Below are 121,896 nucleotides of genomic sequence, written 5' to 3'. Positions count from 1 at the left end.
CAACATATAAATAAAAAATATTTGCTACCTAAAATATAGTAGGCTACATTATTTTCATTGAAATAAAAATAATAATTTCGTTCATTTTTGACCGACATATGCGAAGAGCACCTTAAGCATAATAATAAACAGAAACAAACAAAAATGGCCAATGAATTAAAATAAATAGAATAATTACCAGAACATTTCCTGGTACAGAAACCAAACGTTCAATATTACATTCATATTCATATAATGTAATTAAAATAAAATGTTAAATTTGAATTTTAAAAAAAACTTTTATAAGGAAATGTACAAACTATACGGACTAACATCCCGCATAGGTTAAATAAGTGTGTACTCTTTCTGAAGGATCACCTAAGATTCAGTATGCTCAAATTAATAAAGAAATGCATTTACTCTCTTGTTAGCCTCCAGAAGAGTTCCTAGAACTAAAATAGTCCCTGCGGTGCGAACGCGCCGACATCCGGGTACTTTCGCCAATAGTTGTAGGAACCATGATATCTATGGTAGGAACAGCCTCAGGTTCCGAAAGCCCCTTGTTATGCAGGCAAGCCGGTCCTGTGTGAGCATGCGCACTACACTGTGTTGTGTAAACGCGGAATCGGCTGTTGTCAAGAAACTGTTTATGTAGTTGAGTTATAAAGTCTTTGGTTAAGCCCTAGCTCATTTTCTAAGCAAAGTGTCCTTGTGTCTACAGAACCCATTTCTCATCAAACCAATCTGATTCCGCTTCGTACGTTAGGCATTCAGATATGAGTGACGAGGATGTAAGAGACAGTAAGAAGATGAAAAGAAAAACTGGTCCGGACGATTCAAAGGCGCCTGAGAAGAAGAGACAGAAAATAAAAGACAAAAACGAAGAAAAGAGCAGCGCAGTCAAGAAATCACGCGGTATCTATCTATCTATCTATCTATCTATCTATCTATCTATCTATCTATCTATCTATCTATCTATCTATCTATCTATCTATCTATCTATCTATCTATCTATCTATCTATCTATCTATCTATCTATCTATCTATCTATCTATCTATCTATCTATCTATCTATCTATCTATCGTTATTTAATTACAGTGACAGTAGCGTTTGTGAAACTACTTTTATGAACTACGTTTTCACATCTTCCACGTTAATGAAACAGTTTGCCTCACATTATCTACAAGAATCTATTATTGTTACATTTTTGTTTATTAAAACATATACATTAAAATAAATATACATACATGCATACATTACATATATAAAATTAAAATAACAGCTAAATAAAGTCATGTACTTCTCAGCACAATCTTCCAAAATTATTGTAAGTTATTCAAATTAGAAATTCCCATGTTCAAAAAGGAGTAGGAAGAAGTTCATAACAAACTTTTCCGGTCTTACCCCCTTTCTCTATTTTTATCCTTTAGTTAAATACAAAACAATTTGATGCTTCTCTTATACATACATCTTTACATACACCATATATCTACCTACCTACCGTTCACATAAACCCATGCATTCACATAGATACCAATGCATACATACATGCATACATAGCCAAATTTACTAAGACGTTTGAAAAAACAAACGACCGTGAGATGCTACCCCACTCTTCCACCGAGGCATGTGATCAGCTGTCCTTCCTGTCTCCCTGTAGCACTGTCTTAGGCGGCTTGCATTACGGACAATGACATAGCAGTTTATTGCTCTGTTCACATCTGCAGTCCTCATGCCCCCCTGCAGCAGGACTATGGCATATTCACACAGGTGATCAGGGACCTTGGGCATCTTTCTCCTGGTGTTTTTCGGAGTCAGTAGAAAGGTCTCTTTGGTGTCCTAAGTTACTGGAACTGTGACATTAAATTTCTTCCGCCTGTAAACTGTTAGTCAAGTCAAGTCAAGTCAAGTCAAGTCAAGTCATCTTCATTTATATAGCGCTTTTAACAATGTAGATTGTCTCAAAGCAGCTTTACAGAGATAAGCGTATAATTTAAGGTAACAGAGATTGTTTCGGCTTTACAGCAGAGTTAAGTTATTTCCATCTAAAGTTAGTTTTAATTGATTTGGTTCCGTCGCAATGATCATTTGTTATTAAATTAGGGGCCGCTAAGACAACACCATTCTCTCTACACAGACTTTAAACGCGAACCTGTAAGAAAAACGCTGATGGCGTTCACATGCGCATTTAGAATGGGTTCTATAGTTATGTGCGTTTGAATATACGCGGGTTTGGAATTCCCTACAAGCCAAGCCTAAACAAAATACTTGTCTTTCCTTATAAATTTAAGTGTTAAGTGTTAGTGTTTTAAGAACTATTCTACAGGTGCATGTGCAAAAATAGTTTATGGTCCATTGATCAAGCATGGAAAAACATTGTTTAAACACTTTCCAATAAAGAGCTGTAAAGCTTAGTTGGATTTTACGACGATTTATAAAATACAGTATCCTGAAAAAGGGACTTTTTTTGTCGGTCACGTCATTGCTCATTCAATTTTGCGATTAAATTTTTTTATTGCTTTAAAAATAACTAAAATAATACAGTAAATAATATTTATTGTAGTCTTTTGTTGCTACTACTTAACTTTTATCATTATATATCTTTGCGGTTTTTTTTAACGGGATTGAAAGCGATGCTATACATCTCTTCAGTGGGTTGTACCATACCATACCATTATCTTTCCAAGAAATTTTAGTTGACAAAAAACTCCAGACAACATGAGATGGGGAAAATTATAAGTTATCTAGGAGTTTTATACAGCTTTTTACAGCAGATGTTAGGGTAATCAGCTAATCATAATGATGAGGAGCACATCATAGTCAGGCGACTTGGAAGTCTAATAGTCCCTCCATTTTTCAGTTAATTAAGTGCATCATCCGGGTATTTAAAGTGAAATTTTTCTTTTAGGAATTTGCAGTGTGAACACACAACTCGCACTATTTATACCACAAAATGGCATAGAATAGTGCATAAGTACGCATGCACCTATTGCCTCGCACTGAAACTTTACCAACTAGCTGTTGGACAGTGTTACTTTGTGCAAAATTTGATCTCATACCTATATGCATTTTTTTACTGACGATTATTTTCTCATCAAAAACCCTGGTCAGTGAGCATTGGATTGTTTTATAGTCACAAAATAATGCTAAAACAGTGAATAAATTATATTTTGAAAATATGCTTTATTGTTTTTATATATATATATATATATATATATATATATATATATATATATATATATATATATATATATATATATATATATATATATATACATACAGTGAGGAAAATAAGTATTTGAACACCCTGCTATTTTGCAAGTTCTCCCACTTGGAAATCATGGAGGGGTCTATATATATACACAGACTATTTTTGTATTTTTCCTTCTCATAATTTGCATATTTTACATTGATGTTTCAGAGATCAAGGCTTTTTTTGGTCAGCACCATTATTTAGTGTTAAGAGACTGTGTTTTGTAAACTCTTTTTCTCTGATATTCAGCTCCTGATGGTAAAGCTGACTCTACAAAAACTAAAGTGAAGCTCTCTGGCAAAGACAAGGACAAGGAGAAAAAAAAGAAGGATGAGAAAAACAATGCAGATGATGGCAAAAATACATCTGAAATAAAGAGAAATGAGAAAGGACAACTTGTGTTTGAAGGTGAAGTTAAGAATGTTTTGTAGTATAGTTTTGTCATTTATTCATTCTTTAACTCACTCATTTTTTTCACTATCTTTTCATTTCTCTGTTGTTGCAGACTACCCAGAGTTCACACCCAACATGACTCCCAAAGAGGTTTTACAGGCAGGCAGTTTTGGGGGTACCTATTTCAGGCCCATCTACTCCAGTATCACAAGTATGTCTCATAATGATTTAAGTTGGTTTAATTGAATTTCAGATGCATTCATTTTAATTTTTCCGATGGTAAAATAAATGCAGCAAACTACAGGGAAAATACAGCTTTGCACATCTGGGCGTATTACAGAAAGATCCTAACTTTAGAATCCCATCTTATCTGTTTGGTAACCATGGCACTTTCAGTTAGAACCTCATTTAGGACAAAAGCTATTACAGAATGACATTTCTAAAGTGCTTAATCTTATCTTAAATATGGGTAAGAAAAGGGTATTACAGAAGCATCCTAACAAAAAATCCTAAAAGCTGTCTTATGGTTAGGATAACCCCAATGGTGTCCTAACTTCAAAATTAGCCAATTAGCCAAAAAAGCCAACTATAAAAATCACATAACAATAGCCATCTGAGAATGGGGTTAAATTTTTTTTATGATATAAGATCAAGAACTGCGATGTTTGATGCCCAAATAATGCGCTGCACTTTGACAACAAAACATTATTAATAATTACATACTCCCACTAAATATAGTTATAAGCTTTGCCTTTTCTATCTAGCCTATCCAAACTTCTATTTTTGCAGCACTTAAATAAAAGTAAAAAAAAAAATGACAAATACATTTTTTAATAAAAAAATAATTTTTAGAGTTTACTTCTCAGCAGCTGCTTGTGCACTGTTGGTTGCTTGGTAACAGACCTGAGAGTTGATTACCGAACTCGATGGAGCGATTTAAAGGAGAACTCCGGTCAATTTTAACATTGAGCTCATTTTATTGTACATTTGGAGTGCTGTCAATACAGAGAACAACGACAAAAATCGGTGTTGCCTACACCGAGTTATTCTATTTTTAAAATTTGCACCCTGTTGACTTCAATGGGGCAAGTACTAAACCTGCTTTTAGGCTCTTAACATCCTTGATGTGTCATTACAAGTGCACAGAAAATGTGAGTGATTCCTTCTGAGTGAACACGAGTGGATCTGACTGCAATAGATGTGAAAGATATGTATAAAAATGATGTTATTTAAGCCAGCGCAAATACCTGTTTACATCCTGTTTTTCGGTTGAAGTCCAAAGTAGTCGATTGCCGAGTTCACGCGCATGATCATAGGTAACTAAACCTATGCGCGTGAACTCGGCAAATGTACAATAAAATGAGCTCAATGTTAAAATTGACCGGAGTTCTCCTTTAAGGTTTCCTAACTACAGATAAGATGAGATTTTGTAAGATAGGATAAGAATTTGCTAAGATTTAAGTTAAGATTTGCTTCTGCGATACAAATTTATGAAAAATCATAAATTAACTTAACTTAAGACTTAAGATTGTGATTGCAAAACCACTTAAAGGAATAGTTCATCCAAAAATGAAAATTCTGTCGTCACTTACTCACCCTCAAGTTTTTCCAAACTTGTATGAATTTCTTTCTTCTGCTGAACACAGAAGAAGGTATTTTGAAGAATATTGGTAACCAAACAGTTGATTGACTATCATAGTATGGGGGAAAAACACTATGGAAGTCAATGGTGCCCCACAACTGTTTGGTTACCGACAACCTTCTTCTGTGTTCAGCAGAACAAATAAACTCATACAGGTTTGGAAAAACTTGAGTGTGAGTAAATGATGCCATAGAAATCAATACAGATATTCTGGAAAATGAAAGAGCGCCACGGGACACACAAATCGGATCTACACAGTGTGTACATGTCAATAATTTAGATCAGATTCCAATCGGACATACAAATAATCGGATTTGGATTGACTTGGAATGGTGGTGAATACTTACAGAAATGTATCATTTATAACTCCAAATGATTTTGACCAATTTGAAGAAATCTATTTTCACTTGGACAAGATAAAATGTCACGCAGAAATAGATCAAATTATTTACTGTGTTCTTTCCTCCTAAAAAGTTTGTCACATGTACTTGTGACTTTATTCAGACTTGAGCAAGGAACAGAAGAAAATACTTTTTTCCCTTCTTTTTTTACATTTCTGATTGCAAAGCCACTCCACGTGTCCTTTTGGAGGCAGCGAGGTTGGTTATGTACACAAATGTATTGCAATTATTATGCATTCAACTGTAAATGTTGAAGTATTGCCAGATGTGTTTTTTTTTCTTTTAACAGAGAAACATTACAAAGATGTTTGGCAGGAGCTTCCCGAAGACTGGTTGGATGGACTAAACATCTCTAAACAGGTGTTATTCTTTACGATTACATTTTAATAGTTAAAGCTTTTGACAAAATTAAATAGGCTACATGCGATTTTCTGAAATTTAAACTCGCGACTGACACCTGTGGCCAAAAAACGGAACTGCTCTTCCTTTCTGCTCGCTCTCGTACGTGCACACTTCACAAGTCATCCGCTGCAAAGAAGTCAACATTATGTTTACAGAGGTAAGAACAGTCAAATACATATATTGTTTGAGAAACTAAGTTTGTTTGCTGACTAGCGGTGGTGGCAGAGTGATCTGACATGAACGCGCTTGACGTCACATCCGCAGACAGCGCGCGAAAAATCCGACCCGACAGAAAATAGGAAAAATAGGATACAGGCTTATACGTGCACCCACTGTGAGCTGACAAGGTGTCAGTATGCTCATCAGGAGATTTTTGAGTCATAAATGGTCAAATAAAAAGGCTATTGTTACGTTTATTTTGGGGAAAAAGTTGCATGTAGCCTCTTTAACAAAGATTTTATTTTGAGTGTCTGTTGCAGAGAAGAGCTGAATGTACTCCCTTTGTGTGTGTGTGTGTGTGTGTGTGTGTGTGTGTGTGTGTGTTTTATTCAGTTGACTCATTTTGCCCCAGATCAGTGGAGCTCTTTGTGATCAGTTCATGAACTGTTTTATAATACTGTATTAATACTTCTTTTTATAACTATCATTGAAATCTTTTTTACTGATCTACTGTTATTTTTATGCGGTAAGTGCCTTGTGTTGTTTTAAGCTCTATATTATGTTAACTGGTCATTTGAGTGGTTTTATCCCCTTAGATTGAAGCTCAGAGCTATGAGCATATGGTAAGAGATTGTCACGCAAAAGAGAAAACCATGACATTTTATTTAGCCTCGCTAAGACCTCGCTTGCACTTAAAATAAAAATGAATGAACAGTTGATAACAGTTAGATTACCACACACAGTACTGTAGCTGACAACATCTAGATTGCCACAAGCTAGCAAAAACCATTTATAGTTTTCATAAACGGCATATTCAGCTCCAACTTGGAGATGCTGTTGTATGCATGTATTTAAGAAGTAATTGAAACTTTTTGTGGATGTGTTGTGAGTATTTAAGATTGTTAAAATCTGTTGTTGTTTTTTAAACGATCTGGGTTTATTTCAGGTGGCTTCATCCACGTACAGGGAAAACGTGAACACCTATAATGTAAAATGTGGAGGCAGTCTAGAGATGTGGGAAAGCAGTGGGTGGATCGTGACCCAGGATCCATACGGCTGGTTCCAGTGGTACTGCAGGCAAGAGCTGCTGCTACTCACTTTACACTACTGTGTGAATCCAAATACATGCATGTTGGGACCATTGAAGGGGTGACCACTATTAGAAGAAGACAGCACTAAAAGCTAATAGTCGTCCTAAAATATAATCTGTACCCGAGCAGTTCCCCTCACCTTTGCTCTGCATAGGAAATATATTAAATCTTAAGATTTAATTTATTTTTATCTTTATCTTTTACACATTCATGTTCTGTCTTCCCAGCAGGTTTTACCAGGGCAGACGAACAATGGATGATGCACGGCAGATCAGTCGCTGGGCCAAATGTGCAGGAGTCAAAGGACGGTGGCGGCAAAATCTCATCACAAAAGTGGTCCGGTCCGGTTGTGGTTATGACAACTCCAGTGTTTCCCCTGTGGTCAGACAGACTCTACAGCACTGGGGCTACAAACTCAACCGGGAGGACTATAAGGAAGGAGCAAAGAGAGTTAAACTCAAATAAAATTAACAGACTTTCAAATTGGCCTCATCCGATTTAACACAGTGCAGAATGGTTTGGATTTAGCTGGTTTTATTGCATGGGCATAAATTGACATATCTGATCAAATTATTGTTTAGGTTTTGTTGGACTGAGGGACTTGTTTAGCTGAGTAGACCTGTGGTAATATTACTGCTGTATTTGGTTCCCATTGGACATGGTTTCTGTAAGTGGTTTTGGTAAATAGAAAGATCCGATTTTTGGGGGGGATCCAAAGTAAAAGCAGACATTAATCCTTTTCCCCTGTGGAAGTTGTGTTCAGTTTTATACCCCATGCGTCCTGGAGGAATTTGAAGAAAGGATCTGTTATCGGATGTGGCCATTTTTAAAATGAATTTATTGTGACAGTAATTTGTTTTTCTAGGTTTATTTTTAATAAATGCTGTACATGCTTATGTGATGTTTCTTGAGAGTGTACAAACATATCTTTCCAGTCTGTCATGTGTGAATGCAGTTTATTAAAGGAGCTTTTTTTGTATCTGTTATTTTCTTTTCTTTTTGCTGTCTCACTACACATTACATAGTTATGGTTGTATACCATAGATGTATTGATATATTACATATTAGTTGATGTAATAGATGGATATATCTTTTACCGCAATATCTAAATGAACTGAACATGATTTCACTACTTGTTATTTGATTCGTCTCACTTTCTGTCCAATTAGATAACGTTTCAGAAATGTATATGATTATATAAAAAAAAGCAAATGGAAGGTTAACAAAAATATTTTAAAAAGTTGCATTTTTTTATTGAAGCACTGTCAGTTAACGTCTAGGTGAATAAAAAATGTGTACATTGGTTCATAAATATTTTTATGAAACCGACCCTGGTTTTATTGATTGCGCTTCCTCAACACTGGGCGGCGCTAGGGCAACTTTCAATCCTGTTTTAAGCTTTTATCAATCCACGCCGCTCACTAACTTGTTTTTTTCCCCTCGTCATTTCCTATTGTTTAAAAACGACGACAGCCAATGAAACATTTGTAACATGTAAACGTAATTTTCTTGACGTAACCGACCAATCGAAAGCGGCAAAGCGTACGCCGGAAAACCCAGCGCCAGCCAATGAGCTGTTAGAGCAGTCAGCACGTTGAGGTGTACGGCGGTCCGCCCTTCTCCTCTTTGTGATCAACGCTGCGTGTGTTACTGAAGCGGGTTAAAAACACTTATTGAAGGTATTTAGACGCTTATATTTCTCTTATATCCTCTGCATATGATGCATGCTTTTATTCCCGAATGAATGTGTTAGTGCACATCAGCTGGAGATGAGCCCGTGCTATTCGTTGCGTTGAGTGTTTGGCCGGGCTCAGGCTTCACTTTGAAAACCCATAAACGCTCATTAATAAGGAAACCAGACAATAATTAATGTATACATGTATGCAGTAATTCACACTCATTATTAAAAGTAATTAATTCTTAATTGATTAAAATTGAACAGCGAACAAAGAAGTAATTAGCGAAGAATCAAACAATAATTGAAAACAAAGGCACCAAATTGCACCCGCAAATAGTGAAATCACACTCTTAATCAAAATGTCTATTAAAGAACAGTAATTAATTAAGACGTTGGCTATTAAATATACATTAATGAATAGATTGAAATAACATGACCAATGATAGAAAAAAAAGCTCTTTTGTGGTTTCTTTTATATGATGTAATGTAATCAGATTAACTCTTTGTTGCTTTTCATTGTCTCCTGTTTATGTGTTCACATTGTATGCACAACGTAGATTTTGCCATTAAGCGTTTCACAGATTGATGCTAAAAGAATGGTCATATATTGCAATATCAGTGAATCCTCTTACATCAGCCAAACAACATCCATCATGGCTTTGTTTACACTTTTGAATGACTATTATTCTCAGGTTTTGGAAATCATCTTCTTTAAAAGTTTGTATTGATGATTCCTGTGCTTTAAAAGATGCAAGGAAACAGAGGACCACGCTCAGAGCAGCAGAATCACGGCCCACCCCGACAGCAGCCCAACCCCCAACAAGAGCAGCAGAGGAAGCCCTCAGGAGCCGACAGCAACGGACAACACACCGATGCTGGAGAGCAGAGTAGCCCGAGTAAGCAACAGTTTTACACAACACTGCCACTAAACTTTATCATTCGCACAGATCTTTGGCTTTATATTGAAGTGATTGCTGCTGACTGAACTTTCTTTCCTACAGATGCTGCTTTCACTATAGACCTGCAGAACTTCAGGAAGCCTGGAGAGAAAACCTACACACAGAGGAGTCGGCTGTTCGTGGGGAACCTTCCCACTGGAACCACAGAGGATGATGTGGAAAAGCTCTTCTCCAAGTATGGCAAACCTTCTGAGATCTTCATCAACAAGGACCGAGGCTTTGGCTTCATCAGGCTGGTGAGTTTGACCAGCCATCACCTATGCAAAAAAGCACTTTGGGCGGTATGACGACATAACTCATGAAGTGTCTGTCGTTAGAGATGTTAATTATATCGATATGTATACACATATGTAATGGATATATTCATGTAACACAGTACTACTTAAAGGAGAACTCGGCAACTCTAGCGAACTCTAGTCACTTCTTCGCTGATTTTCCCTTTTGTTGTCACATGTTTTCCCCACGAGCTCCCCCTACAGCTGTGGGGGGGCGTATATTTCACAACACAGTCGTAAAAAACTCACTTGCGGCGGCCTCCTCCCCCTCTCTACCGCTGCTTATGTGCGTTTGTTTTGATCGGAGCAAGCCAACTGTATCGTGTGGAGCTTTGTCTACCGAGGTGGGTAATCTGGTAATACATCATACATGCGTGTGTGTTTATGTCGAATTGCCATAAAGCAATTTGTGTTTCGCGCTCGTTCTCGTTCTAGTTCTCGCTTCTCACGAGACTTCCAATTTCTATCTTGCCGGGACGGTAGTGAACAAGTTGCAAGGTTGGTTTTCCGCCTGGGAACGCTGGGGGGAGTGGGGAAAGTCACCAATATCACCAGAACAGGTTGTTTAACCATCCAAATGATTTCTAGACAGTTTTATTAAGTTAAAAAAGCTTCCAAGTTCTCCTTTAAAGTTATTGACACTTTAAAATAAAGAGTGGTTATTAAGTGCAGAAAGCTGCCTCTCGACATGCAATCCAGCATTCAGTTCTCTTTTGTGGCTTATTTTTAAAATGGCCATTGTGTGGAGTATTTATGTAAACCGAACATAAACGGTTGGCTGAAAACCTGATATGTGTCAGTATGTTAGATCTATGCATTAGGTCTTAAAGTGACAGCAGCCTAAAACCTGATGCCGTTTTTGTCATTGTTTATCAAAACAACAAAAGACAGAAAATTGTTCGCTGCTCTTGACTGAATATTTATTGTAACTTCAGAAAACACATTATATTTAACTTATACATACTATGCAGGTTTTATTCTTACTTTTGATTATATAAATAAACCAACTGTACCTGAAAGTTTGATTGATTTGTCTTTGTTCTATTGAATTTGTCCTGTTGTTTGTATTTTGCGTCTTGGTTCTTATTTTTAAATTACATTTTTTTTAAAACTATATTGTTATTGTGAAAACTTCTGATTGTGAAATAAGATTTTGTTTGTATCACCCACCCCTAGAGAGTGATTGTTGTTTTTACTTTCAATAAGCCTGACCTGGCACAATTTATTCATAACTAAAACTGCATTTTGCATTGTCAGTCAATTAACCATGTTTGATGTTTTGTTTAGCTAATAAATTGGCTTAAGATCATATTTCTATTATATAATGAGATCATACATTTTCCTGTTTTCAATGACGTATCAGTTCTCTGACAGCAATTAACCAATGCAACATTAACCCTGACTTGCTGCTTTCTCCTCATTAGGAAACGAAGACGCTTGCGGACATAGCAAAAGCAGAACTGGACGACACCGTCTTCCGTGGTCGCCAGATCCGTGTGCGTTTTGCCACCCATGGCGCTGCACTGACGGTTAAGAACCTGCCTCAGTTTGTGTCCAATGAGCTGCTGGAGGAGGCCTTCTCCATGTTCGGTCCAATCGAACGGGCCATTGTCATTGTTGATGACCGTGGCAGGCCAACTGGGAAGGGCATTGTGGAGTTTGCCAACAAACCGTCTGCTAGAAAAGCTCTGGACCGTTGCGGAGATGGAGCCTTTCTTCTCACTGCGTGAGTCTGTGTTTCTGCTGCTTATCGTTAATACTCTGCGTTAATGGTAGTTGGTTTACTTAGTTTGACTTTCTTTCCCAAACTCAGATTCCCCCGGCCTGTTACCGTTGAGCCGATGGATCAGCTTGATGAGGATGAGGGGCTTCCTGAGAGACTTATTAATAAAAACCCAATATTTCACAAGTGAGTTTGTTCGTTGTCTCATATAGATTGTATTTGTAAATGTTAATGCATCACCATCATTATCCATGTTTCCTCTGAGCATGGAAGAATTGGAAATATTTAGAATAAAGTATTTCAGGCATGGAAAAAGTAATGGAAATTTACAAAGTAATGGAATATTTTATTTTTCTAGACGTTCTCAAAAATTGTGAGTACTACCTTTTAATTATTCAAAAAAAAAAATGTTTTAATCTGTATCACGTAAGTATGTAAATGGAAGGTAAGTGTTCAAAAGGGTGTGGGGATTTATGTCTTTATAATTTTACATTCTAATAAAAAAGTGTTCATCGGGAGAACAAAGCGAAAGGGTCTCACCCGGTTATTTTCTTGTGGTGATGACCAGTGGACTGTGCATTATCCAGCTTATTACACAGTTTTACATTTTTTTTTCTATATGTCCATTAGAGAGCGTGAGCAGCCGCCCCGGTTCGCCCAGCCAGGTTCGTTTGAGTACGAGTATGCGATGCGCTGGAAGGCCTTAATGGAAATGGAAAAGCAGCAGTTCGACCAGGTTGATCGAAACATCAAAGAGGCTCAAGAGAAGCTGGAGACCGAAATGGAAGCAGCACGTCATGAGCACCAAGTCATGCTGATGAGACAAGGTGAGCACACGCAGATTAACATCTTTTGGAGGTAGTAAACCTTAAAAAAAACGTATTCGTGTTCAATCATCTTTCAGAACAGGTATTCCCAAACTTTTTGTCAGCCAAAACCATTTGACCTAAAATATTTACTTGAATTACCCTGTGACATTTTAAGTTAAAGTCTAGCGGAGGATTTTTTAGTTCCGGGTGGATCACCTATACTATTGGTCCTCCTAATTGTCAATCATTCTGGTGAATCAATCAAACTTTTCAAAAAGTGGAGAGGGCGGGTCTTATCTAAAATTCAGAAAGATCCTCCGCTATACCTTTAATATTTCAATAAAATTAACAACACATTTGCATGTTCATGGTTCTCTGGTGTTAGTTTAATGGTCACATGACATGCAAGTAATCAAATAAAATATGATAGGGTTTTTTTTTTCTTTGTTTTGTTTTTTATTTTTATGATTTGATTAATTATTAGGTTTTCATCATCTGAAAAACATCCTGCGTTTCCCTCACGAATCCTCACAGGTTTGCCAACCCCAGTTTGGTGAACCGTTTAGAGCTTGACTAAAAATAATTGCTTTCAAAACTACTTTTCCCCCACTGCATCACTTTTTTATTTTTTTTATTTTTTTTTATTTGCATGCTTTAATTGATTGTACTTTATGCCACCCATACATTGTGACTTTCAAAGACATTGGACTGCTTTTCTTTTTGCACTACACTAACTGTTTGTCATAGCTGGTATCAGTTCCAGTCAGCACGCATTTCACACTACAACAGGTCTAGATATTTAATCTGTTAAATATCTCTCAGTCTCAGACATCGCTGCTTCTCTAAGATTTCTTCTTTGATAATAAAACAAACTCAGCGATTTTGTATTGTCTCTGGTTTTGAGCTTTTGGCACAAACTGTCTGCAAACGGAAAATTAGGGCTAAAATCATGGTCGGTGCGGTGGTTACCACAAATCATGTAATACGTGGTCGGCATTAGCTGTTATACATTTTGCATATTAACTTTTTTTTACTGTAAAAAGCGGTCTTCAAATTCAATGCCTTTTAAGCACTGATACCCATTCAGACAAATGTATTTGGCCATTGTGCCAGGTCTTGTCCTGTTTTTGTGTCCCATCATGAGCGTTGTTTTTAATCTGAAGGTAAAAATCACATCTCGAGACACTTTGTACTTCATCTTGCAGTTTTTGAAGCCAAGCATGGTCAGGTGACCCTAAAACCAGCCTATGTAAATGGATAGTTATTCAGGCAACCTACAAACAGTCTGTTTTGAGAATGTAGATACGCATATCCCTAGTCAGCAATCACAGTCACGTCTCTCTCTCTTCTGCTTCAGATCTCTTGCGCAGACAGGAAGAGTTGAGAAGAATGGAGGAGGCTCATAGCCAGGAGGTGCAGAAACGGAAACAGATGGAGCTGCGTCAGGAGGAGGAGCGACGGAGGAGAGAGGAGGAGCTCCGTGCCCACTCTGAGGAACTGATGAGGAGGCAGCAGGGGCAGGGAGGAAACTTCTCTGAGAAAGTGAGTTTTCTGAGGTTTTTCGCACTCCACAGTAGTAACAATATATTTCAGTAGTCGGTACCAATTTCTGCACCATAACAAAAACTAATGTAACTATTTTATATTAGTAGTTTTTTTTTAAAATCTAAATATTTGAAAATAAAAATATTAAAATTAGTTAATTATTAGTGTTATTGTTAATGAAGGAAAAAATTCATTCAAACATTAGCATGTAGCCTTGAAATGGTTTAAAGGGTTAGTTCACTAAAAATGAAAATTGTCATTTACTTACCCAGAAGATGAAGACCAGATCTAGTTTTATAATTATCTAAGATAAAATTTAAAAACCTGTTTTAATATTTTTTTTAAAAATCTCTTCCTCATCATGAGTATAGCCGGGGTAGCTGAACAAACTCACCCTCATGTCGATTCAAACCCGTAAGACTCGTTCATCTTCGGAACACAAATGAAGATCTTTTTAATGAAATCTGAGAGCTTTCTGTCCCTCCATTGGCAGTCTCCGCAACTACCACTTTCCTGAAAGGTAGAAAAGAATAAAAAGCAATCCATGTTACTCCAGTGATTTAACATAAATATTATGAAGCAACGCAAGAGCTTTGTTTGCGCAAAAGAAAATATTTTCCACTTTATTTAGAAAATATTAATCTCCAATGCGCGCAATTTGACGTGAACGCACATTGGAAATTAATATTTTGTACATAAAGTGGTAAAGTATGTTGTTGTTTTTTTGGGCGCAATCAAAGCACTCGCGTCACTTCAAAAAATTGAGGTTAAATCACTGGAGTCACATGGATTACTTTAATGATGTCTTTACTACCTTACTGGGGCTTGAACGTGGTAGTTGCGTAGACTTTCAATGGAGACACAGAAATCTCTCCGATTTCATCAAAAATATCTTTTTTTGTATTCTGAAGATGAATGAAAGTCTTACGGGTTTGGAACAACATGAGGATGAGTAAATGATGACAATTTTCATTTTTGGGTGAACTATCCCTTTAAATAAAAAGATCAAATGAAAGAATCTCTTATTGGCACGTTTATAGTTTGGTTGTAATGAAACGTTTTGCATTAAATTCATGAACTGTATGTTTGCTGTTTCAGAGGGATCCAGACATGAGGATGCAAATGGGAGGTAAGAAATAGTCACTCTACACACATACAAAAAAACATCTTGGAGTGTCATAGCAAGGGCTTATAAATCCTGTTCTTTCACCCTACTTTAGACTTACAGAAATTGTGTGGTTAATCCTTCCATGATTTGTCTTTTATTCATTTTTGTTATATGAACTATTGATAGATTCTCACTTTTTGTCAATATTTTTAATTAATTACCTATGTGAGCCTAACATTTCTCTTTCTCTCTTGGGCTGAAAGGTCAGGGAATGGCTATAAACAGGAGCCCGATGGGTGGAAATCCCACAGCAGCAGGAGCTGCCGGCATGGCTTCCAGTGAGGTACTACAGATCTCTCTACACACACACTAACAACTTTCAGGGCTGCATGCAAAGAGTACAGTGTTGTAAGCTGCTTTCTCTCTCTCTTTCAGCAGGGGTCTGCTGGGAATCCAGGCGGTCTTCCTCTTCCTTTCCCTCGTTCTGGACCTATGGACTTTGGGCCCAACAAACGCCGCAGATTCTGAGAACACCAACCAAATGTCTTTCCTTTTGTTTTGTTTTTTTACACACTGTAAAATATTTTTAAGTGCAGATTGTGGTTTTGTAGAGCCTGGGTATGCATTTCACTTTCACAAATGAATTTGTGTAGGCAAATGTTTTAAACAGGTAAAAGTATAAGTTTTAAGTTGCTCTGTATGATCTCCCATCCCCGGCAGGAGCCTTAAGGGATGTTTCCAGAAACTGATTGAGCCCAGTTCTGGGGTAAAAGACCTTTATGCTTATGATTTCTTACTGAAGAGTCTTCATCTAGGAACGAGGGTTTATCTGTGTATGGAAACAACTCCAGGGTGGACATTCAGCTTTGTATAGCCCTATTTTCTTCTTTTTTATTAATTCCTTTTCTAAAGTAGAGATTAGCCTTTGTCCGTCTTGTCCTCTGCAACGCTTGCCTTTCTAGTCAACTTTAAATAAATTCACAACTACATGTTACATACATTCCAGTGTTACTGGCAGCATTCTTGGATTTTAATTTGTCTTTGTACATGAGAGCAGAGTGCGAATCACCCCACCATAATTGGGGGGTACTGCTCCTTCACTTCTTCTATGACCATCATGGTCCACTACCATATCAATCCCCACCGTCATCGCCAAGTGCAACATGTGTTGTGCAACACACATACAAGGTCTAAACATGCAACAAACTGATAATCAGTAGGTTACAGAATATCTCATTGTTATTATATATCCAAAAGAGAACTGTTTTGATCAACTCCCAAAAGTTAGAAGTTAAGTGCACTGAAATACCATTCTAATTACTAGTAAAAGTAATACCTTTACAAGAAGCCTATTGCCTATTTCAGGGTTTTTCCTGGCTCAGAATGAGGCGGAGGTGGTAAAATCATAATAATGTATTTTAATAATAAGATAATTAAATGTGTATTTTTTTGTAGATCATCATATAGCCTAATGTGTTTCCCACATTTTTTTGTTGGTGGAGCTTGGTATCTCTAGGGGGGGTCTGGGGGTATGCCACGCCTGGAAGAAAATTTTGTACATTTTAAAGATAAATTCATTAATCTGGTGCACTTTGAGTCACCCGAATCCACTGTTAAAAATAAATCCACCCGCAAACCGCCTATATTCTTTGATTTAGATATCTGCATCTGATCAATGAATGAAAATCATTTACACGTTGACAGCTACGCAAATTGTGACCTTTTAGGCTTTTATTCACATATAAACATTCATCAAGGCACACATCGGTTGTGGTAAAGGAAGCTATAAGCATGTTCGCTTGACGTGCAAGAACCAATGAGGTTCATTCTCGTGTTATGCAGCACATTTGAGCTTCCGCAAGAACCAATGAGATTCGTTCTCGTGTGTGACAGCACGTTTGTTTTGTGATCTCTTTATGAACTTTTTGAAGTATCAAAGTGGTAGTTGCATAGCTGCCAATGGAGGGACACATTGTTCAGATTTTATTCAAAATATATTTATTTTTGTTCTGAAGATGGACAAAAGTCTTATTGGTTTGCAACAACAAGGGGGAGTAAATTAAGATAACTAATAACCCTTTAATATTTCGTTGGTTCTCTCATTTTTGGATGTGTAGCCTACAACAACCTGGCCAAAAATTATATCCGCACAATTTGGCATACATGTGTTATCACAAATAAAACAATTGACTCAAAGCATAACTACGCATATGCTAATAAAACCTTTACACATTTTCAATCATTTTGAATAAAGGGTGAGGATGCTAATTTTCCTAGGGTGGATATCACTTCAGTTGTGGCCACTATAGCCTATGTTTTCTAAAGCAGTGATTCTCAATCCTTGAAGTGACATTAATAACCATTTTGTCACTTAGAGGTGTTGTTGGATTGTTTCTGACGCGTGAGATCCAAATAAGAAACGCTCCCATTCCAGTAGCCACCACTTTTATCAACTTTATCACAAAGCTAGCAAAGCTTAAATTCAGAGTTCCGATGCATAGGCTAAGCACAGTAAATCCCACAAGCTTTCTTCCACCTGCTGTTTTTATTTTATTTTTTTTTAATGACCCTACAAGTTTGCTTGAACCATCAAATTATGAGGAAAATATTTTTACATTATGTATTTTAAATTTTTTAAAATATGAGGTAAGAACAAAACACTAAACTTAGTGAAGGTATTTATCTGACAAAATGATTTCAATTCAAGTCACCTATATTTCTACAGCGCTTTTTACAATACAGATTGTTTCCCAGCAGATTTACATTGATTACAGGAAAATAATGCAACAAAGATAGTTTTGGCTGTACAGCAGCTCTAGAAGAAAATAGTGTCATTGTCCAACTTAAGTAGGTTCAGTGTTGATTAATTTCCATTGTAAAAATCATTATATATATTTTTTTTTATACACTCACCTAAAGGATTATTAGGAACACCATACTAATACTGTGTTTGACCCCCTTTCGCCTTCAGAACTGCCTTAATTCTACGTGGCATTGATTCAACAAGGTGCTGAAAGCATTCTTTAGAAATGTTGGCCCATATTGATAGGATAGCATCTTGCAGTTGATGGAGATTTGTGGGATGCACATCCAGGGCACGAAGCTCCCGTTCCACCACATCCCAAAGATGCTCTATTGGGTTGAGATCAGGGCCCGTATGTATAAAACTTCTAAGAAATGCTCTTAAGAATAGTCTTAAGCTTTGACTTAAGTGTCAGAAAATACTTAGTAAAGAGTAGGACTTTTCTAAGAGTAGGAGACTTTTATAAAGCAGCTAAAAGCAACTTTCAGTAAAGTATAAGACTGATTCTTAAGTGCTGACTGAAGTGGGACTTAAATGTTGTGAACTAAGGACTACAGTGATGTCAACCCAAAATGGCCGCCCTCAACCACTGAATCAGCCAATAGTGAGCCTGCAAGGGTGAGGTCACTGCAGCATGACACCAATCATTTAATCTAATTATAATAAAATAATTTAATTAAGACACTGAAGCTTTAATATTTAAATTTATTTAAAAAAATGCTTTGCAGTGCATTGTGTAAAATTATCACCAATTAGTATTTATGCTGTGGAAACCCTTTTCTATTGATGCGTGTCTCTTTACATTTGGAGCAATTATGCAAACATGAGTTCCATCAATGGATCCAACAACTCAGGAAAGCCCGAAATACTCAATAAAGTGGCTTTATTTTACTGCGAGATTTGAAGATCAATTGGAAAGTCAAAGAACTGCCATATAGTATTGGCCAAAAGTGAGGCCAAGGAAAATTGACAGACTCACCCTTTATTCAAATAGTATTAAAAATGTGTTAAAGATTTTGTACGCATATTGTGTAGTTGTGCTTGGAGTCAATTGTTTATTTGTGATAACACAATGAAACATGTCAAATTGTACAGACAACATTTTTAGCCAAGGCTGTCAAACAAATGAACAAGAGAGGACAATGAAATATCAATAACTGACTACAGTATGTTGCAGACAATGTATGACTATTTTCTTCTCCTGTGAGCTTTTTAGTTTTTTAAAAAAAACCTGTAGCTGTAGTTTGCCCTTTTTTCAACAATATTATTGATCTGCCTGGATTGACACCATTGTCTGAGAACTGAACTGAGCTGAACGAAGACATCACTGTTTTCTCAGAGCGGCTGTATAATGAATTAAATGAGATAACTAATGATCTTTTACAATGGAAATGAATCATCATTGAACTTACTTAAGCTGCAAAATGACACTATTTTCTTCTAGAGCTGCTGTACAGCCCAAACTAACTTTGTTGCATTATTTCCTGTTATCACTGTAAAGCTGCTTTGAAACAATCTGTACTGTAAAAAGTGACTTGACTTGAAATAATTTTGTCAGATAAATATCTTCACTAAGTTTTATTTTCCTTATATTTTGATGGTTTAAGCAAACTTGTAGGGTTATAAAAAAAACACAATAAAAAAACTCTGCACATCACTTTTAGTTACCAATGTGTTTGGTGTGGTCAGTGCCAAAATAGTGCTATTGAGACCCTGCTTACTGTGGAATGATGAGCTCAAGTCATCACCGGGTGTACTGCTGCTTTTTTCCAGTCAGCAACAATGTAATTATTACTTTCCTTTTTATTTCATTGCTATAAAATGAACTCCGTCATCATTTACTGCAACCAATACATCATATTTCCATTGAAAAGTGCATGGCCTCCTCCTCTCTGCTGCCATCTTGTTACTCCTAACTAGGTTAAGAGACCTCTTCAGCTCTCTTAAGTAATTTAGGAGCTGAGACCTAGTCTTGACACTTAGGAACCTTTATGAATCACACTTATTCTTAAGTCTAGGAATAAAAGTAAAATGACGTCATTCTTAGAATTTTGACAGACTTGAGACTAAAATTTTACTCTGAGTGGCTTTATACATACGGCCCCTGGTGACTGTGGGGGCCATTTTAGTACAGTGAACACATTGTCATGTTCAAGAAACCAATTTGAAATGATTCTAGCTTTGTGACATAGTGCATTATCCTGCTGGAAGTAGCCATCAGAGGATGGTACATGGTGGTCATAAAGGGATGGACATGGTCAGAAACAATGCTCAGGTAGGCCGTGGCATTTAAACGATGCCCAATTGGCACTAAGGGGCCTAAAGTGTGCCAAGAAAACATCCCCCACACCATTACACCACCACCACCAGCCTGCACATTGGTAACAAGGCATGATGGATCCATGTTCTCATTCTGTTTACGCCAACGCCGGTTTCACACTGCACGCGATAGCAGAGCGTAAGCAGCGCAGGAGCAGTGCATATGGTGAGCGGGAGCAGGACAGGAGCGTTTTGCTTTCACACTAGCAGCGTTTGTCACGCGCGGCTGAACCGCGGCGTGTGTATAGACAGAGTACTCTATAATCAGGGTAAGTTGGCATTGCTTTATTTCGTTTTCAAATACATTTAAGAGAAAAGACTTGTCAAGAAGCTTTTTTTATTAATCATTTCATTTATATAACTTTTGATTCGTCTTTGTTTTTATTGTTCGGGCAACAAGTTTGTTTTTGGACATTTGTTTTCTTTTTAAATTGCTGTTGATCATTTGATTGACTGTTTAAAACACAATAGATATCATCAATGCGCTTTTGGGGTAAAACTGCGGTGTATTTTGGCCTTGATCAATGCGTGTCACTTTAATTCAGCGTAAGCGGCGCGTTAAAAATAGACTGGGCGCCGCAGCACTGCTGTTCCTGCTCTGCTCCTGCTACGCGCTGCCGCGCCGCTTTTGCGTGCGGTGTGAATGCACTCATTGATTAACATGGACGCCGAAAAAAATACGCGCTGCTCACGCGCCGCTGACGCTTGCGGTGTGAAACCGGCGTTAATTCTGACTCTACCATCTGAATGTCTCAACAGAAATTGAGACTCATCAGACCAGGCAACATTTTTCCAGTCTTCAACTGTCCAATTTTGGTGAGCTTGTGCAAATTGTAGCCTCTTTTTCCTATTTGTAGTGGAGATGAGTGGTACCCAGTGGGGTCTTCTGCTGTTGTAGCCCATCCGCCTCAAGGTTGTGCGTGTTGTGGCTTCACAAATGCTTTGCTGCATACCTCGGTTGTAACGAGTGGTTATTTCAGTCAAAGTTGCTCTTCTATCAGCTTGATTCAGTCGGCCCATTCTCCTCTGACCTCTAGCATCAACAAGGCATTTTCGCCCACAGGACTGCCGCATACTGGATGTTTTTCCCTTTTCACACCATTCTTTGTAAACCCTAGAAATGGTTGTGCGTGAAAATCCCAGTAACTGAGCAGATTGTGAAATACTCAGACCGGCCCGTCTGGCACCAACAACCATGCCACGCTCAAAATAGCTTAAATCACCTTTCTTTCCCATTCTGACATTCGGAGTTCAGGAGATTGTCTTGACCAGGACCACACCCCTAAATGCATTGAAGCAACTGCCATGTGATTGGTTTAGATAATTGCATTAATGAGAAATTGAACAGGTGTTCCTAATAATCCTTTAGGTGAGTGTATACAGCCACTCTGGAGAAAACCGTGATGTCATCGTCCAGCTCAATTTAGTTCTCAAATAATATACTGTCAACGCAGGCAGATCAATAATACTGTTGAATATTAAGTGACAAAAAAGGGCAAACTACAGCTACAGGTTTTAGGAAAAGTAAAAAGCTCACAGGAGAAAAAAAACACATTGTCTGCAACATAGTCATTCATATTTCATTGTCTTCTCTTGTTTTTTCATGTGTTCATAATTTCTGTGTATGACAGCCTGGCTAAAAATGATGTCTGTACAATTTGGAATGTTTGTGTTATCACAAATAAACAATTGACTCTAGGCACAACTACACAATACGCTTACAAAATCTTTAACACATTTTTAATACTATTTGAATAAAGGGTGAATCCGACAATTTTCCTTTGCCTCACTTTTCCACAGGGGATTCCACAGCATCAATACTAATTTGTGATAATTTTGCACAATTCAATATTTTTTTTATAATAGTTTCAGTTTCTTAATTAAATGATTTTATTATAATACATTAAATGATTGGTGTCATGCTGCAGTGACCTCACCCTTGCAGGCTCACTATTGGCTTATTCAGTGGTTGAGGGCGGCCATTTTGGGTTGACATCATTGTAGTCCTTAGTTTGCAGCACTTAAGTCCCACTTCAGTCAGCACTTAAGAATCAGTCCTACTGAAAGTTGCTTTTAGCTTCTTTATAAAAGTCTCCTATACACTTAGAGAAGTCCTACTTTTTACTAGTAAAAGTAACTTTTACTAATTTTTTGACACTTAAGTCAAAGCTTAAGACTATTCTTAAGAGTAATTCTTTTACATACGGGCCCTGGTCTTTGGGCTAACGCACTAACGGCCTCACAACATTTCAAAAAACGAATTAGTTGTTTAATCTTGTTGAACGAACGATCTTACAGGTTTGGAACAACATGAGGGTGAGTAATTAATAAAATAATTTTCATTTTTGGGTGAACTATCCCTTTCATTAAAAAGATCAAATGAAAGAATCTGTTATTGACATGAAAGAATCTCTTATTGACATGTTTATATTTTGATTGTAATAAAACATTGGTTGTTCAATCAGAATGAATCAGTTTCAGGAATGGACAAAATTTGATTGGAAAACATCACATTTCGACTCATTTTTATCTCAAATTGTGAAGACATCACAGTGTGTTGTGTTTTGACCTACACCAAGGCCCTGTCCCAAATGGCACACTTCATAGCCTATGCACTTTCGGTCTTGTGGACTTACAATGGCTGCCGCATGGTTGTGTCCGTCAAGTCCACGAGTCTGTAGGGTGTCCCATTTGTCATTTTAAGTTTCAGAAGGGTGCTCCCTCAATGCACACTTTTGCCTTTAACGCAGCAGACTTCTTCCTACAGTCAAAGCGGCATTACGTCACAAAAGTGCGGACTCGCAGGAAGATCGCGAGTGTTTAGAGTGCCATTTGGGACAGGGCCCAACTAAGAGTGTGGGGGCGGGGTGACATATTTAGCCCCACCCCAGGTGCAGCCAGCCCCAATCTGCAGGCTGCAGCCAGGGGTACTTGGCTCTTACAACTCTTTTGACCCAATTGTCCACAAAAATATTCAAATACCCCCTTATAGGCTATAGGTTTCCACTCTGCTGTAATGCTGTAAAATTTTGTTTTCAATTTATTTTAATTTACAGAAGTTATGTGTCAATTAATTAAATGTTAATACAATTATAATAAAAAATAAAAAAGATTCAAAATCCCAGAAGTTTTAGGAGCTAAATGTTCTACACAGATCCCACTCTTATTAACACATTTTACATGGCTTTTCTAGTCATTTGTGATATACTGGATAAGGATTTTTACAAACATTTTACTCTAATAACTTAATAAAATGATTTTCAATACTTTAAACCCACTTTAATACCAAATTTAACAAATATTTGATTGCAATTTCTCTCCAAGATATTTTAGGGCTTGCTAATTAGAAAAAAAAGAGATATTCTTAAAACAATGGTGATGGCGACCTCTCATTAACAAACAAAGTGTAGGCTATGCCATGTGAGATTAAATGCTGTTCACACAGAATGTGTTTTTCCATTACCTTTTCTACATAAACACGCGTTAGACGGACTTGGTCTGTTGCGCTCGTCTCTCGTGTCTTTGGCAGCATCTCTTTTGTTTTCTGTTATAGTGTCTGTTTGTATTCGATTGGAATGCGATATGCAACTGCAATCGCTCATGGACTGGGCAAGTGTCTACTGTCCATTTATTATGTATAAACTGACTGTTTGTTATTTACTATTGTGAAGCGTCCTTGAGCTTGGGGAAGGCGCTATATAAATTCAACATATTACTATCATTATTATAATTAAAGTCCCTGGTAATGCACATTAGGCCTATGGTAATGCGCATTAACCTGTGAAATAGGTTAACTATAGTAAAAAATAAATAAACACACACACACACACACACACACACACACACACACACACACACACATTACAGTTATCTATAATGATAAAATGATTAGGCCTAAAATGCAGGTTATATTTGTAGCCTAGGACTCCTCCTCGAATAGTTCCAGCCGCCTCTTCATCCGCCTCTAGATCTACACCCACATGTTGCTGGCTTTTTGCCTATAGCAAGCGCGCCATTTGCAAGTTTTCACGACTTCCTGTCGCTACTCCTTAACAAACGCTATCCATAAAATAGTAGGCTATTAATACGATACATTTTAATACGACAAAATGGCAGGTAAGATTAATATGAATAATGTATGTGTGTTTGAAAACTTAATTTGTTGGTTATAGGCGTGTAATTATTTTAAAGAAATTGCTGCACAAAAAGGAAATGAAAAGTGAAAGTAAAAATACAACGAATGTTAATTAAAGGAAACTTGAAACCACTGTTTCCAATTTATGTTCAGATTTAAGGCATTTAGCAGACTACTATCATAGCAACTGAAAATAGCCTAATTGTATGCATGCTGCAGTATGGCATTCAGAAATTTGAGAAAACATATAACATTGTAGCCTACATTATGCGACAACAATTAGTCTATAATTTAATTGAATACAGCCTACATAAACATTTTACTTAACAAAGTGCTTTCCTTTAGAAAAAGTCTTACAAAACTATCGGATTCAACTGAGGGATGGTTTGACCGGGCCTGTTATCAAAAGTTTGTTGGATGATCTTGAGGCAGATAATGTGCTAGGCACTGAGGAGATTGAAGAAATATTGCAGAAGACCAAAACGCGAACTGATCAAGCTCGTGATCTGATTGACTTTGTGAGGAAAAAGGGGCGGAAAGCAAGTGAAATTCTGCTCAAAAGCTTGAAGGAAAACGACAAGCTTTTATACGAGAGCTTAAACATAGACAGCCATTCAGCAACTCAGGAAACAGGAGCGACCTCTAGTCACATACCTATAACTGCAGGTAAGGTTTCATGAATAATTCAAAAATTATATTTAGCCTTCATTTACAAATGTTGTCATGTATCTTTTCTCTGTCCAATTTGACAATTTTAATGACTTTTTCATAATTTGTTTTTCTTAAAATATGTTTTACGGTCAAACTTTGTAGCCTACAATGATTATATCTATGAGTGGAAGCATATGGAAATATATTGAAAATATTTAACTTTAAGATACTGACATATCCTTTCCCCCCCCTAGATAAACCAAAAACTACGGTAATGAAGTGGAGCAAGCTATGCAGCATTTTCAAATGATACATTTTCCCTTGATTTCAATTTTTTCACAAATTATAACATTTTCAGACAGATTTTATTCTTGAATGTTGGATGTGTTCTGTAACACCTCTTTTGTTCTAGACTGATGAGTACAAAATGGACAGTAATCCACGTGGACTTTGCCTAATTATTAATAACGAGAACTTTGAAAACCCAAAAATGAAACGAAAAGGATCCCAAAAAGATGCTGGTAGGCAGTAAATTATTTTTCATGTTTGATGTTTATGAACCACAAAACACACTTATGCACATAGGCCTATTCTTTTTAGAAGAGGCTTATGCACTAGGAGGTGCTCATTGGTCGTGTTTTTTGTCCTCTTCATTTTCTTTCTTTCGTTTGTTGTTGTAATTGATCTGGTTCAATGTATTGTCATGTATTGTATTACCTTTACCATATTCTTGTCTTTCTTTTATGTATTTCTCAGATTGTCTGAAAGGCTTGTTTGAATATTTGGGCTTTCGGGTTGAAATCAAGGAAGATCAGACGGCATCTGAGATAAAACAGCTCATGATCGATTACAGTAAAAAGGAACGCCTTCATGCAGACTGCTTTGTCTGTTGCGTGTTGAGTCATGGAGATGAGACTGGTGTTGTGGGATATGATCAGGAAATATGTCCCCTGAAAGACATCACATCCCCATTTGATGGAGTCAACTGCCCCTTTCTTATTGGCAAACCTAAAGTCTTCTTTATACAAGCATGTAGAGGGCATGAGATGCAGAGTAAAGTGCTGGTTGCAGATGACTCTGGTTCCAGTCGAATCCAGAAATCTGGCAACGTATCATACATTGCCAAAGATTCTGATTTTCTGATTGCCATGTCCACGGTGCAGGGATATGTGTCGATTCGTGATACATACAATGGACCATGGTTTATACAGTCCCTTTGCAAGCATTTAGAAGAGGGAAGTAAACGGTGAGCTATCCACTACACTGGCCTTTTTTTGCATGAGGTAAGACTGTATATTGGTTATTTTAAGCCTGTTGTTTATATGTAAAACATTTTCTTCCTTCATTTTTAGAGGCCAGGACATCTTGAGTATCCTCACTAAAGTCAATAATGATGTAAGCCATAAAGAGGGCATTATAAAAAAGAACAACGATGAAATAGATGCAAAGATGACTCCTCAGCCCCTTTTCACTCTGACAAAGCCTCTTTTTTTCAGAGCTCCATAGGTCAGAACTTAATCCCATTTTTTTATTATAGCATAACAGACATCAGTTATAGTTCTGTGCAGTGTGTAATGCTGTGTAAATTCAAAACTGAATATTGTTCCATTGCTGCATCTTCTTAAACTAGATTTCCATATGTTCAAAGTAGCAGCCTTGAGGTTTCTGTACATTGTTGTGGTGTGATATTTTTCAGTTCTATCTACAGAAGAAAATTTGCATTGATCAACATTTTAAATAAAAAATATTTATAAAATCAAGCTTTCTCTTCATTCCCCATTCCAGGCTGCTAGCTGCTTCTAAATAGAAGAAACCTTCATATTTCAGCTGCAGAAGAAGGAAATCTTGCCATTGACATACCAGAGAAAATGAATGATGTGGACAGAGAGAATTTCTACAGAAATCACCTCTGCTTTCCCATATTTGTTATATGAGATTTTAAAAATGTTTCGTCATGTACCACATTTAACCATGTAAACAAAAAGAAGTGAATAGTTGTATTATTAAGTGTCAAGATAATAATAATAGGCCTATAACCGATGTTTCTTTAATAAATTGGGTTTATTAATTGGGTTATGGGTGGTGATGGCGCAGTGGATAAGACACGTGCCTTTGGTATGAGAGACTCGGGTTCGAATCCACTGTGAGACACCAATGTGTCCCTGAGCAAGACACTTAACCCCTAGTTGCTCCAGAGGCGTGCGACCTCTGATATGTATAGCAGTTGTAAGTCGCTTTGGATAAAAGCGTCAGCTAAATGAATAAATGTAAATGTAAATTACATCTAATACTCATGCTGCTCTTGAACTTTTTTGGCAGTGGACAAAAGCACCTACACATATCAACAGGACTGAATACTATATTCACATAATGGTCTTTTATTTACAATAAACAATCTATTAAAACTCAATTTTTTTTAAAAACACCTTTATTTAACATTGATGTGGACGAAATAAACTGTTATGCATCATCTCTATATACATACATTTTTCGTTGGAATGGATAACATAAGTAATAAAGTGAATCAAAATGCTGCTGTTTCACTTAGTTAATCATGAATGCCCCAAAGTAAGTGGCTTCCTGAGGGAAGCGCACATCGCTTATGTTCAGCACATACAGGGAGAGCCTGTCGCCTTTTTCTAAGCGGAACAGCGCCCCCTGGTGGTTGGAATAAAGCTGTACACCAGCCCTTACGCTCACACAGGGAGTCACTACGGCTTTTGCGAGCATCACTGGTCGTGGATAAGATGCTGTCTTCTTGTATAAGTATTGCGTAAAGTGCATACTCTGTCCTAATTGTGTTTCAAAATAAACCTGAGAGAAAACGAAGTAAATTCCGTCGTGTGGCACCACTATTTCTCCTTCGGGGCTCAAGCTCATTAACCCTTCCTGACTGAATTGGCCGTTCATGTTGTCCCACTGGATACGATCCAGTGCAGGAGTTTCGTCTGCTGAAAGTAAAGAGAAGATTAAACTTAACCACATTAAATTTGTTGTAAAAAGTGATCAGTTGACTAAACTTAAAAAAGTGAGGAATCCCGCTGCCCTAAAATTATTAAGTAAATAAACTTCATCATTATAGAAACAATTAAGTTATGTGAACTTGAGTTGACAATTCCACATAACTTAATTTTTTTAAATTATGCATGAAGTTAATTTACTTAATTTTAGTTGACTTTAGTTGAAGTTAAGTCAGCTGATCACAGTGTTATACAATCTTGGAAAGTGTAAACAGTGGATTGTTACTCTGGGGAAGATCCTACCATTTTTCTGAAGCCTTTGGTATTGTTTAAGCTCTTGTTTTGCCCCGACATGCACAGCTGGTTTGAAAATCTCAGTGATGTTATGTTCTGTAAAATCCAAGAACATACTTTCAATTAAATTAGTCACTATGTCTGATTTTGAGGGAATTAATGGTAAAATCTGGGAAAACACTATACAGCATCTCAAAACATCAACCTGCGCCCTTGACACACTCCTCACATCTTTTTACAAAACTGTGTTTAACTATTTCAAATCAGATCTCCTAGAAGTGGCAAATGTCTCTTTAGTTAAACAAAGACAAACTGAAGTCATTGCATTTGGAAACAAAGATAAAATTCTCAAGGCGAATGCATAGGCCTACATGACTCTAGGGCAGGGGCGTAGAATTTAGGGACGCTAGGGACGTGTCCCTACCAATATCCAGTGACACTGATATATCCCTAGCAATAATTTTGATCAAAACTTAAAATATATGTCCCCGTCCCCACCAATTTCAAAATCAAACCTACGCCACTGCTCTAGGGGTCAAAAAACTAAAAAATCAAGTCAGGAATCTTGGTGTGATTTTGGAGTTGGACCTTAGCTTCAGTAGTCATGTCAAAGCGATAACTCAATCAGCTGTCATCTCAAAAATATTGCAAGAAGTAGATACTTAAGTTTCCAGTCAAGAAACTTGTTCATGCTTTCATCACCAGCAGGGTGGACTATTGTAATGGACTCCATACCGGACTTCCCAAAAAGACCATAAGACAGTTGCAGCTCATACAGAACAGATTCTGAGCAGAACCAGAAAAACTGATCATGTCACACCAGTCCTAAAGTCTTTACACTGGCTTCCAGTTACATTTAGAAATGACTTTAAAGCACTATAACTTGTTTATGAATCACTCAATGGCCTAGGACCTCAGTACATTGCAGATATGCTCATTGAATATAAACCTAGTTAACAGATAACTCACATCATTAAGATCAAGTCAGTTAGAGATAACAAAGGTTCACTCAAAGCAAGGAGAGTCTACTTTTAGCTTTGTGCCACCCCTAGCAGGAACCAGCTTCGATCAGAAGTGCTCCAACAGTAGCCACATATAACACATTTGTGCATTTAGTGAAATACATTTTAAATCAATGTCTTATTTTTTGTTTTATTGTCTTTATATTTCCTACGCACTTGATTATTTCTTTGGCTAGGGCTGGTTGGGAGAAAGGAGAGTGATTTGAGGATGACACTCAGACATTAGTGAAAAGACACCACCAAGGTCGCAGGCTGGTGTAAATATACATCTGTGCAACAACAGGTGTTGTATAAGCAATAATAGCAAACAATAATTTAAATAAATCAATGCATTTGTTTTACCTCCAAATGTTCCCAGTACATAATTTTGTATGTCTAGCAACAGCCTCTGTTCAAAAAGAATTTTAGACTCTTAGGATGGAACATCATATAACATGTATAATGTAATAATCTTACATGTATCCTATTACTCAATTTAAAAAATGTATTCATGTTTTGAAGCCGTTTTAAATACCTGCCGAGCAGTTTGTGTCAGTTCTTGATTGAACAAGTCACAACTTGCGATTCCTGCTTGATCTGCTGGTTGGGTGACATCTGTGGAAAGACAGTGGATTGGATACCCTCCATCTCTGCCTGTTTCACGAGTCTTTTAAAGTCAAACAATATATATATATATATAAATTAGGTCTACAACATGTTTATAAATCATAATTTAACGAAAAGCGATTTAACTCACTCTGTGAATATCCTCGCATAAGTCATAAAGAAGATAAGCTGTGATAAACGTCTCGGTGCTTAATATTAAAGTCAAAATCAAGAAAAATATGAACTGCCCTTTTGCATTTTTGTTTTCAGATGTGTTTTCGTCCAGCTGGCAATAATTGGGACTGGTTGGTAGGTTTGATGTCATGTTCCGACAGCGTTTTACAGAATATTCCGCATGACAGAAAGAGAAAGTTCCTTTCCTGTCGTTTCCTGAGGGAGTCAAAGGTCTTGGAGCTGTTCAGCGCTCTTCCGCATGGTAGTTTGTTTTCCCTACTATATATATATATATAAAAAAAAGAAAAAGAAAAAAAGTTTTCCCTGCTGGAAAGTCCCGCGGTCAAAGCGCCTCCCCGCTTCCTATATCAGCATGACTGAATGAGGATCTGAAAACCGAGGTGATTTTGCGATGATGTAGGCCTAGCCCTATAGGCTACCAAAAGGTTACCAAACTTTTCCATGACAAGGCCCCCCAAATACCACTAGGTTCTGGCCAAGGCCCCCCTTCTGCAAGATGTGTTATTGAACCCATCGACAACGGAAAATGTAGAAATAAATAAATAAAACATCTAGGTGAATCAGATTATGTGATGGTGTTTGATACCAGCCAATCAGAAAGATTATGCACCGATTACAATTTTCTAGGCCGATTCCGATTTGTCATTGAGTTTGATCTGCCGATACAGATTTTACCTGATTCCGATTTCATTTTTTCTAATCACTTTACAGCACACACACAAATATTTATTTTCTATATATATATATATATATATATTTTATATAAAACACCATACTTTTGCCTAAACTGAATAATAAAAACAAGTTTAAATTTTCTATAAATATTTGTGAGTCTTCATTTTCCTACATGTGCGTTTTTTGTTTTTTTTTGGTTATGTGAACATTAAAGGAGCATTAATGCTAACATTACTGGAACGTTACGGTTCTATTGAAACATTTAAAAAACATTACACGACCGCCCACATAAAACGTATCAGGAAAAAAAAAAACGTTCAATGAATGTAAATATTTTGTGCTAACATTATGAGAATATTATGGTGTAACGTTCTATCAACGTCATTGATAGAACGTCAACGTTACTGAATGTTTGCTAACTGTGAGAAAACCTTCCCAAAACGTTCTCAGAACCCCTTTTAGCTGGGGATGTAAACAAAAACAATAAAAGTCCAAAATATTACCAATAAAAAATAAATAAAAGAACTGTAATTACTGGACATGAGAGCTTTCATATTTTGGGTGTTTCATGGCAGATTAATTCTGTTCTGTTCTATTTTATAATCCTGTAGTTATACGTTATATTATAATTTCAGGCTGTATAGGCTGATTTTTTTGTATGTTATTTTTATTGACAATTGTCCTTTAAATGATTCAAAATCTTTTACAATTTACAATCTATAAATGTCTGAAACGCCAGATAAATAATAGAAAGTTCAAATAAAAAAAATCACACGACCTATGGCGTCGTTAAAGCGTTAAAGGCGTAACGTTACCTTACAAATAGCCAATCGTCGCTGAGCCAGTGAGAGCTCTCGAGTGACACTAAGAAATTTTACCAGACAGAAACACTGACCAATTACTTAATAATCCGTCAGTACTACAGCCAATCAGTGCAGGGAGGGGGCGGGACGTTAGCGGAAACCGGAAGCGCCTGCAGGAGCTGTGTGACCTGAGAAGGTCTCCGGCCTTGTGCAAAAGTTGCACGGTGAACGTGGCTGTGAACCTCCTAAGGCTGCCTTATTGAAAAGCACAGCAGAGCCGCGATGTTTAAGTGCAATGCAGCGTGGAATAAGCTGGCTCCGCTGGCCCGGGCCTCATCCTCTTTGTGTCTGCAGAATGCGCGGAAATCAGGCAAGTTGAGATAAACGGCAGAAGTCTGTGGCTCAGCAAATCACCTGTGAACCTCTTTTCAGTCTAGCAGAACAACGGCTTGCACAATTTCTATGGAAACACAAGTCCAGGCACCGGTAGGATAAGCGTTTATTTCACCGTGTGGATACTATAGTCAAACCAATAAAGCACACTGAGTTGGATTGAATAGATAAACACAACTAAAAGTTTAATTTAGTGCTATCTGAGGTCACACAGCGCATATGTTCAAACACAATTTCAGCAAAACTCTATGCGGCCATTCTGTTAAAAATATCATTTTACGAAAATACTTTATGGGTTAATGCAGGAGTGCAAGTGTTGCTGTAATTTTTGGCCCAAGGTCGTTGAACGTCAAAGTCTGCCTCAAATACATTTTTGGCTCTGACAACTCCATGCCGCTGTCATTCAACTAAGTGAATTGTACCGCAGCAGTAATACTGTATTGTGGTTATGAAGATCTTTGTGATGAAATCTGAGCTTTCTATGCGTCCATAGACAGCTACTCAACTGACACTTTGACGCTTCAAAAAGTTCATAAACAGATCGTAAAAACTAATTCATATGAATTGAGCGGTTTAGTCAATTTTCTGAAGAGACTCAATCACTTTAGATGATGAAAAGATTTAATTTAGGTTTTTATTCACATATAAACATTGATCAGCGAGCTTAAACAGAAACTCAACCGCACCTGCTTGACACACGAAAACAAACTTCATTGGTTCTTGCTGAAGTTCAAACGTGCTGCGTAACTCAAGAATGAACCTTACTGGTTCTTGCAGGTCAAGGGAACATGCTTGAGCTTCCGTTTACCACAACTGTGTCAGCTGATGAATGCTTATATGGGAATAAAAACCTAAATTCAATCTGTTCATCATATAAAGTGATTGTGTCTCTTCAGAAGATTATTGACTAAACCACTCAATTTCGTATGGGTCAGTTTTATGATCTCTGTATGGACTTTTTGAAGCGTCAAAGTTTCAGTTGCGTAGCTGTCAATTGAGGGACAGACAGATTTCATCAAAAATATCTTCATTTATGTTCCGAAGATGAACGAAAGTCTTACGGGTTTGAAATTGGAACGTCATTAGGGTGAGTAATTACTGAAAGAATTTTCTATTTTTGGATGAACTATCCCTTTAAGATAGGCTGACTGTATACTACTATCCTGCATATTACACAGATTCTTATCAACTAAATAAATACGTGAACATTAAATATTGGTTTAAAGTTTATGTAAAGATATTTTTATTCTGGAGTTCATGAAGAAATGGATAACTATATACGTAGGATAACTGGATAACTATATACCTATATATGTAGACTAAGTGTGACATCAGTACAATGAGTTTGAGCAGACTTCTTTTATAAAGAATTAAGTTTTAAAAATTTAAAATTAATTTAAAATTAATTTTTGTTTTTATGATTGAATTTTCAGTGCTGAGACATGGTAGAAGGCTGGATATGGTTCAAAAAGCCCAGATGTCATCAGGGCCAACAGGAGGGGAAAACACTCTGTATTACGTCCTGGTTGGAGCAACATTTCTGGGGGCGGGAGTTTATGTAAGTACCCCTTTATTATTGGACTCTTCACCAGCCCCATATTGACAATGAATATTTATTTCTAGCATAGTTGCTTCAACTTTTACTGATATTCAAATCAGTACTGTTCTTGTGTGGGTTGTGGTTAGTTTGTAATATTGTAATAAAACGTTGTTAATTTTTTTCTAAAGGATGCTCAAGATATATTGATATACAAGACATAAATACTAGCGTTGCTTTGCTATGCTCTGCCAGTTAAACTGCATTCTCAGTTGCTTTCAAAAAAGATCTGATGTTAGAGGTGTGCTATGAATATAACTGGTAATCATTTACATGTAGCAGACTTTATCACACAAGATACTGATGCGAAGAGCACTTGGTGAAACAGGTTAATAAGCTTGATTATGGTTGCTTGTATAGCAGTTTCTCAGCACCTCCATTTCAGACTATGGATGAAAGGTTGCATCAGTTTTCTTCAGTGTAATAAATAATGTTATAATTTCAATCATAAACATTATCACATTTTTTTTGTTTTCCAAATGTTTTTATATATGATATTTGCAGAGTTCATAATGAGTGTTGTTTATTTGTTTGTGTGTTTGAAGACATACCGCACTCTATCAGGGGACAAGGAAAGATATAAGGAGCGTATGATAGAAATTGCCAGTAGGTCTAAACAAGAGCCACAAGCAGCTGTGGCTGTAGGTAAGTGATTACACTAATCACATGTAGACATGAATCACTGGTCTCATTTAATTAGCAGTTATCAGTTGTTTCAATTAGTATATTTTCATCTTAAAGAATTCTTGATGGCTTAATTTAGGCCTATTTCTTAACATATAAAAATGTTTTTTGCCTTTAATTTACTGTTGCCTGCAGCACAGATGTGAACAAATAATATTAGTATCGAAGAAGTTTAATTCAGTGGTATGTTGTCTTTTGTGTTTCAGCTGAAGTTGTGGCAGAATCAAAAGAAGGTGAGAGGTTATTTCTATACACTGCTATATGTGCACATTCACAGCCTTGCACACAGAGCACTGCAGTCCATTACTGAAGCTTTAGCTTGAATATGTCAGTTATTGGATGACTTTCTTATTTGAAAGTTTTTAAAATTCAAATTTTGATTGGAAAACAAAGATGAAAACGTAAGATAACCAATACTGTTGTGCTTTGAGGTATCATGGCTCTGGATTGTATTTGTCTATGTTACTGTGGCTCACATGGGTATTAACATGCACACAGTGTCCTGTTCATGCATGATGACACTACACTTCCATTAGGAAATGTGACTTGGGAATTCTTAACTCTGTTTCGTCTGAAAAGGGGATTAACAACCTGAACATATTAAATGGTATATTATATTATATTATATTATATTATATTATATTATATTATATTATATTATATTATATTATATTATATTATATTATATTATGTACAATGATCAAGTCAGCCTCTGATTGCATGTTTAGTGTCTTCATTTTGGGATGTGGCATAACATAACATTGCTTAACTATCTCGGTTTTATCATAGTAAAATCAGTTGATTTAGTAAAAATAATATAATCTGAAAGAGGTCATATCAATAATTTTATTGTTTTATTATTTTTTCCGCACTTCCACTTATAATTTTAGTCAAGGTTTGTTTAGGTAAAATCACTCCTAATTTAGTTTTTCCAATTTTACTACTATTAGCTTTTGGCTACTGTAGTGGTTCAGAATGAGTTTTAGCTAGTATCAAATCTTTTTTATAGGAAAATCAAGGAAAACTTAATTTCTCATGGTAAGAACCATTTTAATTTACCATTTAATTACCCGAGGAAGCAATTTTTCTTTTTTAAGGGCTGAAAAAATATCCATTCCATTGCATTAAAGGGGACCTATTATGCCCCTTTTTAAGAGATGTAAAATAAGTCTCTGATTTCCTCTGTGTGTGTATGTGAAAGTTTAGCTCAAAATACCCCACGGATAATTTTTTATAGCATGTTAAAATTGCCACGTTTTGGGGGTGAGCAAAAACGTGCTGTTTTTGTGTGTCCCTTTAAATGCAAATGAGCTGGTGCTTCCGGCCCCCTTTCAAGAAGAGTGCGCTCTCCCTTTCATTACTGCCGTGACAAGTATTGATCCGAAGGCTAGATCATGAACAATTGGTTCTGATCCATCCTCGAGTAACAACTTCAACCACAGTGTTCTCAGTGACTTAGATGCTGGGAGTCTATGGAGATTATGTACATTGGTACATCCAACAACAGAACGTAATGTTTTTTGGCACAGATGTGTTGTGTGTGTACAATGCATATACACTACCGTTCAAGTAAGATTTGTTTTTAAGTCATTTTTAATTGACAGTAAAAAAAATTCCGTTGTTACATTTACACAAAAATATTAGGCAGCACAACTGTTTCAACATTGATAATAATAAAACTAAGTGTCTTCTTGGGCTGCAAATCATAATAGAATGATTTCTGAAGGATCATGTGACACTGAAGTCTGGAATAATGATGCAGAAAATTCAGCTTTGCATCACAGAAATAAATTACATTAAAAAAAAAATTAAAAACTTATTTTAAATTGTAGTAATATTTCACAATATTATATAACAGTAATATCTCACAATATTACTGTGTTGATACTGCATTTCATATAAATTCAATAGCAAATAAATGCAGCCTGGGTGAACATAAGATGTACATGAATTGTCACTTTCAGTTATGCATGCTTCTTGGGACACTGCGTACTGCATGTGACTGTCTGTTTAATGTTCCTTTTTACTGTCTCTTTATTTGTGTAAATGTCATCTTTAACTCTCCTAATATTTCTGCATCATATATACCCCTGCCTCTAAATAACCTTAAATAAACTCTAAATAACTCTAAATAAGCATCTGCCAGGAATGGTAAATGTAAACTGTTAGCTATCTGTTAGAATTGTCACTGTGATCTTCCACCTCTGCTCATACATGGTGAACTGTCTCCTTTATATCAAGTGTTTGACTCTGAGCATTTGTTTTTGTGTGACTGCCTTGTGGGTAACTCCATTGACGTTCTTCACCCAACCAATTGACTATCCATTGTTTTTATTCTAAATTTCATCTACTGTGCTTTTTCAAATTGAGAGGTTTAAATTGTACAAAATGAATCCGTTTTCTTTCTGCCATTGGGCCAAGATTGGTTGGATTGAGGCGATGTTCTATGAAGTTCTTTCATCCTTGATGGATATGCCTGAGGCTCTTCTTCATCATGTCTTTCACTTGTCAGTTGTGTATTTTGCTTCACACATTGTCTGTCATCAACCAAACATTTCCACCACAAGAACACCACTATTTTTGTCTTCCTTTTTCTGTTCGTCCTACTAACTCTTAGGTGTTTTGAAGAGAGCTGTTTTGTCTTGCTTTAACTACTTTATTCCTGTTCAAATATTTGGAAAGATTTTTAGATGGCTTGACTATACCCATTTGTCTGGATTGTCTGTCCTTTCCTCTGCTGACACAATGAAGCTGAATTTTTGGAGAAACTCTCATCTTCTGGAACTTGTTTGAAAAAAAAAAAAAATCTGTTAATGTGCATGTTCCTCATAAGTTTCTGTTGGACTTTTTGATTGGCATTGACACATTGACCAGCTACGAGTGTTAAAAGAAAAATGGCAAAGAGGAGCTTTGAGGTTTTTTTAAATAAGAATCTTGGTTTAATGTAACGGTAATGAAGTCTGAGAGAAGATTCCTGAGAATTGATGCACTTCATGGTTATATGGTAGTCCTCCATAAAACATCAGGATCCTTTCATGGAATGTCACACAGAAAATTTTACAACTAAGGAAGGAAGTGGATGAAGACCCTGACACCTTCACATTCACCCATAACTATTGTCCTTTTCCTTATGTTTTTACCCTTTTCTGACAAATTCATTCCTGATCCTGGATCCTTACATTTTTCCTTTTTCACCAGAAGAACCGTACTCGTACAACCTATCAAAGCTTGAAAATGTTAGGATTCAGAGCAATGAAAAATGCTAGGCATTTTTTTAAAAGTCAGTTATCTGCTCATGATCCTGCTTTAGATGTTGCAGCACCTCTGGAATCCATCCCAGAACCATCTCCAGAGCCAGTTATAAGTGGTAAGAGCTGAGGAAGATGGAGTGGAGGATTGTTTTGGTGCATCTTCTGTCTCAGTCAAACAATCTTGTGTTTTGCTCGTCTGTGGCATTAGAGCCTGTTGCTGAAGAACCAACTTCAACAGAACCTTCTGTTGAAGAACCTCCGGTAACAGAAGCTATTGTGGAGTCCCCTGAAGCTGAACCTGTTGCAGAAGCTCCCGTAACTGAACCCGTTGTGGAAGAACCTGTAACCGAACCCATTGTAGAAGCTTCTATTCCGGAACCCATCGTAGAAGCTCCAGTAACGGAACCTGTTGAAGCCTCTGTGGCGGAATCAGTCATTGAAGTCCCTGTAACGGAACCTGTTGAAGAAGCTCCAGCAGTTCTACAGAGTGAAGAGTCCTTAGCTCCTGTAGTTGAGAGTGGTAAGATTGACACATCTGCATGGAAATCCGGGATTTTTATGGAGGAAAATACTTTTATTTGGATATTGAAGTTAACATCTTTCCTCTCCTCTAACATCGTGATTAAGAAACCGAGCCCACACCTGTAATCATCGCTGAGCATGTTCCAGAGGCTTCATCTGTTTCTGAGAGTGGTAAGAGTCCAGTTTTGACTGGATGGGAATCAGTTCTGCAATATAAACATGTTACAGATAAAATATACTGATAATTACTTCATTGACACATATGGACACCTATTCAAAACTTTCTATTACTACACCTTTTTATTTTTATGGCTACATATGATCTTTTTTGAGTTGTTTGACTAGATTTGGTCTGTCTTTGGTTGGTTATTTCCTTTATCAATGAAGATCATTTGTTTTTCTTGTCTATATAAACCACATTGTCCTCACTTCTTTTCAAGGCCTTATCTTTCTTCCCCCACTCAGCCATTTCATGCTTTGAACGTTTGTTGTGTCAAAGTGTGACTGATTTAATGCTAATGGCTAATGCTAATTGTACAAGGTCACACACTTATGACCAATTTGCAGCCGTGTTTCCAGATTGTTCGATGTATCGTTTGCACTAATATTACTTTAAAAATGCTAATCTCTCCCCTCATCTAGCGCTGTGTTCCTGAAATCACTCACGTATTCTTGTACAGATAATGTTAAGCGCACTCACATGGCTAATTCACGATACATGTCAAGTTATTCATAAATGCTTGTTTGTGTATGTGTGTTTGTACTAAATTTGTCTTTCTTTAACCAGCTGCAGATCCTGAGCCAGCTTCTGCTGCTGTGCCCCTTGAACCCACTGCTGCTCACTTAGATGTCCCTGAACACGCTCCCTATCTGCTGATTGGTGGAGGCACAGCTTCATTCGCTGCAGCTCGGTCCATTCGGGCACGCGACCCTGGTGCCAGGGTGAGTCTGTCCGTTTAGTAGTAGTTTGGCAGCATTAACGCTCAAGTATTGTAATCATAAATAGTTCATCAATACAATCACTTAAACCGGTTTGCCAAGAACCCCCAAATATGAGGATGAGGGACCTTGTGTGAGGCTTCCTTTCTTAAAAATAAAGACATATTTCCTGTATTAATAGCAGTAATATAAAAAAATAATACAGGACATGTAATATTGTAAAGACAACAAGATTAAATCATCGTTTTTAAAATTGAATAAAATGCTTTTATATTGTCATTGTACTAAAGAAATCTGTTAAAATATCTAGAAAATATTTACTTTTTATGCTTTTTAAGTTGACAAGCGTGTCTGAGATTTAACCTTTTTTAAACAAAACTCTTAAGTAGATTTTTTTTTTTTTTTTTTTTTTTTTTTTTTTACCGTTCGAAACTATTGATGGCAGTGGAATAATCACAATGAATCAGTTAATATGACCAGTATTTGGAAAGCAGAAAGAGTAATATAATCAAATTTGGTGAATAATATAAACATCAAGTTTCATTAAATGTATTTAATTAATATCTTCGGTGCACAAGTTTACATAAATTCTAAGAGCCCTAAAAATACATTTTGTGGAATCCTTTATTTTTCTTCCAATTTAAAATAATAATAATTATGGACCACAGATGTGTCCATTCTAAATCCCATCTGTAAAACACATCTATGTATTAAAGTGTGTGTGTCCTGTGTGTGTTTGTTATACAGGTGTTGATTGTAACAGAGGAGTCTGAACATCCCTACATGAGACCCCCTCTCTCTAAAGAACTCTGGTTCTCTGATGACCCCAAGGTCACTGAAACACTGCGCTTCAAACAATGGAACGGCAAAGAGAGGAGGTGTGTGACAAGAGTGTTCCAGACCACTTAAACCAGACCTAACACTGATACACTGACTTTTTTGTCAAAGGGTCATAATTGCATCATATTTCTGAATTTGTTCAGTCTGTTTGCATATATCGTGATGTTAATTTATTCCTTTTTGTTGTAGTATTTACTTCCAGCCTCCCTCGTTCTACATCAGTCCCGCGGATCTTGCTAAAGTTGAGAATGGGGGTGTGGCTGTGCTCACGGGCCGTAAGGTGAGAAACTCTGACACCAGCATCTAATGTTGCTGTGGAGTTGCGTTCTTAATTGGTCCACTTGAACAAGTCTGAAAAATGCTGAAGTTGCAGAAGAGGAGAAAATGTTTTATGGATTGCTAAATGTGTGTGAATGAGTTGTCCTCATCATAACCCTGTGTGTGTGTTTGTACCTATGGTGTAGGTGGTACACATGGATGTCAGAGAAAATAAAGTCAAACTGAGTGATGGTGCAGAGATCTCCTATGAAAAGTGCTTGATTGCCACAGGTAAAACGCATATAATATGCTCATGAACACATACGCAGGGGTGTAAAATCTATTGCTGACTGTCCTGTAAATGAATACGTGTATGTGTATTAGGTGGGGTGCCTAGGAACCTGCAAGTGATTGAAAGGGCAGGACAGGAGGTGACGAAGAGGACAACCCTTTTTAGGAAAGTATGTCTTGCTTCACATATTTTGGGCAGAGTGGAGCAGTAGTGTTCAAGTCAAATCCCCAATTAATATGTCTGTCAACATGAAATCAGTATTGATCCCATTTATGTTCTGAATACATGTTCCTGGTCTTATAGTGCACAGTTCATTGGTACATGTTCTTCTAAAGGAAAAAAGGTTTTCTTTATCAACATGCAATAAATCACTCAGACACTGAAAGCTTTTCTTTTCAGATGACTGAAAAATCATATCTTGTCCCATTTCTTTCCTTGCTGAATAACTATCCTATTTTACTCAATGCATACTAAATGGGTCGTGAATGCTGTTTCATTTTGACTTTAATATTTGTCAATTGACTGAAATGCACTTGATTCAGGATCAGATTATACCTAAATCTACAGTGTCAGTACAGTTAGAACCAAAATAACATGCTTCTTTAGATGAGCTCTTTTACTAAGTGCATATGCTCATCATCTCATGAGATGCCAAATTCATAAATGTAAATGTGCAGAACACCGCTGGAGGGCACCCTTATGTTAATAATGTCGCTGTAGCATTTTGCACACCACTATAAATTGCAAGAGTAGATTTTTTTCTTGTTAATCAGAGGACTAATTTACATAAAGCCTTGCGTACAATTTTACAAATTTTTTCTTGATATACATTTTCCTTCTATGTTGCTCACATTCTATATCTTGTTCCTACAGTCCTGGAAAACCAGGAAATAGCAAGGACATTCAAATTGTGGGAAAATAATTAATGGAAATTTCTATATTAAACGAAGTTATTGTGTTCAAGTGTGAAACATTTTTTTTTATCTTTATACTGTAAATCCTAAAAATTGGAAAACTAATGGAAATTTTTTGGTAGATTGAAGATTTTAGGTCTCTAGAGAAGATCAGCAGAGAGGTGAAGTCCATTACCATCATCGGCGGAGGTTTCCTCGGCAGCGAGCTTGCATGTGCCATGGGTCGCAGATGTGAGTCTAAACCTTCAGCTGTCATTTAGATGGGAAAAAAAAATCAAGCCAAAAGTGTTGATTGTAAAAAAAAAAAGATTCCAAAAATGATGTAGTTGTAATTGCATTATATAATGTTTTGAAATGCTCATAATCAGATTAGTTACTTTTTTTAATTGATTACATGATCACATATTATTCACACAATAGCAGTAAATTGTTCATAACTGATTGATTATAGTCAATTAATCTTTTACGCTTTTCTTTCTAAAAAGCTTACCGCATTTAAAATTTTGTTATATACAGTAATTTGTTTTAGGAAGGGGAAGGGGTGTGTGTTGGGCTGTTGTGGATTTGCACACACAGAACAGCCTCTAGTCTATAGTCTATAGACCTTATGTAGCTCTGCCCCTTTTCAGCGCTGCGCTCGTTGTCTTTTGACTTCCGTCTGTATTTTCACAGCGATCTTGCGTATTTATGAATGAACGGCTCGTTTTAAAATCTTCCCGGTCTACTGACATTTGTCAAGACATCTGCTTTAAACATTACAATCCTCATGATAACTTTCGTTAACTTTACATTAATTAAGTTCACTTCTAGAGCTAATTACTCCTGGACAGCAATGCCATAGAAATATACAGAGCGACTGCAAAAACGGAAGTTCAAAGACAATATTGTAAAGATGGCGGCGCCCTCGTTTCTCTGGCGCATAAGGTCTATAATTACATGAAAAATGGAGAGGCCATATAGCATATGACCACTGGAGAATTTTCTCAACACTGCATATCTAATCAACTCCTCACTAACACATTTTAATTATTATTTGAATTATCACTCAGTGAGTCATTTAACATTGTATTACTACTTTGTCTTTAGAAGGCTTTTGTCTTTCAAACAGATTAAATGCACAAATGCCATTTTGTATTTACATGTAATGGAGGGATGGAATTTCTTTTCAGAAGAACCTCTTTGAATTAAATTTAAGTTAATAGTTAAAGCTACACTGTGTAATTTTTTAAGTTGATTCTTAGCAAAAAACACTTTGTTCTTTCAAAATGATATGTGCTCATTAATGTGTAATTACTTCTACCAACTCATCAAGTATTCTCGTAAGCGTAGAATCTGCCATTGAGAATACATACGAACGAGTCGCTTGAATGGCGGCAGCCATGTTGTGCCTCCATCTTGAAAATACATTAGCCAAAGAGGGACATACCTGGAAATTCAAGCTTCGCCTTTTGCGTTTTGACACTCAGTGGCACCGTGACGAATGGTGATGAGGGGGATATAAATCGCGACTGCCGGCAGATTTGAAATAATACGACCACCGTAGGAGTTAAAAAGCCCTCGGAATGGGAGGGGCTAGAAAGTAATGTTCAGTTGGTAGTCATAAACAATTTCACCGCTAGATGGGAGAAAATCCTACACAGTGTAGCTTTAAGGCATTAATTTAACAACACATTTGCATGTCTGCAGTTTTATTATGTTGTTAATGGTCACATGGTCACACTTTTCATTTGATCTTTGTGTTAGTGTTTTAAATGGATTGTTTTTATTGTAAAATTATGATTTTATTAATTATTTGCTTTATGAGCTTATAAGCCCCATGCAGTTCCTTCACAAACCTCAATTCAGGAAACCCTGATGTAATGTGATGTTTAATGTATATCATCATGTTGATAAAAGTTAAAAATGGAATATATTTTCTTTCTCTTTGGATTGTATATAAGACTTCCCTATTCAAATCAATATGATAAATCAGTTCAAAAGTAATCTAAGTAATCAAAAAGTAGTCAGATTATATTATATTATATTATATTATATTATATTATATTATATTATATTATATTATATTATTAGAATGTGTCATAATATATTACATTATAGAACACATTATTAATTACAAGTTTGGCCATATAATTTGCAATGTGTTATCTTGTTATAAGGGTTGGGGTTGGCTTTCATATAAATATGGATGTCTTTTTTTTCTTTCTTTTTTTAAACAAACTACTGAATTTTCCTCTCTCCTTATTTTTGCCGTGGCTTTCTTTCTCTCTCCCTCTTTTTAGCTGCGGACCCTGGTTTAGAGGTGATCCAGATGTTCCCAGAGAAGGGTAACATGGGAAAAGTACTGCCTGAATACTTGAGTAACTGGACCACTGAGAAAGTCCGGAAAGGTAAGAGAATAAATAAAGGACGCTGGAATTGCTTCCTTTAACTTCAAATGTCCAAATTCAAAATATAGGCATTTTGAAAAGTTTGAAAGCAAAAAGTTGACCACAGCTAACCTTTTGACCACTCATAGAGGGTGTGAACGTTATCCCGGATGCTCTAGTGAAAAATGTGAGCTACAAAAATGACCAATTGGAGATCAAACTGAAGGATGGACGAGTGGTGAGTCTGCTTTTCCGTCAGCCAATCATAACATGGCCTGATCATCTGTTTGCTAATTTATAGTGTTTTATGATTATACAGTATTTGTATTACGCTAAATAAAAACAATGAGGCTTTTTTTTTCTTGTGTTGTTGTTTTAGGTGAAGACTGACCACATTGTGGCAGCAGTTGGTTTGGAGCCCAGTGTGGAACTTGCCAAATCAGGCGGGCTGGAGGTGGACTCTGATTTCGGAGGGTACCGTGTTAACGCTGAGCTCCAGGCTCGCTCCAACATCTGGGTGGTATGTAGGGCTGAGTTTTTTTCCGGCAAAACTTATGAAAGGGCAGAGAGGAGGATACTAAAGTGTCGGTATTTAGACATGAATGTCCTAAAGAACGTAGGAGATGAATGGCTCAGTTTTCATAGGAACTGTACTAGTTCTGAATCTCAATTTTGACATGATAATCAAGGTTCCTCTTTGTTTGTGTTCTAGGCAGGGGATGCTGCATGTTTTTATGACATCAGGCTGGGCCGCCGGCGTGTGGAGCACCATGATCACGCGGTGGTCAGCGGCAGACTGGCTGGAGAGAACATGACTGGAACCAACAAACCCTACTGGCATCAGTCTATGTTCTGGTAACCATCTTCAACAAACTCACCTTTTAATATGTGTTTTTAATAGCATCAGGGTTTCTTGAAAGTACTTATATTTCAGACACATGGTTTCAAGGACTAGAAAGTATCTGAAACATAAGAAAGTGAAAGTGCTTGAATTAAACAAACTAAATTTGCTTATTATAAAAATTGGTCTTTATGCACTGCCAAAGCCAGAACGAAACATTGCTACCGAATTGGGGGGAAAGTAGGAAAAACCTGGAAAAAACGCACAGGCAGCCCTGCATGATGAACAAATGAGAGGCGTAGAGCTGTTTAACTAGCTCAGTATCAGAGAAGTGCATATTAAATGTTGCTTAGCTCAGTACTGAGCTACATAAAAATTGGCTAATCAAAATTCCAGTGAATAATTCTTAATAAAGTGTTGTCAATTACAGAGGTAACTGGGGAAACCAATATTTTTCTGCTGTTCCATAAGCGCCATCTACTGAATTCAATTCTGCTGTTTTTGTTCAGATCAATCTGTGAAGAATGACCCATATTCTTACATAGCTTATACGCAGTGTTGTAAATGTTAACCGGTGGATTGAAATGAAGAAAATGTGCTTTAAAAAATGTAGAGTTATAAGGTATCTAGAATATTGTATATAATCATATTTTAAATTAATATGTATAATCTTTTAGCATTTTGACTCATCCCTTTTCTTAAATGGTTTAAAGGCTAAAATTATTATTTATTTTTTTATAAAACTTGTTTTTGTCAAAACGAGTTGTTTGGATCATAGAAATGAATAAGCATGAATAAGAAAGCGGCAACATGTCTCGTTCTCATCTCTCATCTCGGTCGCTCTCTCGTACACTGTACTAGCCCTCTCTCCTCATTGGATTTTAAAATGGTCATATGCCACTTAAATTATATTTTATTTGTCAGTATATGGCTTAACATTGCTGCAGTAATGAATAACACAGGTACAGTAGGTCTTTGATACTGTCCAGATTGGCAGTAACAAACCCACCTTTATTGTCATTATTGTGCTTGATATAAAATAAAAGGTGATTTAAAAAGTCCTTGAATCTGGCATTCATGAAAGAGTGGGAACCCTGAAGCATAATGCAGCACTCACAATTTGTCCTGTTTTCAGGAGTGATCTAGGACCAGATGTTGGATATGAAGCCATCGGTATAGTGGACAGCAGTCTGCCCACCGTGGGAGTGTTTGCTAAAGCCACGGCCAAGGACACACCAAAAGCTGCAACCGAACAATCAGGTACACAAACATTTGCTATTGAAACACCACATAAACACCATTTTCAGCAAGAGTTTGCTATTACTCTATTTTGATTTTGCATCCTTTTGTGGTATATTGTGACCTTTTGTGGTACTGGATGCCTTGAATTTCTTGAATGGGATTAATAAAGTATCAATCATCATCATATGCATTCAATAGCAGAGTGCAAACAAAAATGCACAAAAAACCCCAAAATTTTTCTCTGTTTACAGGCACCGGAATCCGTTCCGAGAGTGAGACGGAGGAGGTTGCCGGGGCGTTTAAGGCAGGAACAGCGGCCCCTCCACCTCCTATCCAGCAGAAGGAGGATTATGGGAAGGGAGTGATATTTTACCTGAGGGACAAAGTGGTGGTCGGTATCGTTCTGTGGAACGTCTTCAACAGAATGCCCATCGCAAGGAAGGTGAGCAGAGATATCATTCCCTTTGTCCATTCATCTTCATTTCAGTGTTTCTTATGAAGGTAATATAATGCCATAAAGAATCGCATGCGCAGGGTAAGATTTGTGAAAGTGTACATAAGTTTGCAAGCAGAAATTAAATTTGCATGTGCAAGAGAAGATTTGTAAAGGTGTAAATCGCCTTTCAAGTGTAAGAAAAAAAATTTTCAGCATTTTTCTGTTATTCATAAGTGTAATTCATGTATTGTGAAGCTGCAGCTTCATGCTAACACAAAATAAATAGGATCTGTATTACTCTGACTTCCATTTTTCCGCGCCTATACTTCTGGCACGTTTTTTGCACACAAATGCGGCCAAAAGCATTGCAGGCCTGTGAACAGTAATTTGCAAGCGAAAACAACAAAGTCAGGAACTGCAAAACAGATTGATCACATAAAACCAACCTTTGTGTAAAAAAATAAACTGTTGCAAATGTCTGAATGACTTGTGTCCATGGGGCAAAAAAGTTCCTGAAATAACCCGATTTGTACAGTTGCGTCTTTCTTTTACCTGCGCTTACAGTTTTGGCACGATTTACAGCAAGTTACAGCAACTGACATTCACACTGAATTTCGAGCTGGTGTTAACTTTATTGGATTGAAATTTTATATATATAATCTGTTACACCACCGAACTTATGTTAAACTTTACAATCAAATCATTTAATACCCATTCTTTATGTAATAATACCATTCTGATTTTCTGATCAGTGTTTTTCACATCATGTCTCTGTTCATGGTATTTAACACTCAATTATATATTTTGAAATATCGGTCGCACTGTCAATATTGATTCTGATTACATTCGTGTGACTGATCAAGCTTTTATATGTAGATTTTTTATGTTTTAAAATGCTTTCTCTGAGTCCAGATTTGACTAATTAAAAACTGATACTAAATCAACATAAACTCAACTTTGACAAAAAGTAACTAGTTATGTCTTAATAAAAACCCAGCAACCAGGGAACACACAGCATCTTGAAATGTTTATATGTAAGGCTATACAGCAATCTAGTGGTTACACGATGGCATTTCAGGTGATAAATGGTGCATAATTTAAAGATGCCCTTAAAATACATGTTAAAGGGTAAAAATATTATTATTATAACTCATTTTAGTATTGACAGGCGATTTACACCTTTACAAATCTTATCTTGCGCATGCAAATTTAACTTGCGCTTGCAAACTTATGTACACTTTCACAAATCTTACCCTGCGCATGTGATTCTTTATGGCATCATATTACCTTCATAGTTTCTCTGATAAAGATTAATTTGTTGTTTTGTCTTTATTTGTAGATAATCAAAGATGGAGAGGAACATACAGATCTGAATGAGGTGGCCAAGCTTTTCAACATCCATGAGGACTGAATAATTTTTCGTTTTCTCTGTTCTCTGTCCATATTTCTGTGGAGTGAACTTGGGAAAAGACATACAGGCTTACAACAGCCTTTCATCTGTCATTTTGACCTTGAACTCTCTGAGATACGGACATGCAATGCTGCCTCTGGGGCTGTGATTTCAATCTGCTCATGGAGTGTTTCAAACTGTATCACTTAATTTTCTACTGAGGGAAATCTATACCTGTTGTTTGTATTGAAAAGTGCTGTGTTTTTTTCCCTGTTGTGGTCAGTAAATTTTCATCTCACTTCTTGAATGCATCCCTTCTGAACACCTCCTCCAAAGCCTGACGGGATGATAACTTTCGTTGAATATTGCAATAAAATTGCATTTTGAATCAAACAATACCAGATGAAAGACATTCCTCTGACACCTGGTAGCACAGTGTTTTCTGTCTGCGCGATCAATGCAGCTGGTACAAATGAAACTAAATAAAAGTAAATGATTTTTTATTTATGCCTCATGTTTCATTTGAATTCTTCCTAACTTGTTTTTTGTTAACATTTGTAGACGCACTGGACAGTGATTGTTTGGCCTTTCCAGAAGTCTTTCCAGGAATTTACCAACCATCTGCAAGTGCAAGAAGTTGTGCATTTGAATGCCTGTGTCTCCGATATGGGTGTGACCCTGAGGGTTTTGAGATGCGTGGAGAAGATGCAATATGTTTTGGCTCATTAAACCTGTGATTGCCTGCAAACATGTTCCCTAACATAGCCTTGACCTATTTTCTTATGCACCAGCGCTCTTATATACAGGTCTGAGTAATAGAAAATTGCTTATTCTGTCTTTCTGCAGAGTGAATGGGGTATGGGGAAAAAATAGTTTGAGAATGATAAAATTTTTTTGTTTAATGGAATGTTTTGATGTGTCCAAATGCTATTTGGATGTTGTTTTGATATAGCACTCAAACTTTAATCTGCACTGAATTGGCTGCTAGGACCAGATTACAAATTTACATTAATTCAGTATTATATTTTTTGCAGAATACATTTTTATTTAATTTTTTTTCGAAACAGGATCAAATGTGACCTGGAATTTTAAAAGAGTTTCAAAATTTAGCTTTTCAGTATACTGAATAGGATTTACCTATACTAGGATTGGGTTGCGATTTCAGGTTCAGATTATTTTCGGTGTATTTCAGCTAAATTAAAAAAAATTCGTGAAATTCTCTCTCTACTAATGCTGTACAAATCATTCATTTGTTAATTGGACAGCATCGCGTTGCGTTGTTTGATTTCGTAAGACAGCATAACGGAAAGTTACTTGGTTATTCAGTAATTGTAGATCTGACTGCACTGACACTATCAGATGAAAACTGAACTGAATTGATCTGAAATATGACTCCTAATTATTTCGCTGTACACGGTCTTTATGTTGCATCACATTCACAACTCAGGTAAAATAGCTTCTATATTTCCTTTCCTTTCAGCGGGGAGCGCATTTAACATTGTGTGTGTGAATTTTTCAAGTAATTTGTATTTTTGGTGGTTTGCAATGACCGAGTTCTGTAGTAAATCTGAGCTCCAGCCTCCACAAAAACAAGATCAGATGTTTGAAATAAAGTTCCTTAGGACTACGATATTCTCTAAAGCATATGAACAGGGTGGTTGTCGCTGACCCGAACACACACACACACGAGTTTCTGCTTCCACGCCAGTTAATCTGTAGTCAGCCAGGAATTCTCAGTTGAGAATGCCTGAGTACCTTTAACCCCTGTGGAGACTGAAAAATTGAAGTGGACGTGTGTTTATGTGGTGTTTCAAATTTTACGATTCATTGGTTAATAACTATTCAGACGTGTTAATGATTAGATGTCAGTGGTGTGTGTGTATTTGGAGGGTCTTGGGCAATAATGTTGGCTGAGAGCATACGTGTGTGTGCGTATAGAGGCATGTGCTCCAGTTCCCCCAGAGGTCAAGGCAATGTTTTAACACATCATGGAGATGAATGTGTGTGTGTGTGTGATTTCAGAGAAAACTGGGTCTGTTATTCTTTAGTTTGTTTCACTCTGGAGCAGTGGCGTGGCGTGAGGAAAAATTCTGAGGAAGCCAATTAAGACACAACCTCTAAGCTGTGTGTTTTAAGGGGTGGGGGCAGAAAATCATACGTTACCATTTATATGTTGCTATTTGGATGAACTATTAGAGCGCCCAGCATCATCTTACCGGGACTTACGCTTGTTACAATTCAACACTTTGAGCACGGACGCTCGCGCGCGCTCTCGCGCTCTCTCGCTCTCTCTCTCTCTCTCTCTCTCTCTCTCTCTCTCTCTCTCTCTCTCTCTCTCACACACACACACACACACACACACACACACACACACAGTCAGTCCTCTTAAACATCTTTCATGGTGTTTTTTATTAAAACATTCGCAGATAGATAGGAAACGGATGGTAAGCAACAAGAAGATAACCTTTTTCGTTTCTTTTTCTAACTAGCTAAACAAGATGTCAACACAAATCCACAAATCTTCCGCTATTTCATTGACGATGATAACGTGATGTGATTGGCCTGATGCCAACAAGTTCATGGCTTCCCTTGACACTGTCCTGACCAATCACAGGGGAGCAGTGTCGTGACAATAGCGTCACCTGATTGGTTAATCATTCTTTTTTTTTTCTATCAAGGGATGCCAACTCTGCCTGGCCTCCTCACAGACACAGGGTGCAGTACCATGTTTTCAACACTCATTCACCATGTCACTTTCATAGGGGCGCTGTTTTACACATCATAAAACGCTCAGTAATGAATGAAGAGAGACGATGAGGAGATGACAGAAGGATTACGTAAACTGTGAAAACAAAAGTGTTTATTAAATGACGATTATATTCTGAAAAAGTGAGGAAGCCTGGCTTCCCTTGGCCTCCGCAAGAAAACGCCACTGCTCTGGAGTGAAGATACATTAAAATTAACACTGGCCTAGTTATCCACTGTGACTCAACACACAGAGCTCAGTAGGATTTCTCTTTGTTTCAGTTGTTTTTCTTACACCCTCTCTTCTTGTCTTATTTTTTTTCTCTTTTACTCCATGTCTTTGTCCTTTAGAGTGCCCGTTTCATGATGGAGGGGGGGAATTATGGAAACTGTGTTCCTGCACATTATGCGTTCAAAAACACATTTTCAGCTTTCAATATATATGAAAAATATATAGAGTGAAGCATTTACAGCATTACAAAAGATTTCAAAAAGATTTAAAATACATACTGTTCTTTTGAACATCAAAGAATAATAATAAAAAAAGTTTAGATTTTTTCATGATAATATATTTTTTGTTAATAATGTTGATAATAATATAATGTTTATAATGAGACTTCTGTCAAAAACATAAAAAAATCTTTCCTACCTAAAACTTTTGAACAGTAGTGTGTATATTACGTTTCATATTTACAAAGAGACTACATGGAGTATTTGTAACGTTAAAAATGTATTTGTCGCACCACAAGACTATTGAAGTAAACTGCAGGCACAAAGGTGATTAACAATGGTGTGAAATTCAAAATAAATGGTGACCAGTCACAGAACCTACAATCTAAACTGTCTCTAATACATAATTTGAACCTAAATTCTTACTGTTAAGTAACAGGAACCCCATGTTATGTGTCATCTATACTCAAGAATATAGTTATCAGAAGAGATGGATGGATGTTTGTCCTCTGCTGCAGTGCGTCTTGGGATGTGGATCTGGAGCCCCTCAGGTGGAGTTGTGTCACATTTGTTTATTCTGATAAAAGTCTATAAACGCATCTTACGCCCTGTTGCCTTATCTTTTCTCTATGGAAGAACTGCACCTCAGGCTAACATGTGGACAGAGAGAGAAAGAAAGAGCAGAAGACCCCCTGTACAGTGTACACACACACACACACACACACACACACATCTCTTAGTGTGCCCGTCTCGGGATGCGGTGCTCAGTCAGATGGCAGTGGAGGAGAGACCAGAGTGCATCGGAATGGGCGTCCTGCCCCTCCATAACACATCTGCTTATTGAGATCTAGCCACGGGACACCAGAGAGGAAAAGAGAGCAGCTGAACAGTGAAAGGATGTTTTCTGTGTTCTGGAGGATCCTGCTGGAGCTCTTACTGGTTTGGTGGATGTTTGAAGGGGTCATCAGGTGAGTTTTTCACAGGTGTGCCATCATTCCTCACTGGTTTCACCATGTCATTCATTAAAACACTTGTTGAGGCTTTTTGTGAAGATTCACATATAGTTTTAAAATGTCTTCAGAAGAACTCTGTGTCTGTGTAATTGGTTAAAATGACCAGTTTCTTCCTTAATCATTTTTTTTCCATACTTGTGTATGTCTGTGTGCTCAGTCGTCTGTATTCGGCTTGTGTGTTCAGTTCAAAAGTCTTCATGGGTGATAGGTTTATTTTAATCCCGGGGAGCATTCTTATGTTTCCGAGTGTGTGTTTGTGTGTGTGTGTTTGTTGGCTTTGTGTATCTGGGTCTCTGAAGTATGAGGCTGACACATAGAGACAGCTCTGTCTGAAGTCATTTCCACTGTTACTGAAATTACAGATTTATTGAAGTTCACATAATGAGATTGAACTAATATTGTCCTCTCTGGAACAAGACATTTCTTGTTCTTCACTCACCTGAGGATGCATTCGTTGTGTGTTTATTTCCATTCCCTGTACTCTGTCTGAAACGGACTTTATACTTTCACAAATCGAATTTGCCACAGTTCTGCTTACAAACAGACAGCGAAATTGAAGAGGAACTGGACCAGAAAATTTCTCTAAATATGGAATAAGATTCAAAGTGTGTGTGAGAAAGAGCTGCCTTTTCACTACTTGGACTTCCACTTAACTCTTTCTTAATAATATATTAACACCTTCAACAAGCTGCAATTAGGTCTAAGGCAATAAAAATGCCAATTTTATTTTGTACTGCAGCCACACAGAGAAACAGACAGGATGTGTCCAGTGGAGGGGGGTTTTAATAAAACATGGGACAGATGTTCTGATGTGCTCATTTAAAGGCTTATTAAAGGCTTTAAGTTAGCAAGCAGATTTCCCTCCGCCTTTCACTTTTCAAATTGGCATACATTATTACCAAAGCATTCAGTCAATAATGGAATGATAATAAAGCCTTTTGGCACCAGTGAGTGTTAAAATGAACAACAGAAAGAGCTCATAGAGAGTATACTTTATTTTAAAACCCCAATTAGACTGAAAAATTGAAGTTTCTGAAGAAAAAGAGGAAGAGATGAAAGCAAAGCACATCAGTTGTTCAGTATAAATGGTTGAGGGAAATCTGATTCATAAGGATTTTGAAAAATGCAAAAGCAATTTCATGGTGTCAGAATTTGGACCCCACTGAAAAACAAACAGCTTTTTAATATGATGATTCTGTTGGAGGCGGGTGGAGACCGGATGTGAATTAATATTAATATTATTATTATTATTTCATCTCTCTCAGGTGTGTGTTTAGTAAGGAGCTAAAATCTCCCAGCAGTAGGGTGAAGCCCATGTCACCGTCTGATTTTCTGGATAAACTAATGGGGAAAACATCTGGATACGATGCTCGGATCAGGCCCAACTTTAAAGGTACTCCACTCCAATCTACTGTAGCATAATTTAGATATTTAGATTTTTAACTTCTGTTAAAAGGAATAGTTCACAAAAATAAATAAATAAATAAAAATCTAAATGTGAGTGTAGCAAGTGATGAGTGCATCAAAACATTTATGCAAATGAGAGGCAAAAAACCTGTAAATTACTGTGTGATAAAAAAAAATCACATTTATTTTTAGTACTTTTCACAATACACATCGTTTCAAGTTCACATTACAAATTAGAGTGATCTGTTAGAGGTAACTGTCTTAGTTATGTATTTCAAAAATGTACATATACAAATCACAGTTAGCTAAAAAAAATTAATTTAAACAATGTTGTAATTTAAGGCAGAAACAATGAGCTCATTGAAGTAATGAAGAATGTCAAGTCTATCGAACACTACCGTTCAAAATTTGTGGTTTTTGAAAGAAGTCTCTTATGTTCACCAAGGCTGCATTTATTTGATCAAAAATACTGTAAAAACAGTAATATTGTGAAATATTTTTACTATTTCAAATAACTGTTTTCTATTTTAATATATTTTTAAATGATTTTATTTCTTTGATGGCAAAAATGAGTTTTTAGCATCATTCCTCCAGTCATTAGTGTCACATGATCCTTCAAAAATCATTCTGAAATGCAGATTTGGCACTCAAGAAACATTTCTTATTATTTTAACAGTTGTAAAGGGTTGTGCTGCTAAATATTGTTGTGAAAACTGTGATATATTTTTTTTAGGGATTCTTTGATGGAATAGAAAGCCAACCCTAACATCATTTATTTGAAATAGAAATATTATAGATATATATATTTAAAATAAATGTCTTTGCGGTCACTTTTCATTATAATGCAAATAGAAATAGTTTTGAATGGTAGTGAATATGGTGGTTTTATTTACTGTATATAAAAGCAATTGTAGACCATACTGAACAAAATCACACTCACTGTACATTTTACCGACACGCCACCAAAGCAATAGCTTAGTGTTGAATCTCCATTGTACTATTTTGTTCTTCCCTTCTGCTGAATCTTGCTGATGGACAGACACAGTCAGTCTACTACAGTCTTTCGCAACACTTTCTTGTCACTCACTCTCTCTTCTTTCAATTCTTTTCAATGATAGCCTGGTCATTTTTAAACATCACATAAGGCAACACAGAAGTAAGTAAAACTGCTGTTGCAGCGTAATCTCTTGTACATAGATTGTTTTGGCAGGAAAATTTGATGTGGTCAGCAAAGAATATATTTACATTCTCTCTGAGCCTTGCATGTGAAAAAGTGCTGCAGCCCGAAAACACAGAGCAACATAAGATCTCATTAAACTATGTGCCCCCCCCCCCAACCCCTGGGTTCTCTGGTCTATTTTTTCCCTTCCCCTCCTCACACAGACTGCCAGTGACCATTCAACCAGAGAAACCCACAGGCGAAAACCGACAGAATACGAGACTTTCAGCCCCAGTCGATGAGAATGATTTCAGAAACATGCAGGATACGGCTGTCGGCTCACGCTAGATTTCTCTCCGTAAAAACTGTCACAACAGCTTCTGTGAGGATTTGTGAGGGCCAGTTTCTCCGTTGGCATGAGGGCCATTTAGTTTGCCGTGCTGTCCACTCGAGTGCATGTTAACCCACAGACCTAAATAAGTCTCTTCCATTCCTTATCTTATGTTTTTAAAACTGGAATTTATTTTTTTATTCATGCTTTAAAGTTTTTCCTCTTTCCTCTTTTTTTCTCATGATCTCTCTCTTGCATTCTATCTGTGGGCGTCTCTGAGCTCGTGTATATTTCATATCTGTTCTACATCTCAGAGATGTGGCTGTCAGCGTGTGTGGGGGGAAAGTCCCCTCTGATAAGCTATATATATCGCTAATGTTATGAACGTTAAATCAATAAATAAAATGCTGCAATCAAATATTTACAGAGCAACCGAGTGCTAATTAAACATATCAGCTAAATCAGCACAGCCAGCCGTACAGTTCATGATTGAGGCATTTTGCAGTTGTCTGGTTCGCTATGGGTTTCTATGTTCATGAAAATGCTTCATCACTTGTAAATTGATTCAACAGTCTTAGACAACCTCTTCAGTCTTTAGTCTGTTGCTATTTGCTGCGTGAGGATTTCTTTTTATTCAAGACACTGAAACTGACGGAGCGGGTCAATTCTGCTTCAATTATTTATCTAATCTAACATGTTAAAATGGTTGACACAGATGTTGAGTTTTCAATATTTTTCTTTTCGACCATGATGGGCATGAATCACATCTTTAGTCGACTGTTATTCCCGCTCAAAAACCCCCTCAAAATAACGGTTTATACCAGCCTAAGATTATTTGTTAATTATGATCTGGTTTGCTGGATTTAGTCAGTCTGGCTGACCAGTAAACACAAGGCTGAACAGGCTAGACCACTGTAAAGCAGGTAAGACCAGTGAAGCATTTTAGGCTGGTTTAAGTTTTGAGAGAGATGCTTATGTTTCTTACCATGTTCTCTTTTTTCTTTTCAGGTCCTCCTGTAAATGTCACCTGCAACATTTTTATCAACAGCTTTGGTTCCATCACAGAGACCACCATGGTACACACATACACACACATGCATATATATATATATATTTTTTTTTCTTGCCATCTGATAAATTTCTAAACACTAACTCGTCAGGATTATCGGCTGAACGTTTTTCTACGGCAACAGTGGAATGATCCACGGCTGGCTTATAAAGAGTATCCAGATGATTCCCTGGATCTGGATCCATCCATGCTGGACTCCATCTGGAAGCCAGACTTGTTCTTCGCCAATGAGAAAGGCGCCAACTTTCATGAGGTCACCACGGACAACAAGCTGCTGAGGATTTTCCAGAATGGAAATGTGCTGTATAGCATCAGGTGCGATATCACCCCCTTTAGGTATCATAAATGATTCCAAACTATTACGTGAAATATAATCAGAAATCTCTCTCTCTCTCTCTCTCTCTCAGACTCACTCTAATTCTGTCGTGTCCTATGGATCTGAAGAATTTTCCAATGGACATTCAGATTTGTACTATGCAGTTAGAGAGCTGTAAGACTCAGGATCATCAACTAATCTGATTTTTATCTCATTTCTCTTTTAAATGCCCATTATTCTCTCTCTCTCTAGTTGGCTACACTATGAATGATCTGATATTTCAGTGGTTGGATGAAGGCCCAGTGCAAGTGGCTGATGACCTTATGCTGCCCCAGTTTGTCCTGAAAGAGGAGAAAGACCTGGGATACTGTACAAAACACTACAACACTGGTACAGCACTAAATACCGCAGTAAAGCTTCAACTGAAATACAGCACTATTGTGCACTGTGATGTACAGCACAATGCTATTGCAGTTCCACCATAATTATTTTTTTCATTTTCATATAAGTAGTTAAACATTTCATAAGTGCTTAGATAATACATTTTATGAGGAATAATAATGGCAAATAGGTTTTTAGAAGTATTAATTGATGCTTGTCCGTACAAAACTTTTTACTATGATAGGTTGTTGCTATGCAGTTGCTAAGGTTTTCTAAATGTGTTCTTACAATGTTGCTATGGTGTTTTGAGTGGTTGCCAGGGAGTTGCTATGCGTTTGCTGAGGTGTTCTCAGTGGTTGTTATCACATTACACTGTTGCAAGGGTGTTCGGGCTGGTTGCCAGCGGGTTGCTATGTGTTTGGTTAGTATAAGCAGAGACAATTTATATAAGAGACATGCCACTTCCTCAATCCTCAATAGAACTATATAAGGAAAACCCGTAACGGCAAAGATGGCGGCCGAGTGGCACGACTTGCCTAAAAGGACTTTGGTATAAGAAACTGTAAATTAGGCTCATTTATTTTTTCTGTCTAACATGAGTGTGTGTTTCACACAGGTAAGTTCACCTGTATAGAGGTGAAGTTTCATCTGGAGAGGCAGATGGGTTATTACCTGATTCAGATGTACATTCCCAGCCTCTTAACTGTCATCCTGTCGTGGGTCTCCTTCTGGATCAACATGGACGCTGCCCCGGCCCGAGTTGGGCTGGGCATCACTACAGTTCTCACCATGACAACACAGAGCTCTGGATCCAGAGCATCACTGCCTAAGGTGGGGGAGAATCTACTTTATCCATCCATACATTCATCCACTATCAGTCATTACTTACTCACCCTAATGTTATCCCAAACCTGTATGACTTGTTAAAACTAGAGATACATCAATGTATCAGCCATCGATATATTCATCTGCCAATTTTTTTATCAATTTAAAACCATCTGCAAATAGCATGAAAAGGCATATATAAAAAACGATGGTTTATTAATTTAACTGTGTGAAGGCACTGAGTTGTATGATGTCTGTTGCATTATCCTGGGTAAAATTTTCTCTGGGTAAAATAATTAAAGGCCCACTGAAGTGCCTTGAAACATGCAGCATTATTCAGTGTGTTGACGTAATTTCCACTAAGACAGGATGGTCACGGGACATATCAAACAGCTCCTCCCCTTTTTAAAAATAGCCAATAGCGTTTAGTTTATGTCAGAGCTCGGCCAGAGCCGTTGAGCTTGGTATAGCCACAGTTTCCTCCTAAGCTCTAACCGACCCGTTTCTCCTCTTAATCTCCTCCATATCCCTTTAAAATACAGCGGATTTCAAATGGGTCCGTTTCATTTTGGGGTATGTGCCACATACAATCCTCTCTGTGCTATCTTTTCTCTGGACCGGACCAGACTGTGTGTGCGCTGCAGCAGTTCGCGTGACACTAATGTGAAACTTCATTCGCCCAAATGGAAAGCATATTTACACTGTCCGAATCGTTTCCTATCTCCAATCAAGTGCACTATGTGCCATTCACTATGTAGAAAATAGTAATTGTGTGAACAAGTGACCAATTTTAGCAGCAGCTTCAGTGTCCTAGATCCTAGAGAGCATTTGATTGGACAGAAAATCTGATGAGCTGAAGTGTAGAGTGATGTCATCAAAATCATTGATCCATATTGACAGAAGTGAGAGACTGAAAGTTTTGAATGTTTAAATGCGAATTTTGTCATTGTTTTGGAGCACACTATAGCTTATAGATAACGTTCCAACTGTTAACTCATTGTTAACAGACAAGTGTATTCTATGACAACGATTGTTTCAATAACTCAGTATGTATTTTTAATAGTGTTAAAATGGTGTAATATTCATGAATTTGATTATGTACTTATCCATTTAGTTGAGAGTGCCGGGACTTTGCCGAGACAGGCCACTCACTCGCTCTTCTGATTGGCTGTGATTTTTGATTGACTACATAGTTGCATCGTGTCTGGTGTGGACAGTCAAATTATTTGTCGCTGGAATCTTATCGCATCGCGTCTGGTTAGGACACAGTGTAGCAGTAAGGACTTTAAACACTTGCTAAAACAAAATGAAATCTGTACAAAATATAGCAGGGCTCGCTGTCACTGTGCTGATCAGGCCAGTGTTGTATCTTCACGAATGTTTGTCCATTGCATATGTTTTTAAGCCTTGCAAATTGAAATATTCAAGCGCAAGAAGACGGGAAAGAGAGCTCAATTCTACTCACTGTTTGAGCACACATCCAAAGCACACATCCGGGAAGCCTAGTTGATTTGAGTTCTCTTTTACTTTTAATTCACACCAAATTATATCAAAATGCACGTTTTGGCAAATATCTTTTGTAAACATAGTCGGCTATGCCTTTATGAATGTAAACAGTTGAGAAATAAAATTCTTGTGTACCAGTAGGCTATATTAGATCCATGAAGCTCTTACATTTACAGCAGCAGAATATTCCTGTTGCTGCTGTTTTAATGTTAATCAAACAACAACAAAATAATCGCTCACTACTCTCGACTAAATAACTTTTGTAACTTTAATAAGGATTAATGTATATTTAATTTGTACAGTGAAGAATACATTTTACATTTGATTATTTTATTTCTGTACCTGAAAATTTTGACCTAGCCTACAGTATACTGAAAAGCACTGTTTATTTCATATGTATCTTTGTTCGGTTGTATTTATGTTGGCTTGTTGAATGTTAAATGGTGTTAAATAAACTAGCTTGCATACCTTAATGCATGCGTTTTTGAACTTTGCTAATTTAAAACACAATCAAAACACTAATCTATTTTAATGACAAAAGTTCAAATAAGAGAGCAAGTGTTAGTTGTTTGTTAAAATCGCTATCGGTATCAGCCCCAAAAAAAAACATTAAAAAAAAAAAAAATCTTATCTGTGCATCCCTAGTTAAAACTGTTTTTTTTTTTCTGTTAATCAACAGCATTTGACAGATTCGTAATGTCTGTTGAATCCAGAATATTCCTTTAAAGGGGTCATAATGCCATTTTTGTACAAGCTAATATGATTCTTTAGGGTCTAAATTAAAAGTTTGTAATATACTTTAATTAAAAATTCTCATTAGTATTGTAAGAAAACACTCAATTTACCTGGTCAAAAACAGCTCTGTTTTCAGCACGCTTTTTAAGTGCATGTGTCTTTAAATGATAATGAGCTTTGCTCACCCCGCCCCTCTGTTCTGTGCGTACACCGTTTGAAATAATAACACAATAACCATAACGCGTTGTTCATTATAAACTTGGGATTATGAATTACATTGTGAATGTTGTACACAGAAAACATGCCGTAATTTACCCTGAGTGTAAACCTTAGACGCATTCATCGTGAAGTGTGCAAGCGATTTGCAGAGATTAATATAAATATTAATATAAAGGTTAAAAAAACATTACACTCACTTCTTCTGGAGGTGCAGCAGGAACACGAATAGTTGGTACCGATCCTTTTTTCAGGAGCAGCTTCTTAGCAAAACCAGCTTTATATTGACCCTCGTTTGTAAAGCAGTCTGGTGAGTGAAATGATTCGCACAAACATGAAAGCATTGACGTTGATCGTAGGGAATATTCCCTTCGAAAGCAAAACTCAGCCACTGCGTCTTCGGTTCGGATTTAGGAACATCAAAATGACTGCTGTGTTCCTTATTGCACCCAAGAACAGAACACCACAATCGCTTAGACGCCATTCTGCTCATAGACAGTGCTCCAGCGTATCAACAATGACGCGCGGACTATGATGACAGACAGCTCGCTCACGAGCGAGGGCGGGTCTGTGTTGAAACGCTGCTGTCAATCAACAATCGTGGGAGGGGCGTCCGACTGTGTGACGTCACACGGTCGAACGGCTTGTTTTGAGACAGGGGAAAACATATAAGGAGATTTAAAAAAAAAAAAACACTGGATGGATTTTTATCATTTTATGATGGTTGGGTACAGGCACTGCCAACACACATTTCAGTTCAATTAACTTGTAAAAGTGCATGTACCATTATATGACCCCTTTAACATAGACTGTGTTTGCATTAACTACGCTGTGTGTGCAAATGTACAGGTGTCCTATGTGAAAGCCATTGACATCTGGATGGCAGTGTGCTTGCTGTTTGTCTTTGCTGCTTTGCTGGAATATGCAGCAGTTAACTTTGTATCTCGGCAACACAAAGAATTCTTCAAACTGCGGAGAAAACTACGAGAGGGACAACGCTACAGAGCTGTGAGTGGCAGTCAGAAACTCTCCTCTGTCTTACACGCACGACATACATTTAGTGCCCTTAAGATACTGTACAACCACTGTGTCCCTTTGATGTTTCATGAGCAGCCGACTGGCCCCCTCCAGAGCAGAGAGGGAAGGTCAGTGATGGCATAAAAAGTATGTCATGAATATTGCACAGTCATACTATTATTTCCACATAAAAATATGGGACAACATGAATGGGAAGAAAGTGAAAGAAGTGCAGGATTTTAAATATGGAGAATGTCCCAGAGATGCCGAATACGAAATGCTTAGCTGAACTGATAAATTAAACATCATTTCTCTTTTAAAGTTGATATGTGCAATTTCTGGGCTATAAGCTCCACCAAATGGAATTGCTAAAATAATAATTTGTATTCAAACAGTTTTTCTGAATTTTAATCTACTATTGGTTGGTGAGACAGATAATCCCGCCCCAAGCTCACACCATTGGTTGATCCATTGTTGTTGGGTCAAGCTCAAATAAACAAAGCAGTATTTGAATAGCACCAAAGACAGAGCAAGTGTTTATAATATTTTAAACAAATGGCTTTCTTATAGTTTCTAAATATTAAGCTGTCACATATATTAAGTCAGTATTTTAACATTGAAAATGTTCTTCATTTTTAAGCTCTAAAAATGTATTTTGTATTATACTCAATGACAATGACTATAAAGGTAAATCTCATGAATCCTGTCAAGAACATGTGTTGTATGTTTTTTTAAAGTGAAATTAATATATAATTTGCTTTTTAAAAATATGTGAAATGAGTGAAAACATACAAACAAACCCTTAAGAAAAACATCCAGATGCATTACGCTAATGAGAATGGGGTGGGGGGTAATTGTGCTTTTAATGGAAAATCTCGCAATACACTTTTAATGGTCCTAAAAATGGGCTTCATTTTCTTTATGTTACATATAATTTGTCTTTTGATTTTTTAGGTGTATTATGACCCAGACATGCCCTTTGTCTGCCTGGAATTGGAGGCTATTCCCAGATTCCTCTCAGGAGTTTTAATCTGCAAAGATTGCAGTTATTTCCTTTTCTGTGTTACTCTGCTCTTTACCAGCTAGTTGAGAGAACATCGTGGCTTTCTTTTGGACACAGCAGACACTGTCCTGCTACAAAGAGCAGAGAGAATAAATATTACACTATCCTGTCCTTTTCCATTCCTCCTCCATATTCCCTCTATCGCCCTGCAGGGCAGGTTGTGTGTGTGTGACCCAGTGGGTGAGTTGGTGGCGCTATGCCCCCTCATTTGCCTTAGGGATGCTGTTAGGCATATAACATGCAAACAAGCTTACACACTACTGCACTCAAGCTTTTAGGCATAATGCACATATAAAAACACACACCATTGTAAATGTGGTGTTAGCCACATACATACTAAAACACACATACGCACACAGTCGGCTGTTTGGTCACAGCAGCACGGTGCAATAGACTGTCTGATCTTATGTGCCACCCAAAGCAGCGACCTGAACACCGCATGATTCAACACAAACGCAACAAACTGACTGGAACTCATACTCAAAAAAGCATCCTTTCCCAAAGGAGCAAATACACTGTCATTGTTGATCTCTCTCTCACACACAGAAATACATTGAAGATATCACCAAGAATAAATAACCTCCTGGAAAAGAAAAGAGAAAACTTGAGGAAAGCCAAAGAAAGCTGGCACAAAAAAAGAGAAAAAGCCAAGGAAAATTGCTGCAACTGACAAAACATATTTCGACTAAAAAACTAATAGAAAATGCATGTATCTTAGAGAGTAAATGCCTTGTTTAAAACACTAAATGGTTCAGAGTGGAATGCTCCCTGGCTTAGTTACGTCTTGACAAATTAAAGATATAACTGTAGAAATGTTCATGCCCACCAGAGATTTTTAAGGTACATTGTGACCCTGTTTCATTTCTCTAATGCATGGTCACAGAGAAGCCAGGGAGGTCTGTTGAAGAAGTGGAGAGAATATTTTATTGTTTGAATTAATGATGAATCCGTTTTTAAATGTGTCTTTGTATTGTCTTCAGGCCTCTGGTCAGGCTGGAGGAGCAGAGACGAAAAACAAAAGCAACAACGTCACAGGGAGCACACCAAGCAAAAGCGCACAACGCAAATGCAGTGCCTGCGCACGGGTATATATGCACGACATGCATATGTATTTACTTATAAACACGCTTCACTATTGAATACTTGATTCTGATTGCTCAATTGTTACATTGAGCTGTCCAATATCTTTATGTAATGACCATGATTGATGGCAACGTAATGGTGCTACTTTCATGTCTTCCATATTACTCTGCTGTCTTTCCCGTTTCATAAAAATGTAAGTTCTGAAATAAAGAGGATTTAAAAAAAAAAATCCAGTTAAAGAAAAAAAATTGACTTGAATGTTTACTGCCCCTCATGTATTCACACACTTTCATATATATACTACAGTTTTGTGACAGCAAGATATAGTTTTTAAAGAAAGGAATGCTTTTATTCAGCAAGGATACATTAAATTGATCAAAAGGCAGTAAATACATTTATAACGTTACAAAAAGATTTCTATTTAAAAAAAAAATGTGTATTCATTAAAATCCTGAAAACAAATGTATCACAGTTTCCACAAAAATATTAAGCGGTGCAGTTAATCAACACTGATAATAATAATAAATATTTCTTGAGCACCAAATCAGATTATAAGAATGATTTCTGATGGATCATGTGACACTGAAGACTGGAGTAATGATGCTGAAAATGCAGCGTTGCTATCTCTGGAATAATACAATTAAAAATGTATCAAAACAGAAAACTGTCATTTTAAATTGAAAAATTTGTACAGTATCACTGTTTTCATTGTAATTTTGATCAAACAAATGATGCCTGGGTGAGTTTATAAAAACCATAATTTATTTTGATTTATTTATGTTTTTCTTCAGGAAGAGCAGTTAGCATCACAGAATCAGGACCTGTACTTCACGGGATACGAGATGGACACCTGTCTGTCTGGGGACGGGCCTCTCTCTGAGGCTGCTGCCATGTTTGCGGGCCTGCCGCCGGGCCACATTCTGTTTGACATCCGCCGGCGCTTCGTGGAACGAGCTAAACGGATCGACACCATCTCACGAGCCGCCTTCCCCCTCAGCTTCCTTGTTTTCAATGTACTCTACTGGTTCACATACAAAGTGCTTAGAAATGAGGACATTATCCCTGTTCTGCGACCCTGACTGCCTTTATGACATTCCTAGTATCCCATTTTGTGAGCCAGTTCAAATCCAGTGTGAGGATGAGATCCTGTATCAAGGACATTGAAAATCAACACGTTCTCTCTGCATGAGTGAGCTACAGTATATGCATGTGTCTATGAACACAAACAGCTAAATAAACCTTTAGTTTATATGAAAGTCTTTTTTTTTTTGCATTGAGCACATTTGTTTGTCTGTTAAAAATAAATATTATAAATGAATTCTTCCTCATGGCTGTTGACATTGCATAGACCTTAACGCTGCTTCATGGATTAAAAATAACTATCGGCAAATAAGCACCAATTCAAGAGACCCCATTTTCAGTGCAAAGGAAAGCATAACAAGTTTGATTGTGGTCATATCAGGTAGTGATCACAAGGAAAGGTTTGTTTGGCATCCATTTTCTAGTCATGCATGTACAGATATCTACATAAATAGGAAAGCACCAACATCTCAATACGAGCTTTCATTTTATTGACAGGCATCAACTTGGCTATAAGAACAGACAAAAATGTAACTAAATTTTTACTCTGCTCAGGCTTAAAATATTTTTTTCCGGTCGATCTAACAATGTGCCTGAACTTACTAGAGAAAAAAAGACCAGACAATGAATGCCTCAAGACACATCTTTTCCTCTAGCTGCCAAGTTTAAGTGTTACAATTTCTAACATTCATTTTTTATTGTGTGGCATGTCCCCTCCTTCCGCCTCCAACTACACAAACTGAGTGAGAGTCTGAGTAAAGACCCATCTTTCACTGAAGGATGCATAATCTGCTTTACCCTAACAGCTGCATGAGACGCATAACAGCTGTTGGAGAAACACTTTTGTAAGCAAAGCTGCCTTTTTGTTCCCCTATGTTACACTTAGTGCGGGACTTTTGTGAAAACGAAATTTGATACTGAGGTTGAATGAAAGGCAAAAGTCAGCATTACTGTATACAACTTTTATTGACAGTGATGGTAAACCACAAAAAAAAAAAGCACTTGGCCCAGCTCAGAACTGGATGACCTGGCCCTGGAAGAGAGATGAGTAGAAATCATACGTTAATACTTGTAACAGTCTGAAATAGTTTTACAGTTTTCAATGGTTCTGTCCTGATGCCAATATACAATGTGTTAAGTCACCCTTTTTCCAATACACAGAGGATTATGAACTGGTTTGACTTCAGTACTTGACTAACTGAATTTCCGTAACTCGTTTTGCAGTTCTCACTTTTTCCACTTTTAAAAACTCATGCCATAATTTTACAAAGATTGCCTCAAAAAAAAAAAAAAGATGAAATCTTTAAGAATAATGACCACAAATCTTTGTTTTATTAAAAAAATCTCTTTCAAATGAATTTCCACACACACATAAATTACAAATCAACCTAAAATAACGCCTTCAAACCACCCCTTCACTTGTTCCCCATGTTTTATCATCAGTACAAATAGTATCAAATTTGCCTTTTTACTTGATCTTTAACCAGCTGATGCACATTTCACATACCTTTCTCTTTTTGTCTCCTCCCAGCTCGAAATGTTTGCATCTCTTAATGGCCAACATCCTCTTTGAGCGGCAGTTGGGCTCCACGCACTCCAGCCTCAGCACAATCTTCTTTGTGGTTTTAGCCTATGGCAAAAAGAGGGACAATCACACCTGATTTATAAACATCCATATGATCAACAATGAATATTTAGGGCAACAGTTTCTCCACACACAACATTACTAAACCCAAATTGCTTTAGTAGTAATTTTACGTAGCTTTGAACCTTTCACATTCTATAATACTTGCATACACACTTACTGGAATTAGTTAATTAAGTAAAATTTTTTTTTTTAAATATTTAAGCAATCAAATTACATTATCCAGAAGTTAAACGTTATTATTTAGAAAGATGTGCTGCTTTTGAACACTTCTCCGACACTAAAACAGAGCATGCCAGAGTTCTAGTCGCATGAGAATTCCTCTTTAAACTCAATTACAGAACTCCTGTTCTGAGAATGATGCACACTTTTGTTCGGTGGGAGAACGGTCTATTGGTCAGTTTGAAAAAGGTCCGATGACAATGTACAACCACTGCTGCACAGAAATGTGCTTTTGATGTCATGTGCAGGCAGACAGAATCCTAATGATAACTCCTCTTGTGATCATCCCAACATTATGAAAAAACAACAACTGTATTTGAAGACTTGTAAGATGTGCATTTTTTTTTATGTTTTGTCCATCTTCCCTGAAAAGCATTTTATACAATTTTGCGTTTACCTAGATTTTGATAGCCTATATTTATTCTAAAACAGAAGGCTACTAAATTGTTTATAGCAATATAATGTGACAGCACAAATGGCATTTATAATCTTGTACCATTAAACATGGTATTATGTGGATGGGAACATGCATATGAATAGTAAAGCTAGGCATTGCAAGCTCAATATACGGTTATTTCATAGAGTTGTACATGAACGCACAATCTTCCACAGACTTGGTTTTATAAAGGGAATTGTGCAAGTTCTGGCATACGCAGTTTTATTAATCTGAAAACGTATGTGCATACACAAAATCTAGATATGAGGATGAAATCTATGGAAAGTGTAATATACGAGGTCCCCAATATTAAAGTCTGGTAATCCTATTGGAAGTGGTCAGGTAAAACAGAACATTGTTTACACCTGGTGGTAACCTACAACTTCAATGCATGTCCTGTGACCAGTTGAGATGCTTACACTACAAATGCGATGTTGAAAACACATGAGACCACTACATCCAAATTAGAAGTCCATCCAAAAACCTTTCGGTTCTCATTCATTTGTATTTAGTACTACCCAGTTTTTGTTATCTAAAATTGATGAGATCACATGTAAATCTAAGGCTCCACGTTATTTAGTCGAATGCCAAATAAAGGCATTCAAGCACATTAACAATAACCCAAATACACTTTCATTTTAGTTTTGTTGTATACTTAAGTTACACTCTTTGCTGAATAATTAAACCAAATGGACTTCACTAGGTCTCCATTGTTCATTTGAAGTATCTTTGTTGCAACAATACCTGGTGCTTCAATGATAGAAAAAGGCTTCAAATAGCCAAATAAAATCAGATAAATGTAAATTAATAAATAACAGCAGTGCTGGTTTGGAACAATGTTGTAGATATTTTGATTTTGAGACCACATGGCCACTCTGGCTACAATACTTTGGCACCCAACATACCTTTTTTCGGAAAATAGGCTTTGTTTGTCCTCCATAACCACTCTGCTTTCTGTCGTAACGCCTCTTCCCTGGAAGGAACAGTTAAACAAATGCAGTTAATTCTTCAGACAGTGAAAGCTACACTGTTCAACGTCCAAGCCAGTTCTCAAGACTTACCCTGGGCGTACAGAGAGTCTTTGCCCTTCTTGTACTGGGTCACTTTATGTGGCTGGTGCTTCTTACATTTTTTGCAGTAAGTCCTGCGGGTCTTCGGTACGTTTACCTACGGAAAAACACATCTCGTCAATGAAATCTCAAGCAGTCTGAGTTCATTACAGCGGCGCTGAAAACCAGCTAGAGAGACAAACTAGCATTCGAGCTAATCGGTAATTACACAAAATTCCCTAACTTCAGGTGTGAATAATGCATTCGAATATACAAAGACAAATAAAAAGCGTTTAATTAAGCTTATTTCAAATACCAATCATTTGCTGCTACAGTTGAAACATCTACATTACTATTCGGTACGTCGGCAAGTAAAGGAGAATGATCATCTCAATCGTCACATAAACAACCCAATATAACATTTTATATAATGCCAATGCTGTATACATTCAGATTGTGCAGTTTGTTTAGGGCTAAATTGTTCACATATTTAGGATTAAAACAGATTTTGGATGAAAGTCCACAGGAAGACATTACACACCATGGTTGCCCTCGCGGCGCAGGAGCAAAGAGGAAGTACGACGTCACTCAGAGCATTAATACCGGGTCGCACCAGTGAGGTCTCGCGCTGTTTGCTCTTGCACGATGCTACCACCTAATGGACCAGATACCAAGCATACATATGAATACCAATATTATTATAAGTATTTTAATGACTAATGTTAATGATACCACCGACAACGTAGAAGTTGATAGTGTTCAGGTAATCTGTAAAGACTATATTTATTTCTACTTATCGCGATATTTTGTCGAAACGTGACCAAAACGCGCACGCCAATCCAAAACACCGTTCCTTTTTACATCTCCCCAGAAACGACGACAATGAGCAACCAATAATAACAAACATTGTTTTGAAACATGATCAAAATGTCATAAAAATTACTGAAAATGCGACTCATAGTATTACATAATAAAATCCCGGGGAAAATGATTCTAAAATAATATTGTTCTACAATTGTTTGCTGGACAAAAAAGATTATTATAGCCTACTGTGTTCTCATAACGAAATAAAAATGAAACAAAACCGTATACAGTACTTTTGCACAATTTTAGAGCTGAAACCACGCGATTGAAGAATATTGTTTTCATAAAAAGGTAAAAAATAGAGTGAAGAGCTTCAAAGACCAGGGAAAGTAAGTATACAGTGTTGTAAATTGTCTACATTGATACAATATTTGTGTTTCAGTTTTTAGTTAAAGGAATAATTTATGTTTAGTTAATTTATGTAGACTGTGTTTTTTATTATTGTATAGAGAGCCTAAGTCCCTCCCCTTCCGGTCGACCACCATGGGACCTTATTTCGGAAAAATATTGTATGGTAGTCAATGGCGAGAGACAACAAATATTTTGATCTCGTTTGAATTGTGCCCTGATTTACACATATGATGTTTGTCAATTTAAAAGATACATTTTAAAGTCAAGAAAGTCGCAGTTTGATGTAAAACTGTTGAGGTATAAGACTGTGAAAATACGTAATTACAAAGACTACAAACCCAGAAGGCGCACATGCGACGTCATACCTTTTCTCTCAATGAATGAAGCTAACTTTACTGAAGCTAACGGCTGTCATTTTTTCTATAGTCTTACATTATAATCGTAACGTAACGCCGTCATGCCTGAGTGTTTTGAACCAGAATACACACATACGAGCAACGGATCTTGTGACGTACATAGTGCGAGACGAGAGATGTAGTTCATTGAGCGATTTTCACATAAAACTAAACGTTACTCTTCTGTTTTATGACAAACTGCGACTTTCTTGACTTTCATAATTACCTTTTAAATTGACAAACATCATATGTGTAGTTCAGGGCACAGTTCAGACGGAATAAAAAGATAAGTTATCTCTCGCCATTGACTTCCATACATATTTTTTATTGAGCCGGAAGCGGAGGGGCGGGACTTAGGCTCTCTATAGTGATATAAGTGATAAACATGGTAATATTTTAAAAACAACAACGTTGTTTATTGATGTTCCTCATTTATTATTTTTTGGTTTGTCAGAGAATAATTGAGTAGGCTATAGAGAATAATTATGGCCTGTAGAAAAATGAAAAAACTGCCTGTGCTTCATGTGCCCACTGGCCGTCTGAGATGTTGATATGGACTGGCACATGCAGCATGCTGCTGGCTGCCAGTATCACCATGGCGACACTGACTAGGTCATTCCTGATGCCCAGTAATAACATCTGCCTGACCCAATGACTTCAAGGTGCATTATGTAGTGCATACTGCACATTATACTGCCCTATTACATGTTACTGGAAATTCACGCCTGCTCACACATTCACGGTTATCTTGAAATGCCTTCTAAAAAAAACACCCTCTCAACCACACACACACACACACGTTCGCTGCATGTCCTGGAGCTTTGGTTAATAACACCTGATTGTACATGTTCGTCTTTAGCTCCCTTCATGCAGATTAACAAGGTTAATTAAAGTGAAATAATTTGAAAAGACAAAGAACAAACCATTGCTTGTGTGCGGGGATGTTGCTCTGTTTTTAAAGGGCCAGTGATTGAGAAAAATGTGTCTCATTTGCAAACCTAGAAAAAAGAAATTGACGAAAGTTTTATTAGCAATATTTTGACCACAACCAGTAGGTCTTCATCTGGCCTAATGCAATTAACAAATTGTGACTCAGGTTTTGTGGTAATGTCATGTTTAAGGATCGTTGCTTGGCAATTCTCACTCCTACATTTGACACAACATTGCCCTTTGTTGCTCTTGAAGAGAGCCAATAATGTTAGTGCAACATTAACATTACACAATATTTTGACTTCCATAGTATTTTTCCCCCCATACTATGGAAGTCAATGGGGTCCGATCAAATGTTTGGTTACCCATATTGTTCTAAATAATTCTAATATTATCCCTTTAAACAAAAAAAAGGGACTCAAAACTCCTACAGTCATTTGTATTTGTGATGTGATATCATTGTTCATATGCATATTTAAAAACAATTGTGTTAATATGGGATGAATATAGTATCAAAATGATTAACATGTGCAAGCACTATAATCCATGAACTTGATCAAGGTTGCAGATATGTTTTACTATCTACAACCAAATGCCTTTCAACTTGCGTGTGCAAAATTCGTACAATTTGTACAAATAGAGACATTTTTGTGAATACAAATGTTTTCTTTTGTATTAGTGTATCATAATTTGCGCATGCAACAAAGAAGATGTGCGTTTGTGGATCAGGTGACACGTGTGCATTCATTGACGTCTTTTCTGAGTCAACCTCATTTGATTCATTTGGATTTTGAGACTCTCCTTTTGCGGTTTTTAAGCATTTCACAACCCACACACAAACAATGACAAATTAATAGGCCTGGTGCTAATTATTAATGTGTGCACAACTACCCATTTATTTGACAAATTCACAAATGTGCGTCACTACATTTAAACTAATACAATACAACTTGTGTGTGCAAAATCCAGAAATGCATGAATGTGCAGCATCTATCTATAAATTACAGAAACGTCTGTCTGTCTGTGTGTCTGTCTGTTATCGAACGGTTAGTCCGATGGATTTCAAACTTGACAAGCGTCTCGCTACGGGCACGAGTAAGTGCAGTGCCAAGTTTGACGTTGTTTGGATTAGAAATGCAAAATATATCGGTAAATATATCGGTAAAAGAAGCCTCCAAAGTGATCTCCATCACACAGCTCCATTTGGAAAGCCTCATTCTTCACAAGCACCCACAGTCAATGAAGAACATAATGTCAGGTTGAGCATTCTGATGAATGATGATGTCACCAGCATTGAAGAACTCCTTGTCCAACTTCATCAAGATGGCTTCGGTGAATTCTTTGTTAAGAGACAAAAACATGCCTTTAATCAACAGGTTGGAGCATATTTCTGCAACAGAAAACATAGCACTATTAAAAATGATTAATTCTATAAAAAAATACTGTTTGAGCCAAATGATTGTTTGAACAATAGAAAAACTTATTGTGTGTTATCTGAAGTTTATATTTATGAATCAATTAGAAACCTTTCTGAGCTGTTCTGACACGATGTCAAGGATGTTCTCCTTATCCCGGTGCCACTTGTACTGGGCAGTGATACGTTGGCGCAACACTCTGGGCAGCTTTTGGAACATTGTGGAGGATTGTAGCTGGTTTATCTGAAATATTTATATATCATGGCATAATATCATCAGTATTTATTTGTTGAATAAACAAACTTAAATACAAACAATAAACAAACAACTTTCTTTTTAACGCAGCTTTAATTCACCTTTACCTTGTATGCATTGCCTCTCGCAGACTGTTGCTATTTACTATTTTAGGCTGTTTGGGGTTCTTGAGTAGCTACATTATTTTTAATATTTTAGAACACAAAAGATTATATTTTGTAGAATGTTGGTAACCAGACAGTAGGAAAAAAATACTATGGAAGTCAATAGGTGCTGCCAACTGTCTGGTTACCAACATTCTTTAAAATATCTTCTTTTCTGTTCAGCAGAAAAAAGAAACTCATACAGGTTTGGAACAACATGAGGGTGAGTACATTATGACAAAGTTTTCCTTTTTGGGTGAACTATCCCTTTAAATAATCAGATCATAGATGGTTTTCTGAAAAACTAGAGAATAACAAGTCCTTCTTGGTATAACATTTAATATGACAGCCTTTTTATTGGAACCTTTATTTTTCCGCATTTGTCAAGTCAAGGTTTGAAACAATGTAAAGTGCTACTGTACATAAATAATATCTTAAATTCCATATGTGATCATTTGGAAGTTTATTTTAAAGTTTCATAACAAATTGTGCCTTCTTTCATTTATTATTTTTCCCTCCGTGAGCAAGCCAAAGGTGACTGTGGCAAGGAAAGTTCTCCTATTGAACGGTCAATAGGTTTGTACTGTAAGAAGTATCTCTACAATTTGACCAGTGTGAGTGATATTAACTGATGAATACAATTACCACAGTAATAATGATAATGTCGACCGGAAATCAGGAACAATCCAAGACCTGAAATAATCCTTTCGGATCAAGGATGACCTAGACAGAAACAGGAATGCATTGTATCCATTTTTAACCGTATTTGAGAAAGGTAACCCCACAATAAATAATTAATATTACACTATAGACATACAAGACAATGAAGGCATGTTCATACCTGACCGTCTTCACTGCAAATGCCCATTCGAAAATGAAGGCCAACATCAAAACAAAACAGGAGGTCTGAGAATACATTGAAAGCCACCCAGTATTTGTGGGCACTACCATGCAAATCATCAGAAAATGCCACATTCAGAGGAATTGATAAGGTTCACAAATGTTAAGACCACCATATAAACAAGATAGTAGCGCCTAAAAGACAGAAAAAGGCAAATTTTAACATTTCTTTTTATATCACTGCGATGGCATTAATGGCACATTGACAGACCATCCTCATGACAACATTAAATAAATAGTGATATGCCAAAGAATACTTTATACCTTGAATTACCATGCAAAAACATGGTACATATCACATAGTATCGTTAGTAGTGCACGTTATGTCTAATTTCAATTGCTATTGTAAAATAGTGTTTATATTACTTATATTTATTTAAATTGAATCGCGTGTATTAAAAATGTGAATGTGAAATATGTATTTAAATTGTTTTTGATTTTATTAAGCTATTACAAAAAAATATTTGTTCAGTGTAATCAGTTAACGTCTGCCATTCATGTTCACTCTTAATAACCGTCCTAGGGATAAAATAAGACGTCATAATATAGCCTAGCCTATATAAATATATATTTTTACGTTAACGATCACACTTCTAATTAAGTTACCATATGCTGATGCTGAATAATTTGAAGCTGAATTATGTTATTTGGTAAATATGAAATATGTGGAGCGTTAGTTTCCAGGCTAATGAGTGTGTTAACGTTAACGTTACCTGAAGTTACTCCGTGGGTTCAAGACCCAGCGGTAGGTCTCACCTTCAGCTTCTTTTTTCTCTTCATTTTTCGTTCCCTTCAACAAACACTAATCGTGTTCCTTTTACGAGATCTTTAAGTTCCGAGCAGCTTGTTTTTGCCTGACCACTTTGAGCTATTTTCATTAATCATCGCAACTGAGAAACTGCCTGGTAAAAAAACAGACCTCAGAAGTATTTGTTATTCTGTTTGAATTTTAGAATGACGCGATTGCGAACCGGCGCGTGACAGTCGAGCAATGATGGCAAATTACACTTTTTTAAAACTTGGAAAAAACTGGATTGTTTTCATTGGACTGACTGTTGCAATATATTAAGAAATGATCCTGAAATCGTAAGACATTTTCGTGGACAAATTTAAGTACGTTACACTCCAATGACAGCCATTAAACCACACGCGCGCGCGCTCACACACACACACACACACACACACACACACACACACACACACACACACACACACACACATTATGTATGGGTGTTGTTCATAATCTGTTTGCCTCTACAAAGTATGCTTTATTAATAAGCTAGCTAGGCCTATATTGTGTGCTAAATTTGGTGCTTCAATGCCACATTAAGCGTATTATATGAGAAAAGAACGCTTGATTACGGTGCCGTTGTCTGTTTTAGCACATACTGCCATCTAGTGGTAGCAGGTTTTCTCAGACAGCTGTGTGTGGATCGTGCAAGGCTAAACCGGCGAAATGAAAATCTCAAAATCCAAATGAATCAAATAGGATTGACTCAGAAACGAGTCAATGAATACACGCGTGTCACCTTATCCACAAATGCACATCTTACTTGTTGCATGCACATATTCTGACCTACATTTATACAAAATCGAGGTTTTGTATCAACAACTATGTCTCTATTTGTACAAAATTCTGCACATTATTGCATTTCTGGATTTTGCACACGCAAGTTGAAAGGCATTTGGTTGTAGATAGTAAAACATAGGCCTATCTGCAACATTTATCAAGTTCATAGTGCTTGCACGTGTTATTCATTTTGATACTATATTCATCCCATATGTTTACACTGTTTTCATATAAATGCTCCCAAACATTTCACATTTCATTCGCATAGCATTTTGTTCTTTATTGTTGTCTCTAGTTGGAGTTTAGAACATGTTGTCCACAGGGGGGCGCCAAACGGCTGAAGGCTTTTACCTGTATTTAAACATGGACAGGAGACAAGGTTTTGCATTGCTGACATCCAGCGAATTACGAAAACGAAGGTGAATAATTTTAAGATGTTACCATCTTTTATGCTCATATATGTTGCTTTTTAATGTGGTAATTATTTAAATCTGTAATTTTTGACGGGGCACACTGGGTTGCAGAGAATTATTTAAAAATGTTAAGCTAAAAATGAAAAAAAAAAAAAAAACAATCAAATGAAAAAAGCTAGTGGACGTGCCTTAGTTGCTAATGAGCAAAATATTAGTAATAAGTTTATGTAAGTAATGCCTAGTAAAACATTTAGTTTTATGCCCAGTAAAACTAAAGCGTATACAGTATGACAAAAGCAATTAATGAAGCGAAGACCAGGCAACTCAGTGTATCTTCTGCAGAATTCTTTATTGAGAAACGGGTTATTTGGTAGTGTCAAGTCTAACAAGCTATATAGTACATTGTAGTTTTATACACACTTTAGGGCAGTCCTTACAGGTGAAGACAAAGTACTCAGGTCACAATCTTAAACAAAGGATGCAAAAGATGTAAACGGTTATTAGCCCAGACTTTGGAGTTTTATGAGCCGCAGTACAATCAGCATAACTGTACCATGCAGGACAATTGTACCCAGATTGGGGCAGGGGAACCAAAAGCCATCACAGATAAAAGGTGATAGCCTCAAGTACTATGCTTCTTTAACTACCAATATGGAGATCAGGAACTGCCAGAAACCTCCTATAACCTTTGCTTAATAATCATTCATCTGATGTTATCATCTTCACATTAAATGGCAAATACAATGTATATCCCTTTAGTTTTTATGTGATGTTATGTCAGGACGTAGGATCAGCAGATCTTAAACAGATTCTTAAATTTGTAATCCCACAGATTAATCAGGTGCTGATTAATCTGAATGGTGGGTGGTCACAACTTTTTGCTTGTGATTTTGTATCTCTGATCTACTGTCTGCTTACTGTTATAGCATTACATTAGTGGCAGGTGGTAATTCTAATTTAGTGGACTGGAACAAAATTTTATCGGAATTTTTTTTTTATATATCCCTGCTAAGATGAGTCAGTCATATTTTATGTATTTTTTTGTACGTTTTCCTTTTGAATGCATATATAACTACAAATACTTATTTCATCAAATGTTTTTTAATTTTTGACACAAACTAACATTAAAGGGGTGGTATAATGCCCTTTTCATAAGATGTAAAATGAGTCTCTGATGTCCCTAGAGTGTGTATGTGCAGTTTTAGCTCAAAATACACCACAGATATATTTATATAGCATTTTAAAATGGTCACTTTTTGAGGGTGAGCAAAAACACGCCGTTTTTGTGTGTGTCCCTTTAAATGCAAACGAGCTGCTGCTCCTGGTACGGGGGGCGGAGCTACAAGAGCTTGTGTCCTTTTACCTCACACACGCACTGAAAATGTCAATGTTTATGTTCAAACCGGAGTCAGACAATAATGGAGAGAGCCGAGAGACTCAAGAAGAAGTGACAACATGTTGAAGCAACAGGACATTTCTGAATGGTTAGTTGATGAATTTATGTAGCTTATGTGTAGTTAACAATCTTCTAGTCATTGATTAGCACATTCTGTCATGATAATCTATAAATCGTGTTCCGGGGGCGGGGTTTATGTAAATTTTAGGGTTAGTGATGTCACTAACACGGGAGGAATGTCGTGTAGTCCCTACCAGCCGTTTGTAGTCCTTAAAAAACTATTTCTTTAAAAGCAAATACATTCCTTTGCTTTGAACTTTGCAGATGTTGTTTATGCTCAAAGTACCCCTTTAAAAAGTTTGGGGTCAGTAAGATTTTTTAAAAAGAAATTAAAACTGTTATTCAGCAAGGATGCATTAAATTGATCAAAAGTGTCAGTAAAGACATTTTGAATGTTCCAAAAGATTTATTTTTCAAGTAAATGCTGCTGAACTTTGACAAAACTTCAAAAACGAACACGGTTTCCACAAAAATGTTAAGTAGCACAACTGTTTTCAACACTGATAATAATGAATGTTTCTTGAGCACCAAATCAGCATATCAGAATGATTTCTGAAGGATCATGTGACACTGAAGACTTAGTGTTATGTCTGCTAAAAATTCAGTGTTGCCGTCACAGGAGTAAATTATATTTTAAAATAGAAAATAGTTATTTTGAATTGGAATAATATTTCACAATATTACTGTATTTTTGATCAAATAAATATATAATCTGGATAGTATTCACAGTGCTTCACTTTTTCCACATTTTGTTATGTTACAGCCTTATTCCTAAATGGATTAAATGAATTATTTTACTCAATTCTACAAACAATACCCCATAATGACAACGTGAAAGGTTTGTTTGAAATCTTTGCAAATTTATATATATATTAAAAAAAACAACAACAAAAAAAACCACACACATGTACATAAGTATTCACAGCCTTTGCTCAGTACTTTGTTGAAGCACCTTTGGCACCAATTACAGCCTCAAGTCTTTGAGTATGATGCTACAAGCTTGGCACACTTATTTTTGGGCAGTTTCTCCCATTCTTCTTTGCAGAACTTCAAGCTCCATCAGGTTGGATAGGGCGCACAGCCATTCTCAGATCTCTCCAGAGATGTTCAATCGGGTTCAAGTCTGGGCTCTGGCTGGGCCACTCAGGGACATTCCCAGAGTTGTCCCGTAGCCACTCCATTGTTATCTTGGCTGTGTGCTTTGTGTCATTGTCCTGTTGGAAGATGAACCGTCGCCCCAGTCTGAGGTCCAAAACACTCTTGAGCAGGTTTTCATCAAGGATGTCTCTGTACATTGCTGCATTCATCTTTCCCTCGATCCTGACTAGTCTCCCAGTTCCTACCACTGAAAAACATCCCCACAGCATGATGCTGCCACCACCATGCTTCACTGTAGGGATGGTATTGGCCAGGTGATGATCAGTGCCTGGTTTCCTCCAGACATGACGCTTGCCATTCAGGCCAAAGAGTTCAATCTTCGTTTCATCAGACCAGAGAATTTTGTTTCTCATGGTCTGAGAGTCTAGGTGCCTTTTGGCAAACTCCAGGCAGGCTGTCATGTGTCTTTTACTGAGGAGTGGCTTCCGTCTGACCACTCTACCATACAGGCCTGATTGGTGGAGTGCTGCAGAGATGATTGTTCTTCTGGAAGGTTCTCCTCTCTCCACAGAGAATCGCTGGAGTTCTGTCAGAGTGACCATCGGGTTCTTGGTCACCTCCCCGACTAAGGCCCTTCTCCCGGCTCAGTTTGGCCAGGCAGCCAGCTCTAGGAAGAGTCCTGGTGGTTCCAAACTTATTGCATTTATGGATGATTGAAGCCACTGTGCTCATTGGGACCTTCAATGCTGCAGAAATCTTTCTATACCCTTCCCCAGATCTGTGCCTTTATACAATCATGTCTCGGAGGTCTACAGACAATTTCATGGACTTCATGGTTTGGTTTGTGCTCTGACATGCACTGTTAACTTTGGGAGTCAGAGATCTTATATAGACTGGTGTGTGCCTTTCCAAATCAGGTCCAATCAACTGAATTTACCACAGGTGGACTCCAATCAAGTTGTAGAAACATCTCAAGGATGATCAGTGGAAACAGGATGCACCTGAGCTCAATTTTGAGTGTATTTTTTTTTCGTTTTGTATTTTTAATGAATTTTCAAAGATTTCAAACAACCTTCTTTAACGTTGTCATTATCTGGTATTGTTTGTAGAATTTTGAGTAAAATAATGAATTTAATCTATTTTGGAATAAGGCTGTAACATAACAAAATGTGGAAAAAGTGAAGCGCTGTGAATACTTTCCAGATGCACTGTATATAGCTGTGTCCCAATTCAAGGGTTGCATCCTCCAAAGGCCGCATTCCACCTACCGTCAATGTTGCTAAGTCCAAGGTTTTCCTGTGTAATTGGGCTACTTTTAAGTTGTTGCCGCGGGTAAATATTTTTTCCGCTGGTTGATTTCCATCCCTGTAAGTGCGCTCCAACACCCCCAAAACATCCCTCAGAATAAAAGAAATTAACTCACATACTCAAAAATAAAACCATAAAATATTTTAACATGCAAATCCGTTCTATGAGCTAAACTCTGCAGGACAGCAGCCCTCTAGGACCGAATGTAGCCTATCCCTGATCTATAAGTCATATTTTTCTAATATCTAATATATATCAAAATCTAATATCCATGTGTAAAAAGTCAGTTTTTCATAAAGTACAATATTTGCCTCTGAGATGAAGTGGAGTTGAATCTAAAGTACTTCAAATTTATACTTTAATCCAGAGTAAATTTATGTCGTTACATTCCACCACTGGTTATTTGGAAAATGAAACTAACAAAATGTATTGTCCCATTAACAAATAGTTGCTAGCTGTGTCCCGGGAGTTGTTCAATGGGACGATCTGGTTTTGTCGCCTAGCAACTGGTGACAGCCGTTATGACGAGCGGCAGTAACATTGGTAGGCTACTGGACTTTATATATAAAACTTTATATAAGTTTTATATATATATACACTGCTCAAAAAAATAATGGGAACACTTAAACAACACAATGTAACTCCAAGTCAATCACACTTCTGTGAAATCAAACTGTCCACTTAGGAAGCAACACTGACAATCAATTTCACATGCTGTTGTGCAAATGGAATAGACAACAGGTTGAAATTATAGGCAATTAGCAAGACACCCCCAATAAAGGAGTGGTTCTGCAGGTGGTGACCACAGACCACTTCTCAGTTCCTATGCTTCCTGGCTGATGTTTTGGTCACTTTTGAATGCTGGCGGTGCTTTCACTCTAGTGGTATCATGAGACGGAGTCTACAACCCACACAAGTGGCTCATGTAGTGCAGCTCATCCAGGATGGCACATCAATGCGAGCTGTGGCTAGAAGGTTTGCTGTGTCTGTCAGCGTATTGTCCAGAGCATGGAGGCGCTACCAGGAGACAGGCCAGTACATCAGGAGACGTGGAGGAGGCCGTAGGAGGGCAACAACCCAGCAGCAGGACCGCTACCTCCGCCTTGTTGCAGGGAGGAGCAGGAGGAGCACTGCCAGAGCCCTGCAAAATGACCTCCAGCAGGCCAAAAATGTGCATGTGTCTGCTCAAACGGTCAGAAACAGACTCCATGAGGGTGGTATGAGGGCCTAACGTCCACAGGTGGGGGTTGTGCTTACAGCCCAACACCGTGCAGGACGTTTGGCATTTGCCAGAGAACACCAAGATTGGCAAAATCACCACTGGGGCCCTGTGCTCTTCACAGATGTTGCAGGCAGCAGAACGTTCTCCATGGCGTCTCCAGACTCTGTCACGTCTGTCACATGTGATCAGTGTGAACCTGCTTTCATCTGTGAAGAGCACAGGGCGCCAGTGGCGAATTTGCCAATCTTGGTGTTCTCTGGCAAATGCCAAACGTCCTGCACGGTGTTGGGCTGTAAGCACAACCCCCACCTGTGGACGTCGGGCCCTCCTCATACCACCCTCATGGAGTCTGTTTCTGACCGTTTGAGCAGACACATGCACATTTGTGGCCTGCTGGAGGTCATTTTGCAGGGCTCTGGCAGTGCTCCTCCTGCTCCTCCTTGCACAAAGGCGGAGGTAGCGGTCCTGCTGCTGGGTTGTTGCCCTCCTACGGCCTCCTCCACATCTCCTGATGTACTGGCCTGTCTCCTGGTAGCGCCTCCATGCTCTGGACACTACGCTGACAGACACAGCAAACCTTCTAGCCACAGCTCGCATTGATGTGCCATCCTGGATGAGCTGCACTACCTGAGCCACTTGTGTGGGTTGTAGACTCCGTCTCATGCTACCACTAGAGTGAAAGCACCGCCAGCATTCAAAAGTGACCAAAACATCAGCCAGAAAGCATAGGAACTGAGAAGTGGTCTGTGGTCACCACCTGCAGAACCACTCCTTTATTGGGGGTGTCTTGCTAATTGCCTATAATTTCCACCTGTTGTCTATTCCATTTGCACAACAGCATTTGAAATTGATTGTCAATCAGTGTTGCTTCCTAAGTGGACAGCTTGATTTCACATAAGTGTGATTGACTTGGAGTTGCATTGTGTTGTTTAAGTGTTCCCTTTATTTTTTTGAGCAGTGTATATAGTTATTACTGCCTAAAACGTAAAACCAAAACAGGGTTGAAAACCTATCTAAAAATGTACACCATGGTCAATTTATGTACATAATAAAATCTAAATAGTATAAACTAGGCTATGTAAAATCACATACTGGTAACATATAAGTCAACATTTGAACCTTTATTGTATTATATATATATATATATATATTCTTTCATTTTTATCATTAGATACATTAGATTACTCAATTAAATTGAAACCCAATATTACATTTAAAAGTGTAATCTGGCATTTTGTCTCCGGCGCGCAATGTATTCTGGGGTAGGCAAGGCTGTGAAGGATCCTTCTGATGTATCCTGCATTCACGGGAAAAAGAAGGATGCATTTGCAGGACGCATTTTGAAGGAGCCTTCGAAGGACCTTTGGATCGGGACAGCCTTCGTTGCGCCAGTGACGCAATCGGCTATACTTTCCCCTTTAAACGAGCCTCGGTGTGTCCTTCGAAGGCCGCGTCGGCCCTTCCTTCAAAGGATGCAGCCCCTGAATTGGGACACAGCTAGTATGTAGTCATGCATGGGTATAAAGAAGTGCACGACAAAGGAGTAATAAACAAAAATTGTCTATTTTTCTAAAAAGCATACAAATCCAACAGGGAATTGGCAGGAGTATAAACAAACACAACCACGTTAAATTTAGATGATATCAAACAGTGAAACACAGGAAGCTGAGGGCTTAAATACACAGAGGATGATTGACTGAAACAGAACAGATGTAGAGCTATTTAATAACCAATGAAACTAATTAGGAACTCAGGCAGGTAAAACAGGAATGAAACACAGAGAAAACTAAACCAAAACTGACTAAACCAGTATTGAAGTTTCGGTACTTCCCCTTCCCGGAAGGCGTGCCCTTGCGCCGTAAAAATCCAACTGAGGAGGAAGGTGGGTGGCTCTGGAGGAGGATGCAGAGTAGGCGGAGAGCAGGAGACCAGGAGAGATGACAAAAGGAGAGACCAGGGTGGGGGTGACCCAGAGAGCAGCTATGACGATAGTCCACGGCGGAGTCGATGCAGGAAGGAGCCATGGTGGAGACTTGGCTGACAACACCTGGGGGACAAGTGACAGAAATGAAGCCGATGGGAATGGAGCCTTAGGCACAGACAGAGAGCAGATGGGACAGGGGACACGATGGTCCTGGAGGCCGATGTGGAGCCAGGGTGCCCGATGACTGAGGTGGAGGCGGTGGGACCGAGGCAGAGCTGGAGGGAAGGCGGAGCCAGACAGGGGTGGAGAGAAAAGCCAAAGCCAAGCCAACTGGTCGATGGAAGGAGGAGGAGTGATGGTCCATTGTGGCAGGCTCACTCTCTCTGTCTGTGGTGGACTCTGGCGTTGTATCCATGCAGTGAGGTGATGGCTGGCGGGGTTATAGATCCGGAGTGGGACTTGGAAAGTCCTCCTCTGGGCCAATGGTGAATGCAGATCCATTGTTTACCAGAACCCACTCAACAAAAGCGCTGAAATCCTCTCGAGGACCGGTCTCTGGGAGACGTGCCAAAGCCAAAAAATCTCTGGTGTGGTCCTCCAGGGAATGGTCCTTCTGCTCCAGGCAGAGCAATATATATATACAATATAAATTCACTATTATTTTGGCAAAAGGTTTGGGACATCTGCCTTTACATGCACATGAACTGTAATGATATCCCATTCTTAATCTGTAGGGTTTAATATGGAGTTCACCCTTTGCAGCTATAACAGCTTCAACTCTTCTGGGAAGGCTTTCTCAAGGTTTAGGAGTGTGTTTATGGGAATTTTTTACCTTTTACCATTCTTCTTGAAGCGCATTTGTGAGGTCAGGCACTGATGTTGGACGAGAAGGCCTGGCTCGCAGTCTCTGCTCTAATTCATCCCATCGGGTTGAGGTCAGGACTCTGTGCAGGCCAGTCAAGTTCCTCCACACCAAACTCACTCATCCATGTCTTTATGGACCTTGCTTTGTGCACTGGTGCGCAGTCATGTTGGAACAGGAAGGGGTCATCCTCAAACTATTCCCACAAAGTTGGGAGCTAAACTTTACACTTGGCACAATGTAGTCAGGCAAGTACCGTTCTCCTGGAAACTGCCAAACCCAGACTCGTCCATCGGATTGCCAGACAGAGAAGCGTGATTCGTCACTCCAGAGAACACGTCTCCACTGCTCTAGAGTCCAGTGCCGGCATGCTTTACACCACTGCATCCGACGCTTTGCATTGCACTTGGTGATGTAAGGCTTGGATGCAGCTGCTCGACCATGGAAACCCATTCCATGAAGCTCTCTATGCACTGTTCTTAGACTAATCTGAAGTCCACTCGAAGTTTGGAGGTCTGTAGCTATTAACTCTGCAGAAAAGTGGTGACTTCTGCGCACTTTGCGCCTCAGCATGCACTGACCCCGCTCTGTGATTTTACACCTACCACTCCGTGGCTGAGTTGCTGTGGTTCCCAATTGCTTCCACTTTGTTATAATACCACTAACAGTTGACCGTGGAATATTTACTCTGGATATACTATCAAGGTACCACGCTTGAATTCACTGAGCTCCCGAGAGCGACCAATTCTTTCACAAATGTTTGTAGAAGCAGTCTGCATGTCTAGGTGCTTGATTTTATAAAACTGTGGCCATGAAAGTGATTGGAACCCAATACTTGTACACTATATATTTTTTTACTGTCAAATTTCCTGCAACCCCCAGTTTGAAAACCCCTGCACTAGCATATCTCAAATATAACATTTAAAGCTACAAAGCTCTAGTTTTGATACCATGCAGTTTAATTTCATTCTTGTGCAAACCATTGGCCCAAAATATAACAAGCACCCAGGGTATCATACAGATTCTGTTATTCACATTATACAATCCTAGCCTCTAGTTTCCTCTTAAACCAAATCCTGCAGTTAATTTTAAGGTGTAATTGCTTCTGAAAGCTAATCTGTCAGTTTCTTCAGAAATATTCCAGTTCAAACCTCTATTTTCTGGGTGTGTGCATTTCTAAAACATGTGCCTATCCCTTTAAATCGGAAGCAGCTATGCTACAGTGACACGTGTGTGTCCTTTCCTCTGCTCTCACTCAGCTGTTTGAAATGATGACAGATGCCTTACAGACACTGTAGACACACAGTCAAGATATCTCCCATTGAACCTTCAGGTTTCCCTTTTGACCTCTGTAATGACACAATCCACCTCTCAAATTAATCTGGCCAGTATCTTTCTCAGTGCACATGTAACATACACACATCTTCCTTTCTGAATGTCCTCACACACACACACACACACACACACACACACACACACACACACACACACACACACACACACACACACACACACACACATTGTGTGGCATCTGCCCAACACTACTGCTGAGACTGTGACCTCCAATGCCTCAGCATCCCTGTGGTTGTTTTCTAAACCAATCTGTTCTCTTTTCCTTACTGTCCCCTAACACACACACACACCCACACCCTCCTGCCCCCGCGGTGCAGCTAAACGTCCCTAGTGACACTGAAAAATGTTTCCTCTTTTTCTTTCCTTTCCTTTACACCTGTCACTCCCTTTCTCTTTTTCCTTGCCCTTTACGAGGTGTGTTTCTCCTACAGTATTTCTATCTCCCTTTGTAGCCAACATTCCATCCTTATGCCTCGTCTTTTCCTTTCTCTCTCTCTCTCCTCTGTCTCTGCCACCCCCCTTTGCCTTCATCATCTACCACCCCCTCCCTTTTTTTCCCTGTCTCTCTCTCGTTCTCACTGCCTCTCCCTCTTTCTTGTTCTCACTCCCTCCCTCACTCTGAGGCACTGCAGTAAAGTGTGTTGATAGGATTGAGGTGGTTTTCTCTGCGCTGAGAGAGAGATAGAGAGAGAGAGAGAGAGAGAGAGAGAGAGAGAGAGAGAGAGAGAGAGAGAGAGAGACTGCAGCATGCTGCATTGCAATCACACTAGAGCACATGAGAATCTGCCCACAAAAGCACACGTGTGTATCCATTCAGCCGTCGGATCCTCCGCAGCACGATGTTTGTGAGTGCGTGAGCTCATTCAAAGAGGGTAACTTGTGTCTTTACGTGTCTAAATCTGCTATCCACCCCCCCACCCCCCACCCCCCGACATACACGCACATCGGCAACTCCTCCCACTCCTCCGACGAACCCCCATCCACCCAGGTCGACAGCAGGACGGCGTAGCGATTCTGGACGCAGCGCTGAAACCAGAGCTTCGCCCTGACGCGGACGTATACAGGCAGGCAAAGACGCGCCATTTGGTCCTTGTCTCGCCTGAGGGATTATCATGCAGTGTTTTTATGCAGGAAACTGCTGGAGTCATTGCCGCTGAAGATTCTCTAGGAGACTGAACGCTTTTGGTGGGTGTCTGTCCTGTGTATGCGTGCGTACCGGTTGTTTTTTCTGAGCCGTTGGACTGACGCACGGATACTGCAGCAGAACTGCAGGGGCCTGGACGCTAACCTGGAGGACATGAAGACCCAGTGGATCCCCCACCCCTAAGCACCAGAACCCACTGCTGCTGCACATTCTGCTGAGGTGCTGCTCTCTCCTCTGCTCTGGAGATTTTTGGGAAGTGTCTGTGTTGGTGGTGGAGGGGAACAGGTTTTTCGGGGTGCTGCAATGTTGCATTGCTATTGAATATACGGGGCCTAGTGCTGTGTGTGTGTGTAAATGATGGCTAAAAGATTGTGACAGAGTGTGTCTGTGTCGTAGCTGTCTGCTGACTGCTCTGTGCATGTGTGTATGGTATAGCTGAGCAGAGCTCCCAGAGGCCGATAGGATGCTGACAGCTCGCGATGGAGCTCGAGATGAAGCTCAGAAGCTGCACAGGAAATGGATGAAGCACCAGGCCTTCATGGCTGAACTGGCCCGCAACAAAGAATGGCTTGCCAAGATTGAACAGGTGAGTTCAGTTTTTTTTTTTTTTTCAGGTAGGTGTTACTTACACAAGGTGCTTTTCAGGTAACTCCATGGGCTCCAATACTTTTCAACACATTGGCTAATTTATACATGACCACAGTTTCTTTATAAATTTATATAAATGTATAAGAATAAAAATATAAGGATGTGTATTCACTGCCACTCAAAGGTTTAGGGTCAGTAAGGTTTAAACAAAGAAAAAAGAAATTAAAACTTTTATACAGCAAGGATGCATTAAATTCATCAAAAGTAGCAGTAAAGACACATAAGATTTATTTTCAAATGAATCAGAAAAAAGATTTATTTTCTGTTCATCAAAGATTTGTTTTTAAAATGTATCAAACAAAAATATGTAATATGTAACAAAAATATCAAGCAGCACAACTGTTTTTAACACTGATAAAAAAATCAGCACCAAATCAGCTTGTTAGAATGATTTCTGAAGGATCATGTGACACTGAAAACTGGAGTAATTTCTGCTGAAAATTCAGCTTTGCCATCACAGGAATAAATTATATTTTAAAATGTTTTAAAACAGAAAATATATTTTATGTAATACTGTTTCACAATATTAGTTTTTACTATATTTTTGATCAAATAAATGCAGACTTGATGAGCATAAGAAAATTGAATTACAATATTTAGATAATAAATATACATGCTTGTCAGACCTTACCTTTACTCTGGGATGTATGGAAATTAATACAGAGCCAAGAGGGATTGTGGGTAAAAAGCAGATTGCATAAGAAGTATGACAGAAAAAATAAGACTTGTGTTAAGGATGAGTGAAGATTTATTAAGGATAGATTCAGGATTTGCTCAAATTGGGTTAAGGACAGATTGTGGATCTGTTAAGGACATATTCAGGAATGGTTGAGAATAAATTGAGGAAAGATTCGGTTTTGTTTGTGGATAGGTCGAGGACAGATTTAACATTGGTTGTGGATTAGTTGAGGGCATTTGGTCCTGATTGAGGATGTATTGAGAAAAGATTATTTGATTCAAGATGAGCTGAAGACAGCACAATTTCTTGAAGGGCATTTTCTCACCTTTATTAGTGAAAATGTCTTAATCTTAAAATTAATGGTTATCCATATTTCATACTGTAAATTCTAATGTTGTGATGCTTCTTACATTCACTTAAGCATTTGACATTGAAAACGACTGTTCATTTTAGCTTTTAGTGTCAAGCTCAAGCTGATATTCTCACAAAAAAAACATGAGTGGTGTAAACGAGAAGAAACATTGGTGGTGATAATGGTCATGGAATGCTTGATAGTGGAAATGAAGAGCAGTAGTGGATAGACAAGGCCAGTGGAAAAGAAGGATCCTCTGCTGTCCTTAAGATCATGATCATCTACATGTATATTCGCATCTTATTTTTAATATCAGTTGCCATTAAATGCTGTATAGCATGTTAAATTACATGCTCTGTTTCAGTTAGTCTATGGTGCTTTATGATGCCCTGAAATACAATATTTTATCACAGATGACCTGTTCTTATGTGGTACATGCTGTCCTGAAAGATTGCTTATCATGACCTGATACACAACAGTACATCCTGGTGCATCTGATTGGTCATGGTTGGGTTTTAAATGGCACTGTGAAGTGTCTGAAACCATACGGCATCTTGTGGGATGGCGAGGACTTTAATATGATTAGTATGTAAATCAGTCTAAAGGTATAATGGGTATTAGTAAGATATCTCCTAGTATTGCTGATCACAGAAAATAGCAAGGAACCATGTGACATGGTGCATCGTGTGTTGCTTTATGACTGCATAGATGCTGCTACTTCTTTTTTCATGCTGACAGTGGGTGAAAAGCTGATGTACAGGCAAGAGCTGAATGTTTCCCAAATTATAAATTGTCTCAAAAGTATGTACAAAACCAAGAGTTACCAAAATATGAATCCATTAAATGCTGATATTTCAGGTCCATGGTTTGGTGTGTGTGTGTGTGTGTGTGTGTGTGTGTGTGTGTGTGTGTGTGTGTGTGTGTGTGTGTGTGTGTGTGTGTGTGTGTGTGTGTGTGTGTGTGTGTGTGTGTGTGTGTGTGTGTGTGTGTGTGTGTGTGTGTGTGTGTGTGTGTGTTTGTGGTAGATGTACATGCTGTGTGGACAAAGATGCAAGCATGTAGTGTTGGTCAAAGCAAGGTTGGCCATAAGATCTAAACATAAGTGAAGAAGCTTTGCTACAAAGGTTTTTCTGTCTTGATTGAATAGTGTGTTTGTATGTGGTAAACAATCCAACTATGCCCAGAAATTTCAGATGCATTTTGCTGCATAGATGATTTGATGAATAATAACTCAAATGCCTTGTTGATTCTTCACTGTGTGCTTGTGGTGGATTTGTGTCACATGTTTGAATTACAGTACTCTGAATAGTTTATTAGATGTTGTGGGCCTGCTATATTTCTGTTTTGGCCTTGTTTTCTCTTCTCATATTTCTTTCCATTTATTACTATTGAAGTTTGCTGCTATTTACAGTTCACCAAGGAATAGATGATGTAAGATGCTAAACTCTGTAGCCTTTAGGCTGACTGTACTACTTTGTAATAATTAAGCTAATCTTTATTCAAGCTGATTTTAAATGTCACTTGTGTTTATTTTCTGGTACTTCTGTGTCAGAGCTTGCCTAGAGGAGCAGCCCTATTACAGGAATTATTAAAGTCAACAATCAGTTTTCAGGCAGCAATCAGACTGGTTTATGCCCTTACAAATATTTTCATGAGGAAAAAAAACTTCTGTTAATAGAGATATTTTTTAATGTATGGGACATATGACTGGGAAATATAGCCAAAAATATGACATCTAATATGACAATATATAAAATATATTGATGATGATATATTTTAATATGAATATATTAAAATATTCAACGCAATTAAAGCAGCATCCGTTTTTTTTTCTGTCATCCTTTGGATGCGCTACAGTAGGGTACGTGATCACGGTATCTTTCATTCAAGTGCTATTAAACCATTCAAGTGTGAGAAGACGCGCTGTCTGTGAAGCGGCTTTCTGTTAACAAACAAACGAAACGCACACTGAATGCCGCTTCAGACAGCGTGCCTGTGCCACTTTAAGTTCTCTTTCGCGCTCGAACGGACAAAAACACAAGTTATGTCAAAATTCCCTTTTGTTGAGTATCCTCATAAGCACAGTCTTAAATGGGTAGAAAAAACCCCATATATATATTGAAGTCACAGCTAAATGTGACATTTATTACATATGGTGTACAATTTATGTGAAGACTGTTTTAAGCTCACTTAAAAAAGTTTTTTATTATAGTAAATTTATAGTATTTTTTAAAGCCTATTTAATGTTAAAATTGATAGCTTTCAGTTATACTGTAATGTTGAATGGCTTTAATTAATGGCTAAAATTGAGAAAAAAATCTATTTAATAGAGACATCAGTATCAGTACTTGGAGATTCAATGTGAAAGGAATACAATATAAAAATATATTAAAAACTTTAATGTTAGGTGCGATTAATCGCGATTAATTACTGAAAAATATGTGATTAATTAGTTAATTTTTTAACCGATTGACAGCACTACTTTATAACCTTATAAAACACAAATATAATATTACATATAATATTACATGTTAATATTTGTTAAACATTTTTTACTGCAACTTTCTAATCCAGTACAATGAGACTTAAAGGGATAGTTCACCCATTAATTACTCATCCTCAAACCATCCTAGGTGTATATGACTTCTTTCAGACAAACACAATCGGAGTTATATTCAAAAATATCCTGGCTCTTCCAAGCTTTATAATGGTAGTAAATGGCGGTCCTGATTTTGAAGTCCAAAAAAGTGCATACATCCATCATAAAAGTAATCCATACGACTGTATGGATTAATAAAGGCCTTCTGAACCAAAGCAATGGGTTTTTGTAAGAAAAATATCCATATTTTAAACTTTATCAACTAAAATATCTAGCTTCCGGCAGATTGCCTACGCAAGTCGACTTACGCCAAAAGAGTAACCACTGATGCGATGTAGGATGTAGGAGTATCGTAAGCTTTGACTCTTGCGGTTCAAACAAATAGGGCTGGTCAACAAACTCAAGCTCCTCTTCTCTTATTCTCATTTTAGACTTCTAATTTGTAACTGGTGTTTTGTTTTGCTCTGTCCTCAATCATGCGCCAGGTCTGAGGTCACTCTTTGTCCATAAATTGATGCGTACGGCCGTCTGTCGGAAGCCAGTTATTTTAGTTTATAAAGTTTAAAATATGGATATTTTTCTTACACAAATGCATCGCTTCGCTTCAGAAGGCCTTTTTTAACCACCCCGGAGCCGTGTGGAGTACTTTTATGATGGATGCGCTTTTCAGGACAGCCATTCACTGCCATTTTAAAGCTTGGAAGAGCAATGATATATTTTTAATATAACTCCGATTGTATTTGTCTGAAAGAAGAAAGTCATATACACCTAAGATGGCTTGAGGGTAAGTAAATCATGGGGTAATTTAAAATTTTGGGTGAACTATCCCTTTGAGTGAACATTGCTATTAAAACATCTTTGTCTTAACTCTCCTTACTCGCAAGAAGTCTACTAGTGTAAGGACACTTTCTGTAAGAAATGTAATTTGCAAATAAAAAGCACATTAAAATCCTCACTGTATTCACTGTTTCTATGTCATGTAAATTGTTATCAATAGCAAAGTCATTGTGAATATACTGTGAATATTCAATGGGTCACCCAGCCCTAATGTAATCTGGATCAGTGTCATATCATGGGTTGCGAACGCTAATGTCATAGTATGAGATAATATCTTCAATTATAATAAATGGTATGGTTCTTTCTGCTCTTGATCCGTAAATGCCAGTGGAAATCAGTAGCTTCTTGGCTACTCTATGTGGGTGTGAGTCACTCACATGTATCTCCAGGCCTTTTGTGAAACTTGTGATTAATGTTGTTCTGGTACTGCCAACGTTTTCAAAGCTCAGTTCGGCCGATTTCAGTAGACCATATCTAACATGCAAACCTATCTCATGAGTGAAATAGCTTTTTATAGTCTGAATTCTGCAGTGAATTAGATTCACAAGCAGATGCAAGGGAATACGTATATATGTTGAATATTCTGTGTTATTCTGTGTAAGTTTTTGTCTGAACGCATTGTGCATTTGACTTTGAATTGTCAGACGTTTGCTTGTTCTGTTCAATTTGAAGACGGAGAGTCTAATTCTGCTTTCTGTGCAATCTGGAACATGCTTCCTTTTCTCTCTCTGTTCTTCAGGATTTTGTTTCAGGACTACAGCTGTGTCAGAACTCTTGGATCTATTTTACAGTTATACAGGTCATTTTAGAATTTCTGGCATTTTATTCTGTAGATTTCTAGATGTCTCATTTTAATAATGATCCAATGTTTTTGAAAAAATAAACAATAAATCTAAAAGGAATATGATTGGTTCAAATAAAAAAATTATATTCGATGATGTTGAAATTTTTCATTAATATTCAACAAATCAATTGCTGTTTGAGCTGTGTGAGTTGAAGCTGAAGAGTGAATGAACAACGATAAACTGAAGCGCTGTCTATATATATACATATATATCAGTGTTTCCCACAGGATTTTGTGAAACTGTGGTGGGTGGATCTCGGTCCATTTAAGGGGGTCCGGGGGCATGCCTCCCTGTAAGAACATTTTGTACATTTCAAAGTTTTACTGTGTGTGTGTGTATATATATATATATATATATATATATATATATATATATATATATATATATATATATAGGTGTAATGGTACACAGAGTTCGGTACGTACCTTGGTTTTGGGGTCATGGTTTGATACAAGTTCGGTACATTTACATGTCCAGCACCCGAGGCTTCCCATTTCCAGGATACGCATTTCATTACTGGACTGTAGTGAGACTTACACAACATAAATCAGCTAAATGCCAAATGATTTTGTCTCATTATAAACAACTTAAAATACTCATTTATTGTCATACAGATAAGCGCAAGACATCATTCGAAACTGTAAAGGTTTTTATTTGTGTACACTCACAAAAAAACAACAACATTGTGCTTTTGTAAAATAAAGAAAACAAACAGGACGCTGCTTTCTGCCGTCACGGTTTCCATTTCGTGAAGCTTGTGGAGCGCGTCACAAAAAATAATCGTAACTTAGCGTATAGACCTTATTCAGAGCAGCGCCATGATAGGTATTAAAGCGAGGCTGTGAGGGATAGACTTACCTTGTTTTCCATGGCATCTGCTTGGAAAGATATTTTTGCAGTGTTCAAAAACACATTAAAAAACCCACTACAACCCACTGAAGAGATATATGTCTATCCCTTACAGCCTCTCTTTCATTCCCGTCAAAAATCAAAGATGGCGCTGCTGTGAATAAGACCTATAGGCTACTAGCAAGCTCCTGCGTGCCATCTGAACTGTTTTGGGTTGGTGGTGCATAGATTGTCTCTTCTTCTTCTGCTCTTTTTCCTGTTGTGGCGGTTAGCAAACAGCATTGCATTACCGCGCAAGCCACCTTCTTGATAGGCCTATTTCACAAAATGGCGACCGAGACCGGAAGTAGGGTAGCGATACTTCCGGTCGTGCCGCCGCCCGCTATGATCGCCATAGGCCTATTTCACAAGATGGCGACCGAGACCGGAAGTAGGGTAGCGATACTTGCCGCCGCCCGCTACGATCGCCATAGGCCTATTTCACAAGATGGCGACAGAGACCGGAAGTAGGGTAGCGATACTTCCGGTCGCACTGCCGCCCACTACAATCGCCATAGGCCTATTTCACAAGATGGCGACAGAGACCGGAAGTAGGGTAGCGATACTTCCGGTCGCGCTGCCGCCCGCTACGATCGCCATTCATTCTCAAAATGGACTGTGAACAGCTTGTTTTCTCTGTCATTAATATATCTGACAAAAGTAAGAATAGCAGATGTTTTCCGTTTCGTTGATAGTTTTCAGGGAGCTGTGACAAGATCGAAATTGGACAAAGGTTACAAATTATTCTTGACGTTTGCTTACATAAAAAAAAAGTTCCATTCATTTAAATGGCATGGCACTTGATGACTAAGCTCACACTTACTATAGCTAAACAAAATAAATAAATTGAAATGATGTCTGATTGTAGGCTATGTTTGAAATTTAGTGGATTTTGTTAAAATGACTGACTGTATTCGTCATCTGACTGTATGCACTGAACCGTGATGTCCATACCGTGGCGGTTCGAGATGAATACATGTACCGTTACACCCCTAATATATACAGTATAAATAATAATCTCAATATTACAAATTACATTTGCACAAATTAGCTTCACTGTGCAAGTCAGAATTTGCAACTCCCATTGTAAATGCGCTCTTATCAAAAACTGCACAAAAAGGGCAACTGAAGCACTAATCTACTAAATTCTATTACAAGAATGTTCTGATTATACTGTTATGTAAATGACAGACTGGCACGGCTTGCACTTTATTGTATTTTCATTATTTTTTTTATTTTTTTTTAAAGTCACCCAATCAGTTTTTTTATGATCAATCACTGCTGTCACTTTCAAGTACTTGGGTACTTGTGCCCATACCTAAACCAAATTTTTAGATTTTTTACTATTGAATTGTGAGCTAAATCCACAGAATTTAAGAAACATAATAAAACATTATTATAAGCCTAATTATCTCAAATTCGTAAGTTCACAAGTTTCATACTATCCTTAATCATTCCTCAGAATTTGTTCAAATCTAATCTCTTGAATGTAGAATCTCTTGAGACCTGAGAAACAGTAGAAGCAATGACACCATGTCCCGCTGTGATTGGAGAACTTTTTTGGAAAAGATCCCGCCCCCTCCCCTTCCCCCACTTCCAGACTCACTCAGCTCAGCATCCTCAATGACAGACAGCTGGACCAATCACGGGACATGATGATGTCTTTAGAGCGTACATTAGGTGTGTTCAACTTAAAGCGATGCTGCGTTTAGAGAACAGACGGCTCTGTATGCTTTCAAATCTATCTATCTATCTACCTATCTATCTATCTATCTATCTATCTATCTATCTATCTATCTATCTATCTATCTATCTATCTATCTATCTATCTATCTATCTATCTATCTATCTATCTATCTATCTATCTATCTATCTATCTGTCTAGTCTGTCTAGTCTGTCTAGTCTGTCTGTCTTGTCTGTCAGCAACCAGTCAGACCTCCCCAGCAACCAGCTCAATCAGCCAGTACTGATCCCCTGCAACGCTTAGCAATCAGCTAGAAAATTCTAGCAGCCAGCTAAGACACCCTAGCAATGCCTAGCAACCAGCCAGGACACCTTAGCAGCTCCCAGCAACAAGCTAGAACAATCTAGCAATGCTTAGCAATAGTCAGAACTCCCCAGCAACCAGCTCAAACACCTTAGCAACCAGCCAGATCACCTTAACAACACTTAGCAACCAGCCAGAAAATTCTAGCAGCCAGCTAAGACACCCTAGCAATACTTAACAACCAGTCAGAATACCTTAGCATCCAGCTAGAACCATCTATCTAGTTTTTCATTCCATCTTCATACTCATTCCCTTCTCCTTCATCTTTGTGTTTTCCATCGAAACATCCAATTTTTCCCTCTCTCTTTCCGCTCCCTCTATCTTTTTGTTTCTCCCCGTTTCTATCTGTCTTTGTGTTTCTCCATCTGTTTCTGTGCCTTCTCTCTCTCTCTTTCTCTCACACACTCTGCAGTACAGGGGAGCAGGCGACTTGTGCCAAAAGGAGAAATGCTGCACTGCATTATGAAACACAAATGCACACACGTATGGACACGCACACGTGTACACACACACAGTGACGGCTCTGTGATGGAAAGAGGGATGTAGATCGCTTTGAAAAGAGATTCAGGAGTGAATTTAATTTCATGTGTCACTGCAGGGAAGAATGAACCTTTACACACTGATGCAGAGAGAGAGAGAGAGAGAGAGAGAGAGAGAGAGAGAGAGAGAGAGAGACAGTGACAGTGAGTGTGTATGCGTGTATGTATGTATATGTGTATATATGTGTGTGTATGTGTGTGTGTGCCCGCCCTATTTTAAGAGGCTGGACTTCAGCCATGGCAGATACTCAGATACTCTCTTTACTTTGATCTCTTTCCATCTTACACATACACACTCAGGCAAGGATGATGGTTGAGGGCCAGAGCAGTGACAAGTCCGTGGATTATGTTACATTTGTGTGTGTAGGAGGGCGAGGAGCTGATCCAGGAACAGCCTGAGTTGCGATCGGTGGTGGAGGTAAAGTTGAAGGAAATCAGAGAGTGCTGGTCTCACCTGGAGAACACCACCAAAGTCAAGGCTCGCCAGCTCTTTGAAACCCAGAACCACCGCACTATCGACCTTCCCACCAACAACCTCAGCGACCTGGACCAGCATCTCAACGTCATACAGGAGCAGCCGCCCACACTAAGCTCCGCCCAGACCACTCAACCCACCCTCCTTCAGCCCCGCCCCACTTTCAGCCAGCAGCTCCAGAGGATACAAGTGAGACCAGAAACAGCCACTAAATGATATTTCTTGATTTGGCAAATTGCAGGTCCATTCGTAATTTCACTTTATCCTCATCTCTTAGTCGTTGGAAGCCCAAATGCAGCTTTATCATGGTGTTGGCGAAGTCAGGGGCAATACTGATCCCCGGATACCAGAAGTAGAAGAGCAAGGGGGTGTGGTGGAGACCCGAATTGTGCGTCTTATTGAGCCTCTGAAGGAAAGGAGGCGGATCCTTCTTGCTTCAAAAGAAATGCACCAAATCACCCAGGACCTGGAGGAAGAGATTGTGAGTGTTTCTTTCTTTTCTCCATTTAGTTTGTGGTGCTTCCTATTACTAATACTCATTTAAGTATTAAAATTTGCATATATTGCGCTTTGGACATAATGCATATCTTAAATTATTCTGCTTGTTAAGGAGTGAAGTTATTACTTTTCTAAGCAATAGAAGAGCAGAAAAAGGTCAAAAAATTTCCAGCTTAATAATCACTTAGTTACTCCCTAGAAAGTTAACTCTCAAATCCTTGCAATTGCATAAGGACATTCTAAACAAACTTAAGAACATAGGGCTGCACGATTTTGGGAAAAATCGAATTGTGATTTTTCTGATAAAAATTGTGATTGCAATTTTAAAAAAGTTCCAAGTTTGCTGTGCTTGTTTTTACTTTGCCTGTGAATATATATATTTCACTGTGAAATAAAAAATTGATTATTTAAGAAAAATATAATAATTTTATTTAACAATATAACTGTAAAATTACAGTACTAAAATTATGTCTGTTTTCATTTATTCATTTTCAAACGTTAAATGCCCAAGCTTTTATTTTGAGAAAAAGCCATTTTTATTTCAGTTTCATCATGCAACCCATCAGAAAACCTATCCCTTGGTAACTACTCACAAGTTCATGAAACAATTTGTATGTACTTTTACTATACCTAAAGCCCTCTATTTCTCTATTTTGTTTTTTTTGTAGATATGGATTCAGGAGCGGTTACATTTGGCCTCATCTACAGAATATGGGACCAATCTGCAGAGTGTCCAGCATTTATTCAAAAACCATGAGGTGGGAGTTATAAACCTGTTGTCAGTAAAACTGTTGTCTCCTTTTCTGAACTCTGATGTTGGACACAATTCTCAGACAGGTAGTGTGATAAAGAATAAAGACAATCACTGTGGGATATGCTCCGTTTTTACAATTAGTCACACTAAAGTAATGTGTTAAATTAACAGCTTTAATTTTAAGCCTGAGGTCATTATAAATGCCAAAGAATGGACGCAAAATTTCAATCACCTACCCATATTTTTTAGAAAGTGTCCATCTAAACAATGTGAAAGTTTAGTTTTGATTACAGTAATCAAATAGTCAATGCTGCTCTTTCCTTTGATACTTTTTGCCTTGTTTTGGGATTCCAACTTCTGTAACTTCTACATTGAACAATCATGTATGTTATTTGTACATTCATAAAATTATGTAAGAGGCTATTTCCTGACAACATTCCATAACTATAAGACTATAAAAGAGAGAGGAAGCAGAATAAATAACATAAATAAAATAAATAAGAGGTCTGGGAATTTATTTATCTCAGTGCAGTGTTGCAGGCCAACAGCCAAATAATATACAAATGGCTTGTGGAGTCTGTCAGTCAGTTTGGATCGATTATCAGCTACATTTATAAAGGGCCATTTACACCAAGGACGATAACTGTACTGATAACTATGAGTTTTAATAATCTTTTTAATTCTCTGAGAACAGGGATGCCCACAGCAGACAAGATAACTGCAGCGTGTGCTTATAATAAACAGAATGTTATTTTTCGTTGGTATGGATGCTAATATGGTTATTGTTATAGTAATCATTCTTGGTGTGAACTTGCATTAAAAGCCAAACTATTCATTTATTATTACCTTCTTCTTGTTTTTTGATACATCATTAGTCATCATTTTGCAGATTTCTGGATATTGTTGTGGTTTAAGACTGAGGATATGTTCTGGTTCTCATGGCTTCCAGTGATGAATTTTGATTGATATTTCACTTGTGTTAATAATTGGACATGTAGGCGCTGCAGATGGAGATGCAGGCTCGGAGAGGGCGGGTCGAGGAGGTGCTGGACAGGGCAGAGGCTGTTGCTGCCCTGAGGACCCCAGAGGTGGAGCTTGTGCGGGAGGGGGCGGGGCACGTGAGGCAGCTTTGGGAGGTGCTCCAGGTAGAGATGGAACGTCGCACAGTGATGCTGGATGCTGTGAGTCACGCCCAGCAGTACTATACCCAGGCAGCGAAGGCCGAGTCTTGGCTCAGTGGACAGAAGCTTCAGGTCCTCAATGAGGAAAACGGAAATGTATGTACTGTACCTAAAACGCAATCCATCTATCACTTAAATCAGGGGTTTTCAAAGTGGGGTCCGGGAACTCCCAGGGGGGCGCAAGGGAGTGCTAGGGAATCTGTGGACATTTAAAAAATAAAAATAATAATAAAAATTAAAGCTGCAAGCAGCGATGAAAAGGGCCCTCGCACCCCTGCCACCGCCACCCGGCACCTTTAGGAAAGGCCTTAAGATTACACTCACCAAATTTGAAGAGGATCAGATCAAAACTGTAGGAGTTTGTTAAAGTACAACATCAGGAAATGGCAAAAACTGCCCAAAATCTGACAGGAAGTTCAAAATAACTGACTTCCTGTTGTGTTTAGGGCTATGCTCCAAGAGACTTTTTTGTAGGTATTGGGTCTTTACATGTGTGTACCAAATTTCATACCTGTACGTGAAACGTCGAGCCGGGGCAAAATGTAGGGGCAATAAGTAAGCCATTTTGCCCCACCCAATTTTTAAAACCACATCACACGTAAATTGTCACCACTTCTGAAGCGTGTGCAAAGTTTCATGATTTTTCAAGCACGTTTTGTATTTGCCACACTTCCTGCTACCAGCAGGTGGTGCTATTGCTATAATCATAATGAGCATTGGCATGTGTTCAGGACAGGACTCTTATCAAACATGTGAAGTTTGTGGCAGATTGAAAATTGTATGCCTGAGTTACTGCAGGCTGTCTGTGGTTGCCTAGCAACATCAGAACTGCAAGCAACATTAATATTGAACTTATCTGATCATGCATATATCACCAAAAGGCCGAAATTGGGTGAACTAGTGCAAAAAATGCCCGTGCAAAATCAGTTTTTGTGTGTGTTTTTAGTAATTGTTGGTTTGGTGTGTGCTCATTGTTACAATTACACAGCAAAAGTTCAGTGACATTTTTATTTGTGCATGGTAAAAAGCACACAGTGAACTCCGAGAAAACGCTATGCTTGAGCAAACAGTTTGTGAATAGGCAACTACAAATGATGCCCGTGAATGAGACTGTGAACGCATTGAATAGGATATGTTTAGTTGGTGAATAGCATAGGCTACTATTACACAGTAGCGACAACGTTAAGCGCACCAGAATGAAATATAATATTCAGAAGTAAACACTAACAGCATAGCTGACTTACAGATTCAGTTTACATCCACAAATGAATAAGCACCTCGATTCAGGGAGCAGTGCAAAGTGCCCGTGCAAAATCAGTTTTTGTGAGCTGATCGCCGTCAAAAAAGTTCAGGAGATATTTCTTGCGATGGCAATATGATCAAAAATAACTTTATATTGATTCAATGGATTAATAGCATTTAAAAAAAAAAAAAAAAGTCATGAATTTATTGCATTTTTGGGAAAAAATAATCCGTTTTTATAATAAATCTTAAAAAATTCAAATCCAGATTTTGATTTTCAATGTTGTTATAACCTAAAGATGCTATGTGAAAGTTTGAAACAGAAAATAGTGGTTTTCACACATTTAGTGGTTATCTCACATTCGAGAGATATGCGAATAACACACAGACAGACAGACGGACGTTTCTGTAATTTATAGATAGATGGATTTATCACGTTCGGGAACCAAACTATAATATTCAGAAGTAAACAGTGTAGCTGACTGAGTGTTTATGTCAGAATGTTTATTTTTAAACCACAGCCTTCTTGGGGCTTCTTTGACCGATACAACTCTCTAATGTCAGAATGTTTATTTTTAAACCACAACCTTCTAAAAATGATATATTTAACGATATCTTTTGCATTTCTCATCCAAACAATGTCAAACTTGGCACTGCACTTACTCGTGCCCGTGGCAAGACACCTGTCGAGTTTGAAATCAATCGGACTAACGGTTCGAGAGATATGCGAGGAACAGACACACACACACACAGACAGACAGACAGACAGACGTTCCTGTAATTTATAGATAGATGTTTGTCAGGCCGCCGAGGGCACACCCTTCGACGAAAACTCTAGATCTTCGCAATTTAACGTCACAAAGGCCTTAAGATTACACTCACCAAATTTGAAGAGTATCAGATCAAATCTGTAGGAGGAGTTCGTTAAAGTACAACATCAGGAAATTACGAAAAATGCCCAAAATCCAGGAGGAAGTTCAAAATAGCTCACTTCCTGTTGTGTTTAGGGCTATGCTCCAAGAGACTTTTCTGTAGGTATTGGGTCATTACATGTATGTACCAAATTTCATACCTGTACGTGAAACCAGGAGCCGGGGCAAAATGTGGGGGCAATAATTTACCGAATTTGCCCCCCACAATTCTGAAAACCATATCACACGTAAATTTTCACCACTTCTGAAGCGTGTGCAAAGTTTCATGAGTTTTCGAGCATGTTTAGGCCCTCTAAAAAGCGATTCACTTTGGAGAAGAAGAATAATAATTAAAGCTGCAAGCAGCGATGAAAAGGGCCCTCGCACCCCTGCCACCGCCACCCGGCACCTTTAGGAAAGGCCTTAAGATTACACTCACCAAATTTGAAGAGGATCAGATCAAAACTGTAGGAGGAGTTTGTTAAAGTACAACATCAGGAAATGGCAAAAACTGCCCAAAATCTGACAGGAAGTTCAAAATAACTGACTTCCTGTTGTGTTTAGGGCTATGCTCCAAGAGACTTTTTTGTAGGTATTGGGTCTTTACATGTGTGTACCAAATTTCATACCTGTACGTGAAACGTCGAGCCGGGGCAAAATGTAGGGGCAATAAGTAAGCCATTTTGCCCCACCCAATTTTTAAAACCACATCACACGTAAATTGTCACCACTTCTGAAGCGTGTGCAAAGTTTCATGATTTTTCGAGCACGTTTTGTATTTGCCACACTTCCTGCTACCAGCAGGTGGTGCTATTGCTATAATCATAATGAGCATTGGCATGTGTTCAGGACAGGAGTCTTATCAAACATGTGAAGTTTGTGGCAGATTGAAAATTGTATGCCTGAGTTACTGCAGGCTGTCTGTGGTTGCCTAGCAACATCAGAACTGCAAGCAACATTAATATTGAACTTATCTGATCATGCATATATCACCAAAAGGCCGAAATTGGGTGAACTAGTGCAAAAAATGCCCGTGCAAAATCAGTTTTTGTGTGTGTTTTTAGTAATTGTTGGTTTGGTGTGTGCTCATTGTTACAATTACACAGCAAAAGTTCAGTGACATTTTTATTTGTGCATGGTAAAAAGCACACAGTGAACTCCGAGAAAACGCTATGCTTGAGCAAACAGTTTGTGAATAGGCAACTACAAATGATGCCCGTGAAAGAGACTGTGAACGCATTGAATAGGATATGTTTAGTTGGTGAATAGCATAGGCTATTATTACACAGTAGCGACAACGTTAAGCGCACCAGAATGAAATATAATATTCAGAAGTAAACACTAACAGCATAGCTGACATACAGATTCAGTTTACATCCACAAATGAATAAGCACCTCGATTCAGGGAGCAGTGCAAAGTGCCCGTGCAAAATCAGTTTTTGTGAGCTGATCGCCGTCAAAAAAGTTCAGGAGATATTTCTTGCGATGGCAATATGATCAAAAATAACTTTATATTGATTCAATGGATTAATAGCATTTTGAAAAAAAAAAAAAAAGTCATGAATTTATTGCATTTTTGGGAAAAAATAATCCGTTTTTATAATAAATCTTAAAAAATTCAAATCCAGATTTTGATTTTCAATGTTGTTATAACCTAAAGATTCTATGTGAAAGTTTGAAACAGAAAATAGTGGTTTTCACACATTTAGTGGTTATCTCACATTCGAGAGATATGCGAATAACACACAGACAGACAGACGGACGTTTCTGTAATTTATAGATAGATGGATTTATCACGTTCGGGAACCAAACTATAATATTCAGAAGTAAACAGTGTAGCTGACTGAGTGTTTATGTCAGAATGTTTATTTTTAAACCACAGCCTTCTTGGGGCTTCTTTGACCGATACAACTCTCTAATGTCAGAATGTTTATTTTTAAACCACAACCTTCTAAAAATGATATATTTAACGATATCTTTTGCATTTCTCATCCAAACAATGTCAAACTTGGCACTGCACTTACTCGTGCCCGTGGCAAGACACCTGTCGAGTTTGAAATCAATCGGACTAACGGTTCGAGAGATATGCGAGGAACAGACACACACACACACAGACAGACAGACAGACAGACGTTCCTGTAATTTATAGATAGATGTTTGTCAGGCCGCCGAGGGCACACCCTTCGACGAAAACTCTAGATCTTCGCAATTTAACGTCACAAAGGCCTTAAGATTACACTCACCAAATTTGAAGAGTATCAGATCAAATCTGTAGGAGGAGTTCGTTAAAGTACAACATCAGGAAATTACGAAAAATGCCCAAAATCCAGGAGGAAGTTCAAAATAGCTCACTTCCTGTTGTGTTTAGGGCTATGCTCCAAGAGACTTTTCTGTAGGTATTGGGTCATTACATGTATGTACCAAATTTCATACCTGTACGTGAAACCAGGAGCCGGGGCAAAATGTGGGGGCAATAATTTACCGAATTTGCCCCCCACAATTCTGAAAACCATATCACACGTAAATTTTCACCACTTCTGAAGCGTGTGCAAAGTTTCATGAGTTTTCGAGCATGTTTAGGCCCTCTAAAAAGCGATTCACTTTGGAGAAGAAGAATAATAATTAAAGCTGCAAGCAGCGATGAAAAGGGCCCTCGCACCCCTGCCACCGCCACCCGGCACCTTTAGGAAAGGCCTTAAGATTACACTCACCAAATTTGAAGAGGATCAGATCAAAACTGTAGGAGGAGTTTGTTAAAGTACAACATCAGGAAATGGCAAAAACTGCCCAAAATCTGACAGGAAGTTCAAAATAACTGACTTCCTGTTGTGTTTAGGGCTATGCTCCAAGAGACTTTTTTGTAGGTATTGGGTCTTTACATGTGTGTACCAAATTTCATACCTGTACGTGAAACGTCGAGCCGGGGCAAAATGTAGGGGCAATAAGTAAGCCATTTTGCCCCACCCAATTTTTAAAACCACATCACACGTAAATTGTCACCACTTCTGAAGCGTGTGCAAAGTTTCATGATTTTTCGAGCACGTTTTGTATTTGCCACACTTCCTGCTACCAGCAGGTGGTGCTATTGCTATAATCATAATGAGCATTGGCATGTGTTCAGGACAGGAGTCTTATCAAACATGTGAAGTTTGTGGCAGATTGAAAATTGTATGCCTGAGTTACTGCAGGCTGTCTGTGGTTGCCTAGCAACATCAGAACTGCAAGCAACATTAATATTGAACTTATCTGATCATGCATATATCACCAAAAGGCCGAAATTGGGTGAACTAGTGCAAAAAATGCCCGTGCAAAATCAGTTTTTGTGTGTGTTTTTAGTAATTGTTGGTTTGGTGTGTGCTCATTGTTACAATTACACAGCAAAAGTTCAGTGACATTTTTATTTGTGCATGGTAAAAAGCACACAGTGAACTCCGAGAAAACGCTATGCTTGAGCAAACAGTTTGTGAATAGGCAACTACAAATGATGCCCGTGAAAGAGACTGTGAACGCATTGAATAGGATATGTTTAGTTGGTGAATAGCATAGGCTATTATTACACAGTAGCGACAACGTTAAGCGCACCAGAATGAAATATAATATTCAGAAGTAAACACTAACAGCATAGCTGACATACAGATTCAGTTTACATCCACAAATGAATAAGCACCTCGATTCAGGGAGCAGTGCAAAGTGCCCGTGCAAAATCAGTTTTTGTGAGCTGATCGCCGTCAAAAAAGTTCAGGAGATATTTCTTGCGATGGCAATATGATCAAAAATAACTTTATATTGATTCAATGGATTAATAGCATTTTGAAAAAAAAAAAAAAAGTCATGAATTTATTGCATTTTTGGGAAAAAATAATCCGTTTTTATAATAAATCTTAAAAAATTCAAATCCAGATTTTGATTTTCAATGTTGTTATAACCTAAAGATTCTATGTGAAAGTTTGAAACAGAAAATAGTGGTTTTCACACATTTAGTGGTTATCTCACATTCGAGAGATATGCGAATAACACACAGACAGACAGACGGACGTTTCTGTAATTTATAGATAGATGGATTTATCACGTTCGGGAACCAAACTATAATATTCAGAAGTAAACAGTGTAGCTGACTGAGTGTTTATGTCAGAATGTTTATTTTTAAACCACAGCCTTCTTGGGGCTTCTTTGACCGATACAACTCTCTAATGTCAGAATGTTTATTTTTAAACCACAACCTTCTAAAAATGATATATTTAACGATATCTTTTGCATTTCTCATCCAAACAATGTCAAACTTGGCACTGCACTTACTCGTGCCCGTGGCGAGACACCTGTCGAGTTTGAAATCAATCGGACTAACGGTTCGAGAGATATGCGAGGAACAGACACACACACACACAGACAGACAGACAGACAGACGTTCCTGTAATTTATAGATAGATGTTTGTCAGGCCGCCGAGGGCACACCCTTCGACGAAAACTCTAGATCTTCGCAATTTAACGTCACAAAGGCCTTAAGATTACACTCACCAAATTTGAAGAGTATCGGATCAAATCTGTAGGAGGAGTTCGTTAAAGTACAACATCAGGAAATTACGAAAAATGCCCAAAATCCAGGAGGAAGTTAAAAATAGCTCACTTCCTGTTGTGTTTAGGGCTATGCTCCAAGAGACTTTTCTGTAGGTATTGGGTCATTACATGTATGTACCAAATTTCATACCTGTACGTGAAACCAGGAGCCGGGGCAAAATGTGGGGGCAATAATTTACCGAATTTGCCCCCCCCAATTCTGAAAACCATATCACACGTAAATTTTCACCACTTCTGAAGCGTGTGCAAAGTTTCATGAGTTTTCGAGCATGTTTAGGCCCTCTAAAAAGCGATTCACTTTGGAGAAGAAGAATAATAATAAACGGAGCAAAAACAATAGGGTCCTCTCACCATCGGTGCTCGGGCCCTAATAAACGGAGCAAAAACAATAGGGTCCTCTCACCATCGGTGCTCGGGCCCTAAATATTAATTGTATTTAAAAATAAATGAAAGTTTGATTACAATATATTTTTTAAAATTCTAATAATAATTAAAGCTGCAAGCAGCGATGAAAAGGGCCCTCGCACCCCTGCCACCGCCACCCGGCACCTTTAGGAAAGGCCTTAAGATTACACTCACCAAATTTGAAGAGGATCAGATCAAAACTGTAGGAGTTTGTTAAAGTACAACATCAGGAAATGGCAAAAACTGCCCAAAATCTGACAGGAAGTTCAAAATAACTGACTTCCTGTTGTGTTTAGGGCTATGCTCCAAGAGACTTTTTTGTAGGTATTGGGTCTTTACATGTGTGTACCAAATTTCATACCTGTACGTGAAACGTCGAGCCGGGGCAAAATGTAGGGGCAATAAGTAAGCCATTTTGCCCCACCCAATTTTTAAAACCACATCACACGTAAATTGTCACCACTTCTGAAGCGTGTGCAAAGTTTCATGATTTTTCGAGCACGTTTTGTATTTGCCACACTTCCTGCTACCAGCAGGTGGTGCTATTGCTATAATCATAATGAGCATTGGCATGTGTTCAGGACAGGACTCTTATCAAACATGTGAAGTTTGTGGCAGATTGAAAATTGTATGCCTGAGTTACTGCAGGCTGTCTGTGGTTGCCTAGCAACATCAGAACTGCAAGCAACATTAATATTGAACTTATCTGATCATGCATATATCACCAAAAGGCCGAAATTGGGTGAACTAGTGCAAAAAATGCCCGTGCAAAATCAGTTTTTGTGTGTGTTTTTAGTAATTGTTGGTTTGGTGTGTGCTCATTGTTACAATTACACAGCAAAAGTTCAGTGACATTTTTATTTGTGCATGGTAAAAAGCACACAGTGAACTCCGAGAAAACGCTATGCTTGAGCAAACAGTTTGTGAATAGGCAACTACAAATGATGCCCGTGAATGAGACTGTGAACGCATTGAATAGGATATGTTTAGTTGGTGAATAGCATAGGCTACTATTACACAGTAGCGACAACGTTAAGCGCACCAGAATGAAATATAATATTCAGAAGTAAACACTAACAGCATAGCTGACTTACAGATTCAGTTTACATCCACAAATGAATAAGCACCTCGATTCAGGGAGCAGTGCAAAGTGCCCGTGCAAAATCAGTTTTTGTGAGCTGATCGCCGTCAAAAAAGTTCAGGAGATATTTCTTGCGATGGCAATATGATCAAAAATAACTTTATATTGATTCAATGGATTAATAGCATTTAAAAAAAAAAAAAAAGTCATGAATTTATTGCATTTTTGGGAAAAAATAATCCGTTTTTATAATAAATCTTAAAAAATTCAAATCCAGATTTTGATTTTCAATGTTGTTATAACCTAAAGATGCTATGTGAAAGTTTGAAACAGAAAATAGTGGTTTTCACACATTTAGTGGTTATCTCACATTCGAGAGATATGCGAATAACACACAGACAGACAGACGGACGTTTCTGTAATTTATAGATAGATGGATTTATCACGTTCGGGAACCAAACTATAATATTCAGAAGTAAACAGTGTAGCTGACTGAGTGTTTATGTCAGAATGTTTATTTTTAAACCACAGCCTTCTTGGGGCTTCTTTGACCGATACAAATCTCTAATGTCAGAATGTTTATTTTTAAACCACAACCTTCTAAAAATGATATATTTAACGATATCTTTTGCATTTCTCATCCAAACAATGTCAAACTTGGCACTGCACTTACTCGTGCCCGTGGCAAGACACCTGTCGAGTTTGAAATCAATCGGACTAACGGTTCGAGAGATATGCGAGGAACAGACACACACACACACAGACAGACAGACAGACAGACGTTCCTGTAATTTATAGATAGATGTTTGTCAGGCCGCCGAGGGCACACCCTTCGACGAAAACTCTAGATCTTCGCAATTTAACGTCACAAAGGCCTTAAGATTACACTCACCAAATTTGAAGAGTATCAGATCAAATCTGTAGGAGGAGTTCGTTAAAGTACAACATCAGGAAATTACGAAAAATGCCCAAAATCCAGGAGGAAGTTCAAAATAGCTCACTTCCTGTTGTGTTTAGGGCTATGCTCCAAGAGACTTTTCTGTAGGTATTGGGTCATTACATGTATGTACCAAATTTCATACCTGTACGTGAAACCAGGAGCCGGGGCAAAATTTGGGGGCAATAATTTACCGAATTTGCCCCCCACAATTCTGAAAACCATATCACACGTAAATTTTCACCACTTCTGAAGCGTGTGCAAAGTTTCATGAGTTTTCGAGCATGTTTAGGCCCTCTAAAAAGCGATTCACTTTGGAGAAGAAGAATAATAATAAACGGAGCAAAAACAATAGGGTCCTCTCACCATCGGTGCTCGGGCCCTAATAAAGAAAATAAAAGAGCGAATAAATAAACAATGCATCTAACAGTACAGTGCTATGAGTAAAAAGTAACAATTAACTTAATAGAAAATAGATATTTAAAAAAAAAAATATTTAGACATTTATTATATACATTTTTCACAATATAAATTGGGCCTTTATGCAAGAAACTAAATAGATGCATTTACAATTTTAGGATGGGGGACCCTCACATGAGAATAATCATATTTTGGGGGTCCATGGAATCTAAATGATTGAAATCCCCTGACTTAATTTTTGCTGTTTTTCATACGTCATTATTCAGCATCATTTAGTTAAGGTATTATAGTGTGTTAATACACTGGCATGTGTATGTGTGTGTTTATTAAAAGTTTTCAGAATAGAGACTTTAGAAGGGTTGTAAACTGTAGTTGATACACTGTGGTCTGTTTGTCTTTCACCTTGTAAACCAAGATATACTCTCTCTCTCTCTCTCTCTCTCTCTCTCTCTCTCTCTCTCTCTCTCTCTCTCTCTCTCTCTCTCTCTCTCTCTCTCTCTCTCTCTCTCTCTCTCTCTCTCTCTCTCTCTCTCTCTCTCTCTCTCTCTCTCCTCTTTGTAGGACGAGACCAGCACTCTTAGGTTACTGAAAGAGCAGTTGGCTTTAGAGCAAACAGTAGAGAATTATGCAGAGACAGTGGGCTCACTGTCCCAGCAGTGCCGTCGAATGCTTGAGTTGGGACATCCAGACAGGTAAATATAAATGTCTCATTTACACCAAGTCCAAGTCAGGCACACTGCAACAAATCTCTTCCATGTTAATCTGAGTTTTTGGCCTAACTAGGCACGACAGTGGCAGGCTCTACATTTTGTCGGTTTCTTGGTTTCTATTTCTGTTGTATTGTTCTGTGTAGCCCCTCCCACAGTAAAAACTAATTGGTCCAAAATTACATAGCCAGAAGCTGCATTTTACATATCAGTCAATCACTTGTTCTGATTTGCATAATCAAATATTTGATTGCACTGTCCATCAGGCTCTGGCATACTATACATACACTACCATTATTGTGGTCAGTGTTTTTTTTTTTTAAAGAAATGAAAACTTTTATTCAATAAGTATGCATTAATTAGATCAAAAGTGACAGAAAAGACAATGTTAAAATGTTTCTGTTCATCAAAGAATTCTGAAAAAGAATGTATAATGGTTTCCACAAAATTATTAAACAACGCAGCTGTTTTTAGCATTGATGATAATAAGAAATGTTTCTTGAGCACCAAATCAGCCTATTAGAATGATTTCTGAAAGATCATGTGGCACTGAAGACTGGAGGAATGGCTAGTGAAAATTCAGCTTTGCCATTACAGGAATAAATTGCATTTTAAAATATATTCAAATAGAAAACATTTTGACATTTTTATAAGGATTTACAATATTACTGTTATTAATGTTTTTGATAAAAAAAGCAACCTTGGTGAGCATAAGATACTTCTTTTGAAAACATGAAAAAACAACCGACCACAAACTTTTAAATGGTAGATTTATCGATTTGCAATAAATGGAGTGTGGCCCTCTCTCAGAATTTAACCTCTGTCTATCTTTTTCTTTCTCTTGCTTCTATCTCAGTGAGCAAATCACCAAACAGCAGGCTCACATAGACCGGCTGTATGTGTCTCTGAAAGACCTGGTGGAACAGAGGAAAACAAAGCTGGAGCAGCAGTACTGGTTGTATCAGTTGAAGCGAGAGGTGGAGGCACTGGAGAAATGGATCTCTGAGAAGGAGGCCATTGCCAGCTCCACTGAGTTAGGCCAGGACCTGGAGCATGTTACGGTATAACCAGCTCACACTTAACTCAGGGATGTAATATACTGACTTCCAGTCAAGATGAAATCAGAATGAACCCAAAATGAATTTGCTTTTCCACTGAAAGAATTTTCCTTTCCTGCTGACGTCCCTTAGACAGGAAATAATATTAATCAATAAACAAATGTCCGTTTAGGCAGTGTTTTAAGCTACTATAAAAAAAAAGTCCCGTCTTTCCCATTTAATATTTTGTTTCACTCAGAAATGTCTCAACTTCTTCTCATCTCTGACATCTTGTTTTTGTGTTATTTAATTTTCTCAGGTTCTGCAGGGCAGCTTTACTCGGTTCTCCTCTGAGACACGTGCGGTGGGTCAGAAACAGATGGATTCTGTCAATAAGATGGTGAATGAGATGATTGACTGCAGTCACTCTGATGCTGCCACCATTGCCGAGTGGAAGGACGGACTGAACGAGTCCTGGGCGGATCTTCTGGAGCTCATGGAGACCAGAGCGCAGATGCTCGCAGCTTCGTACCAGTTGCACAAGTTCTTCACTGACTGTCAGGAGGTATACAAGCACACATACAACCATAAAGCATGTTTTTAAAGCAAATTCACAGTTAATTGACATATTGAAGGATCATCAATGTATCTGTGTTTTGTAGGTGCTGGTCCAGATTGAGGGAAAGATGAGACAGCTGCCAGAGGTGAGGTCCTGTCAGGTGAGCTCGGCCAACCCTGGCACACTGCAGAGACTTCTGCACTCTTTCGAGCATTCCCTGCAGCTGCTGGTCTCGCAGGTAAGACTCACACTAACACACACTTACACAAAACAACAACACCTGTTCTGACCAGGTGCAGCCGCCACGATAAATAAGTGTTTCGGCTGGTTCGTCCTCCTGACCCAGCAAGGGGTGGTTCCCATTTCAGCCAATGAGCACAATAAACACAGTTACAACCATCACAGAGTGCTGAATACTTTAAAGTCGACATGAAACGAAGTGAAACGGCTTCTCGAACAAGAAAAAATGTAGGATGGGACTTTATATTGTCTATTGGGAATTGATTGGATTGTTGTAGTTTGCTATTGCTGTGATCTCATGTGAGTGACAGGTTGTCCCGCTCTCATGCCAGTAAACAAGTAAACAACGGAGGAGAGAAGAGGGAGAGGGAAGTTATTTTGATTAAAGATTATGAGGGCACATGATTTAAATCATTTAATAATGTATATTCCTATATGTATATTCCTTAAATTAAAAAAAATATATATTTCATAATTACTTTAACCAATCAGAATAAGTTAAGAGGTAAACAAGTAGCTTTTAATTCAATTACATTTAAATGATGGTTAGTTTTAGTTTTTTAAGTCAAGTTTTAATAAAAGCATTTGCTTAATAACAAATACCTTTGTTTTTACCTTTGCCCCCTCAGGTGCGCCAGCTACAAGAAAATGCAGCTCAGCTGCGTGCAATTTACGCCGGGGAGAAGGCAGATGCCATTTTTTGCCGTGAGCAGGAAGTGATGCAGGCTTGGAAAGAGCTCCTCGTTGCATGTGAGGGCAGTCGTGTGCAGGTTACCACTGTAACCGATAAGATCCAGTTCTTTGCTGTGGTGCGAGAACTGAGCATGTGGATGGATGGAATCATGGGACAGATTGGCTCGACTGACGATGCCAGGTACCAGATCATTTATAGAACTATCTAGTAGGGAGGTTAAGTGACTTTTGACTTCAAGTCATGATGCAAAGGTCCCCTTTGGTATGGAAGTACCTTAGGGCCATAGAAATAAATTTATCCTAAGACACAAGTGAGATCACACTTTGTATCTTATATACGCACATTTTTTAAAAATGGCCACCGACCATACTTGAGAGGCCCATATCTTTGCTTCTGTTATATCTATAATGACAAATTTGGAATCAACATGTACATTTTTGGGGTCAAGGAGTCCAAAAAAATAGGTTCCAAGACTAAAAAATAATAATGTTGTCCTTACCATGACAATTGGAGGTGAAGTATGCAATTTTTTATCAAAAAACGCATGCCAAACACAACATGTATGATTTGGATGGGGGAGGTGAAGCAGCCTCTGTGATGCTGGCATAATATGCAGCCCATGAGATCCATTCTCCGGCTTCAAGTTTCTCTTTCACAAGAATGTTTCTGACTCTTTCTAACCACTGGTAGCCTTCTTCAATTACATTGATGAGAGGACGGGAGGCTGGCTGAGGATGACTGTTGGTATTCAGGGCAGGAACATACAAGACCTCATCTAGACCAGGAGCCAGGTCCACTCCTCAGGATGTTTTTTGCTACCTTTTTTTCACTATTATTTCCTATTATCTTATACCTTGGGCCACCACAAGTTGATAACGATCACCCCCAACTCAGCCCCGTTTGGTCTCAGGGGCCAAAAAACACCATTTTTGGGAAAAGCTTTTGGCGGAATGATGTAATTGTGAATATTAAGGTACTGCAGCTACATAAATGGCCATATAACCCTACAATTTTGCATGGTGTATCCTGACACATAGGGGAAACTAGCAGAAAACAATTCTGGGGATTGCTGCCTTTTTGCTGTCAAATATCACCCTCAACATACCCCAAAAGACAAAAAAATGGCTGTCCGTCTGACAAATTGTCATCAAAAGTGATAATTTTCAAGCATTTTATTATATATATCACTGCCTCAGATGTACATGAAAAAGTTTATAAGCTTCAATTTAAGTCCAAGATGACCTTTCTATCTAGAGGATTATAGCTGGTATAACCAAAGTTATCCACTGTACCTCAAATCGGAGAAAACAGAACTTTCAAGCATTACCATTCCCTATTGGATTAAGCATATTTTTTGCATATGCACAATGTCTTAAACAAGAGTTGAGACTTGACTTATGTACTGCTATACTATATAAAGTGAATTAAATAAAGTGAAATAAAGTGAAAAGTGAGTAATGTTATGCCCCTAGGTCAGGGCTATTCAATTAGCTTCATTCGAGGGCCGGATTATTAAATCGAAATGTCGAGGAGGGCCGGTGGTTAACTTATTTATTGAACCATTATTTATTACTTACTGAAACATAACAGTATTAATAAATAAGCTAAAGTAAACCTAAAAAAGTATTGTATTTACTTGGAAATGTGGTACCCAACAGTATGCAGATTTATGAGTCTTTCATAAATAACTTATTTACAGCTATGTACAAAAATATGAATTATACAGGATCATAGGTATTGGTAAGAATTATTTTATTTATAATTATTATAGGCTTAAATGAAAATATTCTGACAGTAAGACGTGATAACCACAGGTAAAACCATGCATGGCTACTCACTCACTACCACTGTATAACAAAATCCCTAAACACAGGTAAAAAATATACACAAAATGAATTGTATATTCCTCTACCCACCTAATTAATCTACTGCAATATAAATGACTATAAGATAGTTTTCAGTATAAATATTCCATATTTCTGCCCAAACCAAATTACTACAGTACATTCATGGTAAATGTTTGTAAAGGTGGTGATTAGGGGATTTAAAGTCTTTTAACTTTGTTCATGGCACAATGTTTCTGCTGTTTACCTCATCAGTCGTGTTGGGAATGTTGAGGCTGCTTCATCTGATTTAAAACTAGTTAAATCATCGAGTGATTTGTGGTCTATAACAGAGGTGTGACGAATTGAACAACTTCTCACTGGATGTCGCAATGCTGTTTAATAATAGTGTCCAGAACTGGGAGAAAACGCAACTCTTTTAAGCTTGCGTTCCGTTATCCACTGGGCGGTGCTGCGCAGTTCAAAGTAAACTAAACTGCGAGTTGAACTGAATCTAAACTGAAAACAGCGCTATTTGTTCTATATTTGTTGTTACTGACCGAGAAACAGCTTCAGATGATTCAGTGACAGAGCGGTCCGAACGAATCTGAATCGTTTCAGACCATTATGCAAGCGCATTTGGCCAATTCATAGAAAGGAAATAATTGAACCAAAGATAGAACAAAAGATTCGCACCATTCACAAATGATTGGTATCGCTGGTTCAGTCGACAGAAATACGGGACACACATAATAACTGCTGAAATATTCGGACTGAAAACGTTTCTCAAGTTAGTCGGAGCGCTCATGGTATGCACAGTGCGTACAGACGTACAGCTGCACACGCCACTACGGCCACTCACATATCTAACCAAATGTAGCCACACCGCCAGGAAAAGAGGCGGAGGGAGGTTGGGGTGCCTTTGGGCCAGATGGAGATGATTGAATTGAATAGCCCTGCCCTAGGTGGACTGGGTTCAGGGTGCAACATAGTTGCATAGTTCATTCACACAAAATCAATTAACCAAATGTGAGATTTATTAAAGTCCACAAAGTTCTCACAACACAAGGAATAAAGATGACCCTAGTGTGCAGTCTGTTATCAAAACGCCAACCTTCAATAGAGTAAACGTTAGTAACCTTCTGTACAGGTAAACATTCTTTACAGCCAAATGGCGAAACGTCTCAGTTACATATGGTAACCCTTGTTCCCTGAGGGAGGGAACGGAGACGTACGTCATGACCGACTGATAGGAATCTCGCTAGAGAGGCCAATCTACTTCGAGTAAAACTAAAATGAGCCAAAACACATTGGCATGCAGTCATTTGCATCAACTGTTAAGCCTCGCAGCGCAGGTATATAATGAGCAGCAGGTGCGAGGTGAGCTCCTTTTTTGCTGAGGAGCCAAGCCTGGTAAGCTGGCCGCCCCGACGGGCAGCAGCAGATGTGACGATGGGATGTACGTCTCCATTCCCTGCCTCAGGGAATGAGGGTTACCATATGTAATTGAGACGTTCCCTTATCGGTCGGTCACTCTCGACGTATGTCGTGACCGACTGATAGGAATCCCTACCAAAGCGCCACATCTGCTGCACCCCATCCAGTCACCGGTGTAAGACTGTACCCCTTCTTGCCTGGATGGACGATAGGAAAGGGCTTACACAGAGCGTATCTGTCACTGTTGTTCCGTGATAACCCATACAGCGAGATTATTGGATAACACTGGGAAACCGTGCCCTTTCTATGGAAGGGGAACGATGCGGAAGCCACTATCGAACATCTTCGGGGGTTCTCTCGGCGAGAAGAAAACCACTCGACGAATAGGTTCCACTTCAAGGCACACATCTCGTGGACAGCGCCCGTGCAGAAGTGATGGTGTTAAGTACCTCTGGGGGTAAGTCACCTAGAACCAGAGATGGAGTTTCCAGAGGTCCGGATGCGAGTACCATAGGGTGCCCCGTCTCTGAGTCAGAAGGTCCTCCCTCAGAGAAATGGGCCAGGGAGGGACTGTCACAAGGAGCATAAGTTCAGGGATCCAGGTCCGGGTGGGGCAATAGGGGGCCACCAGAAGGACCTGCTCCTCGTCCTCCCTGATTTTGTACAGGGTCTGTGCAAGTAGGCTCACTGGGGGGAACGCATATTTGAGGAGGCCCCGGGGCCAGCTGTGTGCCAGTGCATCCGTGCTGAGTGTTCCCTCAGTCAGGGAGTAAAACAGCTGGTAGTTGGTCTCTGAGGAGGCAAACAGGTCTGAGCCTCCACCTGAGCCTCCCCGAACTCTCTCCAGATCAGCTGAACTGCCTGGGGGGTGGATTCACCATTCTCCCGGGAACACAGCTCATGATAGCTCGTTGCCCACACGGTTGAGCACACCGGTCGACATACATGGCTCGAAGTGACCTCGGATGCTTCTGACTCCAGAGGAGGAGATGGCGGGCGAGTTGTGACATGCAACGGGAGCGTAGACCACCTTGTCGGTTGATGTACGCAACAGTTGCAGTGTTGTCCGTACGGACCAGCACATCTCTGCCCTGTAGCGGCCTCTTTAAGTGGCTCAGAGCGAGACATACTGCTAGCAACTCGAGGCAGTTGATGTGCCAATGCAGTTGAGGGCCCGTCCACACCCCTGACACTGCATGCCCGTTGTACGTGGCACCCCAGCCGGTGGCAGAGGCGTCTGTGAACACCACAGCATGCCTGGAAACCTGTTCCAAGGAGACTCCTGCCCACAGGAATGAAGGGTCTGACCACAGGCTGAAGGTCTGGCAGCACGCCGGTGTGATTTTCACCCGGTGAGTGCCGTGATGCCACACCCATCTCGGGACTCGGCCATGAAACCAGTGCTGAAGCAACCTCATATGGAGCAGCCCGAGCAGAGTTACCGCTGCTGCCGCTGCCATATGCCCCAGGAGCCTCTGAAAGAATTTCAGTGGGACCGCCGTCCTGCCTTTGAAGGTGTTCAAAGGTGGTTTCTCACAGGTTCGCGTTTAAATTCTGTGTAGAGAGAATTGTGTCGTCTTAGCGGCCCCTAATTTAATAAATGATCGTTGCGACGGAAGCGAATCAATCAAAACTAACTTTAGATGGAAAATAACTTTATTAAAGAACCACTATAAAGCCAAAACAATCTTACCTTAAATTATACGCTTATCTGTGTAAAGCTGCTTTGAAACAATCTACATTGTTAAAGCGCTATATAAATGAAGATGACTTGACTTGACTTCAAGCAGTTCAGCACCGACTGAGCACGTTGCTCTGTGAGGTGCGCTGTCTGTGCGACTGAATCCAATTCCATACCGAGAAAAGAGATCCTCTGCATGGGGGTGAGTTTGCTCTACTTCCAGTTGACCAGAAGACCCAACTGGCTGAGGTGCCTGAGCAAGAGGTCCCTGTGTTCGCATAACTGATCTCGAGAGTGTGCTAATATGAGCCAGTCGTCGAAATAGTTGAGGATGCGCACGCCCTGTTCTCTCATGGGAACAAGGGCCCCCTCCGTAGAGCCTAGTCAGGCATGCACGATGATAAACAGCATTAATAGCAACCATGTCACCAGCAGCTAGTTCAGCCAATAGATGCCTGTCACCCACCACCTGAGCACATTCTTTCACTTTTCTATCCAAGCCAAGGGTGGCAGCCCTCCTCAGTTCCTTTTTTTTGCCCACTTCACCACAGAAGAGTTTATCGAATGGTTCACATGATGATGTTAAGGGTCTGGGTAAAGCGAGTGTGGTGGACTTGTCACTCATGCGCTGTGTTTTTACTGGGCTCACAGACTCTTCATGCTTTTTTCTTTTTCTTGCTCTCTCAACTTTTTGTTTATCAATCACATTTCTGCAGCTTTTGTGCCACACCATAGGATTTTGAATCATCAGCTGAACTACATCCTGACTACCACCACTAATGTCCACTATAAACTCAGGTAGATCCCCTAGATCACCTAATTCAGGAGCCTTCAGCTCCTGGATGTTATCTAAAGCTTCTTTGTAACATGATTTCAATCTTTCAGGATTGTTTCTCAGTTTGAATGACGAAGAGGGATCTAATGTTTTTTCAATCTTTAGGGTGGACTGACATAGGAAGCATAAACTCCAGTCACGGCATTCCATTATGGCTAATCAGAAAAAAGAAATGAAGTTGCTTTAACATCATAAGATAGATAATATGAGCATTAACAAGCATTCGCAAAAGTAAAAATCGATCAAATAATGAAGCTAACTAACTAGCTAGCAACATGTAGGCTATGTGCTTGCTTCAACAAAAATGACGCTAACTGGTCACTAGCTAGTTATGATGAAGCTAACTAGTTACTAGCGACCTAGTTATAATGAAGCTAACTAGTTACTAGCTAGCTAGTTATTAGTTATCTAACACATTTTTCTATTTAATGATAAAGTCACACGAACCTCAAAGTGTTAACCTGTCACCTCTGACCTTCAACAGCTGTCACAGCTCCTGGTGCAGATGGGATGTGTTGTTGCAGGAACTGATTTGCTATAGGCTACTCCTGACTGGTCGAAATCTCATGCTACTTAGGACAAATGTAATGTACAGAAGTAGCTGCACTGCTTAAATACAAAATTAAAGTTTTTGAAGGAAAAGATAAGTAAAGTCACTCTGATGACACAATTTTTATGTGAAATGTGCATATTTACCACCAATTGTCATGGTATGGGGAAAATTTTAGTTTTTTTAAACTTGAAACCAATTTTATTGGATTCCTTGACCCCAAAAATGTACACTTTGACACCAAATTTGTCATTATAGCGATAACAGAAGCAAAGATATGGGCTCTAGAGTATTTCCGGTGCATTGGCGGCCATTTTTGAAAAAACCTGTTTATTTCTGATACAAAGTGTGATCTCACTTGTGTCTTAGGATAAATTTATTTGTATTACCCTAAGGTACTTCCATACCAAAGGGGACCTTTGCATCATGACTTGAAGTCAAAGGCCTATTTTTTGGGCTTAACCTCCCTACTAATCGGAATCATCCTGAATTTACCGTTGGATTTAAATTTGAAACCAATCACGATAGACAATGTTCATCAGGATAATGTGTGTGCATGTTTCTTGTTTGTGTCTGGGCGTGGGTTTCGGTGTTGGGTGGGTCCTTGTGTACGTGTCAGGGACCTCTCTGTGCTGGAGGGCATGATGTCCCAACATCAGATTTTGAAGAGTAAGATAGATAACAAGAGCAAGAACTTTGTGCATTGCGTGGAGATGGGAAAGATGCTGCTCGCTGCACGCAACCCTGCAGCTGAAGAGGTAGACACATACTCAAACACTGAACCATTTATGTGCACACCTTAAAGCGATAATTCACCCAAAAATTCTGTCATCATTTACTCACCCTCATGTTGTTCCAAACCTGTATGAATTTCTTTGTGAAGAATGAAGGTAATGAAGATATTTTAAAGAATGTTTGTAACCAACAAATGTTTGGTTACAAACATTCTTCAAAATATCTTCATTTGTGTAAAGCAGAACAAAGAAACTCATACAGTTTTGGACCAACATGAGGGTGATTAAATAATGACAGAATTTTCATTTAATCTCTTTAAAACATGCAAACACATACATAAAACCAGAGAAAACCAAAGAAGTACCAAAAAACTTTACTGTGTTTTAATCACTATGTATTTTAAAACTTTATTGTTAAAAAAATGTTTTTTTTTTAGTGTCACTTGATCCTTCTGAAATCATTTTAATTAAAAAAATTGAGTATAAAGAAAATTGAGTGTAAAGATCTAAGGATATCATTTTCTTCTTTTTGTTATGTGACAGTCACATTAAATACATTTTGAAAGACATGGTTTAAAAAAAAAGCAATTGTTTTGGTGCTATTCTTTCGTGGCGCACCTTCACATTGAATACACCCATTTTGTGCCCCTGCATAAAACATGGATAATTTGCCATCCGCGTTCTGCTCATGAATGATTATAATATCTATACCCTCTGATCCAGGTAAAGGAAAAGCTGGAATATGTCATGGCAAAGCAGAAAGACCTGAATGAGCGATGGGAACAACACTGGGAGAAGCTTCAGCAAGGTCAGTGATAACTTTGTTGAAACATCATGTCAAATGTCTGCCAGTTTAATCCTCCTTCAGGGTTATCCATAAGCTCTATTTGTGCCCTCCAGCCCAGCAGAGGCTGCAGTCTACCCAGCCAGGATTGGCAGAGCAGTCCTGGCTCACAATCAAAGAACCAATCACTCCAAACACTCGTGAGACAGGGGGCGGGACAGACGAGGTAGAGGAGCTGATTCGCCGGCATGAAGCATTCAGGAAGGCCGCAGCCACATGGAAGGACCATTTCAGCTCATTACGACAGGTCGTTATGGAAACAAAGACTTATAAATAACAGAAAATGAAGAACTAAACACTCATTGACTCTTTGTTTAACATTCTCTTTCTCCTCCATCTGCAGGCAGAGAAGATGAAGGAGGAACTGAACAAGCCACCTTCTACCTCCTCTCTCCTCAGCAGGCAGATGTTCCCTCTCTCCTGTCTTGTGCCCAGCTCCTCTTCCTCGTCCTCGTCCTCCTCTCTTTTCCGCAACCCTCTTCAGGACTCACTTCTGGAGTCCAAGCCTGGGCCGGACCTCATGCACGGCACAGAACACATGGTGGCACACACGCTCGCTCAGCGGCTCGGGTCCACCCTGAACCCCTACACGCCCATTATGAATGGCTCCTCCTACCACGGGCTAAACCAGCCATCAGGGGTTGTGGCGGAGGGGCTTTTCTACCATGGGCTAAAACAACAGGGTGTTTCAGGGTTGGATAATTCCAGCTATCAGGGGTTAAACCAACAAGTTGGTGTCTTGGGGGTGAACAGCTCCAGCTACACTGGACTAAACCAACAGGGTGTTTCAGGAGAGGATGGCTCCAGCTACCATAGCCTGAACCATTTAGGTGCTGTGGGGGTGGTAGAGCCCAAAATAGGATATGCTTGGCAACACCTGAAAGCTGACTGCTTTCAGCCCAAAATCAACCACATTCACAAAGCTGTTCCACCTTTACTGGAGGCTCACCGAGCTCAGCTCGCCAGTGGAGGAGGAGGCGTCCCAGCTCCTCCTATGGGCCTGGACCCCTCCCTGGAGATGATCCACAGCCGTTTACAAAGAGACCCCCGGGGAAGCCGCTCCGACCCGCAGATGGATCACCTGCGGCGGGAGAGAGAGTACCGGCTTGGCCGTCAGACCTCCAGCGAGCAGGAGATCCAGGCGCGACTTAACGAGCTCCCGATGATTGTTAGGCAGGAGCGTTACCGTCGAAGACTGGAGAGACAGTCGTCCAGTGAGCAGGAGGCCAGTGGTAGGCAAAGAGTACAGAAACATGACTCCAGCGATGCAGAATCTGGGAAAGAGCCGTCCGACAAGAAACCATCTGGGTGAGTGTGTATATGTGTTTGTTTGGCTATAGTTTGGTCCAAAACCTCCTTTCTGTGATGTCCTTAAAGATAAAAAGAATTCATAAATTATGTAAAGGAAATGTATATTTTTTAAATTCTAAAATGCATTAGCTTTTAGAGTGTGTTTAGGGTTTGGGTTAATGTTAAAGATCCCCACGAGGAGAGTAAAACCTGAAGTCAGCCAACAGTTTCAATGAAGCTTAATAAACAAACCAAGTAATGAGCAGTGCTGTAATTGTTAAAGGAGCTGTATGTAAGATTGTGGCCAAAACTGGTACTGCAATCACTTTCAAATTACTTGTAGAGCGGTGTCCGGTATCCTGGCTGTACTACTGTTGTCAGTGATATAAGTATTTGAAATGAACATGATTTCTTAATGTCTAGTGACATTATATGATTAATTGAAATACATTTCTTACATACAGCTCCTTTAACTAAAACTATTAAAAATAGTTTTTTGTTAATTGAAATAAAGTGGGAATAAAATAAAGTATATAAATATTAGATGGAAAACTAAAATAGAAATGTTTCCTTGGCAATTAACTGAAATAAAAAATAAATAAAAAAATAATAAAACTGACAAAATCACATAACAAAATTACAAAAACTAATATAAAAATATAAAAAAAAATATATAAAAACAAATGCTAAACCAAATATAAATATTTCTATAAAAATGTGTACAAAATAATACTGAATAATGAAATTTAAATGATAATGAAAATCTAAAAAAGCTGAAAGTTTGCAGTGAGGGTTATGTCTATGGTAAAGATTTAGAAACTATAATGTCTATGGTTAAAAATTAGAAACTATAATTAGTTCAATATAAAAGCATAGAAGTCAAAAGAAAGTCCCTACCATTAAAAAATAACAAATCTGTGAATGTGTGTGTTCTTATCTGTATATGGGTATCTAACTTCTAAGTTGGCTTTCTCATCTTTTTTAGGGAGAAGCGTTCCACTATGGCTGAGATTGTTGAGCAAGTGCAGGAGAGAGAAGCTTGCCATGTATGTGTCATGTGTCTGTACTGAATTTAATATTTGTCATAAATTTAATTCACATCATACATCACATTCCCCATCACCATTTTAATGCGTCCTCTAAACAATTAGTAATACACTACGTTCAAAAGTTTGGGGTTGGTAAGATTTGTTCTTTTTTGAAACAAGTCTTTTCCAAGGCTCGCCTTTGAATACATTTTCAAATGTAATTTATTTCTTTAATGGCAAATCTGATTTTATTAGCAGCCGTTACTCCAGTCTTCAGTGTCACATGATCCTTCAGAAATAAATTCTAATATGCTGATTTGATGCTCAAGAAACAATTCTCAATATTATCAATGTATTGGATCCCTGCTGAATAAAAGTATTAATTGCTTTATAAAAAACTTGCTGACCCCAAACTGATTGGTAGTGTATGTTCAGGTGTTTCCCTTTACTTTTAAATCAGTCCACACACCACTGATTTATTGGTTTAGGGGTTTTGTGCCATTTGTATCATTCAAAGTCGAAATAAGAGTAGACTTACTGCAGGTACAGTGCCTCTGGAGTATCTTGGTCTTGCTCAAGGGCACAGTGGTGATAGAGCAGAATTGTGATCTCAGCTCAGACTCTTAAGTAGCTTTATACATTTAATTAGTTAGGTAAGATTGATCTCATGCAAACTTTGATTTAGCTGTATGCAGATATATGTGAAAGTTGTGGTACAGTATGTGCATATATTTTTATAAGCAAAGAAAGCACTTGAATGTCATGCAAAACAGACCTAATTTTCATATACACACATTCAGTATCAACAAACGGTTCGTACATGCACAAAGAATATCTTCTTTTTCAGGCGAAGGGAGAGGCGTACAGACCATCCAGTAGCCTCTCTGCACCAGGGAGCCGTCTGGATCGCCCGCGAGCTCGTGACCGCCCCAAACCACGGCGAAGACCTCGTCCGAAAGAACCCGAAGAGCCACGGAGGTCCCGTTCTGCGCCCGCTCAGGGTGCCCCATCCACACCTCAGCCTCCTACCCACACTGTCTCACACGAGGGCTTCTTGTACAGGAAACACGAAGAGGAGGGGAAAGAGAGGAGCCCAAACAGGTTTGTTTCTTACTAGCTGCTCATGACTAGTAACTGATTGCAATGTCCTGAAATGATCTTTAGCTTTATTCATGATTTTTTTCTGATCATTATAATCTTATGAATAATCTAAATGCTTTACATCGCTACTGCTAATACACTAGAAATCATGTTACCTAGCTATTAGCTAATTATGTTAATTCTATCCACAAATAACACTGTGTTCAGAATAGCATGCATATTGTTAGATAGTAAACAAACACAGTC

The 121,896-nt window shown here is 38.3% G+C and overlaps 7 protein-coding genes across 17 annotated transcripts; 5 read left to right on the top strand and 2 right to left on the bottom strand.

Moving 5' to 3' along the window:
• Positions 1-548: 548 nt before the first annotated feature.
• On the top strand, positions 549-8,449 carry LOC308690452 (uncharacterized protein). 2 transcript variants are annotated; one of them, XM_081364887.1, is made up of 6 exons: positions 549-894; positions 3,483-3,641; positions 3,739-3,837; positions 5,959-6,029; positions 7,177-7,307; positions 7,552-8,449. In XM_081364887.1, exons 1-6 carry the CDS (start codon positions 756-758, stop codon positions 7,784-7,786), a joined length of 834 nt encoding a protein of 277 aa, XP_081221013.1. In that variant the 5' UTR covers positions 549-755; the 3' UTR covers positions 7,787-8,449. The 2 variants fall into 2 exon arrangements, with proteins under 2 accessions (XP_081221013.1, XP_081221012.1); XM_081364886.1 differs by having other exon boundaries at positions 566-894; positions 5,935-6,029; positions 7,552-8,306.
• A 359-nt stretch (positions 8,450-8,808) lies between these two features.
• nono (non-POU domain containing, octamer-binding) lies at positions 8,809-16,418 on the top strand. 3 transcript variants are annotated; one of them, XM_081364880.1, is made up of 11 exons: positions 8,901-9,000; positions 9,748-9,895; positions 10,001-10,194; positions 11,658-11,959; positions 12,047-12,142; positions 12,315-12,329; positions 12,587-12,783; positions 14,123-14,307; positions 15,409-15,439; positions 15,682-15,761; positions 15,857-16,418. In XM_081364880.1, the coding sequence occupies exons 2-11, from the start codon at positions 9,748-9,750 to the stop codon at positions 15,944-15,946; spliced, it is 1,338 nt and encodes a 445-aa protein (XP_081221006.1). In that variant the 5' UTR covers positions 8,901-9,000; the 3' UTR covers positions 15,947-16,418. The 3 variants fall into 3 exon arrangements, with proteins under 3 accessions (XP_081221007.1, XP_081221006.1, XP_081221005.1); XM_081364879.1 differs by having other exon boundaries at positions 15,854-16,418; XM_081364881.1 differs by lacking the exon at positions 12,315-12,329 and having other exon boundaries at positions 8,809-9,000; positions 15,854-16,418.
• Positions 16,419-24,536: 8,118 nt separating this feature from the next.
• casp22 (caspase 22, apoptosis-related cysteine peptidase) lies at positions 24,537-28,156 on the top strand. Of its 2 annotated transcripts, XM_081364883.1 has the most exons (7): positions 24,539-24,656; positions 25,021-25,341; positions 25,581-25,597; positions 25,739-25,847; positions 26,083-26,572; positions 26,679-26,832; positions 27,112-28,156. In XM_081364883.1, exons 1-6 carry the CDS (start codon positions 24,650-24,652, stop codon positions 26,830-26,832), a joined length of 1,098 nt encoding a protein of 365 aa, XP_081221009.1. In that variant the 5' UTR covers positions 24,539-24,649; the 3' UTR covers positions 27,112-28,156. The 2 variants fall into 2 exon arrangements, with proteins under 2 accessions (XP_081221010.1, XP_081221009.1); XM_081364884.1 differs by lacking the exon at positions 25,581-25,597 and having other exon boundaries at positions 24,537-24,656; positions 25,021-25,346.
• tnfsf10l4 (tumor necrosis factor (ligand) superfamily, member 10 like 4) lies at positions 27,745-30,644 on the bottom strand (the record flags this gene model as incomplete). 2 transcript variants are annotated; one of them, XM_081364889.1, is made up of 5 exons in its annotated part: positions 30,339-30,644; positions 30,117-30,196; positions 29,945-29,990; positions 28,590-28,676; positions 27,745-28,277 (listed from the first exon to the last, which is right to left on the bottom strand). In XM_081364889.1, the coding sequence occupies exons 1-5, from the start codon at positions 30,355-30,357 to the stop codon at positions 27,871-27,873; spliced, it is 639 nt and encodes a 212-aa protein (XP_081221015.1). In that variant the 5' UTR covers positions 30,358-30,644. The 2 variants fall into 2 exon arrangements, with proteins under 2 accessions (XP_081221015.1, XP_081221014.1); XM_081364888.1 differs by having other exon boundaries at positions 27,871-28,274; positions 30,117-30,248; positions 30,339-30,620.
• A 1,305-nt stretch (positions 30,645-31,949) lies between these two features.
• aifm1 (apoptosis inducing factor mitochondrion associated 1) lies at positions 31,950-48,583 on the top strand. Of its 6 annotated transcripts, none has more exons than XR_014030148.1 (21): positions 31,950-32,230; positions 33,687-33,811; positions 34,396-34,495; positions 34,741-34,767; positions 37,845-37,901; positions 37,994-38,305; positions 38,413-38,478; positions 39,095-39,249; positions 39,994-40,124; positions 40,276-40,366; positions 40,551-40,635; positions 40,729-40,805; positions 41,673-41,781; positions 43,830-43,937; positions 44,066-44,154; positions 44,296-44,436; positions 44,629-44,771; positions 45,893-46,017; positions 46,251-46,441; positions 47,775-48,291; positions 48,387-48,583. XR_014030148.1 is itself a non-coding variant. In XM_081364876.1 (20 exons), exons 1-20 carry the CDS (start codon positions 32,143-32,145, stop codon positions 47,844-47,846), a joined length of 2,292 nt encoding a protein of 763 aa, XP_081221002.1. In that variant the 5' UTR covers positions 31,950-32,142; the 3' UTR covers positions 47,847-48,330. The 6 variants fall into 6 exon arrangements, 2 of the variants coding, with proteins under 2 accessions (XP_081221002.1, XP_081221003.1); XR_014030149.1 differs by having other exon boundaries at positions 47,775-48,313; XM_081364876.1 differs by lacking the exon at positions 48,387-48,583 and having other exon boundaries at positions 47,775-48,330.
• A 3,334-nt stretch (positions 48,584-51,917) lies between these two features.
• On the top strand, positions 51,918-64,220 carry glra4b (glycine receptor, alpha 4b; the record flags this gene model as incomplete). Its single annotated transcript, XM_081364882.1, has 10 exons — positions 51,918-51,988; positions 53,299-53,426; positions 55,939-56,006; positions 56,091-56,314; positions 56,407-56,489; positions 56,568-56,705; positions 57,313-57,527; positions 60,828-60,986; positions 63,039-63,143; positions 63,933-64,220. The coding sequence occupies 10 exons, from the start codon at positions 51,918-51,920 to the stop codon at positions 64,218-64,220; spliced, it is 1,479 nt and encodes a 492-aa protein (XP_081221008.1).
• A 948-nt stretch (positions 64,221-65,168) lies between these two features.
• rpl36a (ribosomal protein L36A) lies at positions 65,169-68,905 on the bottom strand. Its single transcript, XM_081364892.1, has 5 exons — positions 68,115-68,905; positions 67,586-67,691; positions 67,430-67,497; positions 65,729-65,851; positions 65,169-65,254 (listed from the first exon to the last, which is right to left on the bottom strand). The coding sequence occupies exons 1-5, from the start codon at positions 68,115-68,117 to the stop codon at positions 65,234-65,236; spliced, it is 321 nt and encodes a 106-aa protein (XP_081221018.1). The 5' UTR covers positions 68,118-68,905; the 3' UTR covers positions 65,169-65,233.
• Positions 68,906-121,896: the final 52,991 nt, after the last annotated feature.

This window comes from Scardinius erythrophthalmus (assembly GCF_964197995.2).
Source record: "Scardinius erythrophthalmus genome assembly, chromosome: 5".
Lineage (NCBI taxonomy): Eukaryota > Metazoa > Chordata > Actinopteri > Cypriniformes > Leuciscidae > Scardinius > Scardinius erythrophthalmus.
Note: the sequence above shows the minus strand (reverse complement) of the source record. Positions and strands in the feature narration are given on the sequence as shown.

Bases quoted from the DNA above. Each gene is read 5' to 3' on its own strand.
- LOC308690452 (XM_081364886.1), top strand. From the start codon at position 756: ATGAGTGACGAGGATGTAAGAGACAGTAAGAAGATGAAAAGAAAAACT. The intron at 895-3,482 runs GTATCTATCTAT...TCTGATATTCAG, and splicing joins CGCAGTCAAGAAATCACGCG to CTCCTGATGGTAAAGCTGAC. The intron at 7,308-7,551 runs GCAAGAGCTGCT...TCTTCCCAGCAG, and splicing joins TGGTTCCAGTGGTACTGCAG to GTTTTACCAGGGCAGACGAA.
- nono (XM_081364879.1), top strand. From the start codon at position 9,748: ATGCAAGGAAACAGAGGACCACGCTCAGAGCAGCAGAATCACGGCCCA. The intron at 12,784-14,122 runs GTGAGCACACGC...CTTCTGCTTCAG, and splicing joins AGTCATGCTGATGAGACAAG to ATCTCTTGCGCAGACAGGAA. The intron at 14,308-15,408 runs GTGAGTTTTCTG...TTGCTGTTTCAG, and splicing joins GAGGAAACTTCTCTGAGAAA to AGGGATCCAGACATGAGGAT.
- casp22 (XM_081364883.1), top strand. The intron at 25,848-26,082 runs GTAGGCAGTAAA...TGTATTTCTCAG, and splicing joins AGGATCCCAAAAAGATGCTG to ATTGTCTGAAAGGCTTGTTT. The intron at 26,573-26,678 runs GTGAGCTATCCA...CTTCATTTTTAG, and splicing joins TTAGAAGAGGGAAGTAAACG to AGGCCAGGACATCTTGAGTA.
- aifm1 (XM_081364876.1), top strand. From the start codon at position 32,143: ATGTTTAAGTGCAATGCAGCGTGGAATAAGCTGGCTCCGCTGGCCCGG. The intron at 40,806-41,672 runs GTATGTCTTGCT...ATTTTTTGGTAG, and splicing joins GGACAACCCTTTTTAGGAAA to ATTGAAGATTTTAGGTCTCT. The intron at 44,155-44,295 runs GTGAGTCTGCTT...TTGTTGTTTTAG, and splicing joins AACTGAAGGATGGACGAGTG to GTGAAGACTGACCACATTGT.
- rpl36a (XM_081364892.1), bottom strand. The intron at 65,852-67,429 runs GTATGTTGGGTG...TTTTTGCCATAG, and splicing joins AGCCTATTTTCCGAAAAAAG to GCTAAAACCACAAAGAAGAT. The intron at 65,255-65,728 runs GTATGTGAAATG...TCTCTCTTCCAG, and splicing joins GAGGAGACAAAAAGAGAAAG to GGCCAGGTCATCCAGTTCTG.